A 126,653-nucleotide genomic window follows, 5' to 3' on the forward strand; every position below is an offset into this window, starting at 1 on the left:
AGGCTTCTCTAAAGAATGATCAATAATCTGTGAAATCTTCTCCCTCCAACGGGAGATAAATGAGGTGACTCCCTCTTCTGATCTTTGTCTCAAAGCCTCTAACTATCTCCTCGAAACATTAATGACAATGTTAAATGCAAACTGTCTCAAAAACTCCTAGGTCAGATCATTCAAAGTCCGACGGCGTGACACATCCAATGAAGCAAACCAACATTGTGTTGCACCACTCAAGGACATAGGGAAAAACATAACCATCTAGGTCTTATCCAGTCCATAGGCCCTCATAATCGTACTATAAAGCCTCAAATGGATGTGAGAATAGCTTATGCCCGTGTATCTCTCTATCTCAGGCATCCTAAACTTGGTCGGTAAGCTAGCCACTGGTGCTCCATCAAAATCCTTCCAAGTAATAACTCCGTCTAAAGTCCTCATTTGTCTCATCCTTTACTCAAGTCTATCCATGCAAGCATGTGAGTCCTCTAGGATCGGGGTAGGCACTATGATAGGATACGGGGCAACCTCGGTCTGACTCTGTACAATAAATGGTGTAGGCCGTGGAACTCTCTAACCAAGTGGGAAAAGTGACAGAATAGTGGGATTATACTGCACACTCTCCTGAACTGGAACATGTTAGGCTTGCTGCCCATCCATCATCTGACCAAGACTAGTTATGGCCTCCAAGATCAAAACCATAGCAGCAACGAACTGATCAACTGTAACCACCTACAAATTCATATCTTTATGATTTAACTGGTCTGACACTCTGATCAATCTACCTCTAACTCTGATCCAAGAAGCTGAACCCAGATCGAACGTATCAATACTCCTACAATAGTGGAAATACTAGATAAGATACTGTGTAAGGGAAACTCTACAAGGAATGTCTATCAACTATGTAAGAAGGTAACCTGGAATTATTCAAACTGATATCCAATTCTGAGCAAATATATAAGAGACTAATATGAAGGTAACTCAACCTATCACTACTGACCTGTCTCTGAAGGCCCACAGGTGCACCCATGTGTAGGAAAGGAAATCCTAATTGAATGATCTAAGGCTCAACCTACAAAGTTAAGGTGGCTCTAAAAAGAAAAGAAGTGAACTTTAAAGGATCCATAACAGAAACGATCATACCCTCTAATGGTACGCAACCCTCTGCACGCCTTCAAAGAGACGGAGTGCTTCCATGCAAGGTGGTCATCATTTCCACACATGCACTACCTCGACATCCTAGGAGGTTTCCTATAATGAAAGCTCTCACAACTCTCAACACTCAGTAGTCAACCAAAGTGTATAGTGAGTGGTGTGGGTGCATCCGAAAAACCTATGAAGCTAAAGCAGAAAAAGAAACACACTGGTCACACAAATATCCATGAAACCTAGCTCTGGGTCATACAGGTCTTCAAAGATCAGACTCCAATCAGTATCAATGTGTCGACCTCCTCCAGAATGCTCCCAAACATCAATATAGCCCATCACTAGACCCTACTCCTAACCACTAGCTCGTTTAGAGAAACAAGTACACACAAGGCCTCATACTTGCAAATGTAAAAACCAAAAAGAAGGAAATGGCCAAAACCAAAAGATTGGAAGTAAGGGGATAGATGTGTAACCCACACAGGCAAGCAACATGCAAACACATAGGAAAAGAGCAGTCATGCACCAAGCAGTCATGTAAAGAATAGGTATATCACCCATGTCCACACAAGAAGCTAAACGAGAATATGATAATCAAAATGAACAGTAACAAGGATAACATGCTAAAAAAATTATCAAGATAATATACAAGCGGGATAATCAACACTAAGACAAACAAGATATACAACAATGTGAATATACATGCCAAAGTAAGTAAGATAATCATGGCTAGAGCAAAATCAATATGCTAAGACAAGCAAGTGAATCAATCAATATCATCACCATGTCAATGTCCCAAATGGATATAGCGATCAAGCATGGAAAATCATCACATAAAAATTCTCAATGTGTTATAATCACTCAAGCATAGAGAAGCACAAAGGGAAGGTATCCATCAATCAACTAATCAAATGTCACATTTGCCTCATCTTAAGTTCAAGTTTGACCCTCTAAACCTCCCTAGTGGAGTCGCTATTTTGTGGACCCTGCATTTTCGTACGATGCGTTCCCACTCGATGACGAAACTTGTTTTTTTTTTTTTTTTTTTTGGTGAAAAAATGATTTTTTTGAAAAAGACTTAGAGTTGCCACTTATTTTTGTTTTATATTTAAAGGAAAAACAAAATAAGAAAGAAAATCCTAAGTATGACTCCTTATTTGAAAAAGACGGTTTGTGAAAAACCAAACCTGGGTTCAAGGGTTAGGTTACTTATTGGGAAGGTACGGTGAAGATCGTAACACCCTTTTAAGCTCCTAAAAATGGGTTTCTACTAAATAAGGTGAAGCAAGCATGACAATTAACTAGGAAATCTGTAGATACCAAAATGATCATGGAATAAAACAAATCATGCATAAGAATAAGCAAAATGGTAATGAGAATGTACCTTCGCAGCAAATAATAGTACGCTATCATGGAAACAAGGTTAGCTCAAATATAAAATTATCACATGCAAATCAAAAATCAAGACAAGGATCAAACAATATTCATTAAGCATAACAGTTGGCAATCAGAAGAGAAAACTCATATCTAGGGCCCCCACCAAAGCCTAATTGATTTTGCATGAATTAATCCCATAAATTCCATTATTTTGGGAATTATGAAAATCATATTCATGCTTATTTAAAATCAAGAGAAACAAAAGATTATTTGAAAATCAAAGAAAATTTACCAAAGTGCTTTCCTAAAGGGAAATGTAGCAAGTTTATTAAAAACGAGTTTTTTTTACCTAAAACCCTAATAAAGGATGAAAAGTTGTAGAATTAAAAATATTTGAAAACTGAAGTAGAATTAAAATCATTTGAAAGAAAACTAGAGTTTTGAAATTTATTTGAAAATTGGAGTTTTGGAAATTAAATTTGAAAGAAATTGCAGTTTTGAAAATTATTGGAAAATTGGAGTTTTGAAAATTAAATTTGAAAGAAATTGGAGTTTAGAAAATTATTTGTGAATTGGAGTTTTGAAAATTAAATTTAAGAATTTGAGTTTTGAAAATTATTTGAGAATTAGAGTTTTGCAAATTAAATTTAAGAATTTGAGTTTTGAAAATTAATTTTGAAAGAAATTGGAGTTTTGGAAATTAGAGTTTTGAAGATTAAATTAAGGAAGTGAAGTTTTGAAAATGATTTGAAAATCGGATTTTTGGACATTTATTTGAAAATAGAAGTTTTGGAAATTAAATTTAAAGATTGAAAATTTGGAAAATTAAACTTTGATATCAAAATATGAAGAATTAAAAAGAATGAAATGTGGTGGTAAGATTGCATGCCAAAGGTGGCCATGCATGAGCGTGGGCTTGAGATGGAATGGTTAGATGGCAAACTATTGGATGATGGCTGAACCAACTTCCTTGGAGTTAGCATGGTCGAACTATTTCTCACAGTCAAACTTGAAGTAGTTTCACTTGGTAATTGCAATCTCTGTAACAAGGAATAAAAATTCCAAATCCAACACCTCAATGACAGAGAAATAACAATGTATAACTACATCAAACAAATCAATTTTCAAAACAACTTTGATTCTTGATAGAACACTCAAAACTGTCTAAAAACTGCAAAAGCACTAAAAAAAATTATATAAAAATGGAAGAAACCTACAAAAGGAAGAAATAGAGAAAGCTAATCAAGCATTGTGGGAGAGTGAACAGTAGGACTAGGAGAGTACTTGAGAGTAACCAAAGGCTATTGAACTTAATTTTTGAGTATTAGCAATCAAGTGTTTTGGGTGAAGGTTTGGAATTGGCTCTATAGATGACCATGCACATTAGAAGTTAATTTCTTTCCTGGAACTACAGTTAAAACAAATTAGCTCTAAATGATACAGAAACACAAAGCAGAATAAGACCAAATTGGGGGCTCTTGTGTATATTTGTGTTTATCACACATGGGAAAAAATGTTATTGGGTTTTAGGAATAGGAATCCGGTTTCAACTGCTCCTTGCATGGTTGCTGCCACTTCCATATCTCATGCTTCTCCTGAAGAGGTTCTAGCTGAAGCACCATTAAGGAAACTGACATTGGACTACTATAACTACATAACACAAATATTGTGTGCACTTAAAAAGACATGGAAAACTTTCCTAGATAGCATCTAGGAAAAAATAGAAAAGACATAAAATCTTATATGGTTCCTGATCAAAGCTTTGAAGTAGCAAGCGTCTGTCACATGACACCTCCATAACTGATAACCCTGTAAACCCCCCCTCCCCCTTCAAGCACCGATATGCCTGGCTCTTAGCTCCAGGTACCCTCTCTTAAGTTGCTCCTTATTTTTTGTCCAAAACCCCCTACTAAAAAAAAAAAAAAAAAAAACCTTCTCCCTTTACTTTCCCAACCCAGTTTCTTTCTCTCAAAATCACTCACCTCTCTAAAAAACCTTTCTCTCACAACTTTACTTTCTGAGCCTTGTTTTTCTTCCCAACTTTCAAAAAAACTCTCTTTGCTCCCCTCTCTTCCTCTTAGCTGCCACAAAAACGAAATGGCTCTCACCTTAGCTTCTTCTCACAATCTCGTTTTTCTGTTCCTCTGTTTCTCCCTCCAAAACATCCTCTGTTGAAAGCCTTCCCGGACCCTCTTTTCACCAACTCGTTTTTCTTCCCCACCAAGCTTCTATCGACTCCATTGCTCTTGGTTCCGCCAAGACGTCACCACCCTCAACCACCACCATGGCGAGTTGGAAATCCTTGCCACACGTCCCATGCAGCTTGGCTTCTCCAAAAACCGTCCCCCACTCTAAAAACTCGCTACTAGTTCTTCCCTATTAGCTAATAAAAAAGGTCTACACTATAATTTTTTTAAAATTTTATAATTTTAAAATGATTTTTATTCACATTTTTTTCTTGTAAAAACTTAGGAGAGAACTTTAAAACTTTCATATACATGAAGTCGTTTGTTCGAGGAATAAATTTAGAACATATGAAAGTTTGTTGAAGAAACAACTTCTTTGAAAATAATTTTTTTTGTTTGAGAGTCTAAGTTGCCTTTTCATTTTCTTTGAAGTTATTTTAAAAAAAAAACAACATCTATGTAAATATAGGAAATTATTTAAATTTAAAAATTATTTATTTATTTTTTAATTATTCAAATTTACTAAAAAAAAATATTAGTTTTAATTTATTTGTTATATGAAGATAAAAATTTGTATATAAAATTTAAAATATCATAGAAGTTGTTACTTGAGAAGATAACTTTATTTATTTATTTATTTTTTAAAATCCAAATCTTGTACATTAAACAATGTCGAATTTTAAACAACAAAATTTATCTGAAGTTGTCTCTTGAAGTGACATTGTTATATTACAATGAAGTTGTGTCTTTAAGAGACAATTAAAAAAAAAAAAAATCTCTCTTAATTAGTTTTATCCTTAATACAACCAAATATCTAAATTTTATCAAATATATACATCATAGTCAATATTTTTGGCCTTGTAATCCAATATTAATCAAAATAGGTTAACCAAATGACAACTGAGTCGATACCTTCCAAAACAGTAGCAACCTATTTTGTCCAAAACAAATCCTAAATAGTAGCAATACCATGGAACTTATATTAATCAACAATTACTAAATCCAAATATAACAAGAAATAGATATACATCATGACTATTTATCCAAAATAATGACATGAAAGATACTAACAATATCCAAAATACATGTCATATATAGTAACATCCTCAATGTGCACTGCATGAAGGAGTCTTCCTCTTTTGTTATGGAGGTCGATGATATGCATGTTCCACCATTGGCTCTATGGGGCTGACATGTGCTCACCCACATCCTTGACCACAACTCTTATCATGTACTCAACTTTGTCCTTAACCATGATAAGCCCCATGTCCTTATTGATCATCATTTTTTGTAGGAATTAACTCTTCATCACTAAATGTAGCCTCTAATGGTTGTGGTGATAATGCAACAAGTGGAACTATAGGTAGGGTGGATGACACCTTCACAAGTGTAATAGGAGTTTGCTAAAGGAGTGGTTATATTAATGTTGTTGACTCATGCTGAGATAGTATGGGATGACATCTAAGATAGCTAAAAACTCTAATGATATAGGGATGATAAAAGTTTGAGCTTACAAAGGTGGAGTAGCAGATAATATCAACTACTAATGAGGTGGTAGGTTGATGTCTATTGATAGTGCATCTATAACAAAGGGTGTATGCCTAGTCTCTCTCTAACAAATCCTTCTTTCTTTAGTTTGTACACAACTTGATCGAGGTTGGAGCTGTGTAGTAGCAACAATACTAAATGGAGCATCTAAGCAATCCATCTCATATATGAAATCTAATATAATAGTACACAATCTATGAATATTCATAGTATTTGGACATGTAATATGATATATGTTGCTAGTTTGTAAGTCAAATAAGAGAAAAGTCAAAATCTTATAAAAATAAAATAAACTTTAATAAAAAAAACTAAGACATGCAAATTACTAGTAACTCATGAAAAGACCCAATTAGAGTAACAAATTGATGATTAATGGAGCAGTATTACACTATGTATGGGTCATGATACCACAACACACCTATAACCATCTAACCCTTAGCAAATGTTTGCACCTAGAGCCCCAATGTAGAATGTAGTCTCGATGTCAAGCAATCCAATCACTATCATGTCTACCTCTTAAATAACATTGATGTAAGATGGACTCATTATGACATGACTGAGGAATTCCTTGATGAAATCCAAACTGCCACAATACTCAATTGGGTCTATGCATTCAACTATATGGAAACATATCAAAGGTGAGACAATAAACCATATATCTTCTCCAAATAAGTAATAATCAAGAATGAAAGGTGAATCTCAATAATGGACTACACCTAGAGGGGGAAGGGGGGTGAATAGGTGTTGAACTATAAAAAAATTTCCCAACAAAGATTACCTAACCTTTGAATTTCTCAATGCAAATAAACTTCTCTTCTAACAACTTTTCAACAAAGCATAAAATTTACAAGCAAGTATGTATGCACCAACACTCTCCCAACAATTTATAAATGCAATTCACATGCAAATATTTTAACACTCTTCAAAATTAATTCAAAAGAACAATTATCTCCTTAACTCATTTCAATTTACTACAAGATATCATTAACCAAAATGAACAGAAAAATTATTGAAGATATTCCATGGATAACCACACTTATTTCATCTCATATATCTTCCATTCAACATATATGCCCAAGAAACCAATGATATCAAAAACTGAAAATAAATCAAAGAGTAGAGTGAGAGAAAGAGACAATTGACATCGGATTTTAACGTGGAAAACCTTCGACGAGATAAAAAAACCATGGGCCTACAACCGATCGAAAACATCCACTATGAAGAATAAAAAAAAAAACTAAATACAAGGTTTTACCTAGTGCAAGCTAACCAATCCTTCCCAGACCACTTGACAAGTACCTTTTCCTTTCAGTTTCTCACCTTTTTTTTTCTGGAGCACACTTGAAGTCCACACCAAGCTCGATATAGGTCTCTTCTTGAATCCACACAAGAAGAAAATAGGTTTTTGCACAAAACCACGAGAATAATAGATGAATATTTTAGAAATCAACCCATATTCATTTTCAAAAAATCCATTTAAAAATTTTCTTGGTAAACTTGGATGAGATTTTCTTAGTAGGCAAACACCCCCAAAGTTGTAAGAAATGAGGAGCTCTCTCTCATGGCTACTGTAGTCTCTCCTTACCAGAAATAGGATAAATTTGTATTTAAAAAGCAAAAGAAACCCTTAATCTAATGGCTGAAATTTGATCTTAAAAACAAGTTAGTTGGATCGATCTGCCCCTACACTTGTATTGATCCAGAAACAACTCCCAGCTTTCTTAACTTCGTTAAAGATGAAAAACAAGGTTTATTTACTTCATTCAACACATACTCAACTACAAACCTTGGTCTTTTATCAAATCCAAAGGCTTAATCTCTATAGGTCAAGTAGTCTGAAGAAGAATTGGAAAACCGAGTTAGGGGACACTTAGGAATTTTTTTCGAAATTGACAATCTAGCTAAACACTCACAATCTCCCCCTTTGGCAATTCTAGGACAAAACCCTTTATAACACGAATGAGTACAAGTAAGTAAGTCCATCCAACTCTCATACAATACCACTCACTCATTCACTCACATCAAAGATACTACAACACCTGTAATTAAATCTCAAGAAAACCATTAGTAGCATTTGCAAATATTACCAAGAAACTCCACAAGTTTCAAATGAATTCTCACAAGAATATCTACATATATCTACATTCAACCATAGAACAATATCCATTCAAAATGATCACATGTCTAAAGATAGCAAGCATGCATTTAGAACCATGTCAAATATCCACAGATATACAAAAAAAAAATCATGATCATCGTATCAAGTATCTACAACAAAACACACACACACACAAAACACTAAACTCATTGTGATCAATATCAAGTATCTAATATAGCAACATCCATGTATAATGTTTCCCTTTTTTTATCCAAGAAAGTGACAAAGATCACCTATAAGTTGTCCAAAACTATCAAAGTATCCAAAACTAACAAATTGATCATGATACCAAAAGTAAGCTTTCCAAAAAGATAACTAGCTATAAACAAGGCTAAGGGAGATGATTTTGTACAAAATCTTCAAGACCTTGCAATTGATCCATGTTGCATAGCATTTGTCCATCAATTAGAGAGAACCCATTTTCCATATGAGATTGAAGTTAGGAAATCTGCTCAAAAAACAAAGTGGACTGTGCAAAATTTTTCTCATCCAATGCATCAAACTTAGCACAAAGTTGAGCTAGGACACTTGATCCTATAGTTGCATCTGAGTCACCTTCACCAATTTTAATCTTAGCTATATGACGACACACCTTCCTAGAAGAAAGGGCACCCTCAATCTGTTTCTGACTTCGATTCCAAGATGAGGTATCAATGGGACCCATTGGTTTGAGAAATGAAGAATTTACAGGAAATTCAACCCCACATTTTTGGCAAATTTTTGTGATTAAAATGCCATAGGGAAGAACCTCCTTCTTAGACACAGAGAGATCTCCTTAAACAATCATTTCATCTATGATGCAAGATGCTAGGTTGATGGGTTCCCAATGAAAGGAAAGATAAACTAAAAATGTCAGAAAAGTCACCAACACCCATACAAGATGAGATATGCTACCAGTGTGAACAACTGCGCCTAACTCACCTCTAACCTCTTCCCATAAGTCAACAAACACTCTATCCAACAAGTCAAAAGTGATTTCCAATTCACTCACAAAGGGTGCATCAACTAATGGGATTCCTAAGACTTCGGCAACCATCTCTAGAGTGACCTTAACAATAATTATAAAGAGACTAGATTTAAGATAGGACTCATCCAAGTCATGTTCAATAATATTCGAATAAAACATACAAACAATGGGAGCACACACAGTCCCAATGAAGCTTTCTAGAGTAAGTCAATCTAGTTCTGTACATAGTGCTGAAATTGGAGTGTCATTAAATGAGTTTAGATGAATTTGTCTCTCAAGAACAAGAGACCTCTAATGATAAACCTTGATGTATTGGTCTCTACAAAACTTTGTTGGGAAAGCATTGAAAGGAATCCCATATATGTAAGCTTTCGTAGGAGCCCTAGGGATACTAGGAGGTTGAATAGGTGGATTGATGGGTAAATTCTCATCTCGAACACCTTTTGGGGTCTTAGAGGATGACCCTTTAATTGGGGCTTTGCTCCCACGACCTTTCAAAGGCATAGTTCTATGTAAAAATACATAAAACAAAGCACCCAAAAAATCAGACACAAGAGAAGACTTCACAAATAGCAATTAATAGATAAAGAAATACCTGAAAACATGTACTCTATAGACCAGTAGAGCAGGGAGACCCAAAGCCCACTTGAACCCTTGCCGGAAAGCTTGATTAGAAACCCAAAAAAATTATGTTGAAACCAAGCTTGAGTAACTTGCCAGAAAATATGCAAACTCTTGGATGCATAGAAGCACAGGCTGGAATGGACGAGAAGTGCAGATATACAATGGTGGAAAGGGGTATTCAGCGAAAATGGTTGGAAAAGAAAACTGGCAGCAATGGTAGAAATACAGGCCGATGTCACGTGCTATGCAGATCGCAATTTCTAGCAGTTCAAACTAGAAGCAACGTGACTGCAGTAAAACCTTGCCTGAAAAGAGAATCTGGTAGGATTGACCAAAAGAGAAGGGCTTGTGGTGGCCGGAAAGGAAGTCCGAAGACACTGGACAGAGATGATGCAAAGAGAAGACACACTGGTTATAGCAAAGGCCACAAGCTGTGAGATGATTCCAGCGAAAATGGTCGGAAATGGTTGGAAATGTCCCCGACAATGGCACCAACAGTAGGCTGGATGAAAATAGTATTTTGAGAGAAATGAACGTGAAAGAAGTGCATTTTTTGGGATTCTGACTTTTTCAATTTTTTAACTTTAAATGACGAAAATGTCCCTCAAACATTTACAAGCAAGAGTACACAATTGGGGACAAAATTGGAATCCACAAAGACATAAGTGGTATCAATCTTGGTGGATCGATCCAGGTTTCATTCACGAGTTCTCGGTGGAAAAAACTATGCAACTTAATTGTAGGAAACTTTTCACATAAAATTCTAAGTGTTAGAGCCAAGTGGTATCGATCTTGGTGGATCGATCTACATTTTGTTCAAGGGCTCTCGGTCACAAGATCGTGCACACAGTGGATCGATCCACATATTCTTGAATCAATCGACACCCTATAGAAAAATGACTTAGGCAAAAACTAATGAAAAATCACAAGAAACACACCAACAAGCTTTCCAAAAACTGAAAATTGATCCACCAAAGCTGAGAAACATTAGGATGACTCACTTATCTTCCCATCAATGAGTTAGTATTGATTCATATTGAACAAAAATTCTACCAAGAACTTAACATTTGATGAAATTAATAAACATAGAGATTGATGAACCTTCCAAATTTATCATATGGATAGGTAAGCAACAAATGATTATCAACACTCTTAACAAGTAAGCTTAAGCTCAAAGAAGACTTACTCATGACACCATAAAATCATGAGAATGTTAATTTATTTCCACTTATGAACATATATCCATCCATGAGGCAAAAATAATTTTCAAGACACTCTTCCTTCCTAGAGAAATTCAAGATAATGTTCCAAGAAGTCAATTTGCATCTCTGTTGGCCGGATTTCTATTTAACACAACCCATTCACATCCCTTTAACAAAGTTCATACCTAATTTGCTTTTCACATTTAGTATTAAAATGATTACAAAGATATAGACTTTACCCTTAGGATCAATTTTTGACTTGAGGAACACTAAGGAAGTCTTTACAACATAACAACATAAAAGATGTCCCAATCTTGCAATGGAGGCTTTTCATACTTGAAACATTGTCAAGAAGCCATAACCCGTCCGGGAAACTTAATATTTTTCTTTTTCTTTTCTTTTCTTTTCCATTTTTTAAACTTAATTTCAAAGAGAGGACAAACAATCAAGGAACGATCATTTCAACCACTCAAGGAATTTCTGGGTGAATTTATTCTCTTTAATTCTCATTAAATAGGTATAAGTTTACATTTAAACTTCAAAGAGCATTATTCACTATTTTTGCAATCGCAAGGTTCAACCATGAGCTTTTACTTAAAAGAAATGAAGCTAACCTTTTGTGATTTATCTAATCAAATCAAAACAGCAAAGATTCAATATTCAATATCATGTTTATCAATCAAGCCATGGAGATAAAGACATCTTGAAGCTTTTAAGATCATTATGAGTCAATCTAACTTTTAAACAAAACCAATAAGCATGTCACTCTCATTAACTTAGCAAATGTTGGGGCGGCTAGAGTAGGGGTCTGGAAGGAGATTATGAAAGAATTTGAATGGTGCTAGGAAAATTTGGCTTTTCTAGTTGGGAAGGGGTCCAAAATTAAATTTTGGAAAGATAGCTGGTGCACTGACACTCCGTTGTCCCAATGTTTCAACCACCTTTTTGTCTTTGCCGTGCATAGAGACGCCACGATTGAGGAGATGTGGGACCAACATTCGGGCCAAGGAGATTGGAATCTTGTTTTTGTGAGGGACTTCAATGATTGGGAAATGGATATGGTTGGTGAGTTGCTCCATACTTTGAGGGTTATAGGCCTTCCATGGAGGATGATTCAGTTAAATGGAGGCAAGGAAGAAATGGTCTTTTCAGGGTTTAAGAAGCTTACAGGTTGTTGGACAAGCCTAATGCCACAGAGTTTCCCGCAAGGAGAATATGGGTGGATAGGGTGCCAACTAAAGTCTGTTTTTTTGCTTAGGAGGCTACATGGGGGAAGGTGCTCACTCTGGATAGACTCCAGATAAGAGGGGTGCAGCTCCCAAATTGTTGTTTTTTGTGTGGTTGTGAAGAAGAGAATGTAAATCATATTCTTTTACACTGTATAGTGACTAGAGCCCTATGAGATATTATTTTTGGGTTGATAAATATTAAGTGGGTCCTCTCAGAAACTGTAAAGGAGGCTTTAATCTCCTGGAGGGGTTCATTTGTAGGGAAGAAAAGGAAAAAGATTTGGAAATCCATTCCGTTGTGTATTTTTTGGACGGTTTGGAAGGAAAGGAATAGGTTAGCCTTTAGGGGGGGTGTCGTGAATATTCAGAGATTAAAGATTTCTTTTGTTTGTAATTTATGGAATTAGGCCAAAGTGTATTTAGGTGAGGAGTCTTTCTCCCTTATAGGTTTCTTGGAGTGGATAGCTTCCACTTGAGGGGAGGTAGTTCTTTTTGGCCCTTTTTCTCTTTTTGAGGCTCTAGCCGTCTTGTATACTCCCTGTATGCTTTGTGGCGTTTAGCCTTTTCTAATGCATATCTTGTTTACTTATAAAAAATAAAAATAAAAATAAAAAAACTTAGCAAATGTTGAAAAATTTATGAAAAATGGAAAAAAAAAAATTGAACCAAGACAAAAAGAACATCAGCTTGAAGACATTAGGAACTTAGGAAGACAACTAGGACTCAAGGATATGCAAGGAGATGTCCTAGACAAGTTCTAGAGGATGTCAAATGAATGTGCATAAACCTATGAATCTTCTAAGTGATTCAAACCTAGACACATTCAAAGGTTTAGTGAGAATATCAGCAATTTGACCCTTTGTTGGAACATATTCCAAAGATATAATTTTGTCTTCAACTAAGTCACGAATGAAGTGATGCCTAATGTCAATGTGCTTTGTCCTAAAGTGAAGAACATGATTCTTAGAGATGTTGATACCACTAGTATTGTCACAAAACACAAACCCTGTTATTATGTGTCCAAAAAATGGGTCACGTTCTTTTCCTTGCACTTTTTTTTTAGTGTGTCTACCAAAGTATGGCCCAAACAGATTTATAATCACAATCAGATGAGGCCCATTCTAGACTGAATATCTCAGCTAGATTGTTCGTCCGTTTAAACGCAACAAGCGGATGACGAATACCTTCACGTAGTCCCCCTTGACCTACGAGAACTAAACTTCCAACACTATATTAAGAGCCGAGCCATTTCCCATCTTCCAAAGGTGAAACGGTGAAAAGAAGAAAAACATTGAAAGAAATTAAAAAAACTCAGCAACCATATTTTACCTACATTGTAAGTACACATTTTTGTCATTTTGCGACTCAGTTAAACAATAGATTACAAATTCTAGTAAGAAAGGCCGGTATAATGTTTGAAAACAAAGGAGAGATCCCTGTAATTAGATCAAAGCTGAAGTAAGGTCCATATATTTCTCCCAAAGTAAATTTCCCCTAAGTCTCTCTAATCTTTTTCATTTGAAATAGTTTCTTCAAATTGTGAGAGACAATGGAAAAAGGCATTGTTGCCAAACCAAATCCCAATTTCAGAGGCAGTCTGCAGGCCCGATATTGCAAGTAAAAACACAAGGCAAGCAAATAAACATCACTTCGTGGAATTTCAGGACAGAATCAAAATCTAATTTCCCAATTCTGGTTTTAGAAGCTAAAGATATGTTTATGCGGCCGCATACATGAAATAACTTAAATCACTTTTTTGAGTTATTTAATAGCATCAATTCACATCTCTCCAATATAGCAATTGCATCACTCAAGTCCTCTCATGAGGCAAAAGTCAATTCCTAAATTCTATCATGATACACACTCTCGGGCACTTTACCCAAAATCATTCCTTCAAATTGGTGTCCCACCGGATTGCTTTCATTTCCCCTGCATTTTTGTGTTCCTTGAAGATCTATGTTCAGTAATTCACCCAAACAACTGTACTAGCGCTGGAATGAAATGGAATATTGCCCAGTCTCCGGATCTTTAACAGCTTTGAAGTTGTCAACGCTCATCCCAAAACGCCCCAACAAAGAGTTGCCCATGTCTTTAAGCTTCCCTGCTCAGACACGACAAATTCATAAAATTCAACTTTTCCTCATAATAAAGAATTAATAAAATCTGCTCCTTGGCATGAAACCTTATTTCCTACCCTCTCCAATAAAAGAAAGAAAAGAGCCAGATCAACAGCATACTCCAAGCATTGTGGTGAGATCAATAGCAATAACACACTGAAATTATGGCAGTGACATCAATGGTGCACTCTAATTATGGATTAATTGCTGATATATTGGGTAGAAGGATGGATCCAACTGTACCTCCAAGCCTATTCTGGTTCCTTAGTTGCTTAGTTATTTGCAGCAGTGGGAAGGAGATGAAGACCTTTTTCAAAACTTGAGTGAAGATGGGAAATGGTTAAGAGTGGAGCTAAGGCAGAATGACAATGTAAGGTAGATCTGTTTTTGTGAGGAATGCTAGGAGATATTATATTATAGTTGAAGGCTGTGATCTGTTGGAATGGATGCCCTCACCTCAAAATTTCGCTTAATGGGAGTTGGGAATGAGGCAGGCAATTTTTTTAAGGGAAAATAAGGGCAGCACCACAAGCTCTCAGTGTTGTGCTCCGAGAGTAGAAAGAAGTTATGTTGACCTGTTGAAGAAATACCACCCTTGAGGGAATGGACATTGCTTAGGTAGATGGACAAAGAAGACACCAGGAAAAAAATGGAGTTAAACGGTCTTCTGGGACGGTGTGTAGCAAAGTATCCCCTTTGCTTGATTTTGATGATCTAGAGGCCCCGGCAAACTCCACATGGAGAGCTGCTCATGGGGTTTGGGTTGAGCACTTGGGAGTTTCCCTAATCCTCTTTTGAGTTTGCTTCTTCTAAGGAAGCGGATTGGGTGTTGAGGCATGATGAGGGGTATTTCAAATTCAAACCTTTGTCACTAGATTTGTGAGTTCCACAAGCAGGATGCACAAGGGAGGAGTTCCATGGCAAAGGGGGATGGGTTCATCCAGCAAGGGTGCTTCTGCATTTATGAATTTTATTCACCATTGGCCAAAGGGGCTGGGATACTACAGAGCAAGGCAGGCCCTCTTTTGTGAAGATTCTGGTGAGAAGTGATGGCAGAGGGGTGCTGGAAAAGGTAGTTGCAGCTTTTTGTGGATCCAACTTCTCCATTTTGCTTTGGTTAGCAAGTTTCAGTATGGATGGTGCCAGTGAAAGGGTCTTCTATCAGAGAGTTCAATAAAAAATTAGGTTCTTATACTCGTTTCCATCCCATATTTCAGTTTGTTAAGTGCAAAAATTAGGTATTCTGCTGTCTAGCAGGCTAAACTTCTGGCTCTCTCAAGATCGCCAAGGCATTACAGGGTAGCTCAGCATGGTCACATGCTTTGTTGATACTAAGATTTACCCTCAAATAAAGCCATTGACTTCCAAATTATCAGAACCTTTCTCTATCCATTTTCTGCATAATTTCTCTCTGCAGGTAGGGATTTGTTTTACCTTCATTAGTTAAAATCAAGAAACAGTTATTAAAAAGATCATATGATTTAAAGTGTACAATTATAAAAAATCAAAGCAAGTTGAAATTTATAATGACTGTTACGCCTACAATGGTTACATTATAAGAACAAGAAAAATGTCTAAAAACCCCATAAAATTTGATGTAATATCTGTTTGGTGGCCACGAAAAGCAAAGAGATTAATTACCTAAGCCCAAAAACACACGCAGGAAGGCTGCAAAGATTCTAGAAGGACTTGGCCATTTTAAAGGGATATGATCCTAAATGTTAAATAACAAATTGCAAATAATGGTAATGAAGAGAACAAAATAGAAGGTTAGAACTCTTGAAGAATATAACTGAAGGAAAACAATAAAGAAAAATTCAATAAAAGCATTCTTTGTGCTTACCAATCATCTCTTCCTTCAACTTTTCTTGCTTCTCTTTGGCCAGTTGCTCCAGGCGGGGAATGGCTCTCCTAGCTTGGGAATTTGAAGGATCCAATTCTAGAATCTTTTTTGTATCTGTCCAAATAAATAATAAATAACTAAAATGAAAAAAAAAATGCACAACACAAGAAAACACTGAAGAAGAGAAAATGTTTACAAGAAAAAAATCCTATACGCTATTCGGGATGAGAAGAATACAAGATAGACATTGAAGGATAAAATGCACAGATTTTGGATCCAAACGTACCTGCAAGAGCCTCTTCAAAGTGTTCAAGCTTTTCATGAGCCTCTGCCCTTCTGGTCAGAGCTTTCATGTATGTAGGATTTAGCTCCAATGCTTTTGTACATTCCTTGATTGCATCCTCAATTTTTTCCTGAGATAGATCAAGCACAAAAGTAAAATGTTTATAAAAATATCATCTGAGAAACCACAAATGCACCAAAGAACTAGTTGATACACACTAAAACAAGAAAGAGTACCTGTAAAGAAATTACAATCCTTCAGAGACCAGATTTGGCAACTCATAAAATTTTGAAATAAAATGGAATTGCAATGGAGAAGGAAAATGCTAAAGGGAAAGGAATAAGAGCAATCAACTGGACAAAATACAAACATGCTCTGACTTTGCCAATGCAATCCATCACCCCCAGCTTCCTTATTCCTAGGCTCCTAGCTATTAGAAAATAAGTCCAAACGGCCTCTTTTGAAGTCCCACCTCTGCCCCAAACATTTAATTGGGACCTTCCTATGCTCCCATCTTCTAAGTAAAATTCGATGTCTCCCAAATTCTATCCCATGCTGCTTGACTTGGGAGCAGGTACATATATAGGAGTCAGGTTCTTTTAACTCCAAAATTTAGGATATGGGGAACCAGATAAAAAAGGATTCAAATTTTAGATATGGATACAAGGTTACAGCATAATAAAAGGGAAAAAAGGGAAATACATTTGAAATCAACTACAAGCAAAGATACCTTTGATAAGAATGTCTCATCTTTTTGTTTCTCTCTTTATCTTTTCTTCCTTATCCCTAAATATTCTTAGATTTTTCTTTTTTCTTTTTAAATATAATAATCTGTTAAGGAAGTTGAATAAAAAATCAATCAATCAAAATCAAACAACCATATGCGAAGCAAAGTATGAGTATCCAACAAGGAACCCACACCCATGTCGTATCATGTCAACACAAGCATGTTGGGGGAAGTTTGGGAGTTTGGTATCATAGATTCTAGTCACCTAATTTGAATGCCTTCACTATGAATTATCTCTAGAGTGCTTCTCATCTCCTTGATAACATCACACCAAGCTAATCAACTCAAGAGAAAATCCATCTAGACCAGGTGCCTTGTCCCTGTTACAAACAATCTTTTACAGCTGACCAAACTTCTTCCTCAAAGAGTCTCTCCAATCCCATCAGCTTCCTCCACATCCAAAACCTAAAAACCAAAACCATCAGGAGATCAAAACCACATTCCTCCCAGTACAATCTTAAAAGCAACTACATGATCTCTTAGTATCATCCTTTGCTAGAAATTGAAGCACCACCAACCATAACTTTCAGTATTAAAGCAGTGCTATGTTAACTGACTTGTAAAAGAATTTTGCCTCTTGGGCTCTAAGAGAACTCTTTCCTCGCCAATTTGTGCAAACAAGACTCAATTTTAATTTGCACCTGAAGATAAGATGTCTAACTCACATGTTACAGCTAGCAGCTTCTTAGTAGAAACAAAGTTTGGAGGTCCATCAGTGAACCAACCTCCATCCATACCCACACCCTAACCTTCTTCATAAAGAACCCACTCCTTAAGCTACATGTTTTTGAGGTCCATAGGGCTTCTGTGTTCCCTTAATACCTAAATGGCTAAAATCCAAACATATGGCCACATGATCTCACAAAAGTGATGGCAGGGTTCCACAAGATGGATTTGAGAAATATTCCTCCCAACTAAGAACTTGTCTAAGCACAGCACTGTTGTAGGATCGCGATGACTAGAGCAGAAGAAGATTCCCACTTAGGTGGAAGGTCCAACAAGTTGTTTGACTCCATAAAGTCTGAGAAACCCATTATAAGTGGAGAAACCTTTTCATACCTTTTGCTCACACATGCACACACCAAAGCAAACTCTGCACTAACTCCACCAGAAAAAATCACATTCCCACTTCATGTTTGCATCATTTAACTGTAAAGAAACCAAAGCAAACCCCTCACTAAACACAAAATAAACAAGAAATGCAAGGCTCATCTGTCACCATATCTTTTTTAAGAACCAAAATACTATCCCACATAATTATAACAACCCCCAACCTCCATTCCTTCTCAAATTATCTATAACCCTTTGGGGGTTATCTTTCTTTTCCACAACAACATCAAAGAGAAACGTGCTACTGTTGTTCAGCCTCTATGCCTATTAAGCAAAAGCACAATCATAGACAATTCAAAGATTTGGAGTGCTAGAACCACTTGCTGAAAGATTATTTTGTTTATGCTGTTCTCCTTGGTCTAGAAAGTCATTTAGAGTATGCTCCTTGTCCTTGCTAGATTCCATTGACTGTTTGAGATCATGTTAGTGGGGTGCTTCTCCTCTCTCTCTCTCTCTCTCTCTCTCTCCTTTTTTGCATATTGGCATCTTTTATCATATACTTCCTGCGTACTTAGAGCTGATGCCTTCGATTTTTGACATTTCTTTAATATAATGATACTTGTTTTCCTTTTTTCTTTCCTTGTTTGCATACTGGCATCTTTTTTATCATATAGTTCCTGTATATTTGGAGCTAATGCCACCGTTATTTTACATTTCTTTTATATAATGATGATCTTTGCTCTATCAAAACAAATAAGATTAACCTATAACTCCTTGCATTGCCCAATGAGGCATAGGATTTAAACTTTGTTTAACTCAAGGTGGATAGATCTCAATGGTTGAAAAGGGGTTCTGCAGTTGGTTGAGATGGCTATTGGAAGACTAGAGGTCAAATGGTAGGAGATAAAAAGTAGGAATCATTTGACATTGTTTTGAGGTCTTGTCAGTAGGAAAGCCTATGGAATGGATTCAGTCTCTTGATCTTTTACTAATGATGGGTCTGATCTGCTTTATGGATGGCTGAGTGAAGATCAGAAATGTTTGGAACACAAACACTATTCTAATGGAAATAAGTAAGAATCTACACAATGCTAGTATTGGTAAAAGGAGAGCGAGATGATGACGCAAGTTCTCACCCAACTTGGTGATTGGGGACTCAGATGTAGAGGCTTGGGCGTATTTTAGAGATATCAAAATTTTGGGAGTTTCTTTTGACGGTTTGAGGAGGCAACCATCATTTTCTTCTCAGCTAAGAAAGATCTTCTATTAGCCACAAAAGGAAAAGCAGTGAATGTGAAGAAATCCAAAAGGAAAATGAAATTCAGTATAAGTTATGAGGGAATGGTGAGATTAGAGAAGGAGGTTGCATCTGTATTCTCCTTGAAATAAGGTTTCTTTCATGGAACATGCAAGACTGTATTGTTCAGGGAGAAACATCTCGACATGAAAGGGACCCTCAGAATCCAACAACCATAGTAGCATCATATTGCCTCAACATGGGTATGATAGATTAGTTTGACAAGACCATGCAGATTACTTATGTTAGTACTTGAAATGGTGTCTTTTGGTAAAACAGTTTCAAGAAGAAAACGCTCACTGAAAATTAGGGAAAACATCTCACATGCAGGAACTTTGGAAGAAACTATGGCTCAGTTTGGAAGATTAGGCAACAGTGAAAAAGTATCAAGGAAGAAAATGAAACAGAGTTCAAACTTAAAATACAATCAATATTTCCGAAAATTTTCAGAAGAACTGTAGCAAGCGAATGACACATATTAACAACAGAAGTAAGGAATCGCACTGGCCCTCAAGTAACATCAAGAGGATTCCTAGAAAACTGTCCATAAGCTAAGTCAAATAAAAACAGTCCAGAACCGTGCTTCAACCACATGCAGGACCACCATGCCCCTCAAACACTCCCAGTTCTACAGTGTTCTACAGTGTTCTTCCAGAGGTCTAACTCAATAAATATTTATCTAATATCTAAGATTATCAATATCTCAATCTACATTTTGAAATATCTTGATAGAAGTGTACTACATATTATAAAATTTCTACATGGATTGGAAATGTCAACACTTGAAAAATATGTAATCATCCTCAGTAAGAAGAAATACCAATTTTAAAAAACAAATAGCTTGGTTTGCATGGCATATCGAACGTATTTCAACAGATGATGGCATCTCTGGTGCAACTTGTAAAGCAAGTTCATATTGTGATAATGCCTCCTGATACTGCCCAGCTCCAAAAAGTTTGTTGCCTTCCATTTTTGCATCATTTGCTTGTGCTAAGGCTTTCTGCTTAGGAAGAAAACATCAGAGAGTAAGAATCTTTAAATCTATAGCTAATAAAACCACACTTATTATTTATACAAGAATATATAAAAAATAAAAATAAGATGAAAAGGCATGTGCTACCCCCAAGGATCGCATTACATGTCTCTAACCACTTCTATGGAGAAGCATTGAACAACAGAGCAGCATGGAAAATAATGAAGGAAAATAAATGTCAAATATAAATATTTAGATAGAATCTTATGAGCTATTAACCAAAAAATAATATGACTATAGTATGAGTCTCACATTGTGTATAAAAGGTGTGGCAAGATTTCCACAAGGATCATATTCCCAATGCCTCATCCTTGTATTCGTTAGCCAAATTTAAGAATTAATTTAAGACTAATGGGAAAACTTGCAGGCATCATGAGCCATGACAGCCTCATCTATTCACATCTGTGCTTTTCCCAAGCAACAAGTTATTTCAGTATGATATCCTAGGTCATTCTTGCCCCATAGTTTAAGCTATCCTATATTTTGGAGTTAATATAAATACCCAATCTCAAAAGTTTGATTCATTGTGAAGTTAGTTACATGATCTTTGCACCTCTGTCACAATTTATTTATTTATTTGATAGGCACCTTTGTCCCAAAATTTTAAAGGTAGGCTAAACCTCAGAACCCAGAAAATAAATACTGCATTTCACTTTAACAACTTATCCAAAGCATCTCCAACACATGCTCATGTGACTGACTTATTGATAGACTATTGGTAATCATTTTTCATAAAACTGTGGAAGCAATAGTAACAATCTGCCAAAATTCCAGTTAATGTAGTTGTTAATATCTTATTCAGAAATCTCAACCTTACAAATGTTTTAATTTCCATTCAGGAGGTTGCCATAGCTTAGCATGTTCCATTATTCTGTCTCTAAATAGAGTGATGAGTAGTCTCTAGGAAAAAAATGTGGGTAACTGATTCAACTACTCCACTAAGCAACACAAGTGCAACACCAACTTTGCAATTGAACACACTTTCAATTACTTCTTGAAACATTCCAAGCTTATCACAGCTCCCATGTTCTATTCTGTCAGGAAAAAGTTCTGTAGAATTTGTTCCTAGTTCAAAGAAGCTTTTTCTTGCATGTTATGAGCTCCCATTGCAAATCCAACTAAGCAACTGAAAGGAAAATCTAGTTTATCCTTGTAATTCAATTGGTGGATATTGTCCAGTGTATAATGTTCATATTTTGGACCAAAGGAGGAATGAAAGAGAGTGAAAAGAATATCAGCATCAACAAAATTGTGAAGTCACAACCTGCCATAATTTGTCAACTGGAGGCATAGTAAGATGGCTAAATAACCATTAGCAAGCCGGAAACCAAATTTCCACACTAGAGCAAACCTAATGTGAAACCCCAAAATAGCCAACTTGTAAGATAGAAATAAGTTCCTACAGATTTTCAGGATCAATGCCCAGCTATGAGTAGCTGAAAGACCATAATTTCCATGCACAGAAGATGAGGTAAACAGAAAAAGGAGCTCAATTGTTTTACCAGAACAGCCTCATGCATTTCCCCTGATGAGACAAAAATCACTATTTTCTCAAGTACGTCATTTGGATGTTCAAGCATTGGTTCATAATTAAGGAAACAAACCAATATGCACTGGGTACATAAAGTACCAAAACTGATGTGGACAACAGACTTAACACAAAGGAAACTATATATAAGATTCAGGGCTGTTCTGCCATTTTAAAAAAAAAATTATCTAGATGCCCTCCCAAATCCCATGATAACATGAATTTTCATTAGGACCCCCAATCATAGATTAATCTTCACTGAAACCTACCACTAGGAGCATTTATTGGCTCTGCCTGGGCATGTTAATAATCCCAACACCTACAATTTGGATCATCTATCTACATATCCACACGCCAAAGCACTGGCATCCTTCAAAGAGAAGTTACAAATTGCTGTGGCAATGATTCTGGAAGTGACAACAGTAATAACAGTGTGTATATAGATAGACAGATAGTTCAAAAGGTATTGACAGTACCTATAATGGTGTTGGGGTGGTAATTATCATACTGGTTGTAGTACCAATATCCTGGAGTAGTGATGGCAACAGTGGAGGCGAGTTTTAAGAGTTTGTGACCATGGTGGTCATAGTGGAGGCAGCAATTTTTGGTGGCCTGAGAGTTCTGATCATGAACTATATTTCGAATTTGTGGGAAGAAGCTAAGGATGTTTATAAAACCTAGTAAGCTTTGACCCCACTTTATCTTTTTTGGTCCATCTGACGTTGAATTCCAAATGTTTTAAGTTAGAAAGCATAACCTTTTTTGAAAGCATGGAAATCCTCTTTGTTGTTCTTTACAAGCTTCTTGCTTTCTATGATGTCTAGATTTTAGCATTGTTTTTGCTGGTCAATATTAGTTCAAAATACATAATTCTGATTTTCCATCCTGTCTTTGATAGATTTGTATTTATAACAAGAGCAATGATGCCCTTCTGAAAATCATGCTCATTCAACATCAAATTGATAATTATTCTCAAGCATGGATTCTCAACTTAACAAACCAAACACATTTTTTTTCCCTGTAAACTCATTAATAACAGTGATTTCTACTTACATTATTGACCCGCCATAAGTTTTTAAAGAAAGCACCTAGCTCCATAACCCTATCAAAAACTCAAAACTAGTTTATACCATACAAACTATCAAGAAATAGTACTGCCAACAAGAGATCCAAGAATTTCTAGCAATACAAAGTAACGACACAAATTGTATATTCACATCTAGCAACATTTATTCAGTAAAATCTAAAAGCACAAGAACAATAATTAGATTTAAAATAAAAAAAAATCATTAGCCCCAAGTTTGGTTCAGGGGAAAAAAGGGAAAATTCTCGTCTAAATTGAACCAAATAGTTTTATGGGGCACGGCTGACGTGAGGTACCGATTCTCATTCTACCCTTTCTCATCAAACAAATTGAGCAAAATCGAAACGCCAATGATGATCAATTAAAATTGAAGAAAAAATAGCCAAATTTTATAATAATTAATGTAATATTAATTCATTCAAGGCATAAAAAAATCCAAAAATTCCCTTCAAATCCCTAACAAGAATTATATCAATTGTCACCAAAAAAAAAAAAATCACAGAAAAATAAATGAACTTTTATTGAACCTCTTTCAACTGATCGTCGTTCAAGGCATCCTCGCAGGAAGAGACTTGCTGCTGTTGTTGTTCATCACCAGCGCCGCCGTCGCTTTCTTCATCGTCAGTTTCCGGTTCCCCTTCGCTAGCGGTTTCGAATCCATCAGAAGCATCCTTAGCAGACTCTGCCGATGTTGCTGGTGGTGTCGTTGTGGATGAAGACGCTTGCTTTGGATTGAGATTGGTTTCTTCACTCTCTATCGCCGGTTCAATCACCACCATTTTGGAACTACGCCGCTGCCTCTGCCTCTGCTACGGAGGGCCTAGGCGGATCAAGAAGATGCTTGCCTCTGACACGGCACCGACACCGTTTCTAAGGTCTTGGTCTGGAAATTTCTGGGCCCTTCTTACTTGAGACGGTTAAAAATTTCGAACCGTCCTTACGGGTATTAAGGCCCTGTTTGCTTAAAAATGATTTTTGAGGATAGTTTTTAAAAAGTGTTTTATAATATTTTGTAAAATAAAAGTTTCTTAGTTAATTGTAATATTTTTAAATATATTTTAAAATTAATTTTTATATATTTTATTTTATTTTTAATCATTTATATGTTTATATAATTATTATTTTTAAATAATTCTTAAAAAATAAATAAGTGAAAACCATAGAAAACAATAAAAAAACTAAAAAATATTCTCAAATAATATCATACTTTTTGTTTTTAAGAACATAAAATAGTTCTCCAATTATTAAAAGTGTTTTCTTTTCTTTTTTTTGTTATGGAGAAAAACTGTTTTTGAAAACCGTACTCCAATGGGCCCTAAATTATTCAGTAATTGTTTTAGATAATATTATATTTTTAGTTTTATTTGGGAGCTCAAATTAAAGTTTAATTGTTAATTTTTGAAAGATAATAATAATTAATTTTCTTAATATGGGATGGCCTCCTATATAAACAATAAAAGATCTTTTCATAAAAATGAGATTATTTTTCTTGCTTTTTTATAGAAATATTTTTAAAAATTATAATATTTTTTTAATAAAATTATCATATTGATGTCAATTTTCATGTTTTCTTATATATATATATATATATATATATTAGCCATGTTTAGTTTTGAAAAAATTTGAAAGAAAATAACAGAAAAAAAGTGAAATAAAATAAAATAAATAAATAATTGTTATATGTTATTTTAAACTTATTGATGTAAAAATTAAATAATTTAAAAATATATAAGTTTTCAATTATTTTTAATTATATATGATTTTCTTTAATATTCTTCATATTACAATAAAAAATGAAACTATCATTTTTTTTTTCTTTCTTTAATGTTTAATGTAATCTCATGAGAAAAAATGGAAGGTGATGGAATTTATGGAATTAGCCAAGTAGGTTATGTTGTTTATTTTTAGGTGTGAAAAATCTGTAGAATTTCTTAAATTTGTGTGATATTAATTCAAAACCAGTAGAATTTCTTAAATTTACATTACATTAATTCTAAATCCTCCAAATTTGCATAGCATTGGTGTTAAATAATTTTACTAAAATCCTTAAAAAATAAATAGATAAATTATTATCTCAACGAGTTTATTAATTTATCAACAAATATATATTTATTAATTTAGAGAGTATATTATATTTTTTTTATATAGTTTATAAATCTAAATGTAATGCATGTGGTCAAAAGTTAGTACAGAGGACCAATTGAGGAAGGTAAAAGTTGAACAAAAAAAAAATATTTATAGTCTAATATAACAAACAAATCTTCCTCTTCTTCTTTTATTTATTTATTTATTTATTTTATTTTTTATTATTATTATATATATGAAAAGGTGTTCAAATGTCCTTGAAAACACTTTTTAAAGAAGATTATAAAAAAAAAAAAGGTTAACATCATATTTGATTGGTGATAGATATGATAAGTAATCTCATATATTATTCATTTTTTTTTAAATCTCTTATAGTTAAAATATGATATTAATGCTAAGATATGTTAATTAAATATAAAATAAATTTAAATATTTTAAATAAAAAATATTCATATTTCATATTATTTTTTTATTTATTTCACAAATTAAATATAAACATAATATTATATAATATATCTCATTAGATATAATACGGATATTATGTTCATAAGATATGTGTATTATTATATCCTATTATACCTCACAAACCAAACGTAACCTAAAAAAATAAAGAAGGATGATTATAAAAGATAGTTGAATTTTCAAAAAATAGAAATTATAAAAAAATTACTCAAAACTATATATATATATATATATCATTAGTTATTAATTAATATTTCCTTGGGCGCTTAAGGATTTTTATAAAAAAATTATTATCTTATATATTTAATAAGGTTATTAATTTAAAACTAATCCTAGTTGAGACTAGAAGATTTTATTACTAAAGCAATGTAATTAATTTATAGTATATATCCAAAATGTCGGTGTTTGATGTTTGATAGTTTCATTAACATAACCAACGAAGTAGAGCTTTTTTTTCTTTTTCTTTTTTGTTCACAATAGTCCAAAAGAAAAACAAAAAAAACAAAGGGTCCATTTGGGAAATGCTTTTAGAATGGTTTTTTATTCTCAAAAACCAAAAAACATAAAAAAAAAATAAGTATGATAGTCAAAAATTGTTTTTTGTTCTTAAAAATAGAAGACAACGTGTTTTTAAAGAATATGTTTTAATTGTTTTCTAGTGTTTTCTAAGGATTATTTAAAAAAATAATTATACAAACATGTGGAATAATTAAAAATAAAGAATTAGATATAAAAATTATTTTAAAACATATTTAAAAATATTAAAAATAAGCTAAAAACTTTTCAAGTTCCAAACAAACTTTTTATTATACAAAATATAATAAAACTGTTTTTAAAAACCATTTTTTATAATTGTTTTTTACAACAGTTACCAAAAGCACTCGTGGACAAGTTATGAGAATATGCCAAATAAAATAAAAATGTTGAAAACAGTAAATGGTAAAAGAAATGCAACCTCTAAGTTCTATTATTTTCTATGTTACTTTCGCAGCTACAAAGAATTTGGTTTTGCATCCATTTGGCTGATGGCTATTACACAAAGCACTTAAGCGAGCTAACAGGATGGAATCTTGCTTCTTTTCCCCCCCGAAAAGCAGGGCCTTTGAGCATGGGAATGGAGGTTTATCTTATATGGTCATAAACATCGTCAAGATTATCGGGTAAGAAGTCGTAGATTTTATCAACTGTCAGGAGCAGCTCTTGAAGCAAATCTCCCATCAATGGAAAATCCTGCAAGCCAAACAAGAAGCAGTGTCACCATTAGGTAAAAAAAAAACAACAATCAAATTGGAGGAAGGGTGAAAAGGAAGAAGATGAAAGCACAAAGGAATTGGCATGACATACTCCGACGATATCAAGAAAAAAACCATTTGAGATGGTTTTAGGTAATTTCTCTTTCACAAGGCTAAGTCCCCTGAAAAATGCAGAGAAAAAAATTAAAAAGGCTCAAAATGGTATCAGAAAAAATGATGGAAAATGAGAAACATAATATTTCTGCAGTTATATCTAGGCCTGGCATCAAAATCAAATTGTCCCAGCACTATTACGGGCAAAAAGATTGGGCAGGAACTAGATTATGATGCAGGAAAACAGAGCACATAGAATATTGAATTGCGCAATGAAGCAGCTAGCTCACCTCACATCACAACAGGCAAGAAAATAGCATCTGATACTGTGAAAAAGAAGCCTAGGAGAGAAGTCGTCATCCACAGCCAAGAGATTGACCTTTGAGAATAATTTTTTGAAGAACAAGCAGCATGGAAAGATGAGAAAGCTCTACCTCCACAAGACATAATGCAATAAATAAAGAAGGAATGAATTGGTAAACATACCAGATGCTCCCATGTTGTCATCATTTTCTGTAGCAAATGATCACTCATTGGACTACAAATATAGCATAAGCCCGATTCGTCTTGCATTATAGCTTCAAGAATGTGCATTCCAACCTGTGAAGATACGTTCAGGTATATAAGTGAATCTGCATACTTACAGTCATGTAAATTCATCATGCCTGATGGCTGAGCAGCATGGGAAGAAGGATTTCAAAATAAAACCATAATAAGGGAGAGGATAGGAAGGTGGTTCTTACCACTTTGGTGAGCTCATTTCCCATGGCTATGCTAGTACAACAAATTTCCACCATATCACTTTTGACAGCCCATTGGATGATCGTGGGATCTCCAGCCTTCAAAATAGACAAACAGAACAAGAAGCCATATTGCATCAACTCCGCACCAAAAAAGCTATTATTGAAGTACATTTAACCAAAAAAAAAAGACGGGCACCTGGCATAGAATGGCAATCACAGACAAGGCAACAGCTCGAACATTCTCAAATACCTCCAGTGGGGTTTGAAAGAGTATCACAGGTTGCAACAAGTTGGGCACACAGGCTGTCATCAACAAGGAAATAAAGCATAGGTAACACAAAATTTTGGTGAAAACAGTTAAGAAATCTGAATTTTGACAATCTTGGCAGTGTTATATGTCTTACTGTCAATAAATCGCAGTCTTGTTTCTCTGTTAGCTGCAATGCACTACAATAAACAGAGACATTAAACCCGACTAATTCAAAGAAACAGGCAAGTAAAGAAACAACATACCACTAGAAAAATTATAACCTGGAAAAGGGTGAGAACATTTGCTAGACGCTTGGATGATCTTACACTAGGATTTTGATCCCCTATCATTCTGAAAAATGACAACAACTCCTGTTCCATTATAACATCACAACTTTCAGACAGTCCATCCCAATACCTTCCACTTGGTTGCTGATAGAACTGGGGAATAGAGAGTGAAATAAAACTTTGAACCGGGTGTCTAGAAAGGTTGACCACTAAAGCCAACCATTTGGATTAGGCTTAGATAGGCAGATTCTTGCTTTTTTGGGTGCTAAGTATTTTAAATCTTTCATTTTCCACCATTTTCTCAGCAACCAAGCAAAAGATTATTTAATAAGATTTAGAAGCTCTAAAAGAGTTAAAAAGATAGAAAGAGGAAACACATTGAGAAAAAAAAAAAAGAATTGACGACATTATAACCTGTAACAGGATTGCCATTGTACAGCAGGAATGGAATAGCAAGTGGCCGGTCCTATAGTAATTTTCTGGATCTTCTGTCCTTTTCTGTCAATGGAAAACCCGATTTGTTGAGAGAAAAGAAAAATAAAATAAAAGTACAACAAACAATAATTAAAACCCACATCTTTTACGATCGAATTATTGAAGGCCCGTACAAGTAATCAAGAAGAAACTAAATGGAACCCAACAAGGAAGTAAATATGAATCAAAGAAAGAAAAAAAAAATTGAAAATTTTGGAATACAATGAGACCAGCTGCCAAAAAATCATAGGAAAAGAAAAGAAAAAGAATTGGGATCTTACAACAGCCATTGAAATCCCAAATTGTTGTAGAAATTCAAAGTTTTGGAAGAAGAAGAAGAAGAAGAAGAAGAAGAAGTGAAAATTTGAGGACGGAAAGAGACCTCGAGAAGGAAAGTACTGAGACATCTGAGAGCCGATTCTCGTACTATTGGTTCCTGAAGCTCGAGAATCACTTCCGGGATTGCCATTGGTTTACTCATACATCTCACTCTGTGCTTCTTGCCTCCCTTTCTTGGGCATTTGAGCTTGGCGAAGTCTGAAAAATCAAAGTAAAGAGTTGAACTGGAGGCGGGTGTAAATAAATGAGAAAAAGGAGAGGGAGAAGCAGAGAGACCTTTGTCGAGCCTTGAGTTTTGAAGGAGATGGAGAGATCTTTCTTCCCATGAGAACTCTGGCAGATCGTGATTTTCTTGAATTTCTGCTTCTTCCTCCATTGCGTCAGTTACAGAACGTAAGAACCTTTTGAAACTCTCCCTCTCTCTCTCTCTCTCTCTCTCTCTCTCTATATATATATATATATATATATTGTACGAGGAGTACCCTTTTTGCATGTGACTGATCGCGGTTAGGAGTAATTAACTTACCATATCTCTTAATTAATTATACATTTAGTTACTATATCTTTATTTATTTAATTACTATATTAGAATTATTATTTTTGGTAAGTTAGTTTTTATTTCCTTTTTATTAGGTTTATTTAAATATACCTATTTCTAAGACAATTCATAATAAGAAATTCTAATTTTTCTTTTTTCTTTTTTCACTTTGAATCTTTTTTAGATTTCAATAATATCAATGGGTATACTATATATGTATCTTTTTAATGCACATACCTCTTTGAGTAATAGTTCTTAATAATATATTTAATTTTATTTTGAAATAATATTATTAAATTTTTATTCCATTATTTTCAAGTTCTCGTGTGAAAATTGACAATTCTTTTAAGCACTTAAATTTAGCAATGAAGGTAAAAAGAAAAGACAATGACTCGATTATTTGATGATTGGTACAAGTCTTATGTAAAGTTACATTGTTTCTTCCTTGCTTTGGTGCAATTAAATTCTGAATGTATTGTGTATTCCAAAATGGTTCCTGCGAACAACTCAAATGAAGAAAATTTTCAACGTGGTTTTTGGGCATTCTCTTCATCTATTAAAGGGTTTACTCATTGTCGACTAGTTCTTAGTATTGATGGGACACATTTGTATGGAAAATATAAAGGGACTTTGATGATTCTTATGGGATGTGATGATAATAACCAATTGTTTCCACTTGCCTTTGTCATTATAGAATGAGAATACGGATAGTTGGAGTTGGTTTTTGGCATGTATCAAAGATGGAGTGACAAAAGAAAGACTTGTGTTTGATCTATGATCATCATCCTGACATTATAGTTGGTATAAATGAGACTTATTCAAGATGGACTGAGCTAAATGCTTATCATAGATTTTGAATGTGTCATTTAGCGAGCAACTTTAGCATAATGGTCAAAGATAAGACTTTAAAGGATCTTATGTGTAGGGCAACTATGAAGAGTAAAGTTAAAAAATTTATTTCTTACAAGGATACAATTAGGCAGATAAATGTCGATGCTAGAAATTGGTTGGAGTAGATTTTTCTTGAAAAATGGGCACTCTCACATGATGATGAGCAAAGATATGGGATTATGACAACTAACATGTCTGAAGTTTTTAATGATGTCCTTAAGGGTGCTCATAACTTATCAATAACATTTTTAATCCAATTAACTTTCTATCGAGTTAATAATTACTTCACGATCAGGCAAAAGCATGGTGCAAGTCAACTCACTTTGGGTGAAAAATTCACTTCATATATTGATGCCAAGATAAAGGCTAAAGTCATTAAGGCGGGTTCACATGAGGTTGTTTTGTATGATCATGTAGAAGAGCGTTTTCACGTTAAAACTAGACGCTTTGTTGGAAACAATAATAGAAAATCCCGCACATATCATGTTAACCTTTAGATGGGCTCTTGCACATGTAATAAAACACTTTTGTTAGAAATCCCATGTTCGCACATTCTTGTTGCTTGTCATTGTTAGTCAATTGATTTTCAACAATTTGTACAAGATTATTACACCACACAAGCTTACCTATCAACATGGGCTCCTTTGTTTTATCCCATATTTGATGAGTTGGAGTGGTCTCAATATGATGGACCAGTAATTGTAACTTTAGAGTCAATGAAGCGTTTAACTTTTAGTTAACCAAAATCAAATCGTTTACATAATGAGATGGATGCTAGGGAAGCTAAAACTCCACAAACATATGGACTTTGCAAGCAATTGAGTCACAATCAATGTTCTTGTCTTAATAGAGAAACTAATGATAGGAGGAGTTGATATACTTCATGAACATCTTATTATAGTGTTATTTTCTTATTTAGGTAAATATAGAAAAAGAAATTAGTGAAATTGGAATCAATTTGGAAATCATATTTTACTTAAAACAATTTAGAAACTTATAAGTTTTAAAAAGATTTCATATTTTAAATAATAATAAAAAAATTCTATTTAAAATTCATAATTTTAAATCCTTAATTTAAAATTCATTTCCAAATTATTTTTATTATTTGGAAATTTTTTTATTTTAACATCTCAATTTAAAATTCTTTCCAAATAATTAAAACATTTTAACTCAATTAAAACTTCTAATTCAACACTATCTTATAAAAAAAACTAACTTGCTTTTACTCAATCTTTTTAGACTTACCTGTAACTTTTTAGTTGAGTGAACAACAACCTTGAATCTTTAATAGGAAGAAAGTCACTATCTAAAAAGTTTTCTAAGCCAAAAAATAATTTGAACAACATTAGTAACATACAATGTAGACTCACTGTCCTAACAAAATTGTCAAAATTAACCTTACAAGAAAATAAGTCTTTGCAAGCTAATTAAATGGTAAAGGCATGTTTTTGAGATTGAAAATAAGATAGGCAACAACTACTTATTAACTATTAGAACATGGAAAACCTTGATGACCCACATCATAGAACTAGCATACGACAATGAGCGGTTCCATTTATTTATTATTATAATACATTTTATAAGTGGTTATTTGATGGATTGTTTCTTTTTTGCTTAGGAAGAGATGAAGCAACTAAGGCTTTAGAGGAATTAAGCACATTCAAAAGTATGTGGCACCCACCAATATGGTTCAAAATTACACTTTCAAGTTAAAAAAAAAAAAAGAAAAGAAAAAGAAAAAAAAAAAAAGGGTATTATTGGTTGACAATGGTTGAAGACTCCATAAATTATGCAAAAAGCTTGAGGCATTAGATGAAAAAAATATTAGAAGCATAACAATGAATGAAATATTACTAAGTGCAATTTTCTAAAGCTTTCAACAAAATATTAGAAGCATAACATTTGATGCATTATATCAAATCAAATGATCGCATGTTTCACATGGGCCGCACAAGAAAGGAAGACAAGTTAAAAAGCAGTACTACGCTCTGAAATCACCGTTGAGCTGAACTCATCTCCATCAATCATGGCATATTTACTAAGGTAAGACTCCTTTCATGATTATAATGATGATACAAGTACTACCATACCCTCCATGTGCGTCCCAGCTCCATAACATATGACTTCGTACTTCATTACCACAATAAATGAATCTTAAATGAAGATCCTAATGGGCAAACACGTCCAAAAATGATAAATTCGATGAGATTTATTATAATCATAAAAAAATCATTTTTATTAAAATATAATGGATGCCACCCCCTCCACATGATGATTGCCACCATGATGAACGACACAGATGATGGCAGGATTACCACCTTGAAACGACTTAAAAAGGCTAGGGTTATGGGCTAAGGAGACGATGTTAAGAAGTGTTTTTAATTTTTTTTTTTTTTAACGGTTTGAAAGAGAAAATCTTTTAATATTAAAAAAAATTATAACTATTTTCTAAAATAACTATCAAATGCAACATAAATCATGATTGAAAAACAATCACTCTAATTGGCCCACCCCTCTATGCTAAGAATTTTTTTTTAAATGTTATTTCTAAAATATATTATTAAAACATGGTTGTTTAAAAAATAAATATAAAAATACAATATTTTTCATCTTTTCAATATTAAACTTATTTTTTTAAAAAATGAATTTACTTTTTACATTAAATTCTTCATTTGAACTGAATTCGTCTTTTAAAAAGGCAAGTTTTTTTTTACCTTAAAATTTTTATATTGGACTTGATTTTTCAAAAGACGAGTTTAATTTTTTTATATTGATATCTTCTTTTAAAAAGGTGAGTTCTACTTAAAAATCAAAAGTGAGACAGTTTTAAAATCTGGCTTCATGTTATTGCTCTGAACAATGTGCTCTCTCATATGCAATGCATGCTGTACTAATTAATATTTTCAAATGGATTTTGCTTTGATTTCTCACTAACAGTAACCAAGCGAAATAATCTTAACCATAACAAAACAAACACAAAAATATTGCTAGATGGAGACACACACAAATATTAGCACACTGCAATTACTCATACGCAAAGCCCTCAACCAGCTTGTTTAATTTCTTGTTCCTCAACCTCTCACTCTGCACCTCGTTCCCTTGGCACTCATACCTGTGTATATATATATATACATACAATTATTCTTAGATAACAATTTAGCTCAAATGGAAATAGGCAAAGCTTTGGATATGTATCTTACTTTGGTGGTAAGAAGATCAAAGGGCTCAAGCTTCGTACAAGTTTGACAGCTTCTTCCTCAGTATTCACAATCTTATTGAAGCAGAAGTATCGCCCACATGTGGACTGATTCTCAAAGGCTCTTATATGCACCTCTGCTAGAAAGCTCACGTCGACAAATGCTAACACTCCATTTTCATACATCTGAGCCGCTTCTGCTACAAATATCCACGTCATTAGCATATGCAATGAATAAAAGTTGTAAATTGAAGTGATTAAGGCCTGTTTGAAAATGATTCTATCAAAACTACTTTTTGTATCTACCAAACAGACTCTAAACTTTTCTAAATACCTAATTTTTATAAGGAAGAAGATCACTTGCATAAGACCTTCTAGTTTAGTTTATAGATTTAGGAGCTACATAGATGATATGGAGAGGTGGTTACCTTTAAGATAGGACATTGTTGAACAAGGGTTGTGTTGAGCCACGCTTGGTCCAACAACTATACCAGCATTAATAGAGACCATGTTGAGCATACGATCCATGGCTAGAGCCCACGCAGCCTGCTCGGTTAGCGTCTTTGCGAGGGCGTACCACAACTGAAACCCACAGGTAAAAAGTAAGCATACTCCACACATTAACTAAATGGACCAAGAAGATTTCTGTAAAATTGTATTCAAACCAAGAGGGAGAGGCTATTGGAAAGTGAGAGAATGCCAGATTTACGAGTATATGGTCAAGGAAAGACCTCTGAAAATTTTCAAGCGGGAAGCAGTGATTCCAACCTTCTCACAATTACACCAAATTTAAAATTTTCCGGGCACTACCCAATAAGAAAAGAACAAGGAAAAAACAAAAGTTTGTTGTCTCAAAACAGTTTTGGCCCGTCTTAAAATAGACTGATTTTGAATAAATAAAAATTTTCGATAAAATTTGGAAGATTTTTTTTAAAAAAAATCATTTATAATATTTTTGGGATATATAAATATTTAATAGATGGTTCTCTTAAAAATAATTTTAGAGAAAATATTTTTATTAAAAATATTTTGAATAAAAATATTATTAAATATATTTTAAAAGTCCTTTTGGCAATGATTTTAAAAATAGTTTTTAATTTTTTTAATACTTGAATGATAAAATTTTCAAGTGTTAAAAATGTTAAAAATATTTTTTAGAATTACTTTAAAACGTATTTTAAAAGTGTATTTGACAATAATTCTAAAAATGATTTCCACAATTTCTAATATTTGAAAATTTTTATATTTTTAGTATTAGAAAAATTAAAAATACTTCCTAAAATCACTATCAAATATTTTTAATATTTTTAATACATAAAATATAAAAAACACTTCCTCTGTAAAATGCATATAATTCAAAATATCCGAATATGGGTTGGGTCTTGTCATTTATGTTAGAAAAAAAGGAAAAAAATTAATAATAAAATTTTATCCACGTAACCAGTGAGGTGTGGAAAAAGAATTAGATTAACAATTATTTTAAAAGAAAAGAAAATTATTTGGGTCACAACTCAGTCCGAAAAAGTGCAGGAAGAGAAGCCTAAACCTTTAACTTTCTGCAGTATGCTTGATCACTCCAAGATCTCTCGTCCACCTCCTCCTCTGAACAAATATTCTCTCTCCACACGGCAGCAGTTAAAGAAGAATTGAACACAATTTTCTGCATGCCATGTGTTTGTGCACATGCCTCCACCACATTAATTGCTCCTCTCACCTCCAAATCCACCGTTGTATCCTGATCACATCATATGAAAATTTCACTTATTAGCTTACATGTTTCATGTTTATATACTAATCAACAGATAATGGGATGTTGTATTAATACTCTTAAGAAATTTTCTTAAGCTCGACTTACATCATCATACCCATACCCATCTGAATCATCTAAACAACAGAACAAAGCACAGCAGCCCTTCAAAGCCACAATAATGCTGTGGTAGTCCAGAACATCCACTGTAAACACCAGCAATCTCTCTTCCACCTTCTTCATCTCCCTGATTTTCTTCACTATCTCTGTCTCTCCTGCAACTGATCCAAAAAAAAAAACCCATAAATAACAAAAAAATGAAAGAGAAAATTCAACTGAATCTGATAGAGTGTCCTAAACATAAACCAGCATGTTAAGACAACTTGCCATTTTTCTGGATAGCTGCATGAACTGTATAACCTCTGCTCAGCAGTCCTTTAAGAATCCAAAATCCCACATAAGTTGAAGCATCAAGAACGCAAACTGAAGGTTTCTGGTTATCCATTTCAGTTGTTTTGGGTTGATCCCTTTCCTTAGTTTCCTTAACTTGTAATGCGAGCTTTTTATATATAGAACTGCAAGGGTGAGATGGGTACCAATAGAGGAAGCGTGGGTGGAGAATATTTCATTACTCGTTTCTATCTACTTGACCCCTTGCGCTTGAATGATCATTTTCATGGCATATACACTGAAAGAAGAGAAGGTTAGGTATCCATAATTTGGGATTGGCTTCCTAAGAAGCTGTATGCATGGAAAGATGTAAAAGCATAAAGTTTGAGAGAGAAATGATTCATGAGGTGGAAAAAGGTTGTCTGGAAAATTGATGACCGAGTGGGTAGAGATGAAGGTGGCAACATAGACAAGGAGCCACTGGGGTTGGGTAGTAACAAATGCATGCGTCTGACTTTGGGACAACTGCATCATATATATAAAAGATAGGACTTTGCCTCTTGTATGGAGTGTTTGCATATTCTTAGTGAAGCAAATGGCCTACATGCAATGCTTTCACTGAACCAAATAACCAAATGGCCCACATGCAATACTTTCACTTAACCAAATGGCCCACCAGCATTTGGTCTCTTGTTGAAAATAATCGACAGAACTCTGGCCAGGGTGCGCTGTATTTCCCATGTGATCAGCAGACACCAGTAAAACGCCAAAGGAGGGTCCTCTAGGGTGTTTATTTTATTTTATTTTATTCCTTTTGAATATGGTATTTTAAAATATTTTTTAGAACTTAATATTAAAGTCATCAATATAATAGTTCAAAAGTTATCCATGATAATTCAAGATAGAGAATAAACGTACTATTAAAGTGATCAATATAATAGTTCAAATGTTATCCATACTAAATAATTCAAGGATAGAGAATAAACGTACTTCCGGATATGTTATTAGAGACTTTAACGATACTATAAAAATGGCTGCGAGTAGGTATATAAGTAATACTTCAATAATTATTGTAAAATACATGACTTTAAAAAATTACATGTTAGTTGTTAAGAACAATGGGTTGTTAAACTTAATTAAAGATTATAAATTGTTATAATAAGAAGAGTAATATTCATAATTTTGTTATATTATTAATGAAGGATATTTGAAAGCTATTTTAGGATTTAAATACTTATAATTGTCGTCATATTTATAGAGAAGCAAATAGAACAATAGATTGTTTAGTTACTAAAGGTATTTGTATTTAGAATCAATCGTTTAGTGGTTAAATTTCCTTAATAATGTTAAAAAGTTTAGTTTTGAAGATTACTGCAACTCATCTTTCAATCGTTAAAAAAAAAAAAAAAAAACACACACACACACACATTCAATTGAGGTCATCTTTTCTTATTACTATAAGTTTGGAAATATTTTTGGAACGGTCATATTTTTAAAATTATTTTCTTCAAATATTGTTTTTTCCTCCAAAATCTCATGTCCTCCATCAAATAGTTATACAAGGATTAGAACATAAAAAAAATATTGAGTGGATTTTATAAAAGCATAAAAACTATTATATAGAAATTTGAGAAAATATCCATAGGATGAAAATGAATTAAAAGTAAAAAAATTAAAAAAAAAAGAGTAATTCTAGATCTATTAAAATTGTTATATATATCTAATTTAAATGTGTTCATGGTTATAAAAGAAATAACGATATATTAATGATTATTTTTTCTTTAAAAATATTTATAATTTTATTTAAAAAATTATATTTATGTTATATTTAATTATTATATAAAAGATATAAAAATGATTTATTAAAGAAGCTAATAATAGAATAAGCCGAGTTAACTAGTAATAGATATCAGGAATCATTAGTACCTTTATAAACTTCTATAGTAAATGCATGACCACAACAAGCAACACACCCTAATTAGTCATTTTTATAACAACTAAATCATAAATGTCCCAAACACTCAAGAAATTACAAGTTCTTCTAAATCATCTCGGGCAATTTCAATTTGGATACGTGCTTGTGAAGCCCATTTCAAAATGGATGAAGCTTGATTTCCACTCAATATTGCCTTGAACTTGAAATTTTTGGATGAATTCAAAATTATTTCAAATTGGTGAGTGACCACCTTTGGGATTCCAAAATGCTAAATTCGAAATTGAGGTTCATGATTTTGAATTGGCTGGCTGATTTCGAATTCAGTCATTACCAAGTTGTCTCCTTGCATTCCTCATTTCAAAATGACCAAAGCATTTTGAGTTCAGGCTTCGACTTCCATCCTTTCATCTTCTAAAGCTTCTTTTGCATTTTTCCTCCCTTCATTTGCTTGCATGGACCTTTAATATGTCAAACTTGACTGAACACTTTTCTATCTCCCCCATAATATACTTCGCTCATCTCTTTGGCTTATGCCTTAATTCCATTTATTTTGCCTCGGTTCTTATGATCGTGCTTATAAGCCTAAAACCTCTCTATTATGCATAAATAGGTCTTCATCTACCTTCATCGATGAACACACTTCCCTTTTGTATCCTTTGTATCTTTTTACATATCTTTTAGTTCAAAATATACATCAGATCATCAACCAAGGTACTAGTATGAATTTAAGTTAAATTAAATGTCTTATACCTTATATTGAATATAAATAATGTCATTTATGTAACTCTCAAGGACAAATTTGGGCACTAATCAATGCACTAGCTATATAGAAAAAGCTAGAGCCTCATTAGCGTTATAACAACATGAATATAGAGCGGGATATTGAAATATTTTGGGAAGAACTTCAATAAATTATAAGACAATTTTTTTTTAACAAAAAAAATTAAAAATTACAAGTAATATAAACAAAAAAAATCATATGATTGCATACATTTTTATTTTATTTACATGTGATAAGATTCAAATAAATAAATAAATAAACTTTTTATTTGGCATTAATATAAAAAATCTCTAGTTAAAATAAATCTTTTTTTTAAACCTTTAAACAATAAAATGTAATTTCTAAATTTAAATATGGAATTATCAAATGTATAATTATAATTAATTTTTGAAATTATCAAGTATATTATTTGCCAAACAGTACTTTCATTTTTTGTCTATTATATATTTATTTTTATATTTAATGTGTTCTCACTAATTATTTATTATATATCATGGTTTTGTGTTTAATATGTCAAAAAATGATTAAAATCAAGAAAAATGAAGAGACCAAAGAGTGGGAAAAAAATTTGAAATCAAAGAAATGTGATAAGAAATCAACATATTGAAAAGAAAAGAAAAAGGTGATTGGTGAGATTTATATAATATGAAAGTTTAAAAGAAAGGGATAAACTTAGAATTCTCAAAAATTGAGGCTTCTAAAAGGTTTATTTATTTATTTCTAAATTAGTGTATGAAAGCATGTTTTTACAACATCCTATTGAAGAAAAGCGGCGCCCACTTTTTTTGTGGCACAGTAAAATGGGGATTGGCTTTTCTTAGCTAAAAATATTACTGTGATTAGTTCTTTGATCCTCTACAAGAAATGAATACAAACATTATAATTAGGTTTTCAGTCTAAAAGGTCATTAGCATTTTCTAACATTTTTGGAAAAAGAGGATGAAAATATTTTGTAGATTTTTCTCTTTTTTATTTTCTTTAAAAATTAATGCTATGTTTGGTTCCAGAAAATTTGAGGGAAAATGCAAGGGAAAGAAAATACGAAGGAAAAGTAGAAGGAAAGAAAAAAAGAAAGAAAATAAAAAAATAGATTAAAAGTTGATAAATTATTTTTTTTGTTACTTCTAATTCATTTTATTTATTTTAATTCATCGATATAAAGATTAAATGATTTAAAAATACATAAATTTTTAATTAGTTTTAATTATATTTGATTTTCTTTTTATATTTTTTATAGGACAACCAAACATGAAAAAAATCATTTTCCTTCACATTTTTTTTCTTTCCTTAGTATTTTTCAGGAACCAAACATAACCTAAGTCAATCTGCCATCTTTCACGGTTGAAAGATATTGTATTTTAAAATTATTTTGTTTGTTCAAAACAAAAATGCATAACAATAAGATTGTTCCGCTTGTTTGAAAGTATTTTTCAAAATTATTCTGAAATTAATAATAAAAATGCATACCAATAAAATTGTTCACACCTGTTTGAGTACAATTTTTAAAAATTATTCTAATAGTAATGATAATGCATAACATAAAAATTATTCAAATATATTTGGGAAACATTTTCATAAATAATTTTTTTTTAAAATTTCTTATATTTTTCTGTAACAAAAATCTTGTTACAAAATTGAAATGTTTTCAACCTAATTTTTATGTTTTAAACTAATTTTCATCTATAATATTTTATTTTCAATCAATTTTCGTATTCATACAACTATTTTTTGAAGCATTCATTAAAAGAAATAAGTGAAAACAATTAAAATATATTATTAGAAAACACCATGTTTTCAAGGTATTTGTTTTCTGTAAAATAATAATAATAATAAATAAAAGAATAAAAATAAAAATATCAACAGCGTTTTCTGAGTGTGGAAAATAGTTTACTGAGAGGCTCAAAGTTTTCCCTTCTTTTCTCAGCCTATTTGCAATGAAAAAGAAACTTACAAAAATGTATAATATTTTGAATTTATGTTGAAAGAATGAAGGGATGAATGTAATAAAATCAATGTACTTACAATGTGCGTACATATTGTAACATATTCTCTTGTCACATCAACTGGCTGAACAAAGTGACCAAAGTCATCATATGTTCAACAATGAATACGAGTCTAAACATCTAGCTAAACTGTCTTGAAAAAGCTTGAAGGAACCTGAGAAAGATTAAAAAGGAAAAAACATGCTGTGAGAAGAGCTGCAGATAGGAATTTCATGATAAAAATATGATCACTAGCTAAACTGTGTCAGCATCTTCATAAAGATGGTTGCATGGGATGAAAATCTGATCAGGGAAACAGAAGATGTTAACTGATAAAGAGGAGGTTTAAACGCTCAACCTAGACAGTTTCTCCTGTCTGAGAAGTGTAACTCTTAGCACATCTTTACTGGAAATGCATAACCCTAAACATATTCATAAGAAGAAACATATGCAAGCATGAACATTCAAAAAATAAATAAATATGAGAGAAAATGAGGGAATGGACGTTCAAAGATGCAACCCAGCATTTCTATTTTAAAGCAAGTATGGTCACCACTATCATTCCTTACCATGATAGGAGACAAGATTCCAGACCAGAAACAAACCATATTTTAATTTACTTAGAATACATGCTCAGATGGAAATTTTTAGTGTTCAGTGTGCTTGTGTTTCATTTATTAGCTGGGCACTTCTATCCCAGTCTAATTATTTTTAGATAAGGGTAGTTGGTCTTTCCATTGCTCTAATTTAACATCATTTAGGCCTAAATGAGGCTAAAACTTTTATATAAAAGTTTTGTTATTAAATCCTAGGATTTTTTAACAGAAACCATAAGGCTTTTGAGCTTTTGGTTGCTAGGATTTAAGGCTAAAATCTTTTTTTCTTTTGTTGGTTGAGAATGCCAGACAAAAGTGGTTTCACCTCTCCCAAAAAGAAGCAAGCAATTCATTTTCCATTTCTTTTTTCTTCTCTCCTATTCCCCCTTCTCTTCTTCTCATTAATCTTTGACAGAAAAATCATTAACAAAAAACAAAAGAATTCAAAATGAGATTGTTAGAGTAAATTATGATATATATTGTGGATCCAAATCCTATGAGCATAAACTTTTGGGTAAATCAATTGTTCAATAGGGATCAAAACCAGGAAAAGTAAAAAAAAAGCCGCAGATGCACAGAACTAACCTACAACATTAAACAGACCATTTCTACCCAAATTCAAAAAAGGGAATGTCAAGGCCCCTAAAGCTCTCAATATTTGTGGCCCTCTTAAATGAAACTATCTGGTTCTCAATATTCTTGTTTCTATCTTATTTTTATTACGAATATGTTATGATTAAAAATCATTTCCCAGCAAATGGAATCCTTTCAACCACTTGAATAATTCTTAACGGTTTGGTCTTAGGAATCACTAAGTACACATGAAAACCCATTGAATACTTCACTTATAACAAGTTTCATATCGGATGTATTTATTGGAGGGATTGCATGCACAAAAGATATCAAATGTGATTTTTATTGTCATTAGTTATTTGGTTTATTTTGATGTTTGTATTTCGTTTATTTTGTAGGCACATCATAAATATATAGAAAGAAACTTCTAACAATTACATTAAGTGTAGAAAGTGTGTTAAATACCAAAAGCCAAAGAAAAAACTATGATCGCCCTTACTGCCTACAGTCATGAACTGGAGGCTTCCCAAAAGATCCCATGACAGCTTAAGGCCTCTTGAGTTGAGAAAGCAAATAAAGAATCACACTTGAAAGAAAGCAAGTTTTATACATCAGGAAGCTTTACGAGACAAGCTAGGTCTCACCCTAATTAGGACCTCCCTTATTTATATGCACTTAGCCATCCGAAAACCCCCTAGAAACAGTGAGGGATAACTACAAGCTCATTATTATGCAATACTGTTTTGGAGTAGTCTAGCTACTTAGGGTTTCTACACATCAAAACTTTCTACTTTATTTCACAGAGTTCAGAATTTTCACTTTTTCTGTTCTACACTTATTAAAATAGTCCAAGCTATTCCAGAAGCTCAGAACATTCTGGGGCTATTTGGAAAATTAAAAGGGCAAAATGAAGGAAAAGAAAAAAAAATAAAAATGAAGGAAAATAATAATTAAAAAAAGTTTAAATCTAGTCATTTTTTTCGCACATGCTTTTCCAGACTTATTTCCCTTTTTTGCTCTTCTATATAGAGAATAAAGAATTTGAAAATATAAAAATTTATAAACAATTTCCATTTATCTAATTTTCCTTGATAAACCAAATAAGAGCATTTATAATTTTTTCCTAACTTTTTTTCCATTTACTTGGTGGTTTTCATGACCCAAATGCAGCCATAAAGAAATAATCTTTCAAATTTGGTCGGGAATCTTTGCATCACATAGTCTTCTTTTCTCTCCTTCCACAAGCATTGAACAAACATAGAGGGAGCATCCGACATATCTAGAGCACCTCTTATGCACAAAACAGCCATGCTAATTAAGAAACAAATATTAGACTGATCTTTGGAGCACCCAAAACAGATACTATAGATTGCACACCTTCCAATGGTGAATTGGAATATGGTTGACTATTTCCTTCTTACACTTGCACAAACAACATATATTAATCAGGCACCAACCACATCATCTTCCAAGTAAAGAAACCCTTGTTCAGAGGGGCCTCCAAAACCCATAGTTTATTCTCAGCAAAGGAAACTAAACCTCCCAAAATAAGGCCTACAGAAGGGTTTAACAGAGAGTCCATTCTAATGCAAATTCAAACCAACCTATTGTCACTACCCCAACTCACCATCACTGCCTGAAGGCTCCAAAGGAAGAACTCTAGCACCTCCTGCTCCTAGTTACAAAAGCTCCTCAGGAAACAAGGCTGAAATGGCTTCTCCCACCCCCCTCAATTCAAATATCCATGACTTTGGCATCCCTTCTGGTAGTAAGGCCAGCAAAGAAAAGAAGGGAACTCTCAGAGGTAGCTCTTCTCATCAGACATCAAACCAAATCAAGGTCTCTATTCATTCACTATTAAAATACTCACTCCAGAAGAAAATTAGTATTTTTCATAATGTCTTCCAAAAGACCACTTCATATACCCCCCAAGCACCCATCTCGTCCTTTTTCTACAAACTTCCCAAAAATAATTCTCCTCAATAAAAGATCACTCTAAACTGCAAATTCCCACAGCCACTTACCTAGTAGAGCCTTATTTCCTAAACACTCTTGCTCTTGTCTGAACTAAAAGTTAACCACTTCATGAAATGGAATTTCCTTTTAAGAGAACTTTACATCCTTTGCCCACCATCCTCCCCACCCACCACCACAGTAGAAAAGAAGAGAGAAGTAAAAAAGGAAACCCCATTGAATCCCTATAAAACAAATATATACCTCAAGCATCATAAAGACATGAATAAATTAGTAAGATGGCCACTGTGTTTTTACTTTGAGTGAGTATTAATGATGAATGAGCCCTTCAAGGTTTTCTAACTAACAAAAAATAGAGTAAAAAATAAATAAATCACTCCATCAAGCATATTTTAGTGCCTTTGACGGTTTAGGATATCTAGATTCAAATTTAGTGGCATTTAGTCATTTGAGTCCTATATAGAATTCAGAAAATCTTCTTCATTAAAAATATTTTATGGTGTTGAGTTTTTATACTTTTAAAATCTCTATCTTAAAAAAAAAAAAAAAAATTCTATTTTCCATTTTCTTTTATGGTGTTGAGTTTTTATACTTTTAAAATGTCTATTTTTTTTTTAATTCTATTTTCTAAAGGCATCCATTTTCTAAACAGATTGTTTTAAAAAAAAATTAATTTCTAAGAAGTGTACTTTTCTAAAAAAATTTATTCTTTAAAAAGATCTATTTTTTAAAAGTTTATTGATGAGGCCGAATTTTCAAGGTCCATTCAAAATAAAGGAAAAGAAGAAGAAGAAAATTTTCTCATATTTTATAGTCTTTTCTTTCTTAATGTTTTTATTTGAGTTCTTTTTAGAATTTAGAAAGTCTTCTTCATTAGAAACTTTTAATACAAAAAGTTTTTATGAAGTTTCAAAATTTCAAGTCTAAAAAGGAGGTTTTATTATTATTTTTTTAATTTCATTATTTGGAAGATTTAAGAGTTTTAGAAAAGAAATAAGATCCCCAATAAGTTACTATATAGGTTAGGCTTCTTTTTGTATGGTTTGGTTAGTTTTCTAAAACTTCTAAATAAGACTAATTGCTATAAAATGATATTGATGAATGGATGATGAATAACATGAATTTTTTGTGTAAACCTTGTCATTTTCAATGGTGAGACTCCATTATTTTCCTTCTAAGTGAGACTGGTAGAAGGCTTTAGTGAAACAAATATTTTCTATATTCTCTTCTTTATCTTTTTCTTTTCTATCCTCTATTTTCTTTTCCTTGATGCCAGAATTTTATTCCCTGTCCCTCTCCTTAAATTTGAATGCCCTAGCCACCTTATTTGATTGTGGACAACCAGCCTAGGGTTGTCTTACATCATTTTTATTTTCTTTTAATTGAAATATTTGGAAGGTTTGTGAGTTTTAAACAATAATTAAGAATTTTAATAAGTTACCATGTAGGTTAGGATAAAGCCAATAGGCCTAGGGCTTTTATGCCACCAAGCCAATAGTATTAAAGGTCATCCTCATCTATACTAGGTTTTCCAAAACAATAAATCTGCTGGAAATATCTAGCGACTCATGAATTAATCTCAACAATCTCTAAAAGTTAAAACGCCACATACTTCAAGACTACCAATTAAGTTGCCTCTCCAATGGACATTAGCCATAATGTGAGACAAACTTTGTGCTTCTCTCTTCTTCTTTCAACCACAACACCCTATTGTCCTTGGACATTTCTTCCAAAATTTCCCAATAGTTCTGCTCCTCAAGAAGAAACTTGTAGTTTCCAGCACTCCATTTATTTATCCCAATACCTAACCTATTCCAAGATATTTTTCACCAATGTAGGACAATTCTAAGATGATTGTCTACAACCAAATAAAGTTAGGACACTATTGTTTTATATTTAAGGGGTAAATGAGAAACCAAAACTACAGTGGTAGGGAATGAATAAATAAAAAGTGAGGAAAAGAAAGAGAACTTGGAGGTGATCTAGATTATATCCTTTTAAAGGATTTGGGAGGCTTCCTCAAGGTAGGACTTTTTGGCACATTGCTAGTTTAACTCTAGCCTGAACTATTGAGCAGGAAAAAAATTCAAGGATTTTTTAGGATAGGTGGAGGTCTCTAGAAGCAATTGGGTACTTGTTTACTTCTCTTCTTCTCTTTGGCCTTCCGCTAATGAAGCTTTTGCAAGCATCCCTTTTAGCCCAATTCTACTAGATTGGAACCTAGAATGCAAAACCATCTCCAATGTTTTATCAAACTATATTTTGATGAATATTCTTTTGGTAGCCCAAGGAAATTAAGGATTGGAAGGTTTCTTAAGAACCAATTTGCCATAATGGTACAAGCATTCTCTAAACCTACAAGTTAAGGTTTAGTCATTAAGGTAGAGATTCTATTTCTTTGCTCAATGCAAAAGCTTTGGGTCTCCTCAACTTCTTAGTAAAAGGAGATTCGACCAATGTCATCATGGGTCATTAAGAAAGAAAGAGGACCGTGGAAGTTTGATAGGTGGTTGCTTCAAATTATTGATTTCTTCATAGTTGAGTGGTTCCTTCTCTTAGGCTCCTAGTTTAAGAAAATTATAGTGGGGAATGCATTAGCAAAGCATGGAGCTAGACATTTTGTTTTGAGATTTTTTTGGAGATTTTTTTCACCTTTATGAATTACAATGAGCCTTGTCCATTTTGATATTTGTAGACAAATTCACCTTTAGACTAGCATACATTTATTCTCTTTTGTATTGGGTTTTGTATTATTAGAAGGATTTATCATCTTTCTTTGTACTTACTATTCTAATCAATGAAATGGTCATTTTTTATAATTCGGAGAGAGGGAAAGGATAGAGAAGATGAGATATGAAAAACCCTAGAATCACACTATGGCCTCTTAGTTGTCCCACGCATAATCAAAGATAATACTCACTTTTTTTTTTCTTTTTTTTCTTTTTTTTATTTTTATTTTTTATTTTATTTTTTTTAGGAAACGACAAAGGGATATATTGATAAAAAAAGAAGTACAAGAGAAGGATGAGGAATCCTCCCACCAAAGAAAAACTTAACTACAAGGAAACAAATACAAGAAAATACAAAGTAAAAACAAGCAAACTCTTTAGGTTAGACCAACCCATTGGAATTACACACCGCTAACCAATCAAGTTGTAACATGTTAAGGGGAATCCCCTTAAAAACCTTGGAACAAAAAGCCTAAAGAGAAGCAAAGAAATGAATAGAATCCCAAAGATTCTCTGAATTCCTTGCTTTGTCCTAAAAAATCTTTGCATTTCTTTCCAGCCACACAACCCAAATTAAAGCAATGCTCGCAACTTGCCACAAAACAATCCCTCTCTTAGAAAAACCAAAACCATTAAAATTGGTGGACAGCATGTCGGAGATGCTCCTCGGGGGAACCCAATCCGTCTTGACTAACTAAAATAATCTGTGTCATAACCCCATCGTAAAAAAGCAATGTAGAAAAAGATGATCTACTAATTCTCCATGCTTCATGCACAACTTACAAATATCAGGATTAAGAGTTTTGTAGGGTATTCTCAACTACAGCAAGTCATTAGTATTTATCTTCTTATATACCACTAACCAGACAAAGGACTTGACTTTGAAAGGGACTTGAGAATTCCAAACGAACTTAGTAGGGAAAACTGGAGGAAAACCAGAAAATTGGGATAAGGCAAGAAAGAAAGATTTGACAGTACAAAATCCTGAAGAAAATAAAGACCAGGATCTCCTATATGAAACCGAAGGTGATAAATGCAGACGATCAAGTGACTGCATGAGGCCTTTAAAATCTTCTATCCCAGAATCGAAAATGTTACAACGAAAATTAAAGTTGCAAGAGAAGGGACGAGTAGAACCGAGAATTGAAGAAATAAGAATATTTTTATCCGTGACTACTCTAAATAGTCTTGGATATTGGACTCCCAAAGGTTGGTCCCCCCACCACAAGTCTTCCCAGAACCAAATTCTTTCCCCATCTCTTACCATTAACTGAGTAAACTTGGAAAACTCCTGGAAGACTTATGCAATAGCCTTCCAAGGACAACGATGTAACCATCTGATTATAGTGTTGGCATCCCAACCATTGGAATGTGATCCATAAATGCTTAAAATAACCTGATGCCACAAAGTTGAACCCTCCCTAGGATACCTCCACAACCATTTCCCTAAGAAAGCGAAATTCCTTATAGAAATCTTCTCAAATCCCAATCCCCCTTTGGCCTTCGGATTACACACTACATCCCAACTAATAAGATGATCTCTTTTGCCTTCCCCAACCCCTGACCATAAAAAATCTCTTTGCAATCTCTCAATTTTTGCTGCCACTGAGGCAGGTATCTTAAACAAGGAGAGGAAGTAGCAAGGCATGTGGGTGAGGCAAAATTGGATGAGAGTTATCCTACCTCCAAAAGATAAATAAGTCTTTTGTCACTCATCTAATCTTCTCGAGATCCTCTCAATCACTGGATCCCAAAAGCCATAAGCCTTGGGATTCCCTCCCAGAGGAAGACCCAGGTAGAGTATAGGCCAACCAAAGGCCTTGCAATCAAGCAGCTCGACCAACCTAGAAAGATAATTATGTTCAAGATTAATGTCATAAATATTACGTTTGTCAATGTTAACCTTCAGCCTAGAAATATACCCAAACACTAGCAATAAACTCTTAAGGGTCTATAGATCCTCCTCACGAATGCTAGAAAAGAAAATGGTATCATCTGCAAATTGCAAATGGGGCACCCTTGTTCTGTTCCTACCCACTCTGAAACCCTCCAACGAATTTCTTTCCTATGCTCTCAATAACATACTGCTTAGTACATCTGCGACTAAAGTGAACAAAAAAGGGAATAAAAGGTCTCCTTGTCTTAAACCTCTAGATGCCTTGACCCACCCTTTAGCGTTTCCATTCACTAAGACTACAAAAGATACCGCAAACAAACAACCTCTTATCCATTTCCTCCATCTAGGACTAAACCCTTTCTTCTCCAACACATGATCCAAAAAATCCCAACTCACATGGTCGTAAGCCTTTTCAAAGTCAATTTTGAAGACAACTCCTTCTTCCCCTGATCGTCTTTTCTCATCCACTATCTCATTGGCTATGAGAACTGCATCCAATATTTGTCTCCCTTGAACAAAAGCGCCTTGAGTATAATGGATAGTTTCTTGTAGTACCCCTCTTAGGCGCCCTGATAGCACTTTGGCTATTATCTTGTAAAGACTAGTGATCAAGCTAATAGGTCTAAAGTCTGAGATTTTCTTTGACATGCTTTTTTTGGGTAACAGAACTATGAAGGAGGCATTAGTGCTTTGATTGATAATCCCGCTTCTATGAAACTCTGCAAACACTCTCACTAAATCCTTCTTGATCACATCCCAACAATCTTGAAACACTACAATGGTAAAGTCATCAAGCCCCGGTGCTTTATCCCTTTCCAATTGAAAAATGGCCTTAGAAATCTCTTCTTCAGTAAAAGGGGAGTCCAACCTAGATGCACTCTTTCCAGATATAGGGGACCAATCTAAGCCTTCAACTCTCCAAGACTCTCCAGAAGGGCTCGAGTATAGCTTTTCAAAGTACATTAAAATCTTCTCTTTGATGCTCTCTGAATTATTCAACACTAGGCCTCTTTCATTCTCCAACACCTTGATTATTTCCTATTTCGCCTGCCATTAGCCACTTTATGAAAAAACTTTGAGTTACAATCCCCTTCCTTAACCCATTTCATCCTAACTTTTTGTCTCCATTGAATTTCTTCCCTCAAAATCAATTCCTCTAGCTCCTTTTTTCTTAAAGCTCTCTAAACTAAAAGTTCGAAGGTGAGACCCCCTTCTTGCTCAATGGTATCAAAGTTAGCTAATTCAAATAGGATACTTTTTTTCCTTTCATTTAGCTCTCCAAAAGAAGCCTTATTTCACTCTTTCAATTTGGCCTTAAGAAATTGTAATTTCCTCATGAACTTGTGACCTTCCCACCCATTTCCTTGAAAATCTCTCCACCAACTTCTAAAGCACTCCTTAAAACTAGGATGTTGCAACCACATATTCTCAAACCTAAAAGGTGTTGGGCCCCACTTGAATGGATTGGTTTCCAAAACTATCAGCCAATGATTCGATGTCCATCTAGGAAGAACTTCTTGAAGGCTTTGAGGAAATAATTGTTCCCACTCATTTGAGTAAAGAAATCGATCCAATCTCTTGCACACGGGAGACTCTTGCATGTTTGACCAAGTGAATGGTGCGCTCCATAAAGGTGGATCTAGTAATTCACATTCTCTTATAAAATCATCAAAGTCCTTCATGCTTGGGGTTAAACTAGAACCTCCCAATTTTTCTGAACTTCTCCTCATGACATTAAAATTGACACCCACACACCAAAACGGGAAAGAAAGTCCAAAAATGTCTAAAAGCTCCACCCAAAAATCCTTCCTAAGAAATGGGTTGTTTGGGCCATAAATTGCAGACAACCATAACGATCTGCATCCATCCAATGCAAACTTGATTGAGACCGAAAAGGATCCTATTACCACCTCCTCACTGCATAGTTTTTTAGAGTCTCAAATAATCAATATCCCACTTGAAGCCCCGCACACCGGAAGAGCTACCCATTCCTTATTTCTGACAGTCCAAACACTACCCACAAACCTTCTATCACATTCCGCCTTTTTTGTTTCCTGAATCATCACAACATCCGGATTCTCTGACCTCAGAAAATCTTTAACCACCCTTCGCTTTTTCCTTGAACCCAAACCCCTGGTATTCCAACTAATTATTTTCATTGAAAAACCTCATAGACCCTAATCCTCCAATCCAGTTCCAACAGGTTTCACCTACCTGTGGAGCATTTACTCTTCCTCCTGGAATATACCTTAATATCCAGAGAACTTAAAACCTCTCGCACTTTAACCATTTTCCTGGGGGATAGGCCTTCTATTTGGAACTCACCCGATGGGGAGCCCATAGTATCACCCCTTAGCTAACTGTAACCAAGTTGGAGACCTTATTAGGCAAAATGGGTTTAGACATAATTGGGTTAAAACTCTCAGTCAGCTGGTTTGGATAAGCAGACTGGATCTCCTCCGCAACAAGGTTAGGAATGCCAATAGATATTTGACCTATAGTACCAACATCGTCTTTTTTGGAAAAAAATTCAGAGTTACTCGATTTTCTATAGGAAACTGAGATAGAAAGGCTGAACTGGGAAGATTGGGAACAGAAGAACTCAGAAATGAAGATGTCAAACCACAAGAAGGGGGTAGAGAAGACAAGGGTGACTGAGTAGGTGAAGACGAGTTTACCTCCAAGTTTTCAGCTACCAACAATCCACAATTCCCCATAAAGCTGAGCCCTTTACCTCTTATTTTTGGCGTAGAAGGCAAAACCGTGACTGCTGAGCCACAAATATCGGACCCCACTTGGCCCAAAAATCCTTCTCTGTCTTCATCAAAGGAAGGTTTGCACGAAGCCACTTCGCCTCTTGACGATGAGCCCCTTCCCCCAAACACCTCTTACGAATCCTTGATGATCGACGAAAAATGAGAGGACTCACACTAAATCCTTGTTCTGCCTGAGATCCGGCCCCGAAAGCCTCTTCCTTTGGAAACTTTTCGCTATTTGCCGAAGTCTTCCCATGCAATAAAGGCTCACTAGGACTTCGAAGACCTTGTCGGCGAACAGAACTTGGAGGAAAAAGGGTAGTTCACAGCTTCTTTGAACCAAATTTCACTTCTTTCTTCGCGAAACCACTCGTCTGAACCTCAGGAACTACAGATGCAACTTTCCCCTTTCCCACTGCAGAATCTTCTTCCCTTTGTAACAAACCCTTCTTGTCATCTGGCTTCTTTCCTCCTAATCTTTGGCCCAACCCCAACGGGCCTTTTAAGTTGCAGCCCACTTTTGCAAATAGTGGACCAGGCTTGGACAAAGACTGGGCCTTTCTCTCAGTGGCCCAACAATCCTCATCTGAGGATACCTCGTCCCCACAGGCCCTAACTCCTCCCGCCTCCTCTGTTCCAACTGGCCCATCGTTCATTTTTTTTTTTATTCAAACTGGGCAACGATGGGTGTAGAAACCAACTGTTCCCCTCATCCTGACCACTCTTACCATGTGTCCCCACTGGAAAAACATCAGCCATACTCCTTTCTCCTCCCTTCTTCATTCTACCATCTTCCCCAACACGACATCTTCCTCCAGCCGTTGATCTAACTCTCTCCACCCGCCTTCCTCCACCTGTCCCTGAGTGAGATGCAAAAACTTCCCAAGTCGACTCACCCATTACACTGCCTCTCCAAACATCTTCAGCTTCGATCACTACGACAGAAATTGTAAACACTCAATCCCCTTCTGTCACCTCGATCAAAGCTGGAAGGACTGACCGATCCTTCATTGCAATTCTTACCCTCGCCTTACTAAGATCAAACAGTTTCAACGTTCGCCAATCAATTTCAGTCACCGTCCTCCACTGCTCCACTATTTTCTTCAAGTGTACCTCAGACCATAGATGAAATGGCAACCCCCGTATTTCGATCTAGCCTCCTCTGAACTTCCCCTCAATTTCTGAATTTTCCTTTGGTGACCACCTTCTCAACTGGACTATATTCCTTCCCTCAATCCTAGGAATCCTTAAATCCTGGAGAAAGAGAGTTTCCTCTATCATTTCAACAAAAAATACTCATTTTCCGCCTGAGATGGGTACAATCGTTGTCACTCCTTTCTTCCCTAAGCTTCTCATCACCACTCGGCCAACTTCAACCCATTTAACGCTATCAGCATTGCATTCACACACCATGACTCGCACCCACCTCCCGATAGAAACAAGACCACCTCTCCTTGGTCCTTCATCATTGACTACATTCGCGAAGGACCGGTACAGAGGACCCACGTGATTGTGGATAGACTTTTTCACTTTGTATTGTCTTCCTTTTTCAACTGCATTCAAGGGGGGGACCACCAACATTGACGACAGCGCGTTTTTTAGATTCTCCCATCCTCTACCCTTCTCGCCCTCAAGAATAACCAGAAAAGTAGATTTTCTACTGGTAGCGAACTCCGAGATCCTTATGAACCTACTGTGGTTGTTGAAGCCAACTTCCATCAAATGGACATGGAATTTTCCCCTGTACTTTCTGTTGAACCCCAAGTGACTCTTCATTTCGATGGCTTTCGTCAAATGTTCGATCATCCACCCGACTTCATCCTTTTCAAAGCCTAAGACAAAAACAGAGCCTCTACAGTGTTATGTAATCGAACACCAATTACCTCCGTGCTCGCCTTCCAACCTAACCAAGAAGGTCTTCCTCTCCACAGAGACCTTCAACGTCCTTACCATATACTCTATCGACCTTTTTAGTTGATAGCTCAATTAGAGTTTAAGATAATACTCACTATTGAAACTTACAAGTATGCAATTTATATCATTCATTGTTAATCTCTTGGTTACATCAAATATTCTTACTTATAGATTTTACACAACCTAAAAGATATACCAAACTATAGAAAAAGAAAACATATGTAGTAACATATTATAACTCTTAATTTTTTCATAAAATTTATAAAACTTCCAAATAATTGAAAAAGAAAATAGGAACTCCTTTAAAATATAAAATCTTTTAGAAAAAATTTTAGAAAGTAGAAACTTTTTATAAGATACAAACATTTAGAAAGTAAAATTTTTCTAGAAGATAAAAACTTTTGAACTTTTTACAAAGAAGCCACTTTCTAGGCAATAGAAGTTTCTAAAAAAAATAAAATTTTCAAAAGTACAACAATGGATTACAATAGGATTTTTATTTAAAAAAAATTCTAAATTCGAAGCTAGACTCAAATAAACCAACTCTTCTTAATTATGACTCTAAAAACTAAGGGTATGTCTAGTTCTTAGAAAATTTGAGAGAAAATGTAAAGGAAAGAAAAAATGAAGAAAAATAAAAAAATAGATTTAAAGTTAACAAATATTTTTTATATGCTACTTCAAACCCATTTCACTTATTTTCCTCTTTTATGTAAATAATTTTAAAATGTACAAATTTCTAACTAATTTTAATTTTTTTTACTTTTTTCGTATTTTATATAATGAAACCAAACATGAAAAAATCATTTTCCTTAATATTATTTTTTCTTTCTTTAGCACTTTTTGGAAACCAAACATAGCCTAAAAATTTGATTCAAAGAGACTCTTCTAGGTTGGCGTGGCTCCTTTGTAGGAAGAAGAATAAAGAAGGTTTGGAGAGATGCTCCATTATGCATCCTTTGATAGTTTGGAAGGAGAGGAATCAAAGGTCATTTGAAAACTAGAGGCAGTTAATCCATGCACTTAAGATTTTTTTCTTTGGTGCCTTGTTTTGATGGGTAAAGATGTACATAGATGAAGATATAAGTCTATAATAGATTTTGTTGATTATTTTGGCTTAGGCTAAGGGAAGGGTTTTTTTTTATCCTTTAGTGCTCTTTGTATATGTTCTTGTATCTTAGACTGCTATTTCTTGGTGCTTCTTAGTACAATATATATTTCTTATTGCCTATAAAAAACTAAAAATTTGATAATTTACTCAAATACTCTTAATGAGGGTAACTCCATATTTCTTTGTTCTTTTATATTCCTTTCTCAAGTAAACCATGGAGGACCGACCCCGTAGCATGGAAACAACTATATAACTAGAGACATTCTCATTCCAACCTTTCAAATTCTCTTTAACGACTTTCAACTTTTTGGTAAAAACAAAACTCACAAGGTTGAAAAATACATCGCTCACTAACCAAATTTTGAACCAAACACTAATCCATCTTCCTTGAGCCACATATTTTCAAACCTAAACTAGCATTTCCCTTGTTTCCCAACAAACCACAATCTAGAAGGATCATCAAATGATCAAAAAGATCTAGGCAAAGTAAACTAGACAACATTGGAGAAGTGCTCTTCCATGCCTTCCAATAATAGGAATAGTCTAGCTTCAATAAAGAGGTACTATCCTTGCTACAACACCAAAGTAAACTCCCCTCCAATCAAGGGATAGTCAACCAAAAAACACATCATGGATGCGGGAAGCCTCCCATAATAACACATTTTGAAGGAGAATAAAACCACATTAAACTCCCTTCCAATACACCATGAATCCTCTCACAACCCTTATAGCCCCAAGTTTCCCAAAAAGCCCTTCCCTCCTCTCCAATACTGTAATACACCCTAAAATTTTTTATGGGTAAACACAGAAGAGAATATATTAAATAGAAAAGGAAGCTCGGAGGCAACCCAAGGCATACAAGAAGTATACAACAAGTGCCAAAAGGCTCAAAAGAGCAAAAAGAGCAAAACAGGAGTAAAACAAAAACCTCACCCGCCTTCACCTAGAGCCCAACCAATAAAAAAAGTCGATTAAAGATAAAGGGTTAACATCTATATACAACTTTGTCCAATATCATAAACTACATACAAAAGAATACTTCAACCTATGTATTGTCAAAAACTATCCTATTTCTTTCTTTCCACACTGCCCAAAAAAGGCATAAAGGAGCCAGCTTCCAAGCTTTTTTGCTCTTCTTGCCCACAAAAGGCCCAAACCAACCAAGGAGAGTCTCCCTTATCGAGCAAGGGAGAACCCAAGTCACCCCAAAGAGATTGAATAATAACTCCCACAAAACTTTAGTCTTCGTGCAGTGGATTAAGATATGATTAGTAGACTCCTCTTTGGCTAGACAAAAGAAACATCTATTAGCAAGGGTCCAACCCCTCCTTTTGAGTTGATGCAAAGTTAAAACTTTTCCCCATGAGACTTCCTAGCAAAAAAAACTCACTCTTGGTGTAATACACCCTAAAATCACCCTAACAATGTCATCCTCACAATTCCTAGAATGATAGGAAAGGGCAAAGGCCCCTTCTTCAAAATCAACAAATCCAATCCAACACTCTATTAGCCTAGATGGCTAGATCAGCATCTGGCCATCCACAGCCTCTTGCCATTGGTTGCCCCACAATCCAGAACACAACCCCCCACCAAAGTTCAGAACATCCTCCAAGAACATAGACTCCATTTTAGTTTCTTGTGAACATATCAAATCAGCACTATGAGATGAATGAGAGATTTCACCAACTTCAATTTTATTTTTTTTTAATAAACAAAGGCATGTATTAAGAATTGCCAAAAAGAGGTGACACACACTATGTATACAGACAATACACACAAAACATCCCAAAACAAGAACCAAACATGTACAGATTTCACCAACTTCTGTTTGTCCAAAACATTCAGACTTCTAAAATTCTAAGAAATTATTCTCAAATTCCTTGATCAACCCTAAAGACCAACGCACCTTTCTGCTATTCCTCTCCCTTCCATCATAAACATCAGAACTCACAGAACTGTTCAACTTTCTCAGTTCCCTGTCTTTTCCAGAGCTGGCTCCTTTCTTTCCTTTCTTCGAGTCCATAGAATTGCTATGGCAGACCTGGCCTCAACACTCATTATAGCCCCAAAAATTCCCAACTTGTAGTCCTTAATAGACATCTCCAATATTCATTGAGAACTCATCATCTGCTATGAAAATGCATGTAACTTGGATGATTATTTTTAAGCACGAAATTTGCATCATACTTTACATGAAAAAACAAAAGGAAACTCCTTTTTCATGCTCTCAATGATTTTTCGAAGCATATGAAAGACACCAAGGAAAAGAGAACCCAATTCTCTCATAAACATGAAAGAGATTTCTAATTGTTTCCACAAAGGAACTCACTGGCAACAGGATTACCTTCTGGGGAATAGAGTTTCCAACAATTACAAACCTAAGCATAAGCAATAGCAATGTTTCACTAGAGTGCCAGAAAAGGGACATCAAAGTGCCAATACATAAGGATGTCTTTCTAAATAAACTTTGTTACTAATTCCATCCAAGCAATCCATTGTCTTTAATATTAAGAAATAAATCAGACAAGTAGTCACTCAATTATTAGGAAAAAAAAAACATCCTTAAAATTGCAAAGCATATCACATATTCTTGTTTTCTATTTTGGAGACTCAAATGAACAAAGTATCAAATTGTTGTGAAAATTAACATAATGGGAGTTTTGCTAGAGTGGTTTCCCAGACCTTCTATGCTCAACTCCAGATGCAGTCAACAAGAAAAGCATAAGCATAAACCATAAAACCATGAATCAGTAAAAAGAAACAATAAAGACCTTTCTTCATAGAAACAATCAAACCTACCTTCACATGATGTGGCATAATCTTGATGTCAAAGGGTACATGAAACCATGCTTCTGATGGATAGAACAAAAAGTTCTCTGGCTTACTGGTATACACATCTGCATATTGATGGATGTTATAAGCAAAAGCAGATTCTTGACCTGTGTCAGTGAGGAATGTGGCTCCAAAAGATCTATTAAACATTTTCTTCATTGTGCAGCGTGCCTTCTGTCTCTCATCATTTAGCTGCTCATAAAGTGATTCATATTCTTCACTTCTCTTACCATTAGATACAGTCGCATGCAATTTACCGAGAAGTTCTTGTATTGCATGAAATTTGGCCTGTATCCAAGGCAAAGACATAAATTATAGAAGGATATACCAGAATTGAACAAATAAAACAAGGACCAAGTCATTCAACAAGGTAGACATCTATTTAGATCTTCCTTGAATTTTTCCTGTTTCTTAATGGAAGATATATAGAAATAACAGATATTAACTTAAAATATATGTACTACAACAGTGTCCAAAGTTATCAACAATAAGAAGTGTGTGTCTCCAATCAAATCAGGGCAGCAACTAGAAAACCTTTTAGACCTTTTGATGGGTACAGTTGAACCCACCATCCAACACCAAACAAAGGTGCAGACCTCTTGGTCTAGCCCATGGATTAGTCCATGCATGCATGTCACCTGATTGTGGCTAAGGAATCACCACCTGAGATTTTAAAAGATAATAAAAATAAAAATAAAATAAAAAGAAAAATGCCCCCATGACTTGACCCTTAGCCTCTACCATCCTTTATGCCTTTCCCCCATTACGTTTCAGATTTCTTGATAAATACAGAGATCTCTTTTTACCATTGCTTGCTATAGCAGGAAATATAAAATGCTGCAAAAAAACTTGTGAATGAAAACAAGGTGAATAAAAGAGGTCCATCCAACCATCAAAGTCTTTGTAGTTCCTTGTTTTGAAGGCTCACACAATAGCCAACCACCTGCATGCACAGGCACATGCATGCCCAAGTGCACGGACACACACCGTAAATTTCTTCAATGAAGCTTTTTATTAACCCTTAAAACTGCAATTTTTACATATTTAAAATAACGATTTTATCAAACTTTTGAGTGTTAATCATGACTTTCTAACTGAGAAAATGCTAAGTCTTGTCTTGAGTACTAATGTGTGCATTTAGTGGAAAATGCGGCAAAAAGGGGATAAATAATCAGAGATATGTTTCAGGATTTGGAAATAATTTAAGGTTGATGGAGCCAAGAACAGTGCCTTGGGAAGCAGTAGGAATTCATGGAGGGAAGGGGAATTGAAGGAAATGCAAGAAAAGCTAAGAAAAGGAAGCAAAAGCCAGTTTGCTCACACAGATATGGGACTATGCTAAAACAAAGTGAATGAAAGCGAAAGAGTAAGATAGCTCGCTCAAGAAAACTGTAATCACACAAAAGCAAACTACGTTCAACAAATGATGTCACGCAAACAACTTGGGAGAGCCCTCATGTGAAGTCAACCTACATGCAAGAACAGATCCTTAAGCAACCACTCTGCGCATGAGGATGTGTAAGCATCCCTCAGCAAGGTCTTTACGCTCACATAAAAGAACTAAGTTGCTCCCTGCTGAGCAATCACACGAAATCCAAAGAATGCTCAAGCAAACCTTCCAATCTCAGCAGCTCACACAAGTGAAGCTGCCTCATCCACATAACATGTGGCCAAACCATCTTAGAAACCTTGTTACAGACATGAGCACACCTGTGGCAGTATTATGCATAGAGCTGAATATGGTTACCTACTGATGGGAACCTATGCTAAATCTCTTAATTCCATTTTCATATGAATCTCTAAACAAAGATGTGACCTGTTAGGGTAAATTAGGGTTAGCCACACACCATATTTAGGCTTTTCATGGATGCATACAGAGAAACTTGGTTACACAGATACAGCTTTTGTTCCTAATTAATACAGCTTCTTTAATTTTCCTTATTATCTCTATGTTCTGTCAATGTCCACCATAATTTTTGAGTGTTTTCCCCCAACCATGAGTGGCTGAATCTCTGCTCTGAATGAGTACTAATGATGGTTGAAAGTTCAAATGAGGATAGCAGAAAAAGAGGCAAAAGCTACATTTACGAATTATTGTCAAGAATATTTGGTTGTGAACTCTTCTCAAAATAGGTTTTTAAGAATTGTTCTAAAACTAGGGTGTTTCCTAAAAATATATTTGAATTGTTTTCAGTTGTTTTTATTTGTTTTCTAGGGGCTGTTTTAAAACAATAATAGTTCAAATGGATAATGATTAAAAATAAAACTCTAGAGATAAAAGTTATCATTAAGAAATATTTGAAAAGACTCAACATTCCAAGTTCCCAAACAAACTGTTGTTCTAGAAAATATCAGAGAACTATTTTTGAAAACAATTCTCAAAAATTGTTTAATTTTGAAAACATTCCCAAATTTTTCCCATGCTTTACTCAGTTTTGAGTTTAATATTTATATGGACAAGTAAAATTCTATGTGCAGTTCATCACTAATTAAAATGCAGTGGATACTCTTTAGGGGTCCTTTGATGCCTGTGAAAAATTTGATCATCAGCCAACCTAGTGCAATCTTTGTGTGATTGCAATCTGAGGAGAATCTACAAGATGAATGAGAGGTCAGCATGTTGATGACTCAAAACAGGATTCATGACATATTGCAGTGTGTTAGAATCTGAAAATCATGTTTTAAAATTTAAGTTCCAGAGTTGAATCGGTTTGAAGAGGCAACTCAATCTTGGATTGACCTTGGTTCTAACCTATGGAAATTTTGTTTTCTCTTATTTTGAAAAGGGTACTGAAATTGTGAAACCTCTAGAGTACTTTCTAATATTGATTTTAGTTTAATTTCATTCAATAATGTCTTAAAAATCATTATTTTCACTAGTATTTTGTTTTAGTTAAATCTATTTTTTTTATAGGTAAATAAAAGGGTATATATAAAAAGGGGGTGCCAAATGAGTGTCTCAAAGTATATAAGAAGTATATACTAGTCACCAAAAGGTAGAACCCAGCTACAAAAAAAAAAACACCTACCCGCACCGAAAATCCGACCAATCAAATAGAGATGATTAAAGACAAAGGACCATCATCCATAAACACCTAGGTCCATAATCACAAATTACAAACAAAAGAATTTTGCAGCCTTTGATTCGAAAACACCTCATTTTCAAAAACAATTTTGATCATTTCCTTCCAAATTGTCCAAAAGATACATAAGAGGGCTCCCTTCCATGTCTTTTTGAGCTTTTTGTCCATAAAAGAACCATGCCAACCAAGAAGGGTCTCTCTAATCATAGAGGAAAGAACCCAAGGCACAACAAAGAGAGCAAAAAGCAAATGCCATAGAACCCTTGTCTTTACACATTGAGTAAGGATGTGGTCAATGGATTCTCCTTCGTTATGGCAAAGGAAACATCTATTTGCTAAAAACCAGCACCTCCTTTAAACTTGATCCAAAGTTAAGGTCTTTCCCCACATCATTTCCCATGTAAAGAAGCCCACCTCAAGCAACATGCAGGAGTTCCAAATGATGCTCATAGAAAAGGAGACTAAAACTCTAGACTCCAAGCAGAAAAGAGGTTTTGATAGAAAACTTTCCACTCTTTGACTTTGTCCAAAGCACCCTGTCTTCCTCATCCTTATACATTCTCTTCTCTTGAAGTCTCAAAAGGAACCACTCCACACTTTCCACCTCCTAATCAGTGAAATGCCTAGAGAAGTAAGGAATCTAACCACCCCCTTCAACTAAAGAATTCCAAACATCCGCCACCCATGCCTCTTTTGAAACCGTTAAGGTAAATAAAGAAGGGAAGGCAACACAAACCGGTTTGTCTCCATACCACTTGTCCTTCCAAAACCTCACCCTCCAACCATTACACACCAAGAAAGAAATACTACCACTCAAAGATCTCAATTCTTCCTTGTGGCTTTCCATAACCCAACACCATACTCGTCCCTCACTTCATAAGAGTGTCACCCCCCTTCTTCTACCTCATACTTCCCATTGATAACTTGCTTCCAAAGTGCCCCCCTTTCATCAACAAAATGCCAACTCCATTTTTATAGGAGAGCCTTATTGAGTGCCAATAGACATCTAATGCCCAAACACCTCTTCCTTTTATCTAAACACACAATCACCCACCTTACTAAGTGTGGCTTCCAAACAAGAGCCCCTTAGTCCCAAAGAAAATTCCTCTAAATGTGCTCTAACCTCAATCTACCGACCTTGGCATACAAAACAAGGACATAAAGCATATAGGCATACTAGAAAGAGTGCTTCAAATCAGAGTAATTATCCCTTCTTTAGAGATATATTGTCTTTTCTATATGGCTACCCTTTTATGGAACCTTTCCTCCACCACATCCTAAGCCGCCACACATTTAAACAGGGCACTGAAAGGAAGACCCAAGTAGGAGCAAGAGAGAACACCCACCTTACAACCAAACTCTAAGGCCAAGTCACCTAAGTTTTCCACCCTCCCATTGGTATTAACTTACTTTTATCCAAATTGATTCTCAACCCTAAAACGGTCTTGAACCACATAAGCAACCAAGTTAAATAAGTCATTTGATCATGTGAAGTTGATTAAATCTTACCAGTTGCAGCAGTGAAATTACTTTGCATTAGACATGACTAGCCAAGTGTGTTGTTCCCCAAGGACGGTAATCTAGATACTACAAACAGTGGTGATCCCCACTCCAGTTTTTCGTGACTAGGATCATCATGTATTAAGCTTTAGTAATGTTACAATAGAGAGTTTGGGTCAACTTTGGTCCTAGGATTCTTGATTTTGAGCACAATTCTACAAACTTTCCCACCTGTGAACAATCTTGGCAAAATAACTTGAATTACTTTTTATTTTTCATTTTTGGTGTATGTGATATTATATATAGGGAATTATTATGAAGGTAAAACAGAATATCTTAGTGGAAAGAGCAGAATCAAGGTTCTTGAATTGAGAATATCACCCGTATAAGAGGCACCTTCTTTTCTAGATTTCAATTTTTAAGCAAGGAAACCCACACTCCCCAACTCCCATGCCTACGCCATGCAGGAAACTTGTGGTAATTCTGCAATCACAAGATTCCGAATAGAAGGAGCAGAATCATGGTTCCAGAGTGGGGAGAGTTACCTGGTTTAAGAGACTCACACAACTAAGGCGGGTGAGTGATAGAGTAAGAAAGTGAGCAAGTGAGACAGCTATACATAGAGACAGCTACATACATACATACATACATATATATATATATATGTTGAATATAATGTATTTATAGTATATTATCTTTCCTTGTTAATATAGGTCACATGTATGGTAGTTAGGACTCCTAGCCTTGTATATATATATCTCTCAATTGTAAGTAGACATCACATGAATGAGAATTAAGGTTTTTCTCCTTTCTCTCTCTCTCAACATGGTATCAGAGCTAGGGAAGAAAACCTAATTCTTTCCTGTTTCCCGTGTCATCAACTCCGGGCAACCTTCCGGTGACCGTGTTTCATTCCGGTCACCTTCCCCATCTCCCAATACTTTCCGGTCAGTCGGAACGCGTTAGAAACCACTCACCGCCGGCGAAATTTTCCGGCGAACTTTCCGGCGAACTTTTCCGGAAACCTATTTTTCCGACACCGACCATACCAGAAGGAGCGCCTGGAGGAGATCTCCAACTTTTGTGAAGGCACCGGCACCAAAAGAGGATCCACGCGCCGGCCAGGCGCCATTTTCCGGCCGGCGACTGCATCTCACGCGCCGGCGCGTGAGGGCGCGTGAGGCATTTTCCGGCGACGCGCCTCCTCCTCCAGCCTCGTCTGCCGCCGACCAGCATCCCTACCTACCTGGTTCTCCCATCCGAGCCCTGCACGTACCTCTTTTGGGGATTTTTGTCTCCGTCAGCCCTCCAAACAGCCTTTCCGGCGAAGTTCCGGCTACTTTCTCTCCACCCCAATCCCTGCACGTGCCTTGGGAAGTGTTCTTCTACCTTTCTGGTGGTACCACGTCGCGATCTGAGGCCGTCTCCCTTTTTCGGTGGTGCCACGCCGCAATCTGAAGCCGTATTAGGGCTCTCTTCGATCCAAATACGTGAATATGACCACCAAAAATCAGATCTTTACCTCTGTTATCTCTGGATCTCCTATGATTACCTCAGAGAAATTGGTTGGCAGTGAAAATTATCTTTCCTGGTCTGCCTCTGTTGAACTTTGGTTTATGGGTCAAGGATATGAGGATCACTTGGTTACCCAGGAGGCAGATATCCCTGAGGTTGACCGCGTACAGTGGAGGAAGATAGATGCACAGTTATGTAGTGTATTATGGCAATCGGTTGATCCCCGGATTCTTCTTCATCTTCAGGCCTATAAAACTTGTTTTAAATTTTGGACTCAGGCCAAAGGATTATACACGAATGATATCCAGCGTCTTTCTAAGGTGGCTTCTGCTATTGTCCATCTCAGCCAACAGGACTTGGATCTATCTACTTATATTGGTCAGATTGCCTCTCTTAAAGAGCAGTTCTTGACTGTGATGCCTCTTACTCCTGATGTTGGGGCTCAACAAACACAGCTTGACAAGTTCTTCATGGTCCTTACTCTTATTGGCCTCCGTCCGGATCTTGAGCCTATTCGTGATCAGATTCTTGGAAGTTCATCAGTTCCGTCCTTGGATGATGTGTTTGCTCGCCTCCTCCGTATCTCGTCCACTCAGACTTTGCCATCTGATAGCGCTTCAGATTCTTCTGTGTTAGTTTCTCAAACTACCTCTCGAGGAGGACGCAGTGGTACCCGAGGGAGAGGCCAACGTCCTCATTGCACCTATTGCAATAAACTTGGCCACACTCGCGATCGTTGCTATCAGTTACATGGAAGACCTCCTCGCACTGCCCATATGGCCCAGTCCTCTGATTCTCCGCTGCCTCAGCCTCCGAGCTCCTCCGCATCTCAGACATCTCAGGCTTCTATTGCCTCTGTTGCCCAGCCTGGTAATGCCTCTGCCTGCCTTACCCACACATCTTCTCTTGGACCCTGAATTCTAGATTCTGGAGCATCTGATCACCTATCTGGTAATAAGGATTTTTTCTCCTCTATTACTACTACCTCTGATTTACCTACTATTACCTTAGCTAATGGTTCTCAAACTGTGGCTAAAGGTATTGGTTTGGCCCTTCCTCTGCCTTCTCTACCTCTCACTTCTGTCCTTTATACTCCTGAATGTCCTTTTAATCTTATTTCCATCAGCAAAATCACTCGTACTCTTAATTGTTCTATTACCTTTTCTGATAAATTTGTGACCTTGCAGGACCGGAGTACGGGGAAGACGATTGGCATAGGACGTGAGTCTCAAGGCCTCTATCACCTCACCTCAGATTCATCTCCTGCAGTTTGCATTTCCACTGATGCTCCTCTCCTCATTCACAATCGTCTGGGTCACCCTAGTCTCTCCAAGTTCCAGAAGATGGTTCCTCGTTTTTCCACTTTGTCGTCGCTTCCGTGTGAGTCATGTCAGCTTGGGAAACATACTCGTGTCTCGTTCCCAAAGCGTTTGAATAATCGGGCAAAGTCTCCTTTTGAGCTTGTCCACACTGATGTTTGGGGTCCTTGTCGGACTGCGTCTACTTTAGGATTTCAGTATTTTGTCACTTTCATTGATGACTATTCTCGATGTACTTGGTTATTTTTAATGAAAAATCGAGCTGAGTTATTCTCTATTTTCCAGAAATTTTATACTGAAATCCAAACCCAGTTCAATATTTCTATTCGTGTGTTACGCAGTGACAATGCCAGGGAATATTTTTCAGCCCAATTTACTTCGTTTATGTCTCATCATGGGATTCTTCATCAGTCTTCTTGTGCTCATACTCCTCAACAAAATGGGGTAGCTGAACGCAAGAATCGACATCTTGTTGAGACAGCTCGTACTCTCCTCCTCCATAGTCACGTTCCTTTTCGTTTTTGGGGGGACGCTGTTCTTACCGCTTGTTATTTGATTAATCGTATGCCCTCCTCTGTCTTACACGATCAGATTCCTCACTCCCTTCTTTTCCCTGACCAACCACTTTATTTCCTTCCTCCTCGTGTCTTTGGTTGTACTTGCTTTGTTCATATTCTCACTCCTGGACAGGACAAGCTTTCCGTCAAAGCCATGAAGTGCCTCTTCTTGGGATATTCCAGACTTCAGAAGGGTTATCGTTGTTATTCCCTTGAGACTCATCGATACTTTATCTCCGCTGATGTCACCTTCTTTGAGGACTCACCATTCTTTTCCACCACTTCTGAGTCTCTTCCTGTTTCTGAAGTCTTGCCCATTCCCATTGTCTCCCCACCTGATGCTATGCCCCCTCGACCACTTCAGGTTTATCATCGTCGCCCTCGTGTCGTTGCTCCTCTCCCTTTTCCTGAGGCACCTGCTGACTCACTTCCTATCCCTTCGGCTTCACCTGCCCCGGCTCTGCCTTCTCCTAATGACTTACCCATTGCTGTTCGGAAAGGTACTCGCTCTACTCGTAATCCTCATCCTATTTACAATTTTTTGAGTTATCATCGATTATCTTCACCCTATTCTGCTTTTGTTTCTGCTATATCCTCTGTTTCTCTTCCAAAGAGCACCCATGAAGCTCTTTCCCATCCAGGCTGGCGACAGGCAATGGTGGATGAAATGGCTGCTCTGCACTCTAATGGCACTTGGGATCTTGTTGTTTTACCCTCTGGTAAATCTACAGTTGGTTGTCGTTGGGTCTATGCAGTTAAGGTTGGTCCTGATGGTCAGGTTGATCGCCTTAAGGCCCGCTTAGTTGCTAAAGGCTATACTCAAGTTTATGGTTCTGATTATGGTGACACATTCTCACCTGTTGCCAAGATTGCTTCTGTCCGCTTGCTTCTCTCCATGGCTGCTATGTGTTCTTGGCCTCTTTATCAGTTGGATATTAAAAATGCCTTCCTTCATGGTGATCTTGCCGAGGAAGTTTATATGGAGCAACCTCCTGGTTTTGTTGCTCAGGGGGAGTCTGGTTTAGTGTGCAGGTTACGCCGTTCTCTATATGGCTTGAAACAATCTCCTCGAGCATGGTTTAGCCGTTTTAGTTCTGTTGTTCAAGAGTTTGGCATGCTTCGCAGTACAGCAGACCATTCAGTTTTTTATCATCATAACTCCTTGGGGCAGTGTATTTATCTGGTTGTTTATGTGGACGACATCGTCATTACAGGCAGTGATCAGGATGGTATTCAGAAACTAAAGCAACATCTTTTTACCCACTTTCAGACCAAAGACTTGGGGAAACTCAAGTATTTCTTGGGAATTGAGATAGCTCAATCCAGTTCTGGTGTGGTCCTTTCCCAAAGGAAGTATGCTTTAGACATCCTGGAAGAAACCGGTATGTTAGACTGTAAACCGGTAGGCACACCTATGGATCCGAATGTCAAACTTGTACCAGGACAGGGGGAGCCTTTAGGAGACCCCGGGAGATATCGACGGCTCGTAGGTAAATTGAACTATCTCACCATTACTCGTCCAGACATTTCTTTTCCTATGAGTGTTGTTAGTCAATTCCTACAGTCACCATATGATAGCCATTGGGATGCCGTAATCCGTATTCTTCGATATATCAAAAGTACACCAGGCCAAGGTGTATTGTACCAGAATAGAGGTCATACTCAAGTTGTTGGTTACACAGATGCAGATTGGGCTGGCTCACCCACAGATAGACGTTCCACTTCAGGGTACTGTGTTTTTATTGGAGGTAATCTAATATCTTGGAAGAGTAAGAAACAAGATGTAGTGGCCAGATCTAGCGCTGAAGCCGAGTATCGAGCTATGGCTTTGGCAACATGTGAACTCATATGGTTGAGACATCTTCTTCAGGAGTTGAGATTTGGAAAGGATGAACAGATGAAACTCATCTGTGATAACCAGGCCGCATTACATATTGCATCTAATCCAGTCTTTCATGAAAGGACCAAGCATATTGAAGTTGACTGTCATTTTATTAGAGAGAAGATCGCATCAGGATGTATTGCTACAAGTTTTGTCAATTCAAATGATCAACTAGCAGACATCTTCACTAAATCTCTCAGAGGTCCTAGGATTAAATATATTTGTAACAAGCTTGGTGCATATGACGTATATGCTCCAGCTTGAGGGGGAGTGTTGAATATAATGTATTTATAGTATATTATCTTTCCTTGTTAATATAGGTCACATGTATGGTAGTTAGGACTCCTAGCCTTGTATATATATATCTCTCAATTGTAAGTAGACATCACATGAATGAGAATTAAGGTTTTTCTCCTTTCTCTCTCTCTCAACAATATATATATATATATAGAGAGAGAGAGAGAGAGAGAGAGTACGAAATAGAAATGGCTAAAAATTGCAAGTAGCCTACAGTAAATTAAAAATAACAAAGTAAAATCTATTTCAAGAAGGGCGAATAAAATTTCCAGAAACATACCTGTTCAAAACGGTAACTATCCTCATTTTGTATTTGAATTTCACTCTGCATTGATTAATCAAATAACCATAAGAACATAATTTGCAAAAGTTTCAAGACTTAAAGCATTGCAATTAGAAAAAGAAACATTAAAAAGGCTTATATCTTGACTAGGTTTACCAATCATGGCCATAATCTTAAGTTACTTTACTGAAAATAAATGCATTCAGAATAGACTAACCCATGGGTCCTTTGCCGTTTTACAAGCCTAAATTACAAGGTTATTTACAGCAACTCATATCCACTAGTTCTTTTCTTCTTTTATAAGGATACAACCCAGATCACCATTTAGAGTGGAAAATTCAAAATGGGTCATTTTCTACATTGTTAGGCATCATTTATCCAAGCAATACACCAGTTCCAACCCTTCAGTCCATGATTAACATCACATATCAAATTTGAAGGTTCACATATCATAATACACCAATCTCCTTTTTTGTTTGTCTAATAGGCACTATCTGTATACACTATATGTACTCTGGTGCACCTTTTTCAAGCACTTCCAATATATTTTTTTGTTTTGCATATCAAAAAAAAAAAAAAAAAAATTAAAGAAATTCTGGGAGGAAAATAAGTTAAAAGTATACCAAGGGTGTACCAATGGAATTTTGTTTCTTATGATTTCAGATTCTTCTCCAAGAGATCTTAAGGAATGCACCTCAAATCATAGAAGAAATCCACCTTCTAAACTTTGGAAAAGCATAACCAGAGGCCAATTTTCTTACAATAAAAAAAACTCTTCCCATAAGCATTCATACTCCAAGATTCATTAGGGGGTTGGGGAGGAAGAGATAACACAATCCAAACCCCATGTTTCACTAAATCAAGACTCTTACTTCCAGTGCAAGCAATAACCAAAAATAAGACATTCCTAGTACACTAACTTAACAAGGAAGCAAAATAGCTCTAAAACATCTCATAAAATCTTAACATATCATTTAAATTTCACTAATTGACTATTGAAAAAAAATTGGTATAAAAATAGAAAATCTTAAGAAAGTCTTGCAAGTTCTAAATTTCCATCAGAGTTAAAAAGAAAATAAAAATAAGAAATAAATACATAAATATTAAAAAAAAAAATGCCATTGTGTGGTTAGGACTACCAGTCTAAGTGAATCCAAGTGTGGCCCACATCTCTTCAAACCTGACTAGCATGTACTGCCTTAATAGACTAGGATATTGGGTAGGCTTTCATGTGCAGAAACCTACAGCACAACCCTCACTACGAAAAGCAATTGAATAACCCAATATGCTCTTTTCAATGAACTTCAAATTAATGGAAATAACATCATACGATAAACTAGGAATTTAGGGGTAATGGTAGCAAATTACTTTTTCTGACAAATAGAGTATGATTGTAGGAAAAAGGGCACATAGTGCTCTCCAATAACAAGTTAACCATTTATTACTTATTCAACTCTGACTAGAATAATGACCATTATGTAGAATGTTTTAGTCCTTGACATTTCTGAATCACCACTAAAGCATAATAAAAGTTCAATATGTATGCCATAAACATTTGATAGGTAATAAAAGTTTGATATGTGCTATATTGAAGCTACTAAAGTTTGAATATTAAACCAAAACTCACAAAAAAATGTTAGTTTAAGTTTTAAAAGCATGCGTACTTTGTTACACTTTTAATATATTTTTTTGCTTGCCTATAAAAAAAAAAGTCTTAAAAGACTAATTCTACCAACAAAAGAAAAAGGCTGAAAATAAAGTGATAGAATGCATACTTCTAGTTCCTGGATGATGGCAGCAGTACGCCAGCCAGCCTTTGAAGGACCTCGTAGGTCACTAAATAGGTGGTCCCCAAAGTACATCACCTAAAAGGGAAGAAAAAAATTCCTAGTGGTTATAAAGGTGGCACATCACAGTTTAAAGCAGAAAGAAATGAGAGAAGATAAATTCCAAGATATAGATTGGCAGAAGCAAATAAAGTAAATAACGCCTTTAAATATTGAACTTTTTCAACAAATAGGTAAATAAATCTTTAAAGGTGAATAATAATATGACATACCTCTGGTCCATTCCACTTTGTAATATTCAGGAAAGATTTAAGGCATCCATGGTAATAAATTTTATTTGGCAGAAATGCATCCACCTTTGAGTACGCTAAGGTGTCCTTCTCTATGTCGTAACAGCTTCAAGAAACCATTTTTTTTATCCAACCAGAAAAGGTATCAGTGTAGCATGTAGTGGTTTGTCTTTCAAAGATTTAATCAAATAGAACTCAAAGGCAAGAAGGATATAAAAGAAAACAGGGAACAAAACAAGAAGAAAATAGAAGCAATGATCTAAATCAACTAACTAAAATTTTTTCTCAATAATATAAGGAAATTTTGATTTTAGGCATGAAATAGCATTTTTCATTAACTGCATTGGGGCCCTCCTAGAGGGCAAACAGTTATATCTTTTCTTTTGCCTTTTGATGCCCTTTTATACTTGCCATGTAATTATCTGATTAAAATATATATATATATATACCTACCATGTAATTAGAAAAGGCCCCCTTTCTGTTGGACATTATATTAATAAAATCCATTTTCTGATACAAAAAATTGTAGGGATCGGTTTAGAATTTATTTTTCTAAATTTTAAGAACAAAATTTCATAATTGAAGTAGAAGACCATGAATTAGACCTTTCGACTGCACAAAGGAAACAAGTTTAATCATTTGTCAAGTATAGAATTACTGGTTCCCAGGGAATTCTTTTCCTTTGTTTGCTCCCCTTCTTATGTACTTGATTTTGTTACCTTAGAACCACTATCCATCACTCAAAAAATAATTATAAAGAAAGAAATAATGCTTATGCAACCCAATACTGCTAAGTTGGTGACAAAGCAAAGCACCATTTTATCATATAAGCAAAAATCTAGAAGCAGATGATGCATTTAACAAGTTGATGTTACAAACCGGAATGGATGCTCGGATGAGTAGAAGTTTGGCTTATTGGCTTTAGCAATCACAACATCAAAAAGTTCCCTCCAGGATTCTCTCTCACCCAAAGAATCCTAACAAACATGTCAAAGGAGCAGCTCAAAGGCAGAGCCAAGAATTTATTTGAGAGGAGAACCAACATATACATTAGTAAACTGCTGATTCAATGGATAATCTATTTCATTCATCAAAGGCTTTGATATTTATGTGTAAGGGGAGAGAAGATCATATCCTTGCATTTCAAACTTCCTTTTCACGAAGATTCTCAACAGAATTTTATTAACAAGGAATGGAACATCTATACAGAAACTTGTATTACCCTTTTAGTGATCTACATTACAATTTACAAAGCATGCAACTAGTCACTCCAACCACACAATACGATACAATTAAAATCTATACATTTAAGGAGAAAGAATGCAAAGCTTTTCCTTTTCAAACAATATACTATTTACCACAGAAAACTAAGAACAAAATAGTCCAAACTTAGACGCCATCTGGATGCAATTTTTGTTTGAACATAAAAAAAAAATAGGTTAGTTTTAAGTATTAAGGCATAAATAGCAGATAACACCATATATAGCACATAAGCCTCCAAGGTCTAGCTAAGAAGACAAGTGGAGAGAGAGAGACAAACAGAGAGAGAGATCAAAAGTTCTTATTCCCTATCCTTATATTCAATTTCTCTTATCTTATGAAAGTTACATATGATTTATGCTCCTAAATTATTTCTTTTCTTTACATGTAACTGAAATTTCTAAAACCCAGATTGATACTTTCCTCAAGAAGAAAAATTATCCACACTTGGTGTAATCAAGAACAATAAGAGGCAAACTCAAAAAATTTTGTGGCAAAATGTCTAAATAAATAATTCATAACCACCAAAAATTTTAGAATTCATAATATTTAAAAGATGATCAAGAAGATCAAATCAAAATGAATAGATTATCATTATTCAGCAGATTCACCAGAATAGAAAAGATCTTGGATGTTTAAAATATTTCTCATTCGTAAAGGTTTCAAGAAAGATGATGATGGGATCTCTATGTGATAAAGAGAGAGAGAGTCTTCTACAATTTGAGAATCACCTCCAACATAAAACGCATCCCTCCATCCACAAAGGTATATGGTGAATTAGTCAACAAGAAAAGGTTTTTCCCTTTCTCTCTAAGCATCTTGAGAAAGCGCAGCAGCTGGCCCTGGAATTTTCACCCATATAAGAATGAGTCTGAACTCTCAAGTACAGAATACAAAATTCAACTTGACAATACTAAAATATTCCATAAGAGCTTTTGCCTCAATTTTGAAAACAACTATTAATCACAATGCATGACCAATCCAACAGAAAAACCAAAATATATAGGGATTAGGGTATCCAATTCAACTGACATTTTTAACCAGGTATCTGTCCGGATCAGAAAGAATTCCTCTATGAACCAAGCCACTGTGGTGAGCATGCTGAATTGCATGGTTTACATCTTGATAGATGTAGGAAGGATCAAATTCCAGCTTAGCATCAACAAAATGTTGCACCATATCTGCAATAAGGCATGCCTACAAAGTGAACACGAAATCAAGTATTCAGGGACAAGAATAAATAAATAAATTAAAAAACAGATCATAATCAATTAATAAAACTGAAATAGTTCATGGAGGATCCTAATCTACTAATCTAGGGTAATTAGACAGTATGTGACATCTAATGTATGTGTTAAAAGTGCTCTTAAATACAGATACCAGCAACTTTCAGTTTATTTCTGTACTATTTACCCAGAGTGACAACTATTGCAAGATTCAGGTTATTGAGAATACTTCTGAAACAAAGAGATACAAGGACTATTGAGAAATGAATTCATCCTGTCAACCTGGTCTTTGTAAGGGTTATACTCATGCTTCATCCCAGCTGTGATTACAATAACTTGATCTATTTCCTGCTACTACTATCTCAAACATGCTCACAAACACATTTAATGCCACATAAAAAACTTTGTTCCTGTACTATAATGTATGTTAGATGGGTTCAGGTACGAGTATCGTATGTGCCTACGTGTCAAAACCGTTTCATCCCAAAATCTGAGGACACAAGGATTCAGCTGAAAATGATCTCAATTATGGGTGCAGGTACTTGAATACAACATTAATTATTATATGCTTTTTTTTATTTTAATGAAATGTTTAAATATTATTGAAATTTTTTTATTTATCTTTATATTTTTAATATATTAATTTTGATTTATGTTTATTTTAAAATTTTTTATGTTATTCATTATCATATGTTTTTATTTTAATTGGATGTTTACATTATTGAAATTTTTCTTTACCTGTAAATATGAAACATATTTACAATAGATCTTTTATTTTAATAAGATGTTGAGAGAAGTTTTTCAAAAGTAAATGGAAACATATTTATTATTTACCATAAATGTTGAGAACTTTTAGGAAAATACATAGTTGATTTTCAGTGAACCTCTTGAAAACTTTCAAAATATATATTTTTACTTATTTAAATTGAAAAAGGTTTATATAAATTAAGTTCTATTATTTTAAGATTGATATAGTTCAACTTAACAATAATTTCTACATAAATGTATTTTTAGATCTTGTTATTTTAAGTTGATAAAATTAGTTTGAATTTAAAATATTTTTTAAAAAGAAAACAGATAACTATTATTATCTATTACAATTTCTTTTGATGAGACAATATATAATTGTTATTATCTATTATAATTTAAAAAGAAATTAAGAAAGAGATAAGAGGCAAAAAACTTATATTGCATTATTTAAAAAATAAAAAATTTTGCTTATAAGAAAAAAGAAAAAAAAGGAGATAAAGTTGTATCTGATGCAATCCAAGCATGTTGGACAAGGATCTCACACCCACATCCATGTCGTTTCATGTCGACACGGGTACCTTGGTTGAAATTGAAGTATCCCCATATTACAAGTTATAATGCCATTTGTGCCATTATTGTATCATACATGGCCACATAAACAACCACACTAGTTTCATTATTAATTACAGCAAATTGCATCTTCATTACTTTTGCCTTTTGGTGTGCCTACGGCCACAACTAAGAGGAGTTTCGAGAGCTTCACTATTGTAACCCTTTTTCTCTTTTGATTAGTGGATTCTTGAGTGTTGGTACACTCCATGGATGTAGGGATCATATTGATCGTCGAACCACATTAAAAATCTCGTGTTTTTTTTATTTTTTTATTTTTTTGGTCATATGTGTGCGTGGTTTGGTTAACATTAGATTTCCTTTATCTTTATGTTGCTACACTAAGACTTGGCATAAGACCTTTCGTTGGCAAAACAAAATGGTATCAAAGTTTCGGTGAAGATTTCTCAAAGAGTTATGGAGAATATCCAAGGCTAAAGATTCAAAAAAGAAAAAAATGGAATTTGATTGTAAAGATGGTATAGAAGAGTTGGAATGCATAAGAGGATCACAACAGTAATTTTGGTTGAAAGCAGAGTCTTTTGTTCTCTCATTGGCATATGATACATGAAACATGTACTTTGGTATCCTATTAAAATTGTAGTTTGTCCTACACACTTAATAGATCTTCAAGGTTGGAAACAGTAAAGTGTGTAAACAATTTGAACCAATCAAGATCTACTGGAACGTGAACAATGAGTAATGATAGAGCACAATGGAACCGTGGTGCAAAGGATTCAAAAGATCGAACATTGTAAACCTAGGATTTAAGACAATAAATGCCTCTTTGATATTCTTTTACTTAAAACTTAAATTTCTAGCAAATGTGTTTTAGAAGTTCCAAGGTGAAATATACTAAGAGATCTCCTTGACAATGACATCACTGAGTCATGTGCAAGGGTACAACACATGTCACAAAGAAATAGAATACTAATTAAAAATTTGAGTCAAGGTGAATATTGTTGGAAAGTATCTTAACTTCCTAATTAATACATATTCCAGTACAGATTTTTATATAAAATATTTTTTATATTGCTATTTCCATATAGAACTATGTTTATATAAATATTCTATTCATAAAAGGAAAAAGTTGAAAGATGGAGGTATGCATTTCAAGTCTATACTGGATAGATAGAAATGTAAGGAAAAATAGGAAATATTGGTTTAACATAGCTTAGCTAAAGGGTGTAGATACAAGAAATGGGAAACATGGGATTGTTTTGTGTTGGCAGATAATTTGAATAAAATCAAATCATTCTAATTATGGACAGATTATGTTTTAAATCAATAGCCACATATCAGCAATTATTTGGCTGTTATTTGACTTTTTTTATTTTGACTTTTTTTATTAGGAGATACGATTTTATTATTCCTAGAATTAAGGCATCCTACTATGTATAAATTATAGTTTGTACTTTTGTTTTATTTTTAATAAGAAGTCGGTGAATGCTAGTTTTTTCTCTTGATCGGTGACATAGTATCAGAGTCAGCCGACTTCTACTTGAGAAAAAACAATGGTCAAAACAGCCATGACTGGAGCAAGCAGGGGTAGTGCCTCAGAGGAGCCGTCTGCCACTTCTCAGACACCTTCTACAATTGCTCCCACTGCCTTAACCTCAGAAAATGCTCTGCTACAAATTACAACAAAAAAATTGAACGGGAAATTTTTTTTACAATGGTTAAGAGCAGTGTTAAAGGTGGTTCGAGGCCGCAGCAAGCTAGGGTACCTGAATGGCACCATTATTGAACCAGCAAAAACAAACCCAACTTACCCCATATGGGATACCAACAACTCGATTGTGATGTCTTGGTTGGTAAACTCCATGACTAACGAAGTACAAAGAAATTATCTTTGTTATCCTACTGCAAAAAAAAAAAAAAAATCTGGGACTCTCTAAATCTTGCATATTTTGACTTAGAAAAATCAGCTCAGGTTTTTTAGTTACGGAATATGGCCAGAAATTTAAATCAAGGAGATTCAGATGTGTCTACATACTTCACATCACTCAACAAAATATGGCAAAGTTGGACTTAGCTGATGACTGCAATTGGAGCTGCACAGCAGATTGTGAAAGATACAGAGATCAGATTAATAAGGAAAGGATCTATGACTTCTTAGCGGGGCTCAACAAGGAACTGGATGAGGTTTGTGGTCGACTTCTTGGAATAAAGCCACTTCCAGTTATTGAAGAAATCTTCACAGAGGTGAGTAGAGAGGAGACACGCAAATGTGTGATGCTTGGTGGGGCAACAACTCCTATTATTGCTAGCAATACTACTATTGATAACTCGGCCCTGGCAGCCCATAAAAATGACATTCCCTGTGGAGATACACACAACAACAGAAGAAACGGCAACCTTTGGTGTGATCACTGTCAGAGATCCAATCAGAGTCGTGAAAACTGCTGGAAGTTGAATGGCAAGCCACCGAATTTCAGAGATAACAGAGGCACCAGGAGGGAGCCCAAGGGATATCAAACCACCTCAGATACTGAACAGCAGCTAGGAGAGAATTCTTTCAATATTTCCTTAAACAAAGAGCAGTTAGACTAGCTCTACAAATTGTTAACACCATCCTCAGCCTCGGTACCAACACAAGCAGGCACTAATACATCCCAGAACCTAATTAACTCATCATTCCTAGCTCAGAAAGGTACATTTCGGACTGCTTTGAGTGGAACAACAGAAAAATTCAACCCTTGGATTATAGATTCAGGGGCAACAGACCATATGACAGGTTGTACAAGTTTTTTTTCTACTTATACTCCAGGTTCTGGGCACATTAAAGTCAAAATTGCAAATGGATCCCTTGCTACTGTTGTAAGGACTGGTACTATAATTTTAGGGCCTCATATAACCCTTTTCAATGTTCTTCATGTCCCAAAACTATCATGTAACTTGCTATCTATAAGCAAACTTACCAAAGAGTTGAGTTGTGCTGACTATTTCTTGCCTAATCATTGCGAATTTCAGGATATGACTTCTGGGAAGAGGATTGGCAGTGCTGAGGAATATGGAGGGCTCTACTACTTCAAGGAAGTCAATACCAAGGACGGACAAGCTCTAACAGCTAGTTGTGAATCTTCCTCTAAGACTAAGCAACAAGGAATAATGTTGTGGCACTTTAGGTTAGGTCATCCTAATTTTCAATATTTGTAACATTTGTTTCCTTCTCTTTTCAATAATAAAGATATCTTTCAGTGTGATATTTGTCAATTTGCCAAACATCAACACTCTAATTATCCTCTCAACCCTACAAAGCATCCAAACCTTTTGCAATGATACATAGTGACATACAGGATCCCTCACGTCTACAAAGTCTAACTACGAAAAGGTGGTTTATCATGTTTATTGGATCACACATGCACTACACAGCTATATCTCTTGAAAGAAAAAAATGAGGCAAAACCAACATTCAAAATTTTTTTCAAATGATTCAAAACCAGTTTAATGCTAAAATCCAAGTCTTATGAATGGATAGTAGGGATGAGCATTTTAACACCATTTTGGGAATTATTTGTTAGAAAAAGGGATTATGCATCAAAGTTCATATGTAAGTACACCTCAACAAAATGGAGTGGCTAAGCGAAAGAATAGACATTAATTGGAAGTAGCCCGATCCATTATGTTTACCACAAACATACCAAAACAATTTTGGGGGGATTCCATTCTTACAGCCTGTTACCTTATAAATCGCATGCCTACCCGAGTTCTCAATTACCAAACACTGTTAAAAAACTTCCTCCAATTCTATCCACAAACTCTGTCCATTAACAAACTCTGATCAAAATCGAACCAAACTGGATCCTAAAGCACTAGCCTATGTCTTCCTTGGTTACTCAGCCACACAAAAGGGATATCGTTGTTACTCTCTTGAAAAACGAAAATACTTTGTCACTATGGATGTTACGTTTTTTGAGAACCAACTATATCTCTCCCAATATTCACTTCAGGGGGAGAATAATGTAGGTAAAGAGAATTTTTGTCAATTATCATTGTTGAGCCCACTGCCATAACAACCACCAAACTTGTTGCCTAACCCAGCTGTCTCACCAGAACAGCTATTAAACCAGCCTTCTTTGCCAGAACAACACCAAACTTGCTGCCTAACCCAACTGTGTCACCAGAACAGCTATTAAACCAGCCTTCTCACCCACCTGAACAGCCAGAACACCTCCTTAACCAGCTAGTGTTTGAAATTGACAAACCAGAACAAACTAACCCAACTGAACCTGAGGTGTCAACAACAAAAATAGATTCAAGGCCAAGGGCAGATTCACTGCAGCAACCAGAACTTTGTGTCTATTCAATGAGGAGTAGGCTGAGAATAGTAGAGACCAAAATGGACCAACAGTTCTATCAAGAATCAAAACCAATTGCCATTCCTGAGGTAAGTGACCTTAATTTGCCCATAGCCATGAGAAAAGATCGATCATGTACTCAACACCCAATATCCAATTTTTTTTCATATGATCATCTCTCACCTCGATTTCAGGTGTTTATTTCCAGACTTTCAGGAGAAGAAGTTCTGAAACATATTCATGAGGCTCTACAAGATCCTTAATGGAGAGAAGTTGTAATGGAGGAAATGAAAGCTCTGGAAAAAAACCGAACCTGGGATTTCGCGGACAAGCCCAATGGAAAGATGCCTATTGGATGCAAATGGGTGTTTGTTGTAAAATATAAATCAGATGGGTCTATTGAAAGGTACAATGCGAGGCTGGTAGCTAAGGGATTCACTCAAACTTATGGTATTGATTATCAAGAAGCGTTTGCCCCAGTTGCTAAACTTAATACAGTAAGAGTTCTTTATTCCTTGCTGCAAATCCGGATTGGCAACTTGAACAACTAGACATTAAAAATGCTTTTTTGAATGGAGACCTAGAAGAAGAAGTGTACATGGAATTGCCTCATGGATTCAATCATGAAAGGAAGGAAGGGAAAGTCTAGAAGCTTAGAAAATCTCTCTATGGGTTGAAACAGTCGCCCTGTGCATGGTTCGAGGGATTTACCAAGACCATCATGATGCATGGATATACACAGGCCCAATCTGATAATACCTTGTTTTATCATCACAATGATGGTACAGTCACTATTCTCATTGCCTATGTGGATGACATTATAGTGACTGGGAATGATCCAATGGAGATGGAACGATTAAAAGAGAAGTTGGTTGTTGAGTTTGAAACTAAAGATCTAGGACCTTTACATTACTTTCTAGGGATGGAAGTGGCAAGGAACAAAAGTGGAATATCAGTTTCCCAAAGAAAATATATTCTAGATCTTTTGAAAGAAACCGGAATGCTAGGATGTAAACTTGTGGACACTCCAATGGATCCACTAAAGAAGATTGGAGAACAAAAAGAAAGCACACCTGTTGACACCGGAAGATATCAACGCCTAGTAGGAAAGCTAATTTATCTTTCCCACACTAGGCCAGACATCGCTTTTGCAGTAAGCGTTGAGTCAATACATGCATGCTCCTTGCAAAGAGCATATGGAAGCCGTGTATAGAATTATGAAGTATCTTAAAGGATCTCTTGGGAAAGGATTATACTTTAGGAAAAATGAAACAAGAAGCATTGAAGGGTTCACGGACGCTAATTGGACAAGCTCCATAGATGACCAAAGATCAACGTCAAGCTATTGCACCTTTGTGTGGGGCAACTTGGTGACTTGAAGGAGCAAGAAGCAAACAGTTGTAGCTAGAAGTAGCGCAAAGGCGGAATTTCGTGCTATTGCTCATGGTATGTGTGAACTATTATGGCTTAAACAACTTCTAAGAGAAATTGGTGTGAAGGAGGAGATGCCAATGAAGATGTATTGTGATAATAAGGTGGCCATCAACATATCACACAACCCAGTTCATCATGACCGGACTAAACATGTAGAAGATAATAGACACTTTATAAAAGAGAAGGTTGAAGATGGTACAATTTGCATGGTTTATGTATCAACAAATAAACAAGTAGCAGATGTTCTCACCAAAGCACTATCAAGAAGATCATTCGAGTAGCTAATAGACAAGTTGGGTATGTTCAATTTGTACAACCCAACTTGAGGGGGAGTGTTGGAAGATAATTTGAATAAAATCAAATCATTCTAATTATGGACAGATTATGTTTTAAATCAGTAGCCAAATAATTACTATTTGGTTGTTATTTGACTGTTTTGATTTTAACTTTTTTGATTGGGAGATATGATTTTATTATTCCTAGAATTAAGGTCTATTTCATGTCCTGCTAAGTATAAATTATAGTTTGTACTTTTGTTTTGTTTTTAATAAGAATTTGGTGAAAGCTAGTTTTTTCTCTTGATCGGTGACATTTTGAACCCTCAGGTTTGTATCCTTATTTTCTTTTCTTTATATATGGTATAGTGGATTAGCTCTCTCATATCCATATATGTAGGCATAGGTGGCGGAACCGTTAAGACCCCATGTGTCTTTATTTGTAGATTTCCTTTATCTTTATGTTTTTTGATTGGATCCTTTATCTTTATGTTATAGCACTAAGACATGACATCAAAGCTTCCAATAGTAAAACATGTTAATTAAAGTGATTTAATCCTAGAGGTACTTTTGCACATAGTAAAGATGACAATTGACCAACTAGGATTTTAATATACAACACATGATTGTTTAGCACATTACTAGGGCCTAGGCCTAATACTTAAGATTTGTCAACAAAAAAAGGCAATGTTCATCATTGACTAATATGAAGTTTCTAGATGCTACCTTATAAAATTAAAAAGAGGGCTAAGACTGTTGACTTTTCTACACTTGAATTGCAAGCCTAAGAGTGCCTTTTATAACAAGATCATCTAGAAATGTGTAACAGAGTCAAAGAATAAAAGAAAAATAGTCAAATAAATTCAATATCAGATCCAATATGAAACTAAATGCTAAAAATAAGATAGAAATAAAGATCAAATACAGAATTGCCTAGGCTAATAGATATCAAAGCATTGATGGTGAAACTAACCTCACTGAAGCAAAAGAAATCCATCAACCCAACAAGCCCCCATAATTGGTCACGACCAATATGTCGTGTACCATATATCTCTTCTATTTCCTTCCTGCCAAGCTGATTTGTAGATATAAAATAACCATTAAAATAGTTATATCTACAATAAAACTAGTATGCATTTTCATGAATCCTGATCAATTAAATTATCCAATCACAATATAGCTCACAACAAATCAATCTTTTGTATTGGTTATATAAATAAAAAAGAAACTAGGCATATAGAATTGTGCTATGTCACTCCCATTAGTCTATAATATTTGTTTACAGCACAGTTTTAGTTGATCAAATCAAAATAAATATCTGAAAAAAACAAGTGATGTGTGAAATATATATAAATAAAAATAAAATAAAATGCAAAAGGAGATACTCACAAGCAACCATTTTTATTATCACCAAAAGAAGATCCAAGAACATAGATTCAAGAGCTAATTACCCCTTGAATTATGGGATGAATGAAGTTAGGATTTATGTCTAGAGTTCTACAATACACATGCTTACCATTCCAAATCCTCCTGAAGAAGAAAAAAAAGGAAGAAAAGAAAACCCGTTTCTATCTAAAAAGAACTCCATGCTTGGTAATTACGGTACAATTGCACTTGAAGACTGGTACCTGGTGCTGCACATGTTGCACCCTCAATTGAATATCTATACAGAATTATGTTAGGGATTTTTAATGGTTGTAAATAGAAGCTATGATGCTCCCATAGAGACAAAAATGTAGACTAAGTAAAGAAGAGTTCCAAATAAATCGTTCAAAACTTGACTCCAAAAATTAAAAACAAAAATTGTTGATCTTAATATTCACGCAAACAGAGATTTCAATAGAATATCTTTCAATCTTAGAAATGATAGATCAACTCCCTAAAAGTCACTCCTGAAAAATACATTAAGGTGAGTGTTGATGCATAGCAGTGGGTTGGATTTCCAGTTCTTTCCAAGAAAACTCCATTTTTTGGCACATTAGTGTAGGAAACTTATAAATTCCCAAGAGGATTATAGTAGATGATTTTAGGTTCTTCATATTCTAGTTAAATAGGGACCTTTCTAAATTCTTCCTCATGACAAGTGGAAGTGTTGGAGAATATGATATACATTATGAACCCAAACCCTATAAGCTTAAGCTTTTAGGAAAATTGGTTGTTCAACATGGTATCAGAGTAGGTTTGATTCCAAACCCTAACCCTAACCCTAACCTTAAAAAAAAATAAAAAATAAATAAAAAATAAAACATTATACTGTCACACTACAGTACCACGCTACAATGCCATGCTACAATGATTTGCTACCATGTCGCTACAGTGTCTTTGTTATGGTGATATCCAATACTAGCGCATTTGTGATTGATCGTATCTTGTGGTGCAAGTATCACGAGTATGTGTTAGTACCAAAAGTATCCTAACATCCTTTTGTTTCCATTTTGTGGAATTCCAGGTTTAGAGCCCTATTTTATAAGGCAATTTGAGGAGATCATGGGTTGTAGCCTATTTTAATTAAGTTTTTATTTCTTTAAAGAAAGAGATTAGGATAATATCTCCAGCTTTTATGATAATATTTCCAGCCTTTATTTCCTACTTTATTAGGATTTTTTTTTCCCATTTGTTAGCTGATAGAATCAAGGAGATTTACTGACAATCTGCTGTCATATTTCCTATATAAGACCCTTTGCAATCAGCTGGATTTTCAGAATGAATTCAATAGAGTTTTCGCCTCATTCTACATGGTATCAGAGCCTCCTCTGAACCATGATAAATCTGGATGGTTAAGCATGGCATGACCACCGATAAGATGAGTTCCACCTCCAATCAAGAAGTTGTCATCTCCAGCAACAATGGCAGATCAGAAATCTCTGTTCTTCCCATTACAGGGCATAAACTAAATGAACACAATTTTCTTCAATAGTCTTAGTCCGTTATGATGTTTATTTGCAGAAAAAGGAAGGACAATTATCTCACTGGTACTGCAATGGCTCCATGGAAAGAAGATCCAAAGTTCGAAGTGTGGAAATCAGAAAACAATATGGTGATGTCTTGGCTGATCAATTTCATGAACAATGAAATTGGTGAGAATTTCATGTTTTATGTAAGAGCAAAGGATATATAGGATGCAGCAAAAGAAACCTACTCCGACAATGAAGTCACTGTTGAAGTCTTTGAGATAAAGAGCATTCTACATGATCTACAACAAGGGGAACTCTCGGTCACTCAATACTTCAATACCCTCACCCACCACTGGCAACAAGTGGATATGTTCGAAGAATTACAGTGGGAATGTCCTGTAGACAGTATTAAATACAAGAAAAATGTTGAAAAAGAAAGGATCTTCAAGTTTATGTTAGGTCTCAATAAAAACCTGGATGAAGCAAGGGGAAGAATCCTTGGAATTAAGCCTTTGTCATCCATCCAAGAAGCATTCTTTGAGGTCCAAAGGGAGGAAAGCTGGAAGAAGGTCATAATGGGAAATCACAGCATCTCTACCACAATTAAGAATTCAACACTTTTTTTTATAATCGAGGAACCTTCCATGGCCAAGCCCTTAGGACTCTCCATGGGAAACCAAACCTCGGGGTGCTGACCGCCCCGCAACAATCAACATCAAGTAAATTCAAGGTATCATCAATGATAGGATTTGAACCCAGAACCATGTGTCACTTACTGGGACCACACTTCCCAATGTTCACCTTGACCAACTAGACTATCTTGGTGGGTACAATTAAGAGTTCAACACTTGTCTTTTGCAAAGTAAATTTTTCAAGCAATGACAACCGAACTTGTAGAGGCAAGTCATGTTGTGACCATTGTCGTAAACCAGGACATACCAAAGACACTTGTTGGAAGTTACATGGTAAGCCCGCTAATTGGAAAGCAACAAGACCACCACCTGAATGTGAAAGTCATGGGTTCATGACCACAGGAGACAATCATCCATACTTTTGAGGCAACTCTATTCAGCAAAGAGCAAATGGATCTCCTTCAAAAAATGTTCAGCCAATCTCAACCAAGTCCTACTACACCTATTATTGGAACCAGTTCAATAGCACAAAAAGGTAATTTTTTAAGTGCTCTAAGCATCAAAACCGAGAAACCAAGTTCCTAGATAATCGATTCTGGTGCTTCTGATCACATGACTGGAAATGCCACTTTGTTTCACACTCACAGCCCCTGTTCTGAAAAGTCTAAGGTCTGAATTGCCAATGGGTCATTATCCATGGTGGCTGGTACAGGTCCATTGTTATCTGAAAGAACATGACCTTGAAATATGTTCTTTTGGTTCCAAATCTGACTTGTAACTTGCTGTCCATTAATAAAATAACAAAGGACCTTAACTATGCTACTAAGTCTTTTCCCACATATTGCAAATTTCAGGAATTGGACTCTGAGAAGATGATTGTCAATGCTAAGGAGTGTGTGAGACTCTACATTCCCAGAATTGATGATTCCCTTGAAGAACAAACTCAAAATGCAAGTTGTGTTTTCACTCCTACCTTAGTAAACCAATCCAATAGGGATTTCTATCTCAGTCGTTAGTTCTAATAATGAGAGTGCAATCATTTTATGGCATTATAGGTTGGGTCATCCTAGTTTTTTGTATTTGGAAAAACTGTTTCCTTCATTATTTAAAGATAAAAATCCAAAGTTTTTTTAGTGTGAGATTTGTCAATTTTCCAAACTTGTTCAAAATACTTATCCAAATCAGCCATACAAAGCATCTTATCCCTTCTCAATCATTCATAGTGATATTTGGTGGCCATCTAAGGTAAATAATGTTTCAAGGGCTAGATGGTTTGTGTCTTTTGTTGATGATCACAGAACTACCTAGATATTCCTCATGAAAGAAAAATCAAAAGCTGGTCCAATCTTCCAGAACTTCAACTCCATGGTCCAAACACAAATTCAAGTCCTTAGAACTAACAATGCTAAAGAATATTTTCATTCTATACTCAAGGAGTACCTATTGAATAATGGTATAGTTCATCAAAGTTCTTGTGTAGACACCTCACAACAAAATGGAGTCGCTGAAAGAAAAAACAAACACCTCCTTAAAGTCATCAAGTCCCTTATGTTCACCATACATGTGCCAAAACATTTCTAAGGGGAAGTTGTTCTTACTGCTTCCTATCTTATCAATAGGATGCCATCTAGAGTCCTAAGATTTCAAACCCCTTGCCAAACCCTCATCTAGGCCTATCCTCACACTCGAATCATCTCCTCCTTGCCCTTAAAAGTGTTTGGTTGCATTGCGTTTATTCATGTTCACCAACACCACAAAAGTAAACTAGATCCTAAATCCATAAAGTGTCTATTTCTTAGTTATTCTCTCAATCAAAAAAGTTATAAATGTTATTCACCTATCACTAGAAAATTCTACAATTCTAAGGATGTAACCTTTTTTGAAAATCAACCTTTCTACCACAAAACCAATATTCAGGGGGACAACTCAATGACACAAGAATATCAGCTTTGATTAAATGAGGATATCGTCTGGTCTAATCCTATTAACTTGTCTGCACCAATTTCTCCTCAAAATATCTGGTATGTACCCATTCACAACACTAATTCCCAAACCAACACACAACTTGCAAATAATAAAAAGTTGTGTTTATTCAAGGAAACAAAAAACCCAGGAGGAGATGGAGCATCATACACTCCTTAAGCAAAACCAAGCGTCCAACCCGAGTTCAAACAATCTTGATTCCCTTTCAAGTAATACAGTTCATGAATCCTTTTCTAATGATTCTCCTAGTAACGATCCTAATATTCCTATTGCTTGGAGGAAAGTTGTCAAATCATGTACTCAACATCTGATTTCCATGTTTGTGTCTTATGGAAATTTATCCTTAAGTTACCGTGCCTTTGTTACTAATCTCTCCAATATAAAAATTCCAAACAATATATAGGAAGCTCTTAAAAAAATCAGAATGGAGCGCAGCAGTTAGAGATGCAATCTGAGCTCTTGAGAAGAATGAAACTTGGGAACTCTTAGACTTACTAGAAGGGAAACAACCTATGGGATGTAAATGGATCTTTAATGTCAAATATAAAACCGATGGGAGTGTAGACAGGTACAAACACTCAGACCTATGAGATTAATTATCAAGAGACATTTGCTCCAATGGCTAAACTAAATATAGTTCGAGTGCTATTATTGTTGGCAGCTAATTTAGATTAGCCTCTCCACCAATTAGATGTCAAAAACGCTTTCCTCAATGATGACTTGGAAGAAGTCTACGTGGAAATTCCACCAAGATTTGAAACAACAAGCAACATCAACACAGTCTGTAAACTCCAAAAGTCATTATATGGCCTCAATCAAGGAAGGGCATTTCAGTTTCTCAACGTAAGTACACTCTGGACCTTCCATAGTTTTAAAAGGCTCACGGAGCACCAAGGCGCAAAGTCCTCCTACAGCCTAAGGCGCAAGGCGCACTTAAGGCGCGGGCTTTGGTGAAGTGAGGCGCACCTTACTTTACATATATAATTTTATATAATACAATTAAATTTAATAACTGTTTATTTATTCTAAGTGCATATATCATCAAATATTATCTAAATTTTCAATCTAATCAACAAAAAACATAAAACAAATAGCTCTAAGCATAAAAACTAAGCATCATGATTGTTTCATTTATCATAATATGTATTCATTTCACAACCACAATAAATTGATAGTTCATTATCATAAATAAATAGACAATTCATCATAAATAAATAGATAAACAATAAGTAAATAAAAAATAAAAATTAGATTATTTTTTTTATAGATAAAATGGAAGTATATTAAACAAAAAGAGGAAGCACCAAAAACAGTGCCTTCCAAGTATACAGGGAGTATACAAACAAGCCCAAAGACACACCCCTAAGGGGAAAGGAAAGCAACACACAAACTTCCCTTACTTAGAGCCTAACCAGTTTAAAAAACTTACAAGAGAAGAAGGGCTCAAAACTAAAGAAACCCTGACCCAAGACCAAAGATTACATACAAAAGAATATTTCAATCTTTGAAGCGAAAGCTCCCCATTCCCAAAAGCTAAAAAATTCATTTCCTTCCAGACTAACCAAAAAATACACAAGGGAGCAATTTGCCAAGCCTTCTTACAAGCTTTCCCCACAAACGCTCCATGCCACCCAAGAAGAGTTTCCTTCACTATACACGAAAGAGTCCAAGTCACACCAAAAAGGGAGAAAAAATAAAAATTAGATAAATAAGTAGTTTTCGTCTTTCACAATTTCATTATTATAATAAATAAATAAATAAATAAATAATTAATTAATTAATTAATTAATTAACAGTACAAAAATACACCAAAAATATAAGAAAATAATAATTATATAAATAAGTAGTTTCCGTGTTTCACAATTTCATTATCATAATAAATAAATAATAGATAAATAAATTAATTAAACAAAAATATAAAATACGTAAAAATTTAAAAAATAAAAACAATTAGATAAATAAGTAGCCTTAACTTTTCTTTGACAATTTCATTATCATAATAGATAAATAGAAATATAAAAATAAAAATTTAAATGCCCAAAAGAGACTTAGTGACGGATCGAAACTGTACCAATGCCAACCACTAGGTACGCACCTCTCTTCGTCTTCCTCTCTCCTTCTTCTCTTCTTCTTCCTTGGTTCTTCTTTCTGTCCTCTTCTCAATTTCTACTCTCTATTGAGCCTTAATTTTGGGTCTTTTGTGTTTCTTTAAAGCTCATTTTGGGTTGTTAAAAAAAAAAAAAAATGCTTCTTCTTCTTCTTCTCACGATCTTAGGATCAACTTCCAGCCCTAATTTGGGCATTTTCTTTTGCTTTTATTCCACCAACAAAACGTTGTATATTCCTGGTGAAATAAAAAACTTTAAAAAAAATAAAAAACACCCAGATTAGGCCTAGAAGTGGATTGTGACTGCAGAGAAGAGAAGAAGAACAAATAGAGAAGCATGCCTTTCTGGACCTTCGCGTTTGGCCAAAGGCATACACCTTCCGCGCCTAAGCAACGCTTTCTTCAACGGGTTGCACCTTGAGTAAGGTGAGGCGCTGGAGCTCCACGTCGCGCCGCCTTGCACCTAAAGCGCACCTTTTAAAACTATAGGACCTTCTAAAGGAAATAGCAATGCTAGGATGTAAGCCTACTGACACTCCTATGGATTCAACCTGTAAATTGGGAATGAAAGAAGGAAGCTCTCCAGTTGACAAGGGAAGGTATCAAAGACTAATAGGGAAACTCATATATCTTTCTCATATAAGGCCTAACATTAGTTTCTCAGTTAGTGTGGTGAGTCAATTTATGAATAACCTAACAAATGAACATCTTAATGTTGTGTATTAGATCCTTAGGTACCCAAAAATGACACCAAGCAAGGGTTTGTACTTTCAAAAGGGAACAAACAAGAACAATGAATTTTTTCATATGCTAATTGGGTTGGTTCTATAACTAACAGATGATCTACCTCTAGTTATTGCATTTATGTATGGGGGAATCTCGTTACATGGCGAAGTAAAAAGTAGTCCGTAGTTGAAAGAAGCAATGTCAAGGTTGAATTCAAGGCTATGGAGGAATGTGACTAAAAAGATTGCTTGAAGAGTTAAAAATTCCTACCGAGAAGTCAATGAAGATGTTGTAACAATCAAGCAGCTATAAGTATTGCAAAGAACCCGGTCCGTCATGACAAAACTAAGCATGTGGAAATTAACCTCGCTTCATCAAAAAAAAAATAATAATAAGGAATAGTTAAAATGTTTTACACTCCTACAAGCCTTCAGACTACGGACATTCTTACAAAGGCCCTTCCAAGAACCAATTTTGAAGCTTTGATCAACAAGCTGGGAATGATTGAGGAGATCATGGGTTGTAGCCTATTTTAATTAAGTTTTTATTTGTTTAAAGAGAGAGATTAGGACAATATGTCCATCTTTTATGATAATATTTCCAACCTTTATTTCCTACTTTATTAGGATTGTTTTTCCCATTTGTTAGCTACTAGAATCAAGGAGATTAACTGACAAGCTGCTGTCATTTTTCTCAAATGATACCCTTTGTAATCAGCTGGATTTTCAGAACAAATTCAATAGAGTTTTCACTTCATTCTACACATATTAAATGAAATAGTCCCTATTTTTAAGTGCAAGTATGGCATTTAGTAGTGATAATAAATCTAGAGATAGTGTTGGCATTCAAATTACTTCAGTAAAGCAAAAGGGACCTAATTATTTATTATGGTCTAAAGTCATGAGGGTGTATATTGAGACAAATGGAAAACTAAAACATCTTGTGAAAGATCCTCCTTCCCAGGAATCTAAAAATTTTGATGAGTGGCCACAAGATGACTTCATGATAACAACATGGTATCAAAGCCTCATTTGGTGGGAGGTCATGCATTCAAACCTCATCACCATAATTTTATTTCCTCAATTTATTAAGCTCACGTGCAAGCCATAAAGAAAAAGAAGCTACACATAAGGAAGATTGTTGGAGAGTTTGATATATATTGTGAACCCAAATCCTACAAGCTTAAGCTTTTAGGAAAATTTGGTTGCACTTCAACAAGAAGAAACCATACTAGAAAGCTCAATTTACTAGTAAATAAATAAATAATACAATCTTGAAATAAATGTTTCTATATAAACAAAAAATTTCATCATAATAATTGATTGATCACAAAAATCCAATTGATTAATGTAATCTTTGGAGTTGGGCTCGGGTGTACATTGGTGAGGAGTCCTTGTCTCTCTTAGGCTTTTTAGAGTGGCTAGCATCCACTGAAGGGCTGGTAAGGTTGTTTGTTTTTGTGTCTTTTGGTTTAGGCTACTGTGTATACTCCCTATATGCCTTGTGGCTTTTTTTCGTTTCTTAATCTATTGCTTGCTTATTTATCAAAAAAAAAAAAAATCCAATTGATTAATGTGACAAAAGTTCCAAGCCATTTGGACAATTTATTTTTACATAAAAACCTCATTGTTGCCATTAAAACACCCAAAACCAATTGTCTAGCTAAAAGGGATCCAAAGTAGGGATCAATAGTCCTAAGCTAACCTTAGTATCACTTTGCTCCATCAATTGGATGATTACATTGGAACTCTATCTAAGCTATTTAGTTTTTTAAGTCCATGGTGCAGCTTCCCAATATGCAACACTATGTTTAGACTTTTCAATCATTTAGTTCCATTTCACATTCTAAGGACAGAGTGCTTAGTCCATAGCAATTGTTAAGACAGCTATTCAATTTAGCTGAAAGATAAAAATAAATATAAATAATTAAGTGTTCGTTTGAATACACTCACTAATTTTTTATTTGCAAAAACAACATAAAAAAATAGTAGTAAATTATATATAAAATGTAAGAACCCTTATATCAAAAGTATGGATTTATCTTTTGTTTTTAAACTTAAAACCCATTATCTTTTTGAGTTATGTCCCAAAAAGTTCTTCCATTTTATGTTATTGTTATTACAATTTTTTTCTCTTTAAAAATAGAAAGTATATCCAAATGACACCTAAGTGTAATAATAATAATAATACTAATAAGTAAACAACATCCAGGCATACACATACATGCACTTGCACACAAACATATGTATAATCCCATCTCCCAAGTTGATCATGAGTAAAGTCATAGGTTTACCCTCCTAAATTGTTCACTCTGTTTCACCCTCTACACAGTTGTCAACCAAATTCTGAATTGCTTTTCCATAAGTACCAAGAATTCAGATATTAACCAAAGCAGGTATGTGGTGATTACAGTGGGCAGTCTTCATAACCATTATCAAGTTCAAAGGCATAGTAAACAAACACCAATTTCCAAACATATGCCATTTCAAGGATCATTTTCTGTCAAAGCATAAAACATTCATATAAACAAAATAATAATACCCAGTACCTTACGACGTCCAAAGTAACATCCGTCAGGTTCAATTGACCCAAAGAAATCTAACTTCAAAAGACACCCTTTTAACTTGTCATAGTATAGACCTCTTATGGGAAAGGTAGGATCGTATTTAAATTCCAAGCAACATTGAGGATATCGAAGCTGCAAGAGCCACCAAAAGAAAAAAAAGGGAAATATAAAGATAAAGATATTCAACCTATAAAAAAAAAATAATAAAGAAAAATAGAAATCAGTAGAAAAAAAACTAACCTCATTGACCATATGCTCTTTGGCAAGATCATATATCAAGGTCTGTAGATTAGCCGAATAATGCGCCAAAGTATAGTCATAATCAAATCCACAAACTTGTATATCGTCCATCCTCAGGTTCTTATTGACATATACACCTAATTTCAGCATCCGTCAATAACCAAGATTGCGGATAGCATAACTCAAGAGGATAATTAAATCAGTCTCAAACAAAAGAAAAAGAAATAAACAAAAACCTCGTGGATTCATCTTGGGAATTCCCTTGAGAGCATCAGGAATCTGGACAAAATTCTCTTTAGCAGCAAGGAAATCACGACGAATCTTGGCTATCTCATCCTGGAGAACAGAGGCTTGCTCGGATGGCGTGATCACATTGTAGGCTCGTGAGCTGCCTCCAACCCCTGGATTCAAAAATGAAAATCAACTATGCAACAATTCTGCTGTTCCGAGTTGAAAAAATATTTACAATATAGATAGAGAGACAGAAAGAAATGAAAATCGAACAAGACCTGATCGAAGTTGAGAAGGAGAAAAGGTCCTCCTTTGCAAGGAAGAGAAAAGCCTTGACATGATATTCAGCTCTGCATTGGGCGGGTGGATTATTTAGGGTTTTGGTTTTTGTTATTATTTGATATTTCGGGATTTGGAAAATGGAGGGAGGTGACGTTAGTTATCAGGGTTTTATTGGAAATCATCCGGACAAGGAGGCAACGAAGGAGCCAGCCGCGTAGGAGAATTGTGTTTTGAGGGTAATTGGCCTGATTAGCCCATGGCCCTGTTATCCGTATTTTAACTAAAAAAAAATAGAAATTGAGAGAAAAGATATTGTCGTTAGAAGCAGGGAGGAAAATGTCGCCGATTTTCGGCGATATATCGCCGAAATATCGTGTGTCGATGGGGATCGACACGATTTTTCTTGCAGAAATATCGGCCAGATGATTTTTCGGGATAAATCTCGAGAAATCGGCGATTTATCGCGATATATCGGCGATTTTGGCGAGAAATCGGCGATTTTTCTCGATATATCGCCTGGTCAACGCGGGGTCAACGGAGTCAACGCGCTACAGTGAAAGTCAATGTGCTACAGTGTCCCCGCTACAGTGCACCTCCCAAACAATTTGCTTTTGCTTCCGAGGGGATTTGAACCCCAAACCAAAAGGTTTGGGGTTCAGCCTTCTTGCCAACTGGGCTAACTCGCCCTTATGATATAAAGTGCATTAAACATATATATACTTAAAGTCCTTATATAAAGAAAATGTTAAATGAATATTTTAAAGAGCAAATTAATTATAATTATTTTATAATTAAAAGCAAAATTTTCTTTTAATTAATTACCAAAAATATAAAAATTATATAATTTTCTTCATAATGTTTTTAATATCATTAATAATTAATTAAATATTAAAAAATTATATATATATATATATTATAATTTATTTTATATTGTTTAATACAATTGAATTAAATGGATCATATTTTAATATTAATATATATTTTAAAATTAGACATATTGTAATCAAATATCATAATATTATATGTAATTTAATAATAAATGTACACTTATAAAATTCATATTTTTATCGATGCATACAATATTATTATCAAATATGATAAATCATGTTATATATATATATCAAAATTTTCAATAAAATAACTTTAAAATGTCTATTATACTTCTAATTATATTATTATGAGGTTTTCTTTACATTTTCATGAGTTTTTAACAATTTTAAGCACCAATATTTTTTTCCAAAATATCCGCCGATATATCTCCGATATATCCCAATATATCTCCGATATATCCGATATATCCGTAAAATCGAAGTACCGATATATCTGTGATTACCGATATTTTCATCCTTGGTTAGAAGAAAAGTATCCTTCACTATTAAATAAAAAAACTAATCCATCACCTCTTTTTCTTTCTCTCTCACTTTTTCACTCTTTCACTTATTTATTAGTGGACCAAATTAAATAATTTCTTAATCATTTTTCTCCAAAAAAAAAAAAATTGAATATGAGTGATAAATGATTAAAAATTATTATTATCAAATACATTTTTAAAGTTAATAACTTTTAGATACATCATCAGATATTATTCTTTTTTCAAACTTACATAATATATAATAAATATTATTTTTTATTTCAAATTTATGTTATTTATCATATATATTAAAAAGTTTTAAACACCTCCTAAAATATTAGTATTATTTGTTTGTTCTAACTTGCAAATTAGACATCATCAATTTTTTTTTCAAACTTATAAAATATGTAATAAATATTTGTTAAATACCTTAGAAAAAAAATTCTTACTTACAAAATAATAAATATGTTGTACATTATTTTTCATATATATTAAATATTTTTAATACCTCATAAAAATTATTATTCTTTTTTTTTTCTAACTTGCAAATTAGACATTGTTAGCCCAAGGGTTCTCCTAATCGGGTTTTAATGATAACAAATCATGGTTAAGTGACTAATTAGTTTAATGATTAAGAATCTCAGACATAAACTTGAAAATTCATCAAATGACCAAATGGATACAAGATCGAGATGCTTGGAAGACTTGTGATCATAGGAAACTAATGTAAGATGAATGCATGAGTGCACTTAGGATTTTCACATGTTTCATGCAACTTAGAAAACTCGGTTTATTCTTTAAAACTTCGATTTCATTAAAACTCGATTTTTTAACTAATGTACCATAGGCAAAATGTTTTATAATTGGCTTAATAATTCACCTAAAGACCTTGCTTAAGTGTTAGAAAAGAAATGAATTAAAAAAATAGGTTTTTGGGGCCAAAAAACTCAACCAGTGGAGACTATGGCCAACTGACTCAACTAGTTGAGGAACTGGTCGACCGGTCAAGGGATGCCAAAAACTTTCTCTCTCTCTCCCAGTGGCCTTCTTTTCCCGGTCAAGGCAACGGTAACCTGTCAAGCATTAAATGCTCCAACGGCTAGTGAACCGGTCGACTCCTAGCTCAATCGAACAAGGTTACCTTTTGCTGTTTTTTACTCCCGAGCTTAGAAACCTATAAATTGAGAGCTCCACTTCATTTATTGATAAGAGAACACTTGCATTCAATAGTCTACCTACCTGTTCTTGATTAAAAAGCTTTCATTTCTTTCATAGTGCATTAAATCATCACTTGCATATCCTTTAATGCACTCTTGTGTGTCATCCTAGCTTTGTCTTGTATTTGAGCTATCCTTAAGCTAGGTTAAGGGATTCTTTCTTGTAAAAATCTGAGTGTTAAAGCCTTTAAGAGGTTCGAATATTGAAGAGATTGTGTAAGAGCCTATTGGAACCGGAATCCAAGTGTAAGAAGATTGGAAGTTTGGTTGAAACTTCAAGTTAGTGGAACCCTCACTCGGTTATTTCTCATATTTCATTTGAATTTGTTGTGATTGAAAAGATTTTAAATACCCAATTCAACCCCCCCCCCCCCCCTCCCCCCCCCCCCCCAATTTTGGGTGTTTTTCTTATTTAAGCATAGTCTTTGTTTTCTCAGACACATTATGTTTATTATTTCTCATATTATTTGGAAAATAATGTAAACACTCACATGCAAAATTTATCCATTCCAAAATTACCTAATTGCTCCCCACACTAATCCTAAATATTTTAAAATAAAGATTTAAATATTTTAAACTATTAAAATAAATATTTTCTTATTAAATCAATTTTTTAAAAGTACTAAGATAAAAATCATGAAATCTTCAAAACTATAATTACAACAAATATTTTTAATTTAAAATTAATTTCATAATTTAAATTAATGATTTAAAAAAATAAAAATGTTACAAAAATATTTTTTGTTTATTTTTAATTTCATTTAAATATTATTTTTTAATCTTTACTTATAAAAGTGAAATTATGTTTATAAGAGCAAAATAGTAAAAAAATATATATTTCTATACACACAAATTTCACGAATAGTCCTATGAAGTAAGCAAAACAATAGCAAAAAAAATAATGCAAACAAAATATTTATTAAAATAAAAATATTGTGGGGTACAATCTCAAAAAATAATATTCATTCCAAAAGAATATTTTTCCTCTAATTCTTTCGCTTTGACCACAACTTGAAGAAAGACGATGTCATTTTCTTGATTTTGAAGATCAATCGAGGGTCACAAGTGATTTTTTCCCGAATAAACTTGCTAAATAACGAAGAACACTTGTATAGTTCTTTTGTTGAACTTGTAGTGAGATTTGATGAAACTTTTTCTTTTGTTGTTTTGTTGTGAAACATCTTTTCCCTTTAAAAGTTGTCTCTGGATTTTCTCCTTAGGATTTTCCTTTTTGGATTTTTCTGATTTTTGAATTTCTCCTCCCTTTTGAAAAAAGTCACCTCTATTTATAGGTGAAAGCAGAGAATTTGAATTTCAAATTTCTGAATTTTAATTGCTTAATTCAAGGAATTTAGTTCCTTGATTTTAGCAACTTTTCTTCTTCGGAGGTTTTACCAAAAAGAATAATAATAATAATAATAAATAATTTATTATTATTATTATTCTTTTTGTAGTTGGAGATTAGTTTCCTTTTTTTTTAGGAAAGTTATCATAAGAGGATATCTATTTTTATTTATTCACTTATCCATTTATTTATCAATTTTGAAGACCAATTTAGTGGCAATCTAATCCACTAAAATTTTTATGTCTACAAATGCCCCCACTTCAAAATGCATCGCGTACATGTATTGTCATGTGGATAGGCTAGGTCTTGAAGTTAAAATTTTTTTTTCAAAGAAATATTTTAGTAGGAAGTTTCCTATTTTTCAAAACATTTCTTTCCCTTTTTTTTTCCAAACTTTACTTCGTTTTCCCTCTTGCTTTATACTTTGAATCATCTTCCAGTTCGTTTTCCTTCTTGCTTTATACTTTGAATCCTCTTCCAATTTGTCATCCTTATATACATTTATATATATATATAAAGGGAACAATAGTTGAGAAACCCAACTTTAATTTTTTCAAAGAATTCTTTCAATCTTCGAACATTCTTCAATCAATTTGAGAAAGCCCACTTGAATTCTTTTAGAAAATTCTTTTAATTTTTGGGTCCCAATTTTAAGAAACTCGACTTGAATTCACAACTAGAAATCCTTTCAATTTTTCAACCATCTTCAACTTTGTAAGTTTTCCTTCACCTTTTTTTTTTAATTGTGAAGAAAATACCATGGGGTGTATAATGTGGAGTGTGCTACAATGTTGAATCCCATGTGGTGACTTAGGATGCGTGCCCTCCTTAAGGATTTTATTGAACACCGGATTTTATCGAACAAAAGTGGGTGTAGCATATGGTTTGTGGATCCTTGATTTTATATATATAGGAACAGAGAGTGGAACATGATACCATGGGAGTACGTGGAATAGCAGTCGTGTGGAGTTGTAGTGGCATGGGCTCAAATTGCAACAATCAAGTGCAGTTGAAATTGCATGGAGCCTTAAAATCATATATATAGTTGACACATGAATCCACTTTCCAGTTTCCATATATACATGCTAACATGTGATTTCTTTATTCAATTTTGCTAACCTTTTTTTTTTTTTAAGGAAGGAAACAAACTCACCTTTCTCAAACACACGTCGACCTTCACCATTCACGGAGACAAATTTGATTTCAGGTAATTAAATTTTTTTGCTTTTAAATTACCTTAATACTTAAGGGGGAATTTTTAATAAAATTAAATATCCAAAAAAAATATGAATATGTAATATCGGACCCTCATATAATCAAGTCGTAGCCCTAACATCAAGTGGTGTTGTATTTTAGGCACTTATGTGCTAAAGTCTTCACCCATGCAAATTGGTTTGACTTGAATGCATAGTGGTGTTCAAGTTTTAATATTTAATTAAAATCATAATAATATTTGACATCTATGCAAGCAAGTTATGACCCTAATGCTACGCAATGTTGTACTTTCAGCACTTGATACAACTTAAGTGTTAAGATCTTCACTCATATGAATTGGTTTGACTTAAATGTATAGTGGTGTTTAAAAATTTAGACTCATTTTGTTCATTTTTTCTTTACCTTCATTTTTTTTTTTTTTTTTTTTTGTAGAATGACGTTCTTCAAATGTTTCAGGAAGAAGATTGTAACAATTCTTGAGGATGATAGTGAAGATTTTGAGGAGGGAACTACCTTGTCAGTGCATAAGTCACTTACTGACCTTTAATCTTTGTCAGTGTTAGTGACAAAGGATCCATTACATATTCCTTCTTAGCCCCAAGTTGCATCTTACAAACTTACAAGTATCAGGAATTCAAAACTCAGTAAGTTGAAACTTGTTTATGATGTTCTATTGTTGAATTCCTCTCACCCGACTACTATTGAAGTTCATGATGAATTTGGTTTGTTGGGTTCTCGTGTTCGTGATAGAGAAGACAAATGGGGAAGCTCCTTCATGGTACTTAGGGAATTTTATTTTTGTTTCTATTTTATTTTTAATTTTTTTAATTTTTATTACCGAATGATATTAGAAATGGGTAGAGGATGTAATGGGTCAGTATGGATCATTTCTTAAAGGATGCAAGCTTTATGAAGCTATTTTTGCATTCTTATTCAGCTATGATCGCCATGTCTTTGTGATTAGGGTCTTTTACGAACGTTGGTGCCCTACCATTAACACCTTGCATACTTTCATTGGAGAGGTTTTCATCTCTCTTTAGAACTTGTATCGTATTGCTAGACTATTTATCATTGGATCTTTTTATGATAAGATGTTACCGAGTGTGAAAGAGCTATCTAATGATGCAACGAAGTCCTCACTCCCACCAAGTTGTCGAAACTTATTTTTTGCATATCATTGAATTTGCTCTGAGATGAAGGAGAAGTCTTCAGTCAAGTTAGCCTCTTGAGTGTCATTTTGTACAAAGGCTTCATGAAGTATGCAAAACCCCTAAAGAATAGTACAAGGAATAAGGTGTAGGGGCCTAAGAAGACTCATAACCCCTTCAAGGATATTGATCCTATTAAATCTCATACTCTATCGGAAATAGAAGTTATGACCTTAGAGTGGTTGAGGCAGATGTTAAGGAAACTTACTTAGCCGTTTTTTTGGCATGCTGGTTATGCAAGTTTGTTCTTCATTGAGGGGTGTCAATTTGATTTGTCTTGTAGTCTTCAAGATAGCTAGCACAATGGCTCAAGGTGAGACATTCAACTTTGTTGTTCCAGTCTTAACAAACATTTACAATGGCTTAAATGAAATCGCTTGTTCTTCAAAGCCTAAGACTAATGCATCTATCTTCCTTATTCATTATTTATACAGATGGTTGTGTGAATATTTCAATACCCATTTCATTTCTCCTTCTTTGAACCATCCCCCACAGATTACTTATCACGCCAACCAGTTTTTTGCTAAGTGTTTCGAAGATTCACAAGCTTAAGCATTGATAATGTCTTGTAAAGGTGTAAAGTTGGACCACTTGGCATTGCAACACAAAGAGCGTGTGTATTGGACTGATAATGAATCTATTAGTGCTACCAAAGCTTCTTATCTCATAAGTCTTCATTATAGTTATTTATCTTTGCGACAAGGTAACCATTGGGTAATCCAACCATATTATCCTCACCGGTTTTCTAGATAGTTTTGGGCATCCTCAAGACCTTTCAGGGGTTTTGCCAGAGATTTTTCTCATTGGAACTTTAGAGGCGGTGTATCAACATTGGGAGTCATGCACTAGGCTTGGTACCTACTCCAAAGTTACTATACCAAATTATCATAGTCTTGATGAGTTTTCTGTCACCAAGGCTTATGTAGATTAGTGGATTAGAGTGCGTAATCCTGGTAAGGAAATTCTTACTATTACTTGTATAGAGTCCCTTCCTGATTCTTCTCGACAAATACCTTCTAAGTCTTTAGAGAGTAGAATGCGCAAGGTCAACTCAAGTGTTTCTATTAAGAAGAATGTTGGGGAAAATGTTGAGAAGGATTTTGATGGTTTACCTAAAGATTTAATAGCTTCTTCTAAGCACTCAATGGGTGGTCATCAAACTAATACCTCCACACACTTGGAGCATGAATAAACTATTTTCAATGGTGGTAATGGTCACTATCACAAGACTTTTAAGCAACATAACAATACATAGGTTCTTCATGTATTAAATGAAGACTCTGATGATACAAGTGAATGTCATTGCAAACGCTGAAATATTAGACCCAATCTTATGTACTATGATGAGACTAACTCTCATCTTCTTGATGTAGATGTCACCTTTGCTGACATTCTAACTTTTTCTCAACCTATGGAACTTAAGGGTGAAGAGTTTTTTTTTTTTTTTTGCATTAATATTTACAAAAATAAGTATTTGCCTTAGGTGGAGAGTGACGACCAATTTTCCGATGAAGAGGATAAGTCATCTCCTAAGGATTGATTTGAAAATGTTGTTGCTATTAAGGAGTCAACGCCCTTTACCTCGACTATACAACAAGAGTTTCACTCTATCATCTTATTACCTTTGTCTCATTCTCATTTGTGTAATGGAGGTATTACTAACATCTTAAGTGATGTTCTGATTGAATCTCAAGGTCAAGAAACCAAAATTGGTAATACAACATATGATGAATTAACACTTTTAGCAGTTGCAGGTTTACCTGCTGAGCAACAATCTTCATACCCTACTGTTGTGGCTCTGTCTACTTCCACTCACATATTTGACGTCGAATAAACCATCCTTAATGCCTAACGCCAAGAAGCACTTATGATAGGAAAAAACATTAAGGAAATGATTATCAAAACTTCCAATGCTGTCTCCTATTATTGAGAAGAAAAATTGATGAGATTTTCAATGCTATCATGAAGACTAAAGTGGACCCTTCATCATTAAAGTCTTAGATTGAGAAGTACATGGTAAGTGTAAATCACCTCGATGTAGTGCGACACCCCTATTCTATGAAGATATCTTCGAAAGTACAAAGCGAACGTTTAATTATTATTGTGTCTTAGATTGTAGATGCTCTAAACTGTAAGGGTGTACAAGTGAACTGTCATCAATCATTAAAGGTTGACTTAGCTACTCTCGATGTTAAACATGAAGCACTTAATAAGAAATTAAAGCAATTAGGTATACAAAAAGAGCACCTTCATAACTTAATCTTGGAGATCAAGGAAAATACAACCAATAAACATAATGATATTTCTCATTTGAGGAAAGAACATGTCATTATTGCCCAAACCCCTGTGTTTACTGATGTCGATGTCAAGACCTTAGAGACACTTTAAGAAGCCTTAAGGACTCAACATGAAAAACTTGAATGTTTGGTGTGGATGTGACTGTTGCACCTTTTTGCTTAGTTTTAGCTCTCATTCTTTTTCTTCATTCATTTTTTTTTTATCAAGATGTAACAAAGTCTAGCATTTGTTAGTTAGATTTATTTATTAATAAAAATGAGATTTTTTTTTTTGGTAGCGATTGAACCTAGGTAGTTTCCCCGAGTTGCCTATGTACCCTTCAAAGAGAGGGGATCAAGTCAAACATAGTTCCATTTTTTTTACACTAACTTTTTTCAAAACTAAAAAAAATAAAAAAATTAATCTTGTGAGCATATGTCCTAACTTTTGCCTAAGTCATCTTTTCAGGTTTTCAACTTAGCGAACTTTTTTTTTTTAATTTTATTTTTACGCTCTAACGTTTGCCTAAGTCGCATTTTTCAGGTTTTCAACTTAGCTAACTTTTTTTTTTTTATGCGTCGTACATAGTTTAAGCTCATACGAGCCAGGAATGCCACTTATCTTGAGTTTTTTCAAAGGGTGATAAATTCATGTCTTTGGAACAAAGTTTAATTGAGGGTCAAAAATGACTTATTTTCAACCAAACTTGTAAAGACCTTTTTAAGCACTTTGGAGAACAAAAGAAGGTCCTTTGAATTCGTCTTCATTTTTTTTTTTCGACCCTTAAGGTAGATGAATGACACTTTTGTATTATGTTTAATATTCTTTCATAGGCTTGTTGAAGAATGTGTTGAGCTTGGACTTGATTTTAATCCAGTGATCGTAAACACATGTTCTTGAAGCAAAGTTTAATCAAAGGTCAATAATGACTTGATCTCAAGTAAACTTATCAATAATTTCCTCAAGTGTTTTGAAAAACCCAATCTTGTTTTCTTTAGTTTTAAAGGTGGATGAATGACACTTTTGTTTGTGTTTGATACTCTTCCACAAGCTTGTTGAAGAATGTTTGGAGTTTGATCTTGACTTTTGAAACTTTATTTTTGGATTTAGCTTCTGGGTTGCATCTCCCTTTTGAGAACACTTCATGCTAAAATAAAATAACATTTGTATTTAGAAAAGTTGAAGATTTTAGTTTAGAATTTCTAAATTTGACTTTTGTAATACAAAGAGTTTGTTCCTCCTTTTAAGAAGTTTGTCAAAAAAGATTTTTTTTTTTTTTGTTACTACAATTTAAGCTCTTATAGGATAGGCGCAATATGCAGTTTAGGCTCATACTTTAAGGAGAATCATTGGAGTGTCGAGGTTTGAGAACAATTATGGTAAAATTTGATGTCACGGTCTTTATGTCATCATTGGTGAAGGTGATAGCTACACAACATGTCACCAAATTGTGACTTTTGTCTTCAAATAGTCTTGTTTCCTTTATTTTTGTGGCATAAAGTGATGGATTCTTAAGTGCCTAGATCAATGCAATTCGTGTTTCCTCAAGAAGTTGTAGCATTTCATGGATACTGAAGAACATGGGTAAGCACTATGGGCTTGCTACTACCTTATCCTCTTCTTTGGTTTTGCTCAACTCTACACCAAAAACACTTTCTTCATCTTCACTTAGCCTATCTTCAATTGAAGTCTCATGAAAAAAGACCATATGAGTTGATGTTATGATCCATCTATTGAAGAACTTTGGAGAGAAGTATTCTCCTAAGGTGGTAAGGGTGATAAGCTTTTGTACTAAGAGGTCATCAACATGTACAATTGCTTGTTTTCTTTTGAGTTTATTTTCTTCTTACTTCTTCTCATGTCGATGAATATTTTGCTTATGTTGTTCATTCCTAGGAAGATTTAGGTTTGGATGAGATTCTTGCTTTTTGCAAAGTCTTCTTCGTGCCACCAATGTTAGACCTTCTTCGCTATACAACATTGATTCATTATCAAAGCAAATGTGAAAAAGGGTGTCTTAGCGTGACACTTGTGTTTGCTTTGACTTAGATAACTCACATTGGATAGTACCAATGCATGTCTCTAGTGTCTTAGGTGGAAAGTGTAATGGAACAGGATCGAAGGACCCAAATGTGACTATAACATGATTTGACTTTACCACTTCATCTAGATCTAGATGAATTCTTCTTTGCTTTACAAGTTTCATTATGATATTTTTTAAGATGAAACATTTCTCCACAGGTGACTAACGATTCGATGGTAATGACAATAGTTTAGGTCATTAACACAACTCATTTCTTCTAGACGCTTGCACTTAGGTAGCTCAATAACCTTTTTCTAGACATATCTTCCAACATGTTAGGCACATCAGAGTTAAGAAAATGATACTTCTTCTTCTCCAATTCCTTCAAGGTGAACCGATGCTTATCATTTTCCTGAGTTAGTCCAACCCTTTTTACTTTCTTCTTTTTATCTCTTGCTAAGATTTTGATAGGAGTTGTATTTACCATCATTGACTCTTTGATGGGTTTTATTGAGGTCTTATCACTTGTTTTCCCATCGTGTCTATTTTTTTGTCGTTCAACGATAATGTCCTTCTTAGTACCATGATTGGCTATGCTTAGTTCTATGTCATGTGCTTTAGTAGAGGTCGTAACCCTTGGAGGATGTAAAAAATACCTCAATGCATTCATTGTATGCACATCTCCACAATTGACACCTCAGATAATCTATCTTTGCAGTCTAGGCTTAAGGAACGCCAACAATTGATGTAGTGTATGATCGACTCGTCTTTCCATTGCTTAGTATTAGTAAGCTCTATCATACTTACAATTCGTCATGTACTATAGAAATGATTAAGAAATTCGCGTTCCATTTGGTCCCAACTATCGATACACTTAGGTGCAAAGTCTATGTATCAATCGAAAGCATTCACTCGAAGAGAACGAACAAATTGTTTGACTAACAAGTCACCATCTGTACCTACATTGTTACAAGTTTCGACAAAATGGGCGACATGTTGTTTTGGATTTCCCTTCTCGCTGAATGATTGAAATTTTAGAGGTTGATAACCCATAGACATACGTAGATTATCAATCCTCTTAGTGTAAGGTTTAAAGTACATGAGCGTAGTCCGTGAAGGTCCACCATACTGCTCTCTAATGATGTGAGTTATCGTGTCTTGAAATTGTTGAATAGATAATGACGTCACTGAGGTAGATTCCATCATTTGTACCCTTACTTGCACAATCCTAAACGCATATGGTGCATCATCGAGATGAGATGCAACATTCGGAAGATGGTTGAGTCCTTGACTTGACTCAACTCACCCGTATTTTGTACTTGTGCCTCAACCTTATTTATGAGGGAGGTTATCTGCGAATCTTTCTCTTCGACTGTCTTGGTGAATTTGGCGATGGAGCAAGCCATCTCTACTAATTGTTCCTCTATAGATGTAGTGTCGGTCGCCATTATCGGCATAGCCATTGAGAAGGGATAAGTAAAAGAGTTAGAATGAGTAGAGTAATTTTCCTTCTTTAATGTTCTAGTTGGAAATCCAGAGTATGAGCCGATGCTAGAATTGGTATTGGTAATAGAGCAAAGACGCTTATCCTTAAAGTCCTTTAGTGCTAAAGGGAGTTTTCTCTTGCTATGAGGAATATGGCTCTTGGTCCCCAAAAAAGCCAAAGTGTTGCATGGTTGGTGCTCATCATGTGTCCTTACTGGTTTTAACAAACAAGTAAAATCACATGTTTGTTTTATTGAAGGTGAAGATGTTCATTTCACTTTGCTATGAGTCATGGGGCCCATAGCAGTGTTGTGTGTTGATTGCGCAATGACAATCTTATCACTACTCTTGTTGGCATGCACAACTTGAATTCTTTTGGATGTCATTGACATAGTAGTAATCAATTTTCTAACGAAATATATGAAAGGCAAAGAGGTTCCATCGGCGTGCCAGAAATTTGTACGCACAAATTTCACGAATGGTCCTGCGATGTAAGCAAAATAATAATAATAATAATAATAATAATAATAATAATAATAATAATAATAATAATAATAATAATAAGTCAAACAAAATATTTATTAAAATAAAAATATTGTAGGGTACAATCTCAAAAAATAATATTCTTTCCAAAAGAATATTTTCCCTCTGATTCTTTCGCTTTGACCGCAACTTGAAGAATGACGATGACGTTTTCTTGATTTCGAAGATCAATCGTGAACTTGTTGAATAGTGAATGGCACTTGTGTAGTCTTTTTGCTATTTACCTAATTTTGTTGGGTGATTTGATGAAATTTTTTTTTTTTTTTTTTTGTTATGAAACCTCTTTTCCCATTAGAAGTTGCCTATGGATTTTCTCTTTAGGATTTTCCTTTATGGATTTTTTTGATTTTTGAATTTTTCATCCCCTTTGAAAATAAGTCACCTCTATCAATAGGTGCAAGCAGGGAATTTGAATTTCGAATTCCCAAATTTTAGTTGCTTAATTCAAACGATTTAGTTCCTTGATTTTAGTACTTTTCTTCTCCAGAGGTTTTACCCACTAGATAGTAATAATAATAATATTTATTATTATTATTATTATTATTATTATTATTATCCTTTTTGTAGTTGGAGATTAGTTTTTTTTTTTTTTTAGGAAAGTTATCTATAAGAAGATATCTATTTTTATTTATTCACTTATCCATTTATTTATCAATTTTGAAGACTAAATTAGTGGTAATTTAATCCACTAAAATTTTCATGTTTACAAATGCCCCTACTTTAAGACGCATCATGTAGATGTATTGTTATGTGAATGGGTTGGGTCAAACTCAAACATAATCTACATAATTTTTAACTACCCATTTTCATCTAAAATAAGTAAATATATCATTCAACCCTTAAGAAAAAAACTTTAAAATACTTTTTAGTATAAAAGAAAAGAAAACATTGAATACATTTATTTTAAATAGTGTTTTAATCATTAAATTATTTACTTCTAATATGAAAAAGGTAATTTTTATTCATTTAAATTAATAGTTTGTTTGGAAAGTGTTTTCCTTTTTGAATCATTAATCTAATTTTTGTTTATTTTATAATTTTAAAATAGAAAATATTGTTGAATTTTCAATTATTAATAAAAAAGTTTTAAAAAAATCCAAAAAATGGTTAAATAAAGGAGAAGTTGTTGGTAGTGGCATGTGAATAGTGGTGGAATAAAGATAAAAATGAGTCAAAACGGTATTTTTGTCCATTACTATCTCATATCCTTGTAATCAATTATGGGTGATTGGAGGACCTTATATCAATTATCAAGCCCAATTGGCCTGAAAGCACAATTCTCCTATGATTTTAAATGAATTTCAGTATTTTCCCTTATTATTCTCTTTTTTGCCTACAACTTTCTTGGAAGATCGGTAGTTTGCCAGGTATGTATTTAGTTTGCCACATGCCAAAATAATTAGTATTTCGGTGCATCATCCCCAATTTTCCTTTGAGGAATCATGTAAACATCTCCTATTGATAAAATATAGGTGAAAAGAAAACCTAAAAAAGTGCATTTTCATGGAGATTACATTTTGGGGAAAATAATTCATAGGGAGATTACATTTTGGGGAAAATAATTCATAGTGTCTTACCTTATGTTACCCTCAAATGCCCTTATATATCAATCCAAGTCATGTGAATATGGTGCATCGTTCAACCAACAAAGGTACTTTAAGCTCAAAATAGTGTTACTTTAAAAGGCAAAACCATGTTACTTTAAGACTAAAACACATGTAAGGGTATTTTAGAATAGTGTTACTTTAAGATCAAAACGCATGTAAGGGTATTTTGGAATAATTTTGAAGGGAAAAACCCGAATATCTTCGTTTCCCAAGTCCAAATTAGGTTAGGAACATGCATAACTATCCTAGGCTCTTTCTAAATCCTATGTACAACGGAAAAATAACATTTTTATCCTTTAAAAAGATTCAAAATGTGCTAACAAAAACGATACCTCATATTCAGATGTTTCCAAATCAAATCCACATGGTGAAGACAAAGATCAAAATCGTAGAAGTTTCGTAAACCCGAAGTCTTTTGCTCGATGACTCAAACCTTAATCTTGGTACACTTTCGATGAGAAGGAAAAGAGGGTAGATGCTATGGTTCTCAATCTCTCTAGATGGTGGAAGACAAAAACTATGAAAACCCTAACCCCCAGGAGGTATTTATAGGGTTCCTAAATGGGCTTAAGTGACTTGAGCTCACATGGGCTTAGGTCACTTAATTTAGCCCAAAATGGGTTCTAATTGATTAATTAACCCAATTGGGTTTACTAATGGATCAATTAGTCAAATCCAAAGACCTTGTTCACTTACCCTTATGCAACCTTGCATAATTACCAAAATGCCCCTATGCACAAAAGTGAACCTAGAGCCAATCCGACCCTCATAACCCATATCAACAAGGTATATGAGCTCAAAGTGGGGACCATTGGAACCTATAGGAATACTAGCTCCCTCAAAATCTAATTATAAAGTTGATTCAACATCCCACTATAGAGAATAAATTAAACTTCAATATCCTATGTAAATAATAACGAGACATCAAGTGCTCAGGTCCATGACCTACTATCCATTGTGTTTAGTCTCCTCATGAACTGGTGTCTGTAGTCTAACAAGGTGAAAACTATCAACCTTTCAAGACTACCTCTACCATCATTGAGTTACATATCCTTCTATTGTGTGTTAAATTAACATGTCTTAGCTTTTAAAGAGCCTATGTCAAGTTCCACTTAAGGAACTACTATGACCATAATTTCTATGAACACACCTCCTTAGAATCACCCAAGGAAACACACTGTCTTAATCCCAAGAGCTATCATGGTGCCTTTATTGAGAATACCTATTGCTATATGTTTCCATCAATAGTGATCCAATCCATAAGCTATATATGATCAACTTACAATCTCACCTGTAGGGCAAAGTCATTGTTAACTTTAACACAAACTCAATATTCTCTCAAGGTTGAGAAAATGAAGTAGCTTGGTGAGATCATGACTACTTGATAACCTTAAGTCATGATTTATCGTAGGTCTCGTCTAATGTGTAACCATATAGACTAGTGCACTCACCATGGGAAGCTCGTCCCGATAGCTAAGACCAACCATCCCACCAATTGGGAGGTGGTGCACTACAACCTCTAATGGGATGTCTAGACCTATGAACCGGTTGTGAACAAGTCATCTATTTGGAAGGAACCTATGACTTAGAGTTTCTGTGCAACTCCTAATGCACCTAAGTCACGTACAATGCAAAAGATGTAGACAAGAATGCTCATAAGGTATAATACATGGAATAAGGATAGATAAAAGTGAAACTGGAACATCATTAAATAAAATAATGAATTCCAAATTTATTAAATCATGTCATGCTTTTAAAAGCTCTATTCTAACAAATGCAAGGTAGTCACTATTCCATGGAATAATGTAAGGTGGGCACTATTTTACTGCATGAAATGAGAATTATTTTTTTTAGGTTTTTTTTTTATCCATATTTTGTCGATTGTCATGTTTACATAATTCCGCTTTTATATTACATTTGCATGTAATCATTCTTTCTAACCCAATGGAAGCCTTGCAAACAAGTCAAATATTAGAATATGCAAAAACACAAAAATATCAGTTTTTGGATTTTTAATGAAATGGTGAAAAATATCAAACCCCTATCATAAATAAAAAAAAGTTGAATTAAATTTTTTTTTTATCAAAACTCATACAAAAAAACGAACTAAAGTTATGGTGTTTTTGTCTTTGATTACTATATAAAAATACAAAAAGAATTCATTAAAAAAATTATTGATTTTTATATTTTTAACTACTAATTTAATAAAATTTAAAAATGGCATGATTCAAATTAATTTATTTACCAAAGTTCTATTTTAATATTTTAATTTTATAAATATAAAATATGATGTTTGAGGTTGAAAAGGGACTAGTATATATATTTTGTCAACTTATACTTAATTAAAATGCTAATTGACTTAATTGCCACAACCCCATCATACATACAAGGCCTGTGTTAGATTAGCATTGGAGTGTTGTGAATGCTTGAGCTGTTGGATTAGTGCTTAAGTTGCTCGTGCAATCAAACAATCCTTCCAACGCTCTAAGTGGTATCACACGACCTTTCAAAATTGTTGTGCACTTGAACACAAATAACTTTTATTTGGCCTTTGTTAGGATATTTTAGTGTTTCTTTTTTATTTTATAATCCTATTTTCGATTATAAAAGATTTTGTTAAATTTGAATGTTTGATATTCCAAATAGAGATTACCAAAATATATGACTAAGATCCCAAAGCCATGGAGAATATTTATTATTATTTTCATGTTTATTGTTTTATATCTTTTTTGTTTATTGCATGTATGACATGAAATGAAATAAAATATTTTGGATAATCTTATAGAAAATAAATTTTCATGGGAAGATTCTTTCCAAAGTTATTTATTTAAATTAGTTGTTGTTAAATAAATTGTTATTCCTTTTCAAACCATCCTTTTGGTCATTGGTCATGGTTCTCGAGGCTTCTTTGAAAGAAGAAGAAAATAAGGAATCAAATAACAATTCTTTTAGTACAAAAGTTCCAATTTAAAAGATACAGAACGAATTTGAAAAATCTAATAATAGAAAATTTATTATAAGAATAGTTACCAAAATATTTTGGAAGTTTTAGTACTTTAATGAAAATATAAAATATTCTAAAAATACTTTCTAAAATTGATTGTTTTATTCCTTTTAAGAAAAAAACATTTTTTTTTTTGACATTTTTCATAAATAAAATTTTATCCATTAAGGAATTACTAAAGTTGTGCTTTTGGTAATATTTAATGGAGTAATGTATTATGAAAATTAGTTTCCATGTAAAAGAAAATTTATGAGAAATTTTGAATATGAGAACCAAAGTTCCTCTATTTAGATAAGGTGTTCTCAAATTTTTAAAATTTCATAAATTGAAAGTTTCTTTATTACACTATAGTTTCCAATTGGGAGAATAAATGTTTTTTTTTTTTTAAATAAATGTATTTTAGAAATTTTCATTATAAATAATTTATCATTAAATGTTATTACCAAAAGGATTAGTAATTTAATGGATATAATTTCTTTGAAAAATATTTCCTAGGCAAAATATTTATTGATTGGAATGGTATAAAAAAAAAGATTGTATGAGAATATTTTTTAAAATTTGAGAGTGGACATTTGATTAAAATTCATTTTTTTTTATAAAATACTCTTATAGAGATTTTAAATTTTCCATATTGGCATTCTTTTATGACACTTAGTTTCCAATTAAAAATAAATATTTTAGGAAATATTCAAAAAAGATAATTTATTCATAAAGGTAATTACTAATATTTTAAAAAACTATTTATTTCAAAATAATAAGTGCGAGATGGCCATAGGCAAACCCATATCCTCTAAGATCAAAACCATCTTAATTTTGGGTGCATCATCATCCTAAAGATTGGGTAGTACAAGGAATCAAGGAATATGAACTACCCTAGTTGGACGAGACTAAATATCTTTATAGTGGGAATGGTCAATCCTAAAGATAGAACTTTTCAGTCTATAACTGTCACGACCCAAATTCCGGGCAACCCAAAATTTGACCCGTGACCCCAGGTCAAAGGTTTGACCCTAAGGGTTTTTCCTATTCCATGTTGGCAGTCAACCAAAACACTCTAGATTTTTTTTTTCATACATCCCACTAGAATTCTCATAAACTACAATATCCCAAAACTACTCAAAACAACAAGGTTAAATAAATATTCATTATAGTCCAAAAATAAAAGTTCACAATTAACAACTTAATAAAAATAAAGCTTCATAACAAATCCATAAGTCATAATTACTAAAACAAATCCCAAAATCCAAAAAAAAAAAAAACACAATAACAGAAAATGCCACACTCCACTAGGCCGCTCTAGGAGCATCCTGAAGTCCTCCCTGCCCCACCTGTGGATCCTTAAGAGAGATATCTACATCTAAAAAGGTGTAACAAGGAAGGGGTGAGCATTTCCATATTGCTGAATAGGATGCCTAACACCCAAGGGTTAAAGGGATTACTAAGTTCCAACGAATACGAAAAGAACACTTCAACACAAAAGGAACAATTCAATAGTATCAATCAAGCCACATAGTTTAATATCTAATATTATACACAATTTCACAATATTCAACAATTACATGAATGCACATGAACGTGTGACACATAGTCATACAATGCATTATTGTTTTCGGGCTTTCACCGAAGGATACGCGTCCACATCCAAATACACTCCCCATTCAGAGTCTTCCAGGGGTAACTTTTGGGTCTTTCACCCTAGGGATCTCTCTCCCTTCTTAATTCGCCCCACATGAGCTTTCACTTCTCATCACTATTTCATTTTTTTCCATTTCATACACTTTTCACAATCTTCATAATTTTATTTATTTATTTATTTATTTTTTCACATAACCATGATACAAATGAATGCCACAATTCCAAGGTTCCTCAATAGTTTCAACAATCTTAACATTCGCTAATAATCCAATAAAATAGTTTCCCACATTAAAATTTTCGATAATATCCCAAATAAATATTAAAAAATTTGCATATCAAAAATCTTGAAATTTTACCACACTTACGGAATTTTTCAACCATTATAATAATTTCCAACATTCGAAATTAACTAACTTTCCACCATAAAAATTCCAAAAATATTCTAACTAATGCGCAAAAATTCACAATCACTATTTTTGAAATTAAACCCTAATTTCGGAAATTTTCAACCCTTCTAATAATTTTTAATATCCAAAATTAACTAACTTTCCACCATAAAAATTCCGAAAATATTCTAACCAATGCCCAAAAATTCACAAATCACTATATTTGAAATTTAACCCTAATTTTGGAATTTTTCAACCATTCTAATAATTTTTTAACAATTCAAAACAATTAATTATCAATCAAAATCAATTTCCCGCAATTAAAAAAATTCCAAACAAATTCCAAATAATCCAGAAAAATTCATACCACACCCATAATTCTTACTTAACTCATAATGACAATATTTACAATTTTTTCAAAGGAAAAACACATTAAATTTAAGTTTTAGGGTTAGGGTCCCCTACCACAGATCTAAGAATTCAGCCGCTAAAAATACAATTGGTCATCGTAGGATTGTTCATCTCATCAAGTAGAGCACCCCCTCAAAATTTGAGCCGAAAATGAGGTCGTTTGACCATGCAAACGACTGGTCAAAGCTCCGGCGAGGTGAAATTTTCCACAGTGTCGTCGCCCCCGTTTCTCCCACGATCTACTACTGTTTACCTTCTTTTTTACCTAGCCCATTTCTTTTCCTTTTAATCCACTTACCAAACAGCCTACTCAAGCCCATTTCTTTTCCTTTTAATTCACTTACCAAACAGCCCACTCAAGCCCAGCCCAAGTTCAAAAAAACCCAATAACTAACTCCCATTTTTCTTTTAAAACCCTATTTCATCCAAGCCCAAATTAATTCATTTTCATTTTTTTTCTTTATTTTCATTTGGTTATTTTCTATTTCCAATTTCATTTCATTTTTTTTTATAAAACACACAATTTAATATTTTCTCAATTTTATTAATAAGGAATTTAATTTAATTAATTAATTTTTTTATTCTAATTAATTTTAATTAATTAACTTTTCATTTTCGTTTTCGTTTTTCTTTTCCGGAAATTCCCAATTACTAAAATCCTAAGAAATTTCCACCCTAAGGCTGACATGGCATAAAATTTTCAACTCACCTAATTGACCAACACAAGAAACCGAATTTCACCAATCCAAAACTAACACGCGTTCTTCAAGCACTTTTCTTTTTTAGTTTTCCACCATCATTCAAAATAAGACTTTTCAAAATAGAAATGCTAACGTGGCATAAAATACCCGGTCATTACAATAACATTGATGCCAAGGATCTTGGTTACACACTTAACTTAGACATGAAATGGTAAAATCACTAAAAGTGGTTCCACTTATATAGGCTAAGGACTAAACATAAAGGTATGTTGATTAATGTCTTATGATAATTAAGACAGATTTGATTAACTAGAGAGGGTCATGAACCCTAATAATAAGAGTCATAACATGCCTAAAGTAGACTTAATTCTTATGATACTAAAATACCTTACAAAAGGACATGTAATTTAAGAGCATTACATTTTTTGCTAAATTAATTACGGACTTGCCTTGAATGCTTGGTTTTTTTTTATTTATAAATGCATGAAATTATTTTATTTGTTACAATATATCATGTTTTTAACTTGATCACCTCTTGTCACTTATTTAAGTTAAATTTAGTTTTGGACTAAAAAATAATCTAGATATAGTAATAGTTGCATAGAAACTAATTTTATGTAGATTTTTTATTTCATTTGAGCAAACCTAGCAAAAACAAAGAGAAACATATCAATGATGACATAAAATGGATTAACAGACCAACTATTTTCTTACTTGGGTCTTTGGAGCAAAACACCAAGTTGCTACATTGTATTATCTCTTAACCTTGGGAAAATATTGAGTTTGTGCAGGAGTTAGCAGTGACTTTGACTTACAAGTAATATTCTAAATTGATCATATATTCTTTATGGATTAGGTCACTACTGATGGAAGTCGGTAACAACAGGTATTCTTAATAAAGGTACCATGATATCTCATGGACTTTGATAAGTGTGTCCCCTTGGGTAGCCCTAAGGATATGTGATCATGAAATTTGTGAGTTTATAGTTCTTTTAGTGAAATTTGACATATGTTCTTAGTGAGTTAGAGTATGTCATTTGATCACATAATAGGAGGATGTGTAACTCAATGATGATAGAAGTAATCTTAAAATACTAATAGCTTTCATCTTGTTAGATTACAAACATCAGTTCATAGGCAGACTATATATAGTGGAGAGTAGGTCACAAACCCAAGCACTTGGTATCTTGTTGTAATATACATAGGGTACTAATGTGTAGTTGACTCTCTGTAGTAGGATATTAAGTCAACTTCCTAATTGGAATTTGAGGGGGCAAGTACTATCTTATGAATCTTAATGGTTCCCGCTTGAGCTCATATTCCTTGATGACAATTTTTGAGGATTAGATGAGTTTTTAGTTCATTTATGTGCATAAGGGTGTTTTGGTAAGTATGCAATTTTGCACATGGGTAAGTGAGTGGTATCTTTAGATTGGGCTAATTGATTAATTGGAGTTTTATCAGGTTAATTAATCAATTAGCAATTTTTTTGGACTAGATTAAATGACTTAAGCTCATAGTTGGCTCAAATCACTTAAGCCTAATAAGAAGCTTATAAATACCCCTCTTAAGGGTTAAGGTTTCAGTCTTATTGTCCCTCGCTTTAGTCTAGAGAGAGAACCCTAGCCTCCAACCCTGAGATCTCCACCATCTTAGTGTTGAGACTTAAGAAAGAGTCATTAGATGGAAGACAACTGAGTTTATGAGAACTTCTACGGTTTTAGAGGATTATATACTGATAAGAATTGATCTAAGAACATCCGAATAATAAGTATGACACATTTCTTTGGATCTATGGTAGTATTGTTGGTTTTTAATGTCATTATTTCCATTGTTCTTAAATCTAAAGAGCCTAGGATAGGATTACATGCACCCTAATAATCCAGGGTATAGGAATTGAACTATCTAAGGTTTCCTAACAACTACAAGATATTATTTTCCATAGAGCTTCTAGTTATACTAAGCACCTTAAATTTTCAATACCAGAAGTATTACAAGCTCTAGTATATCCATTTTGACAATCCATTTAGATACCAATGAAGTTTGGTTTCTCTTTGCCATCTTATTTTTACTCATTTCATTATTTGTAACTTTTCTTGCCTTCCATTCATTTTTATTCCATTTTTTTCAACTCTTGGTTGACTTCACATCATTTTTTAGTATCCATCAAATCTTTTAAAAAAACATTTTCCTTGTATTTCTTAAAAACTCATGAGTTCTTTTAATTATTACAATAAACCACTCAAGCTAAGAAGATATAATTAACATACAAAAGCATAAAGAAAACTCATTTTTGGTTGTAAAGCAATAAGCATTTTTTAGTATTAATCGATACTATATATATATATATATATATATATATACTAGAGTATTTAAAGAAAGATATGAATGAATATTTTAGATAAACAAAAACTTTTGTAAATAAGTTCTTTTATCTTTTTTTTTTTTTTCAAGCTAAAGCATCATTGTGATTTTCATATTGTTTTCTCAATGCGTTTCTAGCTTGAGGAGAAAGTGTTTGAAAATAAGCTCTTTTAGGACTATTGTAAGAGGGAAAATAATATAATTTTATTCATTCCTATCTTAGAGATCTAGATGAACTAGTTCTACTTAATCCATTTATAATATTACTCATTGTCACATAAAATATCACAATATATCCTTAATCAATTCAAATAATTTTCTAAATAGGGACCACCATAAGCGGATCAACACAAGACTTACTCTCCTTTTGCCCTTAAACACCAGTATTTAGGTTCACCAAGTAGTTCATAGGAAATTCAATTCGAACTAAGTCAGGACTAAATTAGTGATTTAAGACTATTTCAATTCATAATACCACTCAGTTCTTAAGCAGAATATGACTCTGATACCATTCACATCCAGGACATATCATGTACACAAAAGATTAATTCTATCTATGAACTCAAGTAGGAAAATAAAAATATTTAATGTCTAATTCTGTTTAATTTATAGCAAAAAATTGAACATAAGAACAAAGAAATTGGTCTCAAAATAAAACTTTTGCATTAAAAAATATACCTTGATTACAAGAGAATTTTGATTATAAATTGGAATGTTGACAATAGATGAATACAAAGGAAGAGATTTTTAAAAGGAGAGAATACAAAAATTAAGAAGAGAATTTTGGAGAACACTTTCTAACTCTTGGTCGCTCGTTCTTGTGTTTCTGCCTTGTGATGAACTCCGAACCTCTATTTATAGGAAAAAATGTTGAACTTGAAATCGGTTGAAATCCATGTACTTAACAATTTTGAAACCCATCATAAAGTGCTAGGATAGTTGGAACTCCAATTGAACCAATTTCTCCTGATGTGTATGAAGTCTTTTGATAGGAAGAGACAACGTCTTTAGGTAGGAAATGAAATTTTCTTTTCCCACATTGATTTTTACTATTAGTCACTATTTGAATAGTGTTTTTAATATTCAGTCACTATTTGAATAGTGATTTGAATAGCACCTATTTTTTTTTTCTTCAACCAAGAGTTAGAAAGTGTTCTCCAAAATTCTCTTCTTAGCTTTTATATTCTCTCATTTCAAAAATCTATTCCTTTGTATTCATCTACTGTCAACACGCCAGTTTGTAATCAAAACTCTCTTATAATCAAGATATAATTTCAATACAAAAGTTTTATTTTGAGATCAATTTCTTTGTTCTTATGTTCAATTACTTGTTATAAATTAGACAGAATTAAACATTAAATATTTTTGTTTTTCTACTTAAGTTCAATACTAAAGTTTTATTTTGAGATCAGTATTTTTGTTCCTCTATTCAATTTTTTGCTATAAATTAGACAAAATTAGACATTAAATATTTATGTTTTTCTACTTGATTTCATAGACACAATTAATCTTTTATGTGCATGATATGTCCTAGGTGTGAATGATATCAGAGCTACATTCTGCTTTCTTTTTTTTACTGGATAAATACAAGGAGATAAATGTACAGAGATACAAATGTATAAAAGATTATTGATATCTTTTCAATTGAGCATTTCCAAGAGATGTTTTTTAAAAACCTTTTGAGCTTCTTTTTCAATGATGTAATTCGTTTCATATTTATCAACACGATAGAAAATATCATGCACACAAAAGATTAATTATGTCGATAAACTCAAGTAGAAAAACGAAAATATTTAATGTTTAATTTTTTCTAATTTATAGCAAAAAAATTTAACATAAGGACAAGGAAATTGATGTCAAAATAAAACTTTTTTTATTGAAAAGTATACCTTGATTACAAGAAAGTTTTGATTACAGACTGACTTGTTGACAACATATGAATATAAAGGAATAGATTTTTTAAAGAAGAGAACATTGTAGAACACTTGCTAACTCTTGGTCACTTGCTCTTGTGTCTTTACGTTAGATTGATTTTGAAGTCTCTATTTATAGGAGAAATTGTTGGGCTTGAATTTAGTTGAAATCCACGGATGTGAAGTGAGATTGAATCCAAAAATAATTACAGAAGGCAGTTGACCTCTTTCTTCCCATCTTCAAATAAAAACACTAAATCTTTGTAGGGATCTTATAGGTAAGAAGGCCACGTATTCGTACGTTTTCCTTTTGAAATCAAAGTTGTCAGTTTAAAAGACAAATTTTACTATTTGAGTACTATTCAACATTATTTACCATTATTTGAATAGTAAATAATTATATATACCAAAGCTTTTTTTTTACTGGATAAATACAAAGAAATAAAGGTACAAAATATTCTTGATATCTTTTCAACTGAGCATTTCCAAGAGATATTTTTTAAAAACCTTTTGAGCTTCTTTTTCAATGATGTAATCCTTTTTGTATTTATCAACAAGATAGGAAAATTGGGTTTGGAATGGAAGAATGACTTCTAAAAAAACATTTGTAGAAATGATTTTTTGAATATTGTCCTTAGTAATGAGATTATAGTTAGAAGAACTATAAATCTCGGAATCAAGGTCTCTTGCAATCATTCTTGACCTCCAATGTTGGATTTGTTTTTTGAGGCTGACTTTAGTACAGAGCCAAGGGTCCTCTGTACCAAATAATTGATGTTTTATGTGATTGGATTTGAGAAGGATTAGGTTTTGGGTCAAATAGATTCCTCCATCGTTCGACCATTCAGGAGGCTTACTTTCAATAATGAGTTCGACTGATTTGAATTCTCAAATGAAGGCATTTTATATACAAACTGATATTTTCCTTACAAATCCATTGGTTTACTTAAGATTGAATAAAAATAGTTGATAAAGTTTTTCATAATCCATGAGGAGAGCAATGGTTAGTTGTATTGACTCATTATTGAATTTGATGACTATGAGCCTATATCTGTCTAAATCAATATTGGCCTTGCAAATATTGTAAGTACGAGCACACTTACAGTCATGTCTTTCTAATGGAATTTCCTTAAACAAGGGATCAAGTTTTGGACATTCAATATTGGTGTTGTCTTAATGAGTAGGCCAAATGAAACTCATTCCTTAAATAGTAACTCTTAAAGTGCTATAGTCAACAAGAAATTGCATTATATGTTCTTACTTAGCTTTTCCTATAACTTAAGCCTTTTAACTTATTATCTGTCTAAGGTCTTGGGGGATATTCAAATTCTTTTGTTTCAAAAATGAAAATCTTGATTTTTGAAATTCTAGGCTTTCAATAAAAAGTTTTGGAGATTCATTTTGAAAAGATTTTGAAAATGTAGTTCTTGACTCATCAGGAATTTCCCTGCAATTGAAATTTTAAAGGTCTATATCCAATGGGAGGCAATGCATATCAGAACTTGAAGAGTTAGAAAAAACTGTCTAAGTTATCATTTAACTATTTAAAATGAAAAGACAAAACATTTAAAGTTTCCAACTTTTAGTGATCACTTTTTGCATTCCAGATGTTGTCTAAATTACATTTTTTGTGATCTGTCTAAACTTTCTATATCTTTATAAATCCAAAATGACATATTACTTTTAGGAAACACTAGAAGAGTGAATTTCCCAAACTTAATCCGTTCTTGCTCCATTTGTAAAGAAAATTCAAAAATTAGTACACCTTTTGAAGCATGAATAAGATATCTAATTAGTTTATCTTTAATATACCAAAATTGAAAATATATTGAATTTATGAGGGGCAAATAATTATGAATAAAAATATTTAAAGAGTGTTTTGAATATTTTGGAATCAAATTTATCAATTTATAAGAACATACACAAATATCATCACAATCTTTTTTATCATCTGATTCATCCTGACTTGACTCTTCACTTGATATTTCTTGAGTCATTAATATTTGATTATCTTCTTTTGATTCGTAGTCTTCACTTGAATCTTTATTTTCTTTATTAATCATTAATCTTATCATTAAATGTTTAAGTTTATCACTGATTTCTAGAGAATTGATTTTGCTTTCTAGTTTATAGTCTTTTGAATAATGACCTACTTTGCCACATTTATAACAAGTTGGAGTTATTGGGGTTTTTTTTTTTTAGAGTTGTTTTTTTGGAAGATTTTGATTTATTAGGATTAATTTTTACAAATTTCTTTCGAAATTTTAACTCATTTAATGGGTTTTTACCTTTTGTATTATTTCGTTTATTTTTTTCTTTTTGAAGGGGCTATTATTGTATCATATCCATAATATGAACAAAATTTTCCTAATTCTTTCTTACTATTTTGTTTTTCTTTTTTCATTTGACTATTTAATTTGAGATCTGTGCAAAGAGTTCAACCTTCATTATTAATAAAAATAATTAGTTTTTCATATGTTAATGACTCGTAAGGAATTCTTCCATTATGGATATTTCTTATTCTTTGTCTAACCTTTTCAACAAATAAAGTTGGTAAACTATATATATATTTTTCTTTCCAATAATGTCTTCTGCAATCAAGTCTTGACATAACTTTAACTAAAACCATATCCCTATACCACTTAAAATCTTGAAGTTTTGGACATATAAGATTATGGAGGATTTCAAAAATTCTTTCTTAAAAATAAACTGGATCTCTTATAAAATATTTTGTTATTGCAAATATTAAAGTATTGACAACGTCTTCTTCATAAGTTTGGATCGATGTTCCTTCTTCTTTGATTATTGTCTTTTTTGCATTTAATATATATTCTCTATCATTTTGACTCAAATAATGATCCCACCAACCTTTAAGTAAACCAGTAAATCCTATGACTAAGGCACCGACAACATGAAAATTAGAATTACTAGTCTTGATTCTATAAGCATTAGCAATCATTATCATTTCGTGAAGTAAATTAATTATTTGATGTTCGCTCATTCCATCTATATTTCATTCATAAAAAACTACTACCATCATAACTAGTAGCTAATTGATAATTTATTTCTTCGAATTGAACATCAGGAAAAAAGGGTTTTGAATAATAATTTTGTTTACTTACAAAATTATTAGAAATTGCATTAATTGTTGAGGGAGGATTAACTAATGAACCTGGGGACATTTTGAATTGTTCTTCTATTTTATTGACTTCTGATCTTTTTGTTATAGTTTGAATTTGATTCTTATTTTGAGTAATACCATTAACACTAAGTTTATCTAATCTAAGTTGTATTTTTTTTAACATTGTTTTTGTTGGTGTACCGAGTTGTATGTTTGATTTTGCAGCATTTATATGAATAATAAAAGGTTGATATAAAGACTTAGCAAAATATGATAATGATGATGATAAAGTTGAAGAAAATGTTGATTTTGATGTTTCTCCTATCTTTCCTCTCAGGGCAGAAGAAAACAAAAATTGAGAAATTTTTGTTGTTTGTTGATTTAAATGTTGAAGAAAATGATTTGTATAATTTAATTGTTGTTGAACTTGTCTAATATCTTTGTAAATTATGGGACTTTGGTCATCTTTGGTTCTTGGAATTTTAAAAGGTGAAACAAAAATTGGATTATTATCAAAATTAAATTGATGATTATTTAGGGGTAGTTGAGAGCCTAATTCTGAGATTATTGTTGAAATTCTTTTTTGAACAATTTTTGTGTGTTTTATTGCTAATTGATGTCCTTTTTCATCTTTTAAAGTTATGAGTTTCTTATATATATATATATATATAAGTTTGAAAAACCAATGGAAAAAAGAAATAGTTATTTTCTTTTGATTCATGTAATTTTCATAATGTTTTCTTAATGCATTTCTAGCTTGAGGAGGAAGTATTTGAAACTAAGCTCTTTTAAGACTATTGTAGGAGGGAAAATAATCTAATTTTATCCATTCTACATTAGGAGTAAAATGAGTCTTTTTATAATTTTTCTTATGAATAATATTAACTTGATTAGGATACATGTCAGAATGAGTAGGTTGCACAATAGGAGATTCTTGTTGTTGATGGACAAGAATATGAATTTTTGGAGTAAAATCGACACTATTTAAATTAGTATTTGAAGTAGAAGGTCTTGCATAAATAAAATCTTGAGTAAATGAATATTTTGAAGTTAGACTAAATTCTATTTGAATAGTACCATTTGTATGTTGTATAATTTTTTAAGGAGTTGTTAAAGGTTTAATTGGTTTTGGATTTGTTAAATCTTTTAATTCCCATTGACCTTCTTGAGTAATTTCATTCCATTTTAATTTTTTAGGAACAAAGGTTTGAGTATTGTTAGGATTATATTGTAATAATAATGTTTCATCTTTGACAAATTGACACATAGCTCTAGGATTTAATTGAGTAGTCATGACTTTATAATATATCCTATAAATTATTGCTATAGTTTGAGCTTCTTCTACAAAATTCATATTTTTGGTTTTAATGTTTAAAGTTAAACTTGAGAGAATACTTGGATCATTTATATTTATGGAGAAGTATGGAAAACAATTAAAATAAATAGGACTATTTGTAAGGTTTGAATCAGTCATGCTAAGGACAAAATCTGTAAATTTTGTTGACTTAACGTCTCTTAGGCAGACAAATATAGGAGTATCTAAACCTAAGCGAAACAAGGGTTTTATTGCAACTTAAACTAATCCTATATGAATATAATTAAATTTCTTTCGATGATGATTAATATTGTTATGACGTAGTAATTGAAGACTTTCTAAATTTTGATTAAGAGAAATAGTTTTTTTTTTCAGTTTTAATTGAATAATTTTGACTAATTCAAAATTTCCTTGTTGATATATAGTATTAATTTTCATGTGTGGAATTGACCAATTATGTAATTGATTCTCTATTTGTGTTATATTTATTTCTTGGCTATTAACAATATTTTGAGTAACTGATGTGTGTGCAGAATTATCATATGAAGATGCAGAACTATCATTGGACCTAAGAGATCTTGAAGAACTAGATCTACTTAATCTTTTTATAATATTACTCATCGTCATATAAAATAATCACAATCTTATCCTTAATTAATTCAAATAATTTCTTGAACAGGGACCACCACAAGCGAATTAACATGGGACTTACGCTCCTCTGCCCTTAAACACCACTATTTAGGCTCACCAAGCCATTCATAGGAAATTCAATTCGAACTAAGTCAAAACTAAATTAGTGATTAAAGACTATTTTCAATTCGTAATACCACTCAACTCTTAAGCAAAACGTGGCTCTAATACCATTCACATTCAGGACATAAACACAATTCATACACACAAAAGATTAATTATGTCTATGAATTCAAGCAAAAAAATAGAAATATTTAATGTCTAATTATGTCTAATTTATAGAAAAATATTGAACACAAGAACAAAGAAATTGATCTCAAAAGAAAACTTTTGTATTAAAAATTATACCTTGATTACAAGAGAGTTTTGATTACAGACTGACTTGTTAATAGCAGATGAATACAAAGGAAGATATTTTTTAAAGGAGAGATTACAAAAACTAAGAAGAGAATTTTGGAGAACACTTTCTCACTCTTGGTCGAGTACTTTTGTGTATCTGTCTTGTGATAACCTTTAAGCCTCTATTTATAGGGAAAAAAATGTCAGACTTGAAATCGGTTGAAATTCGTGTGCTTGACAATTTTGAAATCCATCATAAAGTGTTGGGATAGCTAGAACTCCAATTGAACCAATTTCTCTTTATGTGTATGAAGTCTTTGACAAGACGAGACATCTTTAGGTAGGAAATGAAATTTTCTTTTCCCACATTGATTTTTACTATTAGTCACTATTTGAATAGTGATTTAAATAGTACTTTTTTTTTCTTACTTATGTTCAACGAAAACTTTTTTTTTTTTTTTATTGGATAAATACAAGGAGACAAATGTACAAATATATAGTTGTACAAAAGGTTATTGAAATCTTTTATCTAGATTGACCCATAGGTCCACCATGCAGGATGAACTCGGGGTCTACATATGAATCATTTAATAAAGTTATGTCTTCAATTTCTTCATTATCTTGATTATCACCAAACTGTTTGAGAGTTTGAATAAGTCTTTAATGATATTGTTCTAAATTTGTAGCAACTGCTAATGAAGCTTGTCATTTGCTTTTTAGAGTTAGGAATTTTGCTTGAGTTGGCCCTTGAGAAGAGTTTGCTGAATCTTTTGAATTTGAAGATTCTGGCCTTGAAATTATTTGCAAAATTTTTTGTTGACACACAAACTCTTGATTGAATTTGTCTTACCATTTATGCTGAATTCTCTTGAGAGAGATAATGGAAAAGAAGGAGGTTACTTTTGCTTCTTGGTAATATTCCATGTAAGAATCCATAGAATTCTTAATTTGGAACAAAACATCAGGAGTCTCGGTGGAGTGATAGACTGAGATGGAATCTTGCTTTTGTAGAAGTTGATTTTTCTTGAATTTCAAGAGGAAATATGAAGTTTAGTAGACCAAAGAAAGTCCACCATTTTTTAAACCAAGTTGGATATTGGGCGTTGTAGCCTCTTGAAATTTGAATAAACCATGAATGTTTATAACTTTGCAAATAGAACATGTTATACCTGGATACATATGATTCTATTGTGAGCAATGCATTGAGATGAGAGATGTTAATGCATGGTAAATGTTTGATTCTTTATTTATTTCTTTGACTAAATTAGTATGATTCTTAGTCAATGCAAGTGCATTTTTCCTAAGTCTTTTGTATAAAGGTTCACAAATGATTTTCGAATTTTTGAAATAATCAAAAACATAATTTAAACAACGTATAAATCTTTGTAATTGTTTTTTGTCTTTTATTTCATCAAGAAACTTGTTAGCAAATTCTATTGACCTTTGAATCAATCTTGTTTTACCTTGATAAATTTTATGTCTTAAAAATCTTATCTTTGTTTGAAACAATTTCATTTTTGGCGCGGAACATGCCATTCCATTTGCTTTAATTACTTTGAAAAACTTATTTAAATGAACAAAATGGTTTTCAAATGAATCAGAAAAATACTAGAACATCATCAATATACACAAAAATGAGAGTTAAAAATGTCATTTATAATATTTTAAAATTTAGAAAGGGAATTTTTTAGATCAAAATGCATGACATTCCATTCATAATGACCAAAAGGAATTGTAAAGCAGTTTTGTATCTATATTCTTTCTTTAATTAGAACTTACTAAAATCATGATTTCATATCAAATTTTGAATATACTACAATACTATGAAGTCTTTTGAGTAGATCTTTCTTATTAAGAATAAGGTATCTTATCCATTATAATACTTTATTTAAAGGTTTATTATTAATCACTAATCTGGGTGCACCTCTTTCTAGTTCAACAGCATTTTGAACATAAAAAGTGGCACTACTTCAAGGAGATTTTGAGGGTTTGATTAATTTCTTCTTTACTAATGAATTAATTTATTGTTTACAGTATTCTAAAAGTTTTTCATTTATTTGAATAGGTCTAGTTTTAGTGGGAATTTTAGACTCACTGAAATATTGAATATAAGGTAAACTTATTTCATGTTTCTTTATGGACCAAAATGCATTTGGAATATCATAACAAATTTCTTTTTTAAAAAGATCTTGAATTTATTTTATGCTTTTTTGAACTTTATCTTTTAGAAGTTGTTCTTCTATTTTCTTATATTGAATTTCTTTTGATAGAAAATTTATATGAGCTTGTTTTCTTTGAATTAAATTTATCCTTTTATTTATTGAATCACTTTGGACTTGATGTATTTCTTTTTTAGTTAATGGATATATAAAGGGGAAAAATATGGTGTTTCCTAATATTGTAGTTTTGACACCTTCATCAGTTACTTGAAATGGGTAAAACAATGTAATAAAAGGAGTTCCTAAGATTAAAGGTTCGGTCATGTTTTGTAATAACACAAATTGAGTTCTAAAATAATAATTATCTTGACATATATGAACATCATTAAGTTTGTATTATATGTCTAATTTTCCTTTATTTGCAGTGAAAAGTTCTTGTCCTGTTTTTTCATAATATTGAGTAGGGATTAATTCTTCTTGAATACAATTCATATCACCTCCTGAATCTATTAATGTTGTCATTTCTACTTCAAAATCTTCAATTATGACTTTTACATTTGTATATCATATTTGAAAATCTATTTTTGATATTGTATTTATAAATGATTCTATGGGAGTTTGTTTATTAGGTATTATTATTCATGGATCTTGATTATCAACAAAATTTTCTTGTTTGTGCGTTGTATTATATTTCTTATTTGTTCATTTTCTTGTTTTATTTGTTCGTTTTCTTGTTTTAATTGATTTATTTGTTTTTTTTCTTTTCTTTTTTCTTTCAAATCTTTAATAATTATAGGTTTTTCAATCATTTTGAATCTATTAAAAATTTCATCAATTGAGTATTGTGTAGGAGGTATGATTTCTTGAGGTTTGTTTGGATTTTCCGTGAGAATTAAAATTTTTAAGTTTTGTAAATAATTTTTTTGCGTTTCCTCATCATTTATTTTGTCTATAACATAAAAAAATACTTGCTTATCTACTTTTGAAGATATTACATTTATTGTTTTAATTTTATTTTTTATTTTTATATTTTCTAATTTTTGTACTTCATTAATTTCACTTGTTGTTTTTTCTATCTTTGATGTTAATGTTGATGTTGATGTTTCCTTCACCTCTCTCGGGGTAGAAGAAAACAAAATTTGATTAAATTTTGTTTTACTTGACTCTTCTCTTGATTCTTCTTGGTTTAAGTTTTTTGATTATGCTTGATTTAAGATTTGTTGATCTAATAATTTATTATTATATGGAGAATTTTATATTGTTTTTCTTGAGTAACCATGTTGCAATTCTTTTAAGGGGTTTCCTAAATTTGAAAAACCAATGAAAAAAAGGAATTGTCATCCTAACTTGTTGCATATATTTTTCATATTGTTTTCTTAAAGCAATTTTAACTTGAGGAGGAAGCTATTTAAAATAATTTCTTTTAGCCTTATTATAAGGAGAAAAATAATCTAATTTAATCCATTCTACATGAGGAATAAAAGGGTTTCTTTTAATATATCTTCTTCTAATGATATTTATGTTTAAAGGAGGGTTATTAGGATGAGGGAAAATAGTTTACTTAGACTCTTCTTAAAAAAGGGGAATTTTTGAAACAAAGCTTTACACACTTAACAATTTTTTTAGTTAATTTTCAATTTGAATCATTTCTTCATCTAATTTTGAATTATTAAATTTTATGTGATGACTATATGATGGTATAGCTAATGAATTTGCAGATCTGTTTAACTCATATGAAGAACTGACTAAATTATATGTAGAATTATTTGATACATATGATGCAAGATTGCCTATCCTAAGAAATTTGGATGAACTAGCTCTACTTAATCCCTTTATAATATTACTCATTGTTACAGAAAATAATCACAATCTTATCCTTAATCAATTCAAATAATTTCTTGAATATGGACAATCACAAGTGGATCAACACGAAACTTATGTTCCTTTTACCCTTAAACACCCCTGTCTAGGCTCACCAAGCCGTTTACAGGAAATTCAATTCGAACTAAGTCAGAATTACATTAGTAATTAAAGACTGTTTCAATTCGTAATACTACTCAGTTCTTAAGCAGAACGTGGCTCTGATACCATTCACACCTAGGACGTATCATGCACACAAAATATTAAGTTGTTTGACACACGATTATTATGAAGATTAAGTTGATATTTGAAAGATTTATGTTTGACACACTAACATCCAAAAAATTTTACACACGCACATATAATAGTGTATAAAGTTAAATTTGTATATTAAATACAAAATTAAGATTACTAACTTCCAATACTTATAATTTATTGGGAGAATTTCAATTTCATTAACCATCACCTCGTCCTCACAAATATCATAAACCTTTTTTGCTCCATGTAAATATTTTTTGAATTTTAGAATATGTTTGGTCATGTGATTTAAAAACATTTTTTTTTAGAAATAAAAAACTATTTTTTTAAATTTCTAACACTATTTGGTCATTGTTCCTTGTAAACAATTTTTAAAGTGAAATATATAATAGTTTTTTTAGAATAAGTAGAAGTTGTTTTTATGAACAAAAGGAAAACATAGAAAAATTTTAAAAACCATAAAAAAAAAACAATAGAATTGAACATTATATCATTTCCTTTCTCTCTTCATAGTCTAATACCGATATCGAAAATCTTCATATACGATCTTTCTTTAAATTACATGTGCTTTTCTAAATCTCTTTTAACTTCTCTAAAATTTGTCATTAAGCAAATAAATTGCAGATCAAACTATACTAGATACATAAAATTTCTTGATTTTAAAAGATAAATTGAAACTCAAAAATTGATTTAATTAATATTAAAACGTCTTGAACCTCAATAACATTAGAAAATTATAGACCAAAATTTATTTTAAATATTCGAGTTAATTTTCTCTTTATATATATGTATATATCATTATTTTACAAAAATTTTTGTTAGGTAAATAAATTCGAAATTAAGTAAGACTTAATGTGTTTGATTCATTAACGAATTTGATGATTTTTAAAAATAATTTAAAATTTAAATAATGAACCA

General features: G+C 33.5%; 4 protein-coding genes and 1 long non-coding RNA gene across 6 annotated transcripts; all 5 read right to left on the minus strand.

Annotated features, from left to right (window-relative positions):
• Nucleotides 1–14,086: 14,086 nt before the first annotated feature.
• LOC100250133 (uncharacterized) lies at nt 14,087–24,414 on the minus strand. Its single transcript, XM_002272594.4, has 5 exons — nt 23,978–24,414; nt 20,626–20,805; nt 16,675–16,801; nt 16,389–16,502; nt 14,087–14,529 (listed from the first exon to the last, which is right to left on the minus strand). The coding sequence occupies exons 1-5, from the start codon at nt 24,227–24,229 to the stop codon at nt 14,414–14,416; spliced, it is 789 nt and encodes a 262-aa protein (XP_002272630.1). The 5' UTR covers nt 24,230–24,414; the 3' UTR covers nt 14,087–14,413.
• A 2,520-nt stretch (nt 24,415–26,934) lies between these two features.
• Nucleotides 26,935–29,875, minus strand: LOC104880715 (uncharacterized). Its single transcript, XM_010658345.3, has 11 exons — nt 29,713–29,875; nt 29,480–29,634; nt 29,038–29,121; nt 28,618–28,707; nt 28,491–28,533; nt 28,283–28,389; nt 28,087–28,182; nt 27,830–27,943; nt 27,634–27,722; nt 27,342–27,411; nt 26,935–27,227 (listed from the first exon to the last, which is right to left on the minus strand). Exons 1-11 carry the CDS (start codon nt 29,810–29,812, stop codon nt 27,120–27,122), a joined length of 1,056 nt encoding a protein of 351 aa, XP_010656647.1. The 5' UTR covers nt 29,813–29,875; the 3' UTR covers nt 26,935–27,119.
• A 3,897-nt stretch (nt 29,876–33,772) lies between these two features.
• Nucleotides 33,773–36,431, minus strand: LOC100251994 (cinnamoyl-CoA reductase-like SNL6). Its single transcript, XM_059740734.1, is given in 6 exon segments — nt 33,773–33,977; nt 34,066–34,258; nt 34,490–34,643; nt 35,608–35,796; nt 35,917–36,089; nt 36,169–36,431. Coding segments are annotated over 6 exon segments (942 nt in total). The 5' UTR covers nt 36,314–36,431; the 3' UTR covers nt 33,773–33,889.
• A 4,332-nt stretch (nt 36,432–40,763) lies between these two features.
• Nucleotides 40,764–91,560, minus strand: LOC100255302 (uncharacterized). 2 transcript variants are annotated; one of them, XM_002272446.4, is made up of 13 exons: nt 91,305–91,559; nt 91,032–91,196; nt 90,796–90,932; nt 90,538–90,687; nt 80,621–80,722; nt 72,085–72,249; nt 71,784–71,894; nt 70,672–70,769; nt 69,775–69,898; nt 69,491–69,580; nt 67,713–67,757; nt 57,247–57,567; nt 40,764–41,072 (listed from the first exon to the last, which is right to left on the minus strand). In XM_002272446.4, the coding sequence occupies exons 1-13, from the start codon at nt 91,363–91,365 to the stop codon at nt 41,043–41,045; spliced, it is 1,599 nt and encodes a 532-aa protein (XP_002272482.1). In that variant the 5' UTR covers nt 91,366–91,559; the 3' UTR covers nt 40,764–41,042. The 2 variants fall into 2 exon arrangements, with proteins under 2 accessions (XP_002272482.1, XP_019078731.1); XM_019223186.2 differs by having other exon boundaries at nt 90,538–90,932; nt 91,305–91,560.
• LOC109123425 (uncharacterized) lies at nt 86,409–90,526 on the minus strand. Its single transcript, XR_002031156.2, has 2 exons — nt 87,252–90,526; nt 86,409–86,806 (listed from the first exon to the last, which is right to left on the minus strand). It is a non-coding gene; the product is annotated as an uncharacterized LOC109123425 (long non-coding RNA).
• Nucleotides 91,561–126,653: the final 35,093 nt, after the last annotated feature.

This window comes from Vitis vinifera, chromosome 11, assembly GCF_030704535.1.
Source record: "Vitis vinifera cultivar Pinot Noir 40024 chromosome 11, ASM3070453v1".
Lineage (NCBI taxonomy): Eukaryota > Viridiplantae > Streptophyta > Magnoliopsida > Vitales > Vitaceae > Vitis > Vitis vinifera.

Excerpts from the sequence above, each read along its gene's own strand:
- LOC100255302 (XM_019223186.2), bottom strand. The coding sequence starts at position 91,365 with ATGTCAAGGCTTTTCTCTTCCTTGCAAAGGAGGACCTTTTCTCCTTCT. Across the intron at positions 67,758-69,490 it reads CCATCATCCAGGAACTAGAA|AGTGAAATTCAAATACAAAA; the intron begins GTATGCATTCTA and ends TAATCAATGCAG. Across the intron at positions 41,073-57,246 it reads TTATGCCACATCATGTGAAG|GTTCCTTCAAGCTTTTTCAA; the intron begins GTAGGTTTGATT and ends AATCTTTCTCAG.
- LOC104880715 (XM_010658345.3), bottom strand. The coding sequence starts at position 29,812 with ATGGAGGAAGAAGCAGAAATTCAAGAAAATCACGATCTGCCAGAGTTC. Across the intron at positions 27,723-27,829 it reads TGACAACATGGGAGCATCTG|GTCAATCTCTTGGCTGTGGA; the intron begins GTATGTTTACCA and ends TTATTCTCAAAG. Across the intron at positions 27,228-27,341 it reads TTTTTCTTGATATCGTCGGA|GATTTTCCATTGATGGGAGA; the intron begins GTATGTCATGCC and ends TTTGGCTTGCAG.
- LOC100250133 (XM_002272594.4), bottom strand. The coding sequence starts at position 24,229 with ATGGTGGTGATTGAACCGGCGATAGAGAGTGAAGAAACCAATCTCAAT. Across the intron at positions 20,806-23,977 it reads ACGACGATCAGTTGAAAGAG|AAAGCCTTAGCACAAGCAAA; the intron begins GTTCAATAAAAG and ends CTTCCTAAGCAG. Across the intron at positions 16,802-20,625 it reads CTATTTGTTTTTTAAAATTG|GAAAAAATTGAGGATGCAAT; the intron begins GTATTTCTTCTT and ends GATCTATCTCAG.